Genomic DNA, 144,179 nt, shown 5'->3' with positions numbered 1-144,179 from the left:
AAAAGGCACAATGGCTTTCCGTCCTGGCACCTTTTCCCAGGGAGGAATCTTCATCGGTTTGGAATTCTGGTCTGAGAATCGGCACTTTCCTGGACCCGCAAGTGGAACGCACGGTCGACATTTGCGCCCAGGCAAATGATGGCAGCCTTGGGCTCTCAGGTGCCAATGATGGGGCCCCGTTAACACTAGAAAAATAACACTTGCTTTCTGTCCTGGCACCTTTTCCCAGGGAGGAATCTTCGTCCGTCTGGAAATCTGGGTTCAAAAATGGCACTTCCCCATACCCGCACAAGGTACACACCGTCGAGCTTTGCGCCCAGGCAAAAGGGGGCAGCCTTGGGCTCTCAGCTGCCAATGATGGTGCCCCATTACCCCTACAAAAGGCACAATGGCTTTCTGTCCTGGCACCTTTTCCCAGGGAGGAATCTTCATGGGTTTGGAATTCTGGTCTGAGAATCGGCACTTTCCTGGACCAGCACGTGGCACGCACTGTCGTGCTTTGCGCCCAGGGAAAAGGAGGCAACCTCTGGCTCTCAGGTGCCAATGACGGGCCCCCATTAACACTAGAAATGGAACAATCGCTTTCTTTCCTGGGAGCCTTTTTCCTGGGAGGAGTCGTCATCAGTCTGAAATCCTGGGCTGAACAAAGCACTTTCTCTGACCTGCACGTGGCAGGCACCATCTAGCTTTGCGCCCAGGGAAAAGGTGGCAGCCTTGGGCTCTCAGGTGCCAATGATGGGGCCCCAGTAACCCCAGAAAAGGAACACTGCCTTTCTGTCCTGGCACCTTTTCCCTGCCAAGAATCTTCATCCGTCTGGAATTCTGGGCTGAAAAATGGCACTTTCCTGGAACGGCATGTGGCGCGTATTATGGAGCTTTGCACCCAGAGGAAAGGTGGAAGTCTTGGGTTCTCAGGTTCCAATGATGGGGCCCCATTAGCACTAGGAAAGAAACAATCGGTTTCTCTACTGGCACCTTTTCCCTGCCAGGAATCTTCGCTCGTCTTGAATTCTGGGCTGAAAAACAGAAATCTCCTCGACCCGCCCGTGGCCCGTACCTTGGACTTTTGCACCTAGAGAAAAGGTGGCAGCCTGAGGGTGTCAGGTGCCAATGATGTGGCCCCATAAACCTTAGAGAAGGAACAATGGCTTTATCTCCTGCCACCTTTTCCCTGGGAGGAGTCTTCGTCCGTCTGGAATTCAAGGCTCAAATACGGCCATATCCCGGATTTGCAGATTGGACGCCCTGTCGAGCTTTGCGCCCATGTGAAAGGTGGCAGCCTTGGTCTTTCAGGTACCAATGATGGGGACCCATTAACACTAGAAAAGGAACAATGGCTTTCTGTCCTGGCACCTTTTCTCTGGCAGGAATCTTCGACTGTCTGGAGATCTGGGCTGAAAAACGGCACTTTCATGGACCCGAACGGGGCACGAACCGTGGAGCTTTGGGTCCACAGATAAGGTGGGAGCCTTGGGCTCTCAGGTGCCAATGATGGGGCCCCATTAACCCTAGAAAAGGAAAAATGGCTTTCTGTCCTGGCACCTTTCCCCTGCCAAGAATCTTCATCCATCTGGAATTCTGGGGTGAAAAAGGGCACTTTCCCGGAACGGCATGCGGCATGTACCATGGAGCTTTGCGCCCAGAGGAAAGGTGGAAGTCTTGGGCTCTCGGGTGCTAATGATGGGGCCCCGTTAACACTAGAAAATGAACAATGGCTTTCTCTCCTGGCACCTTTTCCCTGGGAAGAATCTTCGCTCATCTGGAATTCTGGGCTGAAAACCAGAAATTTCCTCGACCCGCCCGTGGCACGTCCCGTGGAGCTTTGTGCCTAGAGAAAAGGTGGCAGCCTAGGGGTGTCAGGTGCCAATGATGTGGCCCCATAAACCTTAGAAAAGGAATAATGGCTTTCTCTCCCGGCACCTTTTCCTTTGGAGGAATCTTCGTCCGTCTGGAATTCTGGGCTGAAAAATGGCACTTTTCACAAACATGCACTTCGTACGCACTGTCGAGCTTTGCGCCCAGGGAAAAGGTGGCAGCCTTGGGCTCTCCGGTGCCAATGATGGGGCCCCATTAACCCTAGAAAAGGAACAATGGCTTTCTGTCCTGCCACGTTTTCCCTGGCAGGAATCTTCGTCTGTCTGGAATTCAAGGCTGAAAAACAGCACTTTCATGGACCTGCACGTGGCACGCACCGTCGAGCTTTGCGCCCAGGAAAAAAGGTGGGAGCCTTAGGCTCTCATGTGCCAATGATGGGGCCCCATTACCTCTAGAAAAGGAATAATCGCTTTCTGCCCTGGCACCTTTTCCCTGGACGGAATCTTCGTCCGTCTGGAATTCTGGGTTGAAAAACGGCACTTTCCCGGACACGCACGTGGCACGAACCGTGGAGCTTTGCGACCAGAGATAAGGTGGTAGCCTTCGGGTGTCAAGTTCCAGTGATGGGGCAACATTAACCCTAGAAAATGAACAATGGCTTTCTGTCTTGGCACCTTTTCTCTGGCAGGAATCTTCGACTGTCTGGAATTCAGGGATGAAATACGGCACTTTCCCAGACCCGTGCGTAGCACGCACCGTTGAGCTTTGCGCCCAGAGAAAAGGTGGCAGCCTTGGGCTCTCAGGTGCCAATGATGGGGCCCCATTAACACTAGAAAAGGAACAATGGCTTTCTGTCCTGCCACCTTTTCCCTGCCAGGAATCTTCATCCATCTGGAATTCTGGGCTGAAAAACGGCACTTTCCCGGAACGGTATGTGGCGCGTACCGTGGAGCTTTCCGCCCAGAGGAAAGGTGGAAGTCTTGGGCTCTCAGGTGCCAATGATGGGGCCCCGTTAAAACTAGAAAAGGAAGAATGGCTTTCTCTGCTTGCACCTTTTCCCTTGCAGGAGTCCTCGTCCGTCTGGAATTCTGGGCTGAAAAACAGAAATTTTCAGTACACGCACAAGGCGCGCACCATCGAGCTTTGTGCTCAGAGAAAAGGTGGCAGCATTGCACTCTCAGGTGCCAATGATGGGGCCCCGTTAATCCTAGAAAAGGAACAATGGCTTTCTCTCCTGGCACCTTTTCCCTGGGAGGAATCTTTGTCCGTCTGGAATTCTGGGCTGAAAACCGGCACTTTTCACGCACCTGCACGTGGCACGCACCGTCAAGCTTTACGCCTAGAGAAAAGGTGGCAGGCTTGGGCTCTCCGGTGCCAATGATGGGGCCCCATTAACTCTAGAAAAGGAACAATGGCTTTCTGTCCTAGCATGTTTTCCCTGGGAGAAATCTTCGTCTGTCTGGAATTCTGGGCTGAAAAAGAGAAATTTCTCAGACCCGCACGTGGTACGCACTGTCGAGCTGTGCGCCCAGGGAAAAGGTGGGAGCCTTGGGCTCTCAGGTGCCAATGATGGGGCCCCATTAACCCTAGAAAAGGAACAATGACTTTCTGTCCTGACACCTTTTCCCTGCCAGGAATCTTCATCCATCTGGAATTCTGGGCTGAAAAACGGCACTTTCCCGGAACGGTATGTGGCGCGTACCGTGGAGCTTTGCGCCCAGAGGAAAGGTGGAAGTCTTGGGCTCTCAGGTGCCAATGATGGGGCCCTGTTAACACTAGAAAAGGAAGAATGGCTTTCTGTCCTGGCACCTTTTCCCTTGCAGGAGTCCTCGTCCGTCGGGAATTCTGGGCTGAAAAACAGAAATTTTCAGTAAACGCACGTGACACGAACCGTGGAGCTTTGCGCCTAGAGAAAAGGTGGCAGCCTTGGGGTGTCACGTTCCAATGATGGGCCCCTATTAGCACTAGAAAAGGAACAATGGCTTTCTCTCCTGGCATCTTTTCCCTGGGAAGAATTTTCTCTCGTCTTGAATTCTGGCCAGAAAAACAGAAATTACCTAGACCCGCCCGTGGCACATACCGTGGAGCTTTGCGCCTAGAGAAAAGGTGGCAGCCTTGGGTTTCAGGTGCCAATGATATGCCCCCATAAACCCTAGAAAAAAAACAATGGCTTTCTCTCCCGGCACCTTTTCCTTTGGAGGAACCTTCAAAGATCTGGAATTCTGGGCCGAAAAACGGCACTTTTCACGGACCTGCACATGGTACGCACTGTCGAGCTTTGCGCCCCGGGAAAAGGTGGGAGCCTTGGGCTCTCAGGTGGCAATGATGGGGCCCCATTAACACTAGAAAAGGAACAATGGCTTTCTGTCCTGCCACCTTTTCCCTGGCAGGAATCTTCTTCCATCTGGAATTCTGGGCTGAAAACTGCACTTTCCCGGAACGGAACGTGGCACACACCGCTGAGCTTTGCGCCCAGGGGAAAGGTGGGAGACTTGGGCTCTCTGGTGCCAATGATGGGGCCCCATAAACTGTAGAGAAGGAACAGTGGCTTTCTGCCCTGGCACCTATTCCCTGGGAGGAATCATCGTCCATCTGGAAATCTGGGCTGAAAAATGGCACTTTTAACGGGGCCGCACGTGACACGCACCGTCGAGCTTTGCGCCCAGGGAAAAGGTGGCAGCATTGCGCTCTCAGGTGCCAATGATGGGGCCCCATTAACACTAGAAAAGGAATAATAGCTTTCTGTCCTGGCACCTTTTCCCTGGGAGGAATCTTCTTCCGTCTGGAATTCTGGGCTTAAGGACGGCACTTTCCTGGACCCACACGTGGCACGCACATTTGAGATTTGTTCCCAGGGAAAAGGTGGCACCCTTGGGCTCTCAGGTGCGAATGATGGGGCTTCAATAACCCTAGAAAAGGAACAATGGCTTTCTATTCTGGCACCTTTTCCCTGGCAGGAATCTTCGTCTGTCTGAAATTCTAGGCTAAAAAACGTCATTTTCCCGGACCCCCAAGTGGCACGCACCATGGAGCTTTGCACCCAGGGAAAAGATGGCAGCCTTGGGCTCTCAGGTGCCAATGATGGGGCTTCATTAACCCTAGAAAAGGAACAATGGCTTTCTGACCTGGCGCCTTTTCCTTGGCAGGAATCTTCGTCCGTCTTGAATTCTGGGCTGAAAAATGGCACTTTCCCGGAATGGAACGTGGCACGTACCGTGGAGCTTTGCGCCCAGAAGAAAAGGTGACAGCCTTGGACTCTCAGCTGACAATGATGGGGGCCAAATAACACTAGAAAAGGAACAATCGCTTACTGTGCTGGCGCCTTTTCCCTGCCAGGAATCTTCGTCCGTCTGGAATTCTGGGCTGAAAAACAGAAATTTTCAGTACACGCACGTGGCACGAACTGTGGAGCTTTGCACCCAGGGAAAAGTTGGCAGCCTTGGGGTGTCAGGTTCCAATGATGGGGCCCCGTTAACCCTAGAATAGGAACAATCGCTTTCTGTCCTGGAACCTTTTCCCTATCAAGAACCTTCGTCCATCTTGAATTCTGGGCTCAAATACGGCCATATCCCTGACCTGCAGATTGCACGCCATGTCAAGCTTTGCGTCGAGGGAAAACGTGGCAGCCTTCGGCTTTCAGGTGCCAATGATGTGGTCCCATTAACCCTAGAAAAGGAACAATGGCTTTCTGTCCTGGCACCTTTTCCCTGGCAGGAATCTTCGACCGCCTGGAATTCTGGGCTGAAAAACGGCACTTTTCCGGACCCGCACGTGGCACGCACCGTCGAGCTCTGCGCCCAGGGAAAAGGTGGCAGCCTTGGGCTCTCAGGTGCCAATGACGGGGCCCCATTAACACTAGAAAAGGAACAATGGCTTTCTCTGCTGGCACCATTTCCTTGGGAGGAATCTTCGTCCGTCTCGAATTCTGGACTGTAAAACGGCACTTTCCCAGACCCGCACGAGGCACGAACCTTGGAGCTTTGCGTCCAGAGATAAGGTGGCAGCCTTGGGGTGTCAAGTTACAATGATGGGGCCCCATTAACCCTAGAAAAGGAACAATGGCTTTCTGTCCTGGCACCTTTTCTCTGCCAAGAATCTTCATCCGTCAAGAATTCTGGGCTGAAAAACGGCATTTTCCCGGAATGGCACGTGGCACGTACCGTGGAGCTTTGCAACCAGAGGAAAGGTGGCAGCCTTGGCCTCTCAAGTCCTAATGATGGGGCCCCATTAACACTAGAAAAGGAACAATGGCTTTCTGTCCTGGCACCTTTTCCCTGGCAGGAATCTTCGTCCGTCTGAAATTCTGGGCTGAAAAACGGCACTTTCCCGGAATGGAACGTGGCACGTACCGTGGAGCTTTGCGCCCAGTGGAAAAGGTCACAGCCTTGGACTCTCAGCTGACAATGATGGGGGCCGAATAACACTAGAAAAGGAACAATTGCTTCCTGTGCTGGCACCTTTTCCCTGCCAGGAATCTTGGTCCGTCTGGAATTCTGGGCTGAAAACCAGAAATTTTCAGTACACACATGTGGCACGATCTGTCGAGCTTTGCACCCATGGAAAAGCTGGCAGCCTTGGACTCTCAGGTGCCAATAATAGGGCCCCATTAACCCTAGAAAAGGAACAATGGCTTTCTGTCCTGGCACCTTTTCCCTGGGAGGAATCTTCGTCCGTCTGGAATTCTGGGCTGAAAAACAGCACTTTCTTGGACCTGCACGTGGCACGCACCGTTGAGCTTTGCGCCCAGGGAAAAGGTGGGAGCCTTGGGCTCTCAGGTGCCAATGATGGGGCCCCATTAACCCTAGAAAAGGAAAAATGGCTTTCTGTCCTGGCACCTTTCCCCTGCCAAGAATCTTCATCCATCTGGAATTCTGGGGTGAAATAGGGCACTTTCCCGGAACGGCATGCGGCATGTACCATGGAGCTTTGCGCCCAGAGGAAAGGTGGAAGTCTTGGGCTCTAGGGTGCTAATGATGGGGCCCCGTTAACACTAGAAAATGAACAATGGCTTTCTCTCCTGGCACCTTTTCCCTGGGAAGAATCTTCGCTCATCTGGAATTCTGGGCTGAAAACCAGAAATTTCCTCGACCCGCCCGTGGCACGTACCGTGGAGCTTTGCGCCTAGAGAAAAGGTGGCAGCTTAGGGGTGTCAGGTGCCAATGATGTGGCCCCATAAACCATAGAAAAGGAACAATAGCTTTCTCTCCCGGCACCTTTTCCTTTGGAGGAATCTTCGTCCGTCTGGAATTCTGGGCTGAAAAACGGCACTTTTCACAGACCTGCACATGGTACGCACTGTCGAGCTTTGCGCCCAGGGAAAAGGTGGCAGCCTTGGGCTCTCAGGTGGCAATGATGGGGCCCCATTAACCCTAGGAAAGGAACAATGGCTTTCTGTCCTGCCACGTTTTCCCTGGCAGGAATCTTCGTCCGTCTGGAATTCAAGGCTGAAAAACAGCACTTTCTTGGACCTGCACGTGGCACGGACCGTCGAGCTTTGCGCCCAGGAAAAAAGGTGGGAGCCTTGGGCTCTCACGTGCCAATGATGGGGCCCCATTACCTCTAGAAAAGGAATAATCGCTTTCTGCCCTGGCACCTTTTCCCTGGAAGGAATCTTCGTCCGTCTGGAATTCTGGGTTGAAAAACGGCACTTTCCCGGACGCGCACGTGGCACGAACCGTGGAGCTTTGCGACCAGAGATAAGGTGGTAGCCTTTGGGTGTCAAGGTCCAGTGATGGGTAAACATTATCCCGAGAAAATGACCAATAGCTTTCTGTCCTGGCACCTTTTCTCTGGCAGGAATCTTCGACTGTCTGGAATTCAGGGATGAAATACGGCACTTTCCCGGACCCGCACGTGGCACGCACCATCGAGATGTGCGCCCAGGGAAAAGGTGGCAGCCTTGGGCTCTCAGGTGCCAATGATGGGGCCCCATTAACACTAGAAAAGGAACAATGGCTTTCTGTCCTGCCACCTTTTCCCTGCCAGGAATCTTCATCCATCTGGAATTCTGAGCTGAAAAACGGCACTTTCCCGGAACGGTATGTGGGGCGTACCGTGGAGCTTTGCGCCCAGAGGAAAGGTGAAAGTCTTGGGCTCTCGGGTGCCAATGATGGGGCCCCGTTAACCCTAGAAAAGGAACAATGGCTTTCTGTCCTGGCACCTTTTCCCTTGGAGGAACCTTCGTCCGTCTGGAATTCTGGGCTGAAAAACAGCACTTTCTTGGACCTGCACGTGGCACGCACCGATGAGCTTTGCGCCCAGGGAAAAGGTGGGAGCCTTGGGCTCTCAGGTGCCAATGATGGGGCCCCATTAACCCTAGAAAAGGAAAAATGGCTTTCTGTCCTGGCACCTTTCCCCTGCCAAGAAACTTCATCCATCTGGAATTCTGGGGTGAAAAAGGGCACTTTCCCGGAACGGCATGCGGCATGTACCATGGAGCTTTGCGCCCCGAGGAAAGGTGGAAGTCTTGGGCTCTCGGGTGCTAATGATGGGGCCCCGTTAACACTAGAAAATGAACAATGGCTTTCTCTCCTGGCACCTTTTCCCTGGGAAGAATCTTCGCTCATCTGGAATTCTGGGCTGAAAACCAGAAATTTCCTCGACCCGCCCGTGGCACGTACCGTGGAGCTTTGCGCCTAGAGAAAAGGTGGCAGCTTAGGGATGTCAGGTGCCAATGATGTGGCCCCATAAACCATAGAAAAGGAGCAATAGCTTTCTCTCCCGGCACCTTTTCCTTTGGAGGAATCTTCGTCCGTCTGGAATTCTGGGCTGAAAAACGGCACTTTTCACGGACCTGCACATGGTACGCACTGTCGAGCTTTGCGCCCAGGGAAAAGGTGGCAGCCTTGGGCTCTCAGGTGGCAATGATGGGGCCCCCTTAACCCTAGGAAAGGAACAATGGCTTTCTGTCCTGCCACATTTTCCCTGGCAGGAATCTTCGTCCGTCTGGAATTCAAGGCTGAAAAACAGCACTTTCTTGGACCTGCACGTGGCACGCACCGTCGAGCTTTGCGCCCAGGGAAAAGGTGGGAGCCTTGGGCTCTCACGTGCCAATGATGGGGCCCCATTACCTCTAGAAAAGGAATAATCGCTTTCTGCCCTGGCACCTTTTCCCTGGAAGGAATCTTCGTCTGTCTGGAATTCTGGGTTGAAAAACGGCACTTTCCCGGACGCACACGTGGCACGAACCGTGGAGCTTTGCGACCAGAGATAAGGTGGTAGCCTTTGGGTGTCAAGGTCCAGTGATGGGTAAACATTATCCCGAGAAAATGACCAATAGCTTTCTGTCCTGGCACCTTTTCTCTGGCAGGAATCTTCGACTGTCTGGAATTCAGGGATGAAATACGGCACTTTCCCGGACCCGCACGTGGCACGCACCATCGAGATGTGCGCCCAGGGAAAAGGTGGCAGCCTTGGGCTCTCAGGTGCCAATGATGGGGCCCCATTAACACTAGAAAAGGAACAATGGCTTTCTGTCCTGCCACCTTTTCCCTGCCAGGAATCTTCATCCATCTGGAATTCTGAGCTGAAAAACGGCACTTTCCCGGAACGGCATGCGGCATGTACCATGGAGCTGTGCGCCCAGAGGAAAGGTGGAAGTCTTGGACTCTCAGGTGCCAATGATGGGGCCCCGTTAACCCTAGAAAAGGAACAATGGCTTTCTGTCCTGGCACCTTTTCCCTGGGAGGAATCTTCGTCCGTCTGGAATTCTGGGCTGAAAACCGGCACTTTTCAGGCACCTGCACGTGGCACGCACCGTCAAGCTTTACGCCTAGAGAAAAGGTGGCAGGCCTGGGCTCTCTGGTGCCAATGATGTGGCCCCATAAACCTTAGAGAAGGAACAATGGCTTTCTGTCCTAGCATGTTTTCCCTGGGAGGAATCTTTGTCTGTCTGGATTTCTAGGCTGAAAAAGAGAAATTTCTCGGACCCGCACGTGGTACGCACTGTCGAGCTGTTCGCCCAGGGAAAAGGTGGCAGCCTTGGGCTCTCAGGTGCCAATGATGGGGCCCCATTAACCCTAGAAAAGGAGCAATGGCTTTCTCTCCTGGCACCTTTTCCCTGGCAGGAATCTTCTTCAGTCAGGTATTCTGGGCTGAAAAACAGCACTTTCTTGGACCTGCATGTGGCACGCACCGTTGAGCTTTGCGCCCAGGAAAAAGGTGGGAGCCTTGGGCTCTCAGGTGCCAATGATGGTGCCCCATTAACCTTAGAAAAGGAACAATGACTTTCTGTCCTGGCAACTTTTCCCTGCCAGGAATCTTCATCCATCTGGAATTCTGGGCTGAAAAATGGCACTTTCCTGGAACGGTATCTGGCGCGTACCGTGGAGCTTTGCGCCCAGAGGAAAGGTGGAAGTCATGCGCTCTCAGGTGCCAATGATGGGGCCCCGTTAACACTAGAAAAGGAAGAATGGCTTTCTGTCCTGGCACCGTTTAACTTGCAGGAATCCTCGTCCGTCTGGAATTCTGGGCTGAAAAACAGAAATTTTCAGTAAACGCACGTGGCACGAACCGTGGAGCTTTCCGCCTAGAGAAAAGGTGGCAACCTTGGGGTGTCAGGTTCCAATGATGGGCCCCTATTAGCACTAGAAAAGGAACAATGGCTTTCTCTCCTGGCACCTTTTCCCTGGGAAGAATTTTCTCTCGTCTTGAATTCTGGCCAGAAAAACAGAAATTACCTAGACCCGCCCGTGGCACGTCCCATGGAGCTTTGCGCCTAGAGAAAAGGTGGCAGCCTTGGGGTGTCAGGTGCCAATGATGTGGCCCCATAAACCCTAGAAAAGGAACAATGGCTTTCTCTCCCGGCACCTTTTCCTTTGAAGGAACCTTCAAAGATCTGGAATTCTGGGCTGAAAAACGGCACTTTTCACGGACCTGCACATGGTACGCACTGTCGAGCTTTGCGCCCAGGGAAAAAGTTGCAGCCTTGGGCTCTCAGGTGCCAATGATGGCGCCCCATAAACTGTAGAGAGGGAACAGTGGCTTTCTGCCCTGGCACCTATTCCCTGGGAGGAATCTTCGTCCATCTGGAATTCTGGGCTGAAAAACAGCACTTTTAACGGGCCCGCACGTGACACGCACCGTCGACCTTTGCGCCCAGGGAAAAGGTGGCAGCATTGCGCTTTCAGGTTCCAATGATGGGGCCCCATTAACACTAGAAAAAGAACAATGGCTTTCTGTCCTGGCACCTTTTCCCTGGGAGGAATCTTCGTCCGTCTAGAATTCTGGGCTTAAGGACGGCACTTTCCTGGACCCACACGTGGCACGCACAGTTGAGATTTGTTCCCAGGGAAAACGTGGCAGCCTTGGGCTCTCAGGTGCCAATGATGGGGCTTCAATAACCCTAGAAAAGGAACAATGGCTTTCTGACCTGGCGCCTTTTCCTTGGCAGGAATCTTCGTCTGTCTTGAATTCTGGGCTGAAAAACGGCACTTTCCCGGAATGGAACGTGGCATGTACCGTGGAGCTTTGCGCCCAGAGGAAAGGTGGAAGTCTTGGGCTCTCAGATGCCAATGATGGGGCCCCGTTAACACTAGAAAAGGAAGAATGGCTTTCTGTCCTGGCACCTTTTAACTTACAGGAATCCTCATCCGTCTCGAATTCTGGGCTGAAAAACAGAAATTTTCAGTAATCGCACGTGGCACGAACCGTGAAGCTTTGCGCCTAGAGAAAAGGTGGCAACCTTGGCGTGTCAGGTTCCAATGATGGACCCCTATTAGCACTAGAAAAGGAACAATGGCTTTCTCTCCTGGCACATTTTCCCTGGGAAGAATTTTCTCTCGTCTTGAATTCTGGCCAGAAAAACAGAAATTACCTAGACCCGCCCGTGGCACGTCCCGTGGAGCTTTGCGCCTAGAGAAAAGGTGGCAGCCTTGGGGTGTCAGGTGCCAATGATGTGGCCCCATAAACCCTAGAAAAGGAACAATGGCTTTCTCTCCCGGCACCTTTACCTTTGAAGGAACCTTCAAAGATCTGGAATTCTGGGCTGAAAAACGGCACTTTTCATGGACCTGCACATGGTACGCACCGTCGAGCTTTGCGCCCAGGGAAAAGGTAGCAGCATTGCGTTCTCAGGTGCCAATGATGGGGCCCCATTAACACTAGAAAAAGAACAATGGCTTTCTGTCCTGGCACCTTTTCCCTGGGAGGAATCTTCGCCCGTCTAGAATTCTGGGCTTAAGGACGGCACTTTCCTGGACCCACACGTGGCACGCACAGTTGAGATTTGTTCCCAGGGAAAACGTGTCAGCCTTGGGCTCTCAGGTGCCAATGATGTGGCTTCAATAACCCCAGAAAAGGAACAATCGCTTTCTGACCTGGCGCCTTTTCCTTGGCAGGAATCTTCGTCCGTCTTCAATTCTGGGCTGAAAAACGGCACTTTCCCGGAATGGAACGTGGCATGTACCGTGGAGCTTTGCGCCCAGAGGAAAAGGTGACAGCCTTGGACTCTCAGCTGACAATGATGGGGGCCGAATAACACCAGAAAAGGAACAATTGCTTCCTGTGCTGGCGCCTTTTCCCTGCCAGGAATCTAGGTCCCTCTGGAATTCTGGGCTGAAAAACAGAAATTTTCAGTACACGCACATGGCACGAACTGTGGAGCTTTGCACCCAGGGAAAAGCTGGCAGCCTTGGGGTGTCAGGTTCCAATGATGGGGCCCCGTTAACCCTAGAAAAGGAAAAATCACTTTCTGTCCTGGAACCTTTTCCCTATCAAGAACCTTCGTCCATCTTGAATTCTGGGCTCAAATACGGCCATATCCCTGACCTGCAGATTGCACGCCATGTCAAGCTTTGCGTCCAGGGAAAACGTGGGAGCCTTCGGCTTTCAGGTGCCAATGATGTGGCCCCATAAACCCTCGAAAAGGAACAATGGCTTTCTGCCCTGGCACCTTTTCCCTGGCAGGAATCTTCGACTGTCTGGAATTCTGGGCTGAAAAATGGCACTTTTCCGGACCCGCACGTGGCACGCACCGTCGAGCTCTGCGCCCAGGGAAAAGGTGGCAGCCTTGGGCTCTCAGGTGCCAATGATGGGGCCCCATTAACCCTAGAAAAGGAAAAATGGCTTTCTGTCCTGGCACATTTTCCCGGGGAGGAATCTTCGTCCGTCTGGAATTTTGGGCTGAAAAATAGCACTTTCTTGGACCTGCACGTGGCACGCACCGTTGAGCTTTGCGCCCAGGGAAAAGGTGGGAGCCTTGGGCTCTCAGGTGCCAATGATGGGGCCCCATTAACCCTAGAAAAGGAAAAATGGCTTTCTGTCCTGGCACCTTTTCCCTGCCAGGAATCTTCATCCGTCTGGAATTCTGGGCTGAAAAACGGCACTTTCCTGGAACGGTATGTGGCGCGTACCGCGGAGCTTTCCGCCCAGAGGAAAGGTGGAAGTCTTGGGCTCTCAGGTTCCAATGATGGGGCCCCATTAGCACTAGGAAAGAAACAATCGGTTTCTCTACTGGCACCTTTTCCCTGCCAGGAATCTTCGCTCGTCTTGAATTCTGGGCTGAAAAACAGAAATCTCCTCGACCCGCCCGTGGCACGTACCTTGGACCTTTGCACCTAGAGAAAAGGTGGCAGCCTAAGGGTGTCAGGTGCCAATGATGTGGCCCCATAAACCTTAGAGAAGGAACAATGGCTTTATCTCCTGCCACCTTTTCCCTGGGAGGAGTCTTCGTCCGTCTGGAATTTAAGGCTCAAATACGGCCATATCCCGGATTTGCAGATTGGACGCCCTGTCGAGCTTTGCGCGCATGTGAAAGGTGGCAGCCTTGGTCTTTCAGGTACCAATGATGAGGACCCATTAACACTAGAAAAGGAACAATGGCTTTCTGTCCTGGCACCTTTTCCCTGACAGGAATCTTCGACTGTCTGGAGATCTGGGCTGAAAAACGGCACTTTCATGGACCCGAACGGGGCACGAACCGTGGAGCTTTGGGTCCACAGATAAGGTGGGAGCCTTGGGCTCTCAGGTGCCAATGATGGGGCCCCATTAACCCTAGAAAAGGAAAAATGGCTTTCTGTCCTGGCACCTTTCCCCTGCCAAGAATCTTCATCCATCTGGAATTCTGGGGTGAAAAAGGGCACTTTCCCGGAACGGCATGCGGCATGTACCATGGAGCTTTGCGCCCAGAGGAAAGGTGGAAGTCTTGGGCTCTCGGGTGTTAATGATGGGGCCCTGTTAACACTAGAAAATGAACAATGGCTTTCTCTCCTGGCACCTTTTCCCTGGGAAGAATCTTCGCTCATTTGGAATTCTGGGCTGAAAACCAGAAATTTCCTAGACCCGCTCGTGGCACGTACCGTGAAGCTTTGCGCCTAGAGAAAAGGTGGCAGCTTAGGGGTGTCAGGTGCCAATGATGTTGCCCCATAAACCTTAGAAAAGGAACAATGGCTTTCTCTCCCGGCACCTTTTCCTTGAGAGGAATCTTCGTCGGTCTGGAATTCTGGGCTGAAAAACGGCACTTTTCACGGACCTGCACATGGTACGCACTGTCGAGCTTTGCGCTCAGGGAAAAGGTGGGAGCCTTGGGCTCTCACGTGCCAATGATGGGGCCCCATTACCTCTAGAAAAGGAATAATCGCTTTCAGCCCTGGCACCTTTTCCCTGAAAGGAATCTTCGTCCGTCTGGAATTCTGGGTTGAAAAACGGCACTTTCCCGGACGCACACGTGGCACGAACCGTGGAGCTTTGCGCCCAGAGATAAGGTGGTAGCCTTTGGGCGTCAAGTTCCAGTGATGGGGAAACATTAACCCTAGAAAATGAACAATGGCTTTCTGTCCTGGCACCTTTTCTCTGGCAGGAATCTTCGACTGTCTGGAATTCAGGGATGAAATACGGCACTTTCCCGGACCTGCACGTGGCACGCACCGTCGAGATGTGCGCCCAGGGAAAAGGTGGCAGCCTTGGGCTCTTGGGTGCCAATGATGGGGCCCCGTTAACACTAGAATAGGAAGAATGGCTTTCTGTCCTGGCACCTTTTCCCTTGCAGGAATCCTCGTCCGTCTGGAATTCTGGGCATAAAAAAAGAAATTTTCAGTACACACACGAGGCGCGCACCGTCGAGCTTTGCGCTCAGAGAAAAGGTGGCAGCATTGCACTCTCAGGTGCCAATGATGGGGCCCCGTTAACCCTAGAAAAGGAAGAATGGCTTTCTGTCCTGGCACCTTTTCCCTGGGAGGAATCTTCGTCCGTCTGGAATTCTGGGCTGAAAACCGGCACTTTTCACGCACCTGCACGTGGCACGCACCGTCAAGCTTTACGCCTAGAGAAAAGGTGGCAGGCTTGGGCTCTCCGGTGCCAATGATGGGGCCCCATTAACTCTAGAAAAGGAAGAATGGCTTTCTGTTCTAGCATGTTTTCCCTGGGAGGAATCTTCGTCTGTCTGGAATTCTAGGCTGAAAAAGAGAAATTTCTCGGACCCGCACGTGGTACGCACTGTCGAGCTGTGCGCTCAGGGAAAAGGTGGCAGCCTTGGGATCTCAGGTGCCAAAGATGGGGCCCCATTAACCCTAGAAAAGGAGCAATGGCTTTCTGTCCTGGCACCTTTTCCCTGGGAGGAATCTTCTTCAGTCTGGAATTCTGGGCTGAAAAACAGCACTTTCTTGGACCTGCACGTGGCACGCATTGTTGAGCTTTGCGTCCAGGGAAAAGGTGGGAGCCTTGGGCGCTCAGGTGCCAATGATGGGGCCCCATTAACCCTAGAAAAGGAACAATGACTTTCTGTCCTGGCACCTTTTCCCTGCCAGGAATCTTCATCCATCTGGAATTCTGGGCTGAAAAATGGCATTTTCCTGGAACGGTATCTGGCGCGTACCGTGGAGCTTTGCGCCCAGAGGAAAGGTGGAAGTCATGCGCTCTCAGGTGCCAATGATGGGGCCCCGTTAACACTAGAAAAGGAAGAATGGCTTTCTGTCCTGGCACCTTTTCCCTTGCAGGAGTCCTCATCCGTCTGGAATTCTGGGCTGAAAAACAGAAATTTTCAGTAAATGCACATGGCACGAACCGTGGAGCTTTGCGCCTAGAGAAAAGGTGGCAGCCTTGGGGTGTCAGGTTCCAATGATGGGCCCCTATTAGCACTAGAAAAGCAACAATGGCTTTCTCTCCTGGCACCTTTTCCCTGGGAAGAATTTTCTCCTGTCTTGAATTCTGGCCAGAAAAACAGAAATTACCTAGACCCAACCCTGGCACGTCTTGTGGAGCTTTGCGCCTAGAGAAAAGGTGGCAGCCTTGGGGTGTCAGGTGCCAATGATGTGGCCCCATAAACCCTAGAAAAGGAACAATGGCTTTCTCTCCCGGCACCTTTTCCTTTGGAGGAACCTTCAGCCATCTGGAATTCTGGGCTGAAAAACGGCACTTTTCACGAACCGTGGAGCTTTACAGCGAGATAAAAGGAGGCAGCCCTGCGGTGTCAGCTGCCAACGATGGGGCCCAATTAATACTAGAAAAGGAACAATCGCTTTCTGTCCTGGCACCTTTTCCCTGGGAGGAATCTTCATCCGTCTTGAATTCTGGGCTGAAAAACGGCAATATCCCAGACCCTCATGTGGCAGGAACAGTAGAGTCCTGCGCCCAGAGAAAAGGTTTCAGCCTTGGGCTCTCAGGTGCCAATGATAGGGCCCCATGAACACTAGAAAAGGAACAATCGCTTTGTGTCTTGTCACCTTTTATTTGGGAGGAATCTTCGTCCGTCTTGAATTCTGGGCTGAAAAACGGCAATTTTCCAGACCCTCAGGTGGCATGAACCGTGGCGCTTTGCACCCAGAGAAAAGATGGCAGCCTTAAACTCATATATGCCAATGCTGGGGCCCCATTAACACTAGAAAAGGAGTGATCACTTTCTGTCCTGACACCTTTTATTTGGGAGGAATCTTCGTCCGTCTTGAATTCTCGGCTGAAAAATATCGATTTCCCGGACCCACGCGTGGCAGCAACCGTGGAGATTTGCACCCAGAGAAAAGGTGGCAGCCTTGGGCTCTCACGTGTCAATGATGGGGGCCCATTAACACTAGAAAAGTAACAATTGCTTTCTGTCCTGGCACCTTTTCCCCTGGGAGGAATCTTCATCCGTCTTGAATTCTGGGCTGAAAAAGGGCAATGTCCCAAACCCTCATGTGGCAGGAACCGTGGAGCTCTGCGCCCAGAGAAAAGGTTTCAGCCTTGGGCTCTCAGGTGCCAATGATGGGGCCCCATTAACACTAGAAAAGGAACAATCGCTTTCTGTCCTGGCACCTTTTCCCTGGGAGGAATCTTCATCCGTCTTGAATTCTGGGCAAAAAACCGGCAATTTTCCAGACCCTCACGTGGCATGAACCATGGAGCTTTGCGCCCAGAGAAAAGGTGGCACCCTTGGGCTCTCAGGTGCCAATGATGGGGCCCCATTAACACTAGAAAAGGAACAATCGCTTTCTGTCCTGGCACCTTTTCCCTGGGAGGAATCTTCATCCGTCTTGAATTCTGGGCTGAAAAAAACGGCAATTTTCCAGACCCTCATGTGGCATCAACCATGGAGCTTTGCACCCAGAGAAAAGGTGGCAGTCTTGGGCTCTCACGTGTCAATGATGGGGCCCCATTAACACTAAAAAAGGAACAATCACTTTTTGTCCTGACACCTTTTATTTTTGCAGGAATCTTCGTCCGTCTTGAATTCTCGGCTGAAAAATGTCGATTTCCCGGACCCACACGTGGCAGCAACCGTGGAGATTTGCACCCAGAGAAAAGGTGGGAGTCATGGACTATCAGGTGCCAATGATGGGGTCCCATTAGCACTAGAAAAGGAACAATTGCTTTCTCTCCTGGCACATTTTCCCTGAAACGAATATTCATCCGTCTTGAATTCTGGGCTGAAAAACGTTAATTTCCTGGAGCTGCACATGGCACAATCCTTGGAGCTTTGCACCCAGAGAAAAGGTGGCAGCATTGGGCTCTCACGTGTCAATGATGGCGCCCCATTAACACTAGAAAAGGAACAATCGCTTTCTGTCCTGGCACTTTTTCCCCTGGGAGGAATCTTCGTCCGTCTTTAATTCTGGGCTGAAAAACGGCAATTTTCCAGACACGCACGAGGACAGAACCGTGGACCTTTGCACCCAGAGAAAAGGTGGCAGCCTTAAACTCTCCAGAGCCAATGATGGGGCACCATTAACACTAGAAAAGGAAGAATGACTTTCTCTCTTGCCACCTTTACCCTGGGAGGAATCTTCGTCCGTCTTGAATTCTAGGCTGAAAAATTTCAATTTCCCGGTGCCGCACGTGGCAGCAACCGTGGAGCTTTGCACTCAGAGAAAAGATGGCAGCCCTAAACTCTCAGGTGCCAGTGCTGGGGCCTCATTAAAACTAGAAAAGGAACAATCGCTTTCTGTCATGTCACCTTTTATTTGGGAGGAATCTAAGTCCATCTTGAATTCTGGGCTGAAAAATGTCAATTTCCCGGAGCCGCACGTGGCAGCAACCGTGGAGCTTTGCACCGAGAGAAAAGGTGGCAGCCTTGGGCTCCCAGGTGCCAATGATGGGGTCCCATTAACACTAGAAAAGCAACAATTGCTTTCTGTCCTGGCACCTTTTCCCTGGGAGGAATCTTCGTCCGTCTTGAATTCTGGGCTGAAAAAGGGTAAGTTCCCGGAGCCGCACGTTGCATGAACTGTGGAGCTTTGCACCCAGAGAAAAGGTGGCAGTCTTGGGCTCTCACGTGTCAATGATGGGGCCCCATTAACACTAAAAAAGGAACAATCACTTTTTGTCCTGACACCTTTTATTTTTGGAGGAATCTTCATCCGTCTTGAATTCTCGGCTGAAAAATGTCGATTTCCCGGACCCACACGTGGCAGCAACCGTGGAGCTTTGCACCCAGAGAAAAGGTGGCAGCCTTGGGCTCTCACATGTCAATGATGGGGCCCCATTAACACTAAAACAGGAACAACTGCTTTCTGTCTTGGCACCTTTTTCCTGGGCGGAATCTTCATCCGTCTTGAATTCTGGCCTGAAAAATGGCAATTTCCCGGAGCCACACATGGTACAAACCGTGGAGCTTTTTACCCAGAAAAAGGTGGGAGCCATGGACTATCAGGTGCCAATGATGGGGTCCCATTAACACTAGAAAAGTAAAAATTGCTTTCTGTCCTGGCACCTTTTCCCCTGGGAGGAATCTTCATCCGTCTTGAATTCTGGGCTGAAAAAGGGCAATTTCCCAAACCCTCATGTGGCAGGAACCGTGGAGCTCTGCGCCCAGAGAAAAGGTTTCAGCCTTGGGCTCTCAGGTGCCAATGATGGGGCCCCATTAACACTAGAAAAGGAACAATCGCTTTGTGTTTTGACACCTTTTATTTGGAAGGAATCTTCGTCCGTCTTGAAGTCTCGGATGAAAAATGTTGATTTCCCGGAGCCGCACATGGCATGAACCGTGGAGCTTTGCACCCAGAGAAAAGATGGCAGCCCTAAACTCTCAGGTGCCAGTGCTGGGGCCTCAGTAAAACTAGAAAAGGAACAATCGCTTTCTGTCATGTCACCTTTTATTTGGGAGGAATCTTAGTCCGTCTTGAATTCTGGGCTGAAAAATGTCAATTTCCCGGAGCCGCACGTGGCAGCAACCGTGGAGCTTTGCACCGAGAGAAAAGGTGGCAGCCTTGGGCTCCCAGGTGCCAATGATGGGGTCCCATTAACACTAGAAAAGCAACAATTGCTTTCTGTCCTGGCACCTTTTCCCTGGGAGGAATCTTCGTCCGTCTTGAATTCTGGGCTGAAAAAGGGTAAGTTCCCGGAGCCGCACGTTGCATGAACTGTGGAGCTTTGCACCCAGAGAAAAGGTGGCAGTCTTGGGCTCTCACGTGTCAATGATGGGGCCCCATTAACACTAAAAAAGGAACAATCACTTTTTGTCCTGACACCTTTTATTTTTGGAGGAATCTTCATCCGTCTTGAATTCTCGGCTGAAAAATGTCGATTTCCCGGACCCACACGTGGCAGCAACCGTGGAGCTTTGCACCCAGAGAAAAGGTGGCAGCCTTGGGCTCCCACATGTCAATGATGGGGCCCCATTAACACTAGAAAAGGAACAACTGCTTTCTGTCTTGGCACCTTTTTCCTGGGCGGAATCTTCATCCGTCTTGAATTCTGGCCTGAAAAATGGCAATTTCCCGGAGCCACACATGGCATGAACCGTGGAGCTTTTTACCCAGAAAAAGGTGGGAGCCATGGACTATCAGGTGCCAATGATGGGGTCCCATTAACACTAGAAAAGGAGCAATCGCTTTCTGTCCTGGCACCTTTTCCCTGAAAGGAATCTTCATCTGTCTTGAATTCTGGGCTGAAAACCGATAATTTCCCGGACCTGCACGTGGCATGATCCGTGGAGCTCTGTGCCCAGATAAAAGGTTTCAGCCTTGGGCTCTCAGTTGCCAATGATAGGGCCCCATTAACACTAAAAAAGGAACAATCGCTTTCTGTCCAGGCACCTTTACCCTGGGAGAAATCTTCATCCGTCTGGAATTCTGGGCTGAAAAATGGCAATTTCCTGGAGCCGCAAGTGGCATGAACCCTGGAGCTTTGCACTCAGAGGAAAAGGTGGCAGCCTTGGGGTGTCAGGTGCCAATGATGGGGCCCCATTAACACTAGAAAAGGAACAATCGCTTTCTGTCCTGGCACCTTTTCCCTGGGAGGAATCTTCATCCGTCTTGAATTCTGGGCTGAAAAACGGCAATTTCCCGGACCCACACTTGGCATGAACCGTCGAGCTTTGCGCCCAGAGAAAAGGCGCAGCCTTGGGCTCTCAGGTGCCAATGATGGGGCCCCATTAACACTAGAAAAGGAGCAATCGCTTTCTGTCCTGGCACCTTTACCCAGATCCTCAGGAGTCACTATAGAAGACCTGACATCTGGCAGGCTGTTGTGCTCCATGACAAAAAGCCCTGGATGGGAGGACAGGGAGGTGCCAGGTAAGGCAGAGCATGGAGAGACCCCATGCCATGCACCTCAGCACATAGGGCCTCCTGGTGGGAAGAGGGAGTCATCATGCTGCCTGTGTTTGCACTGACTTCACTGCTTCCTGCCTCTGCCAGGGTCACTGCTCTCATCTCTGAACTTGGCCTGTGTCTTAACTCGAGGACCAGGCGGCCGCCACCACTTATGTAGATCCGGATGATCTGCATCCGGGCCTAGGGCGTGCTGTTCGTCTGGGGCACAGGCACTGGGGAGCACACACAGCACACCCTTCCCTGGGTGGGCCCTGCCAACCCCTTGAGCACTGGGGTGAGCTCCAGAAGGTGTGGTTTGATTGGGATCATCCTCCCGTGAGCCACATAGACATTTCCTCCATTATCCATATGCTCTACTCTGAGGACCCCCAGTGCTTGGAGGGATGTGGTTTCACACACATGTGGTCCTCATAATCCCAGGGGGCTGGTGAAGAGCTGCACTCCCCACTTCTCCAGGCTCATACCTGTTGGGATGCTCCTTGTGATTGACATCCAGGTACTTGAGTGTGGCAATGAAAGACTGTGCCTGGAATCCTCTGGCTGTCCCTGCAACCACAGGAGTGTGACAAATGGCACTGTCTGTGCCTATGGTCACCTCTTTGCTCCTCAGGGGAGTCCCCACATGGCCAGCCTTGTCCACAGCCTTGGCCACACAGCGCACAGGGAACTGCCGGCTGAAGGAAATGCTGTCCAGCACCTGGGGGAGCGAGGAGGGAGAAACAAGTGCTGCTTTCAGCAGGCTCAGAGAAGAAGAGTGCTAAAAAAAAAACCACCCAAAAAATCCCCGAGGAAGCACCAGGCCAAGCCCCTCGTCCAAGGAAAGTTTAGCCTTTGATGCCTGTGCTCCTGCAGCTCCACTGTGTTGGTACCTTATGGTTGATGCTTGTCAAAGGGGTGTTGCCGGTGACGGTCTCGAAAGGCGACCTGGCTCTGTTCCCATCCATGGGAGCTGCCACTTCCTAGCTGAGTTGGACCAAGGGTTGGACTTGATGATCTTGGAGGTCTTTTCCAACCCAATCCATTCTAAGATTGTATGATATGTGCACATGGACAGGGACAAAGACTGTAAAGAGTTAAGGTTTCAGTTCAGGGGGAATGAAGACATTTAAATGCTTAAATCACTGTAAAGATTATCAGCATTATAATGTGTAGGTCTTGGTATTAAACCATCTTATACAACAGAATTTGAAGAATATGTTGGGTGGGTGTTTTCCACACGGAGAACACTTTCACTCACTTGTCTGAGGATCTCTCCTGTCACTTGAATCACAAGCTCCTCCACAGTGGCCTCTGAGGTGCTGTGCAGAAACAGCAAATCTCTTTTCAAAGCCAGGAAGTTTCCATTCAAGGTCTCAGTCTGTGCTTTTCTTCTCACACCTTTCTCTTTGTGGTGGGCTGACTCCAGCCACTATCCAAGCACCCACACTGCCACTGGATCACTCCCCTCCCCACACTGGGACGGGGAAGAAAGTAGGAACACAAAATCCCAGAAATGACTGGAGGAAAAGACATACATGTAATACAGAAAAAGACAGAACTCTGAATGGCACCAGCATAAACAAACTGAAAATAAAACCTGGTGTGCCCAGTTCCTCGCAAACAACATGAAAATAACACAAAATTTAAGCATAAACATAAAACCTAAATACTAGCAAAAATTCACATTAGAATTGGCCATGACAAGAAGTTCTGGCTTGGAAACATCTCATTTGAAATACCTGACCACATAAATATTTAAAGCATGTTAACCAGCTGAATATAAACATCAGTAAAGAAATAAACATTGTGTCTTAGTATACCAAGCACCAAATAAACCCCAAAGTGCAAAAAGTTAAAGAATTATTTCATGCAGTTTTGCAATCTGTAAAATTAGACTTTAGATATGATCCAGCTCTATCACCTACTAAGGAATTTTCTAGCCTGATAATCTGCAATATTGGAAATATGCAAAATTTCCCTTTTTGCCCTTAAAATAGAGTTGTGGATGTTCCATAGAAACCAAACCCAGAGCCTATCCAAAAATATCATAATAGTGCACAATATCTATTTATTTTCACGCAATGTCAGGAAAACGGCATCAAAATATTCAGGGGCTTGGCACAGAACTCTTAGAATTTGCACTTAAAATGAACACTGCTTCCTTTTCCCACTGTAATAAATTCCTCAGTAACAATTAGAAATAAAAAATGGCATCAAAGCAACCTCATAGTACTGCTGCTAAAATAACAGAAAGCTCACACAGAACACTCCTGCAATGAAAGCAGCTTTATTAATGTTAATTAAAGTCATTTGGTACTCACTGAATCCAGTTTCTAACCCCAGAATAAATCAACAGCATCCCTCCTGCCCCATTCCCTCAGCAGCACATTCCTTCAGAAGGAGACAGGACTTAGAATTCCCTTGTTAGTACATTTTACATTCCCATAAATCAGGTAAAAAAACCCCAACCCAACACCACAACAAGAATCATCCTTGTACCTGTACTGCGAGCTGGGATTTCAAACGTCACACCCATTTCAGATGAATTGCAGGTTTTTGAGTCCCATCTTCAGTAGCTTTGAGAAAGATGAGTTGTTTTGGCACTCAAGCCCACCCTGTATGCAGCACTGTTTGGATGCCTCGCTGGAATTAGCAGGGAGAAAAGCAGCAAAGGCTCCAAGATGCCCTCACCTTGTTATGTGCAGTGCTTTGGAACACAAAGCATGTTGTGCAGGACCTCCTGTCAGTGCAAATGGGTTCTGTAGGTGCCTCACCCCTCTTGCTTCTTCAAAAAAATCCTTCTGCCTTCCTTTTTAAGAGACTGTAGCTTAATTTATTTCCATGAACAAGCATCCTTCTTTAAATCTGAGTAAGAGCTGGTGGCTTTGGTCAGGAACACCAGAAAGTCTGATGCCTAAGGATTTTAAGGTGTATTTTGTGGATTTTTATAGGGCTATGTAAGTTGAATGAGCTTTGTTGTATTTCTCACTTTTTAGGTGGTGTTTAGAAGCCACTAAGCCCTTTCACACAAGTTTACCAAACACATGTTTTGAAGAACATCTGCAAGGACTCCAACTGGGACGAGATGGCTGATAGTCCAAACAGCAGCTCAGAGCCCTTGGAGGGGCTGCAAGGGGCAGTTCTGAGGAGCCCTGAGGGTGGGCACAGGGACATTGGTACCACGGGTCAGCTGTGGGTATCACATATATTGAGAGTTACAAGGCTGTAAGGTTTGGCTGCTGCTCTGGCTGAGGGTCTGGCACACGCTTTTGGTGTGCACCTTGGCACCTTCTAATAAAGAACTCCTTTACCCATCTATCCTGCTGATGTTGCCTTGAAAGTCTTTGCAGGGTATTTATTGAGGCATCGCTTGGATAACAATTAAGGCGGACTCTGTGCCTACAGGTCTGGCCCCATGTGCGCTATTGGTGGTGATGTCATACAGGTCTCTCCCCACTTGCACCACAGTGGTGACATCATACAGGTGTGTCCTCACTTGCACTACAGTGGTGACATCATACAGGTCTGGCCCCACTTGCACCACGGTGGTGACATCATACAGGTGTCTCCTCACCTGCACCACAGTGGTGACATCATACAGGTGTCTCCTCACTTGCACCACAGTGGTGACATCATAAAGGTTTCTCCTCACTTGCACAATGGTGGTGATGTCACACAGGTGTCCTCTCACTTACACCACAGTGGTGACATCATACAGGTCTGGCCCCACGTGCACTATTGGTGGTGATATCATACAGGTCTCTCCCCACTTGCACCACAGTGGTGACATCATACAGGTCTCTCCCCACTTGCACCACAGTGGTGACATCATACAGGTCTGGCCCCACGTGCACTATTGGTGGTGATATCATACAGGTCTATCCCCACTTGCACCACAGTGGTGACATCATACAGGTCTGGCCCCACTTGCACCACAGTGGTGACTCATACAGGTCTCTCCTCACTTGCACCACAGTGGTGATGTCATGCAGTTCTGGCCCCACAAGCATCACGGTGGTGACATCATGCAGGTCTCTACTCACCTGCACAATGGTGGTGATGTCATACAGGTGTCTCCCCACATGCACCACAGTGGTGACATCATGCAGGTTTCTCCTCACTTGCACAATGGTCGTGATGTCATACAGGTGTCTCCCCACATGCACCACAGTGGTGACATCATGCAGGTTTCTCCTCACTTGCACAATGGTCGTGATGTCATACAGGTGTCTTCTCACTTACACCACGGTGGTGATGTCATACAGGTCTGGCCCCACGTGCACTATTGGTGGTGATATCATACAGGTCTCTCCCCACTTGCACCACAGTGGTGACATCATACAGGTCTCTCCCCACTTGCACCACAGTGGTGACATCATACAGGTCTGGTCCTGCTTTCACCATACTGGTGATATCATACAGGTCTGGCCCCACTTGCACCACAGTGGTGATGTCATACAGGTGTCTCCCCACTTTCACCACAGTGGTGACATCATACAGGTCTCTCCCCACTTGCACCACAGTGGTGACATCATACAGGTCTGGTCCTGCTTTCACCATACTGGTGATATCATACAGGTCTGGCCCCACTTGCACCACAGTGGTGATGTCATACAGGTGTCTCCCCACTTTCACCACAGTGGTGACATCATACAGGTCTCTCCCCACTTGCACCACAGTGGTGACATCATACAGGTCTTTCCTCATTTGCACCACAGTAGTGACGTCATACAGGTCTGGTGTGGTGATGTCACACAGACCCAGCCCAGCTCTGCTGCTGCCACCCCTGCCCTGAAGTTTCACAGAAAAAGCCCTTTAAGACACCAAACTGCCCAAACCATGTTACTGCAAACTCCACCAAGTCAGGGTTTGATCAAACAGCCTGAATTTCACCATCCATCAAGTCAGATTGTCACGAGCTGTTTTGAAATGTTTAATGAGCTTCTTTTGTTTTGAGATTTAACTTTACAAGGCAACTCCTCTCACTATCGTCAGCATCTCTCAATACAAAAGTCTTACAATGCTTTATTTGCTACAAAACTACGCCATGGAGATGGGGCTGGGGAGTTCCCTCCCTCTGCCAGCTGGTTTTTTTTTTTTCCAGGAGGGTTGTCCCTCAGCCTGCTGCACTCAAAGAATAAGTTACACAAGTTCTGTACATAATTACAGTCAGGAGTGTGCAGCTCTTTAATACACCACAGGTAAAGACCAGCAGGACAGAGAACTGCTACATAGGAAAGCTTTTTCTTGCAGATTTCAGAGGTTTATTTAACCATGAGTAAATCTGATATATCAGGGCACTGACATCCATCTTTCTTAGGCACTGACCCAGCAAGAATCACCCTGCAGAAAAAGCTGGCTCTTCTGCCAAACTGGTGCATCACTAAAAAAATGTTATGTAGCTCTCAAAGTCTTTAACAAATGTATAAAAATAATTATTTGCTCTTCTCGTGCTTACCTTCAAACACAGTTAAGTGTTTGACTAACTTCCTATTCTCTTTCTGCATTAGGTTCACTGCAGTATCACATCAGGCAGAAACTTCAAAACCTTAATTAGTCAAGTGGTACTCAACCAACTGGATATTTTAGCCTGAAACAAAAGAGTCTGAATACAACTCTAAAGAAAATAAAGACAGTTTGTACCACAGCAGCTCAAGCCAACTAACACCGAAGAGCTTTTCCATGGTGGGGGAAAAAAAGGTCACTATTTTAAGTTTTAGCAGAGGATATTCAGGGGAAACATCCTGTAAGCCCATGCTTTGTAAACACCTGTACAAATCCAGTGGCTTTGGAATGAATTTTCAAATCCTTGCTGTTCTGCAGGGCAGGGATTACCAGCTAAGACTATGAAAACAGGTGACTTTGACACGATGAGAGCAAGAGCACTGAAGGCTCCTGCATCAAGGACTTAAAACTGGGCATTATTTTGCATTTTATTACAAAGTTTATAGCATTACAGAGTCTAGCATGGCACAGTAAGTGACCTCGTTACAGTTGCAGTGTTTGTTTTTGCTTGGTACAAAAAAGCTGAAGAGCAGCATAACTGTTACACTGGATTGCAATGGGTTGGTTTCCTCTCAATAGGGATGAGGCAGAGACTTAAAATAAAAAGGCTGCATTTTTAAAATCTCTAAATATGTGCAAAACTCCTTTCAGTAGAGCATGTGTGTGCAATCTCCAAGGGTAAGTCCCAACCCCCAAACTGCTGATATTGCAACAGTCACAGGGAGGGTGAACTCTGGATGGCTACTCACGACTTTGGGGGTTCTTCCAGGAGTCCTCCCCACAGCTGCTGTTCTCTCCCCACTCTGCTTTGCATCCTTTTCAGCAGTGCATCAAGTACTGACATTCATAATTATTCCTCCTCCACCCCTGCCTCCAAAAAAATACTGGTCCATGATAGTTCCAATGAGCTTCCTTGAGGAATTCCAGTAAAGTCTCCATGAACAGATGAAACTGTTACAATGGATTTATGAGAGCAAATGCAATCTTGGGAGATGAAGGTCTGTGAAGAGCAGTATCTCTGTTGTCCTTAAGGACTTCAAAAGCTTTTACAAACACAGAACAAGGATTCTGATGTCGTTATGAGGCAAATCCCTTGGATTTTGATGCTTTAGCCTCAATGTGGGTTTGCTGCTCTCACATGTTGTAGGCAACATAAATAGGATCCAACTGATCAGCTAAAAATCCGTCTCTCAAGTGCATCCTTTGTTTCTCTCCACGGGAGTTGATGGGAATGACACCAGGGTCCACGATGACCACGACTCCCACAATGAGATAATGCTCCTCCAGGACCACGTTGGTCACCAGGGCCACCAGATCCAGCGCCTCCTGCTCCGAGCCCTCCAGCTCCACCACCACCACTAGCAAGTTTGTCCATGTAAACACAGCACTGTGGGCATGACACAGGTGTTAACAGGGAGAAAAAAATAGCTTCTAGTTATTAAAAGAGATTATTAAAAGAAAGACAAGACCACCTACAGCTTACAAGCAAACATGACTGGTATGTGTTGGTTTGATAATCATCCCTGCATTAAAACATACCAAGTGGTTAAGCAGAATAGTTTTGGGAAGGAAAAGTCTTGCTTCTCTGTGCTTTATGCTTTACAGTTTCTCTGGGCCATATTATTATTAGATCATATTAATTAGGTCTGAACATGAAGGGAAGTTCTGGCCAGGTGGGGGTTGGTCTCTTCTCCCAGGCACTCAGCAATAGGACAAGGGGGCACGATAGGCTCAAGCTCTGCCAGGGGAAATTGAAGTTGGAGATCAGAAAAAACTTGTTTGCAGAGAGAGTGCTCAGGCATTGGAATGGGCTGCCCAGAGAGGGGGTGGATTCCCCAGGCCTGGAGGTTTTTCAGCTGAGATTGGCTGTGGCACTGAGTGCCATGATCTGGTAAAGGGACTGGAGTTGGCCCAAGGGTTGGACTTGATGATCTCGGAGGTCTTTTCCAACCCAATCCATTCTATGATTCTATGATCACAGAATCAGCTGGGTTGGAAGAGACCTCTGAGATCATCAAGTCCAACCCTTAATCCAACCCCACTCTGATTACCAGATCATGGCACTCAGTGCTGCATCCAGTCTCATCTTAAAAACCTCCAGGGTTTTTTGGATACTTTGTGGATATTTTGTGGATAGTGTCTCCACTGAACGTGTAGATAGAAAAAACTCAAGGATTCTCCAGGACTGGCATTCACTAGGACCCAATGGGAATAATCCATGTTAGAACACCCCAGTCATGAATTCCTTGAGAGGTGTTTAGCCCACCCATGTGTGTCACATTCTGGCACAGCCAGGGACTGCTTTAGAAGAAAAAAAGGATACAGAAAAGGAATGCTGAGGTTCTTACCATTCTGCAATGCTCTTATGTGCCCTTATGACAGAGGTTTCTATGTCAATGGGATGGTACCTCATTCCTCTGAGCTCCAGGGTTTCATCCAAAGAGCCCACCACGTACAGGGCATCGTGTCTCTCTGCAACACAGAACACACATTTAAACACCATCGCACCTACATGGCCACGGGTATTGCTCATTCCTGACAGTCTAAAATGATCCAGCGCTTCCTATGGAAACGAGTCCATAACACACATCAAGCATTTGGAGAGAATGAAGAGCTCATGTAGCCCTTCTGCCTGTTGACTCCAAGCAACTGAAAACAGACTGAAAAGAATTTCTGGGTCATCCAGTTCTGTCCCTTCTCTCATATAATGTAATCTCAGTTCATAAATCCAACTGAAATCCACCATTAAAGCATCTTTTTGTCCCACTACTAAAATCCACTATTAAAGCATTTTTTAACCCACTATTCTTACCAGAGAACCTTTCTCCTCTGATTGACAGGAACACTTTTTGAATTCCCAAATTTAACTTTTTTTTTTCTTTTTAACACCAGCCTATACCCACTTGTCCTCATGGCAGCAAAATTCTACTCAGCTTCTCAAGCTCCCACAGTTTATAGGCAGTGAGAACAACTCTGTCCTCTCCCCAGGCTCAGCTTAGTCAGGTTAAATAAGCAAAGCTCTCCTAGACCCGTTTTGAAGGACACACTCTCCTGTTCACCCTGTAACTCTCTTTAGTTCAACTTTGGTTTTTAGTTTGCTAACTCTTTTATAATTCTGCTCAATCTTGTCACTGGCCATCAAAGCCTGCTGGGAAGGTGTATGTCATGCATATTGCTACATTAATTCACTGTATATATCCTCCAAATGCTGACAGACTAAAGGACGACTGACATTGTTCCACAGAGATAAAAATCTCTACGATATGTAATTTTTCAGAAAGTTACAAGCTACAAAAACTTGCTGTCATTATCCAGTGGCAGCAGTTGGGACACTGACACTACCCATGTAGGCACCATCATTTATTTAAGACCAACCACAGAAAACTGGCAATATACGTTTGCTAGTAAGTTAGAAGCATTCAAACTATCTTCCTTAGAATGTTCAGAGATTTATATATATATATATATATATACACATTATATATATAACAACCAAGAGTTAGATCTACTTAGTATTCTGTCTCAGCAGAAAATGTAAGCAGATGGAAGACAAACTGTGCCATTTTCCAAACTGAAACATCTTGGCTTAGACTGAAAAAAACCCCAAGATTAACAATTTACTGGAAAAATTATGGAGAAGTTTCTCCTTTAGATCTTTAACTTCTCAAAGGCTGGGAAAACACTGAGAAGTTTCTCCTCTAGACCTTTAACTTCTGAAAGGCTGGGATATCTCTGGTATCTGTGCATGTCGAACCTGCTGAATGAGGGAACAATTCCTGCTCAGTTCAGCACTCTCCTGTGATAGAAGTCAGGATAAACCTGAAGGACAGGCCACTCTTTGCTGGCCCAGCTGCCCCAAGGAGTTTCAGGCAGGTGTATTTGGAATTAAAAGTGTTGACATTTTGGTCTGTGTTTTTGTCATTGCCACCTGTGAAAAGATTTATCCTTTTCCTCCCAAGTTCTAGGGAACAAAAGCTGAGAGAGTGAAGGCTTTGTCCTTGAAGACAGAGTTTGCATAAACTAAAGTCACTTGGGTCTCTCCTATTGGTTGACAGCCTTTGGAGGAGAGCTGAGGGGGGGAGAGCAAGGAGGAAGAAAGAGAACAGAGCCTGGGACCTCTGTCTGGGCAGTGCTGGCCACACCTCCCTAGGTAGATGTCATCAGCAGGCTCAAAAAAAGGTGAGAGAGCTTGTGCTCTTGGTGTTGGTGGTTTTTTTCCCCAAAAAGACAGCAGGGACACCTGCTGTGTGCCAATGCCTAGAGGATGTAGCCCCTGCCTTGGGGGAGTGTCCTGAGTTGGTAGGACAAGTGGGGTGCTTACACATTTGGGCTTATTGCTTTAGTGTCTCTCCTTCTTTCTCTCCTCCTTCTCTTTGGCTTCCTGCTATTCAGTCACTCCTGTTAATAAAGATCCTGTGTTTTCTGAACGCTCAGCTGTGCCTGGGGTCACCATTTGTAGGGGTGAATGGGAGGTGCATTAATGACAGTCAGAAGAGGGTCCAGAACAGCAACATCAGAAGGCTTGAATTTAGAACTTGGCTTTATTTTCAGTTACAACTTCACCTTTTATCTACTCTTGTATATAACATGCCATCACACTATTGGTTAGTCAGTTCACCAGGCATACATGGAAAGAGCTTACTAGTTACAAGGTATCCCACATTCCACAGGTGGCTCTCTGCTCCTTAAGGGTGCACAGAATCATAGACAGAATCACATTCTGAGCTGGAAGGGACCCACAAGGATCATCGAGTCCAACTCTTAAGTCAATGGCCCATAGAGGGGATTGAACCCATGACCTTGGCATGATTACAACCAAGTTTTAACCAACTGAGCCAATCTCTCCAAACTGCTTTCCTTCAAGGACACACTCTGAACTTCTCCACATCAATCTCTTCATCAATTACCTCAGACATCAGGAGATCCACAAACACACTGTCACCCCAACCCTCTGTTGCAGCCCGATTCAGGTGGGTCTGGAGGACCACCTTACAGGTTTCGTTTTCACCTTAAAAGGACATGTTTCCAGCCTCAACCAATTGGAGTCAGACCACCGCACCTGGGGCGGGGTCACTTGAGGTCATATATACCTGTGTTTTTGAATAAACTTGGGATTTGCTTTACATCACATTGGTGTGTGCAGTCTCCACAGAGCAGGTCGGCAACAAATGGTGGACCCTGACGTGTCTCAGAACATGAAACCCACCTGCAGGTCTGCCTAGAACCTTAAGAAGTGACCTCCAAGAGCTGCTGAGCCCCAGTTTTTTTGGGTGCCTTCTGGAGAAGCCTGCGAGAGCTCCTGTCTCCCTTAAACTTGGGAGTTTTGTGTAGTGGCCCTGAGAGCTGCTGGAAGAACGTGGACTGAAGGAACCACGACCTTTGAACCGGTGAGTTAAAGAAACATGGGAAATTCCAACTCGACTAAAATGGACTTATTGCTTGATAAATTTGAAAAACTAGCTCGTGTTACATAAACAAACATTGAAAGACAAGCGTTACAGGAATTTTTGGATTGGTGTTTCACTCGAAGGCACCTAACAGATGCCAATTCCACGTTTTCCATAGAAGTGTGTGATAAAATTGGGGCAGATTTGTGGAATTTAGTGCAAACTGCACCCGAAGAATTTTTGCCGCACATTTCGTCATATGCAGCTATAAGGAAAATGCTGTTAGAGGTAGAATGAGCCCGTAAAAACCTCGATCTACCGGAGAGAAGGGAAAAAAGTCAGCTTCTACATAGCAGTTTTTCCCCTGAACATCCTTCTGCACCGCCGCTCGCAGAAACGCTGCCGCGGTACCCCTCTGCCACACCGCTGCCGCCTGCGGGACCCCCGCCGCGGTACCCACACGCGGCACCGCCCGCTCCCGCTCTGGAAAACCCGGCAAGACCACAGCAACCATGGAATCAAAGCTTTTCCACGTCGTTCGTCGCCGCAAAAAGCCAAGAAGTCGTCTTTGCACCACCTTACAACTACCAAGAAACAGCCTATGCACAGGAAATGGGACCACCGGCTGCCGCTGTAGAAGCGGCTGGACCTCAGCAGCAACCTTGGAACCCCACGAGACACGCCACAGAAAACCAAACCGTGAGTGAGTTTTATTTAAATCCTAACTCAGAGAAGGCGCGATGGGGAATGCCCTCAGCCGAGAGAGACATGTGGAGGGGGGGACAAACCCCGTGGAGTTTCTCTCCCCCTGTCCATCCACCTTCGGCGCCAGCTCCGCCGCCGCTGCCGCCAATGCCCTGCGGGTACCTCGGGGCTGGGGTCGCCCCGCCGCCGCGCTCCCCGCCGCCCCGCGAGTACGCCGGAGTCGCTCCGTTGTGGCAGGAGACTGTTGAAGCAGACATTCCAGCAGGGCTACAGCCGCCCGCCATAACCGTGTGGCCAGGAAAACAGAGAGACCACGTGATGCAAAGTCCGTGAAATCAAACAAAGGAACGGCGCGCCCTTACCACGAGGCGCCAGGACCGCCCAACCCCGCTCCCTACTGCCTGCCAATCACAGCGCATGCGCCAGGCGCGGGTCTGCCGCAGCCCGCAGGGGCCGGGGGCGGATCAGTTCCCGTGCCACCCCCACCACCTCCTGCGTGGATCGACTACGTCATGGAGAGGGGAGAGACTCCTCCCCAGTGGAGCGGAGCCCGCGGAGCTCCCCCTGAGCGTTCCCTTCACTGCGTGCCACCCACAGAGCAAGTGCCCCGAGAGCGAGTTCCCACAGCGCCAGTCGTGCAGGACACAAGCTCTGCAGCACCAGTGGGGACTCTCTCCCCGATAGCCGTGCGCTGCCCGCAGCTGCCAGCACCGGCACGGGAATCCCCCGTGCCGGTAGAGACTGCCCCTGCCCCGGCAACCTGGTACCTGCAGCCTCCGTCACCGACAGCCACACCCACCAGCTGTATCCCAGAATGGAGAGCAACAGACAAAGAAGCCTCTGTTTGGGACATGCTGGGGGGAGCTGGGAATCACGATGTAGTAAAAAAGGGATTTGAAAGATCCAAAAATGCTGCTTTAGCTGTCTTTTCTAACCTTCCTAGAACAGGGAAGCCTCTGGTAACTCAAAAGGCCATTTCAGAAGCCTTCACAGCTATTGTCAAGCCAGATGAAAAGCATCTAGCCACCATAATTCAAAGGGTAGTTAAATCCAGAGAGTATCTAAGTGTATCTCTTGCATTTGTAACTTGTCTTGTTGCTGTTACTAATCAAAATGTATGGATAATGCTTTCTCAACAGGAAAATCTAAAAACTTTCTGCTCAGATAACATAGTTAAAGCAGGAGAACCAAACAAAGTGTGCCTTATAGGAATACCTTATCATAACATCAAAGATTTCATTCCTTTTGGTATTGAGGAAGCAAAAGTGTCCTGCAGTAGTACTGGAGAAACCATAGCAGACATCATATGGCAATTGAATACTTCCTTAGAGAGAGATCCACAAGAGCTAAGGTTAGTAGAAGCTCTCCCTGGAAATGAGTCATGTGTTGAATTTCATCCTGTGCATTCCAGTGTATCTGAATAGTCAAACAAACACTGGTCACAGCAATATTTTCCTGTGGGAAACACAGATGTCACTCCTCATAATAAGAGTTACACCAATAGCAGTTGGTGTTGGAATGTTGTTGGTTCACAAAATACAAGTTACCCCAAAACAAGATTGGTTCACACAAAAGGTAACCAGAGAAGAGCGCTGTCTCCTGGGTATTTCTTAATTTGTGGTAATAGAGCATGGCCTGGAATACCTGCCCAGGTAAAAAGTGGACCTTGTTACTTAGGCCAGCTGATCAAATTTACACAATCAATACAAGAGCATGTTAAGTGGTCTAGTCCTCAAGCTGAGGAAAACACCATAGAACATTGGAGTGATACAAGAAATTTGCTAGCAGCAGTTTTCTCCCCAGTTGGTGTAGACAGAGCATTACGTTTAGTGCAAATGCTTAACTACTGGGTGCAGGAGCAACTAAACATAATTGCCAAAATGCTTAATGATTTCTCAACAGATGCTGATAGGATAGAACAAGCAGTATTACAAAACAGAGAAGCCCTAAGATTCCAGTTGAAGATTAATGGTTACCAATGTGATGAGTTTAAAGGAGTATGTTCCACAGAACTAAGCAAACACTCCAAAGAAGTACAAGCAGTGAAAAATAATCCTGACAAGCTAACAGTTAACATTTCTCCTTTAAAGAAATGGGTTCATTCCCTGAGCCTAATAACCTGGCAAGAAGCAGCACTGATTCAAGGAGTATTGATCCTAGTTGTTATTATGATTTGTTTGATTGTTCTTATTTGCAGGACTAGTCATTAACTGTCCAATCAAACAAGAACAGTCCAGTTCAAGTTAGCATGTTGTTTAGCCTATATTTTAAACAGAATGTAAGTAATTATGTTTAGCCTTTGTGAATTTCCTCTGTGAATTCACACTTGTTTATTGCTTCAACAAGAGTGTATAAGGACTAAAAATCAAAGCTTCATTCTCAAACCTCTGTGATGGCCACACAGAGGTTCTGAGAATGGACCTTGAACATAAGGAGATTTAGTTCAGCTGGACTGAACTTGCTTCTTTGCTAAGTGAAGTCACTCTGCACTCTTGAACGCTTTGCACAAAATTTAATAAAATTTGTAGTTTGTTTACAGTGGTCTGTGCGGTGACGACTGCACAAAAAGACCACAATTTCACGCGTGAAAGAAAAGTTTCTTGTTTTGCACTAGTTGTAAGTTTGCAAATTCCAAACATACATGTCTTAGTCATGTATTGGTTTGTGTTAGTTTACAAAGGTTACTGTACCTCCTTCCAAAAGTCTATTTTGAAAAGAGAGGGGGAGGTAGGGATGTGTAACCTGCAAATACCCTGTTAAGTCTTGAATTAGCAAAATTTAAGACTTTCAAAATGTTATTTCTCAATTTTCAAAATTTTCAGCCTTTCTGCTCAAGTTGCAATATGCATGATGTGTATTATGTTGTTTGCATTTTTGCTTTGTTCTTTGAAACAAAAGGGGGAGATGTTGCAGCCCGATTCAGGTGGGTCTGGAGGACCACCTTACAGGTTTCGTTTTCACCTTAAAAGGACATGTTTCCAGCCTCAACCAATTGGAGTCAGACCACCGCACCTGGGGCGGGGTCACTTGAGGTCATATATACCTGTGTTTTTGAATAAACTTGGGATTTGCTTTACATCACATTGGTGTGTGCAGTCTCCACTAGCGCAGGTCGGCAACACCCTCAGCCTCACTTTTCCAGCAGCTGTAGAACCCACCCTGTAACACAGGCAGAAGGTTTGCCCTGAGAAGGAGCAAGGCTCATTTCCCAAACCACCTCTCCAAGTTTTAGGCTTGTTTGCTCAATCTTTATCACTAAGCATGTTCTGTTCTCTTTACCAGGACTTAAGTCATCACTGAGTTCGTTGTACCATAAACCAGAGGCAATAAATCAGGTGGTGGTAGACATATGAACAGAGCAAAATGGTAGCTAGCCAAGAATTTTTCTACTAGATTTGGCTGGGTCACCTATGAAAAGAAAGAAGCAAGCTGGGTTAAAATGAGGAAGACCTACTGAGACCCTTTTTGGGGGGATGAAGAACAGAAAGACCCCTCTCCCCAAAACTGATGCCAGAAGAAAACACCACCCCAACTCCACCTGGAATCAATATGTAATGAGATGTTGTAATCATTTGCATAATTGGCTGGATTTGATCCAGGCTTCCTTAGTAACCAGTTGTAACTAGGGAAATGGGCACTACATGAGTATGCCACACGTGTTTTCCACGTAACAAGGGAGGATGGACTAAAAGGGAGATAGGAAGTTTTTTTTTTTCCCCTTCCTTCTTCCGGCGAGGCTTGGGAGCAGAATGAACCCAGATGTTGGTCCCTTGTTCAGTTGGTTTTCCTCTTGGAGTTGGTGAGATTGTCTTTGCCAGTTTCCCTCCTTTTTAAAGTTTTTCATTGTATTTGTCTGTTTTGGTTTTGTTTTTGTCCCTCCTTATTCCTTGTTTCCCATTTCCTTTTTCCCTTTTCCCTGAGGGTCCCTAACAGTGTGTACAAATCGCATATGTAGTTGTAGATATTAGAAAATACATGTATATTTTGATTTGGTTCAGTTTCTTTTGAGTTCTTGCTTTCCTTTCAGTTTTTTTCCTTTGCTGGGAAAAGTTTTGGGAAGGAGGGGGGAAAGCAGTTCAGGCTTGGCAAAAGAGCTGGGCTAAACTGAGACAATAATGAGTGAGAAATGTTGTAATCACTCCTGTTCAAATGTATAAATTAGCCTGCTTTGACACCTGTTGGGCAAGAAGATTTTGCAGCATGAGCTGTCTCGCTTCCCTGCTCAGAAATAAATAACTTTGCTGCTCATGGAATACAAAACTTTCTCTTGGCAGTTCTTTTCTTGTGGCATTTTTTGCTATCAGCCTGTTATGGTTTGAGTTGGCAAAATGCCAACTGCCTGATACAGAGAGTCAAAGGGTCCACTCCCAGAGAAGAGGAGTGAGGGGAAAAAAAACAGAAATGAAGCTTTGAAATGGTGTGATTTTTATATTTACACAGAAAAGAATTTAAAGCAGAATATGATATAACACATATTGGAAAAAAATAACACCACCTTCACCCAAATCACCCAGCTAATAACCCAGATTCCAAACCACCCAAATCCCAGAAAACTTCCCAAAAACTCTTCCCGAGAAATCTCCCAGCAAGAGGGAGAGAAATTAACAGGAAAGTGTTCACCTCCCTAGATAAACAACAGCGCAGAACGGCCTAATCTCAGGAGTCAGGGCAGCAGGATCCTCTCCTGATGTAGTGGTTTGTCCTAGTTCAGCAGGAGGGACCAGCTAACCCTGTGTGGGGGTGATCAAAGCTGTGTATTCTACCCCCTCTATTCATTCCCCAAGGTCAATGGGCCATTAGCAGCAGCTGCCCAGGGAGCCATTATCACCTTCACACCCAGCCTGAGGGGGGCGGAGCTGCTAAGGGGCCATCAACAGCTCAACACCCCCTGGCTCCCAGAGTTAATCACCCATTGTGTGAGTCCCCACCCAGGGGGAGGGACTGAGTGCTCCCTGAGGGTACATAAGTGGTGGGTAAGAAGACCTCGGGAACCTCTCGTCGGATCCAGAGCAGCAGCAGGACCTCGACAGGAGGAGATCCCTGCTCTCGCCCAGACCACAGCCCTCGCCTGCACCAATAGGTTTTTCTTTTCCTTTTGCTCTGGATTTGGGGGAACCACAGGGGTCTCAGCACAAGGGCAAACAAACCCCCTTGGGTTTGTGCCCCAGGACACTGGGTTATACTGCTGGGGTTTTGTGAGTTGAAAGCAATTTCCCTTGTGTGTCAGTGTTGTTATTGTAATATTATTATTAAATTTTAGCTCTGACTTATAATCTCTCTCGTGGTGAGTTCCTTTCCCCTGCTGGTTCACCTTTAAACCAGCACATGGTTTTAGCTAGGCCTCAAATTGTCAGGCTCAGAGAATCTATGTGGATTGGGAGACAACTATCACCTGACTGGGTAACCAAAGAAGTATTTCATACCAGATGACACAAAATTAAGATATGGGGCAGCAGTGGGAGGTGTTAGTTCAGTTTCATCATGGCTGTACTAAGAGGAGGACGTCTTGCAGCTCCTCTATTGTGTTAGGCCCTGCTCCGGCTGCTGCTGCTTGCATTTTGTTTGAATTCAGGGAAGTAGAAATATTTTGTTGTTACACTTTGTTTTTCTTGCAGGGTGTCTTTTAGAGTGCTTATGGATCTAGAGTAATGGGTTTTGTACTAACTGGGGAGTGGGAGGTTATTTCTTGTTATACATAACTTGTGTAAGTGTGTGTTATATTGTAGTTTTCTCTTAATTTTCTCTTGTCAGTATAAATACATGTAGTTAGTTTCAGCATAAACCTGGTTTGAAGGTTTTTTTTTCCTCTCCCTCTTCTTTTTCCCTTGGCTGGTTGGGGGGAGGAGGAACCCTTTTCGCTCTGTGTAGACAGTTGGCGTTTTGCCAGCTCAACCCAAGACACCTGGTCAGAAGCCGGGATCGAAAGAGAGAGAAACTCCTCCTCCCTCTCTTATTATACCCCTTGACACTTCTTGATGATGTCAGATGATATGAAATACCTCTCTTTGGTTGCTTAAGTCAGGTGATGCCTGTCCCCTGCAATCTGTATCACATCCTTTGAGGTCTGCTAAAAACTGAGGCCTAAATGGGACATTACTGACTAAAGGCAAAAGTACCACACAGCTCTCACTCACCTCCACTGGCATCGGTGAGCTCCGTCCTGCGCAGGAAGCCCAGGTAGCCCGTGCGAGCCCACACGGTGTGGGTGTCCCCAAAGCTCAGGCGGGCGGTGAAGTGGTCGGTGTGCAGAGCCTCCTCCCCGTACACCGTGTAGTACCCGGCGGCGTTGTGGGGGCTGCTCACCCAGATCTGGGGCAGCAAACAGACACAAAGCTCAGTCAGTCCCACAGAAGCTTGGTTGGCCATATTGACTTGAAACATCTGTTTCACTGACAATTCTGACTGCTCCAAAAGGCCAGTTTTATTAAAATCATTAACTTCTGCCACAGAAAAAATGATCAGGGAGGAGGAGTAAAAAAGGAGGTTTATATACCTGTTGTTGGGGGACAGTAAAGTGAAAAAATGAACCAGGCATTTGGCTTACAGGAAGGGTGTCCTAGCTCAGCAGGTGGGACCAGTTTATCACTGTGTGGGTGTGACCAAAGCTGTGGATTCTCCACCCTCCATTCATTGCCCACCAACTGTTCCCAATGGCCCATTGGCAGCAGCTGCCCAGGACACACCTGACCACTCAGGCTGGGAGCTGGCTGGGAAAGAAGCCTGGCAGAGGAGATGGGAGAACTGCCCTGCAGGGAGTCCTTGGCACCTCCACACCCACCTGAGGGCTCAGCTCTGCTGATGGGCCAACAACGAGTCCAAAATCCCCCCTGTCTCCCAGAGTCAGATCCCCCAGTGTGGAACTCCCTGCCCTGGGGGAGGCACTGGGGGCTCCCACCTGCACCTGAGGGGATGGAATCTTGGGGGTTGAGACTTCTGGGACCACTCTTTGGATCCAGAGGAGGAGCAGAACCTCGATAGGAGGAGCCCACCACTCTCCACCAGACTGTGCTATCATCTGCACCAACAGGTTTGTCCCTTCCTTTTCCTTTGGACTTGGGGGAACCACATGGGGCTCAGCACAGGGGCCACCAAACCCCACTGTGTTTGTGCCCCAGGGGGCTGGATTAGACTGCTGGGTTTGTGGGTTAAACCCAATTTCTCTTTGTGCCATTGCATTTATTGCAATATTTTTATTATGTTGTAACTCTGGCATAATCTCTTTTGTGTTGGGTTCATTTCTCCTGCCAGTTTACCTTTAAACCAGCACATCCAGCTGCCAGGCAGACACAGACCAGTCACCTGGTGTCACCTGGTACTGGCAGGCTGTGGTTTGGCACAGGAGGGGCAAGCTAAGCCACAAAACACAGGTGTGTCAGCAGTGCCAGCTCTCTGTGGGGCTCATTCACGTGCCACACCAAGGCTGTCCCACTCAGGGGCAGGCACTTCTCTAACAGGAGATATTGATCTATCAAATCACTGCTGACAAACACAGTACACCAAAACTTTACCTCTCCTAAGTGCGAGTCTCCCAGAGGTCCCTTGGTTTCTGTGTGTGCTATGATGACCTTTACTCCTGGAAGAATCTTGGGTAAGAAGCACATAGAAGAAAAATTCATCAAAAGAAAAGTGAATAATGCAGAGCCACACAAGTCAAGAGTCTGTGCTTCCCTTGCTACTCCTCTCTGCACCACATATATCACCCACCTCCTACCAAGTTGTTTAATTTATTTAACCATTTTAACTCTCAGAGTTGGTTTCACATCTAGAAAATGACTTCCACATGAAGGCCTCTGATTTTTTCGATGATAGCCAGGTATCCTATTGCTTCACATCCTGTCCCTGGCTGCACTTTAACTTCACCTGATCATCTCATGCTCCCTCTGGTACCTCTCCTGGATTCACTGTGATCAGCAAAGTTTGTCCCAGGTATTCTGTCCTGGGATCCAGGTGGAGCAGCTCACTGCCCAGGTAAGGGCCATGAGCCCATAAGGAGGGTCATAACAATTTTAAACTGAAAGAGCAGGTGTAGGTGAGATGTTAGGAAGAAATTCTTCCCTGTCAGGGTGGAGTGGCCCTGGCACAGGTTGCCCAGAGATGTCTCATGCCTGGAAGTGTCCCAGGCCAGGCTGGACAGGGCTTGGATCAACCTGGGATAGTGGAAGGTGTCCCTGCCCATGGCAGAGGGGCGGGATGAGATCTCTAAAGTCCCTTCCAACCCAAACCCCTGTAGGATTCTGTGATTCCATGAGGAGGAGGGATCACTCTCACCTTCCCAGACTCCATGAGGGGCAGACTGTGTGGAGAGCCTCTCTCCACCAAACGCACCCTGAGAAAAGCAGAGGATACGTTTGTACAACACTTCAAGAACTCACACAGAAGTTAAAAAAGCATGTTCTACCATACCCACTGTTACCCCACCCTCAGCTGCACCGAGCAAGCTGTCAACCAAGCAATTATCCCCAGTTATTCCCAACACAGTAAGACAGTGTTGGGAGTTTCTAGATATCTTCAAGACTTCCCTATTGGCATCTCCACAGATCACATTTCTTTTAAGAACCTGTAACTGCTCTCTGAGAGATAAGTAACTTTCTCCAACAGAGCCCTAGGGTTGCAGTTTCAGCAGCATTTTAAATTCACCTTCTAAAAAAGGTTCTCCTGGACCTCTGCTTGTCACACTGAAGAGCATCAGGAGGAATTACAAGAAATAAAACAAGCAGCTCAACTGGAATGAAGTGACACAAAGAAGCCCAACTGGAAAAAAGTGACACAACACAGCCCAGGAAGGTGCAGGAATGGAGCTGGTTTGGCTTGAAGGAAAAAAACCACAAAGACTAAGGGAGACTCTAACTGTATTTTTTCCACATTCTGAGGGACAGTTAGAGAGCAGATGGAAGAGAAGAGGCCAGGGATATAATATGGCAGGGTTTCAGTTGGCTGCTGCCAAGAACATTTCACCCAACCAATGGCAAGAATATTCACCCAACCAATGCCAAGGATATTCACCCAACCAATGCCAAGAATATTTATCCAACCAATGCCAAGAATATTTATCCAACCAATGCCAAGAATATTCACCCAACAAATGCCAAGAATATTCACCCAACCAATGCCGAGAATATTCAACCAACCAATGCCAAGAATATTCAACCAACCAATGCCAAGGATATTCAACCAATGCCAAGGATATTCACCCAACCAATGCCAAGAATATTCACCCAACCAATGCCAAGAATATTCACCCAACCAATGCCAAGGATATTCACCCAACCAATGCCAAGAATATTCACCCAACCAATGCCAAGAATATTCACCCAACCAATGCCAAGAATATTCACCCAACCAATGCCAAGAATATTCAACCAACCAATGCCAAGAATATTCAACCAACAAATGCCAAGGATATTCACCCAACCAATGCCATGAGGATAAGGTTTCTCCTCTACTGCCATTAAAAAGTTAATAACTCAACCCAGTCTGTACCTGTCGTGTCGAAGTGCTCTCATATCCACATAGACTGTTGTTGGATCTGGTCCTGCTGTTCCCTAAGAATAAGGAGGAAGAAACAAATTCAGCAGAAGCCACAAGATCCTGCTTTCCTTCTCACAGCCACATAAATTCACAAATTTTGCTCCCATTTTTACTGACACTTATAAAGCACTTCCCTAATCTCCAGGAAACACAGTAAAACAGCCCCCCTTTGCTGTCATAAAGCTTTACTTTTTATGCAATCAATGAATGCACACAAGTGAAGTAGGTGGCACAGGGAAGTCTAAGGGTCTAATTTTTAATTTTAAAATTAATTTTTTAAGATCCTATTTTGGCAAAGCACCCAAAAAGCAAGCACAGAGGATGTTAAGCACAGAGCAGTGTGGGTTTAATGCCCAGCACTGCAGCAGCAGAGGGTTGGAGGACAGGAGGAGCACACATACCTGCTCAGCCAGCTTGCCCAGCCTGTTGGGCTGACAGCAGCACCACAGACAGAAGTGACAGAGGCCATCAAAGTGGGTGACACAAAGAGAAAGGGGGGAAAAAAAGAAAATACAAACAAAGAGGCACTGGAAACACAGGATACACACAGTAAGACAGAAAACAAAACTCATACTGTTTCAGAGTGAAAAGAAAATTTGCATTTCAGGTTATTTCGGAGACTCACACCTTTAGGGGGTTCTCTGGGACACATGCAAGTTGGGGTTAATGAACAGTAAGAGGACTAAGGCAGTTCATACATTGTTTTATATTAATCCCTCCTCCCTTTATAAGGCTGCTTGCAGCTTCAGAAATACCTGGAACATGGTGTATTTATTTGCATGCTGATTTGTACCAAAAGTTTGGCCATTTTCTACAATCATTTAAATCCAATGAACTATAACAAGTCTAATACAGGTATTACTTTGGAAGAATGGGGAAGAGGGGTCAGAAACCCCCACACACTTAAAAATGGCTCAAGAATGGAAAACAGAGATGAAAAAGGCAGAAAATGAAGGGGAAGCTTAACTGCCCAGTAAAAAACTCCTCATGTTTTTGTTTGTTTTTTTAAAGTACTTTTCATGTTGCCATTAAACATTCTGCAGAAAAACTGGTTTGGTTTCCCCTCCCTTATCCCCAACTGTTTTTTAAAATTCTTATTTACACAGACAGGCACCTTGCAAAGCTGTTCTTTCATACCTGGCAGCTGACATGTTTTATTCAAAGGATTTAAAATCTTGATTTCTTGTGTATCCCTCCTATTATTTTCCATTTACTGATTCATAAAGTCACTCTGGACATATTTCTTGGTAACCATTTAGCTAAGCCTTGTTAAAAACCTTTTCTCCTTTCATTGTAAAAGAAACTATAGAACCTAAACTGGGAATGGAAACATATTTAAAAAACTCATGTCCCAAAACATTTCTCCTGCAGGAAAACTCAGAACATTGTAATATATTCTGAGATGAAAAAAGGCTTTTCTTCATCTAGTGGGCACCAGGAAGTAAAAATAAGGACAATAAAGTTTTGCAGAATTACAGCAGCAATCTTCATAAAACTCTATTTTATTAAGTGTAATTCATACCAGTAAAACTGGAAATTAAATTTATGATTACACACACTTAATTCATGTGTCATTTAAGACATCCCCATATACAAAGCTACATTCTGCCTCATCTGCAACCTGAGCACTCTCTGTTATAAACTCAAACATCACCCAAATCCCCAAGGTGCTTTCCCATTTTCTAGTCCATATTTAGTACCCGATTTTTCAGGTAGGTTTTGGAATACTTCTTTTATCTCCTGACTAGAAAGGAAGCATCTCAGTAAGAAAAGTTAGATTTCATCTCCTTAAATTACACACAAGAGATTATTATCAGCTCAACACTAAACTGTCAAGGGTGGTTCTGGCATGTCACTGTATTTAGGGCTGTGCACTTTATGGGCATGTCCTCCCCCTCAAAGCTTCCAATTTTACACCTTTTATTAAAAAAAAAAGTCCAGCTCTCACATGAGGTGAGACAAAAGTATTTACATGTTGGTAATACTCATTTGAGATCTTTAAAAGTCTTCCCTGGGAACTCTGTCTTCCATTTAATTCTACATTATACACAGAGGTATTTTTCAAACAGACAAAACCTGAATAAAACAAAAGCTGAAAGAGCCCTGCCTGTAACACTTAATATTTATGGAGAGGAAGTTGTTTATTTTATTTTATACTGCTCCTGCATAGTAGGAAGGAAACAAGTTTTTTCACACAATCTCTGGATTAGAAAAGCAAATCAACTGGACCCTGAGATGAGCTCAGTTGGTTAAAACTTGGTTGTAACAATGCCAAGGTCATGGGTTCAATCCCCTGTGTGGGCCATTGACTTAAGAGTTGGACTCGATGATCCTTGTGGGTCCCTTCCAACTCAGAATAGTCTGTGATTCTGTGATTAGTACAGAAAAGTGAAATTATAATAATGAAATAACTCATTAAAAAGCTTATTTAAGCTGGTGATGAAGCAACGGAGCTCTGGGTCATTAGAAAAAGAAATCCCTATGGCTGAACATGATCTCCTACCAAGTTCCCAGGGATTCCCTGGAAGGAATAAGCAGTTCAGTCTCACCTGCAGGCAGATGGCCACATTGACCCTGCAGCCAAAGGTGGTGCTCACTGCCCGGGCAGAGAGGCCCAGGTCCTTGAACAGCTTGGAGAAGGACTGGGTGAGGCTGATCCTGGGTCTCTCCTCTGCCACCACCATGCAGGTGCGCACACAGGACAGGTTCACTCCCTTCAGCTGAGATGGGGGAAAAAACAACCTTTCAACTTCACAGGCAGCAATTCTAGACATAAACCCTTTAATCTGTGCAACAGAAGGACTTTAAAAGCATCAGAATAGGACATGAATAACTTTGGTGTTGTGTTCAGTTCTGGGCCCCTCAGTTGAGGAAAGAGATTGAGGAGCTGGAGCGGGGCCAGAGAAGAGCAACGAGGTTGGAGAAGGGACTGGAGCACAAGTGCTGTGGGGAGAGGCTGAGGGAGCTGGGGGTGTTTAGCCTGGAGAAGAGGAGGCTCAGAGGTGACCTCAGCACTGTCTGGAACTGCCTGAACGGAAGTTCTGGCCAGGTGGGGGTTGGTCTCTTCTCCCAGGCACTCAGCAATAGGACAAGGGGGCACGATGGGCTCAAGCTCTGCCAGGGGAAATTGAAGTTGGAGAGCAGAAAAAACTTGTTTGCAGAGAGAGTGCTCAGGCATTGGAATGGGCTGCCCAGAGAGGGGGTGGATTCCCCATCCCTGGAGGTTTTTCAGCTGAGATTGGCTGTGGCACTGAGTGCCATGATCTGGTAAAGGGACTGGAGTTGGGCCAAGGGTTGGACTTGATGATTTCGGAGGTCTTTTCCAACCCAATCCATTCTATGATTCTATGAACTAAACACTGAAGACATGGACATCATGGAGCTGCAGCACAGTCATTCAGAATTTGGAGCTGAAAGCTCAAAGCTGGCAGAGTTCCAGCCAGCAGGAGCTCCTGCCAGTTGGAACTGAACGTGGGGGCCAGGATTCCCTTTGGGGAGGGTCAGGGGAACACAGGGAGAGGAGGTTTTGTCTCTATTGAGGACAAGCACAATGCAGACACTTTTCTGGGAATGAGCTGCCATGTGTTCCCAGTGGAAGTCCAGGACAGCCAAGATACTGCTGTGGGAACACTCCTTCCTCTTTAAGTTTGAGCTAAGAGACTTCCCTCAAAAATAAATGGATGTGTTAGGCTGTTAATTTGGAATTTAGGAATCATATCATTGTATAATCATGTAGAATGGTTTGGGTGGGAAGGAACCTTAAAGCTCATCTCATTCCATCCCCTGCCAGGACAGGGACACCTTCCACTAGACCAAGCCCTGTCCAACTTGGTCTGGAACACTTCCAAAGCTGGGAAAGATTACATCCATTTTAGAACTCACTATTTTTGGCATTAAGTGATCTGAAAGCAAGTGAGACTTGCTGGGTTTTGGGGGCCATTTGTTTTTATTGTTTGGGGGAGACATTTCTTCTGTTTGGTGAGGCTTTGGGCTCTTTTCTTTCTTCTGTTGGTTTGTGTTTTGTCAGGGTTTTTGTGGTGTTTTTTTTTTTTTCTCTCAGACACAAAAAAGTTGATAGGCTTGCTATGTATTTTGCCCAGAATCTCAGAAATACCCAGCAGACCAGAGGTGGCAAAAATCAGAAAAGCTGAAAATATGAAAATTTAAGTCTTATTTTTTTTCTTTGTTCCTCCACCAGAAACACGAGAGCTGAATCTTCCATAACCTCAACATTCCCCAAAAATCAAGCCATAAGGCTCTCCCAGAAACACAAACTCATCTTCTGCGGGCCAAAATCAAGCATTTTCAGAGAGATCCAAGTCTGTAGCTCATAGTGTGTTGGAAAATGCAGCCCACTCACCCTGAGAGCCTCAGTCTGTGTCCCGAGCCCTTTGGTGCACATCTCCATCACAGAGTAGGAGCAGAAGGTGACACGCACTTTGTACTGGCTGACAGCAGAGAGCCACAGGGACACATTGCTCTCCAGCTCCAGAGGAGGGACCAGGATGGACTGGTGACCTGAATACACACTGGGGAGAGGAAGCAACAGGCATAGGAAAACTTCAAGCCAGTGAAGGAAAACTTCAAGTGAGTGAGGTCACCATGGAGCTGAGTGGGGTCACTCTGGGGTGAAGTGAAGTCACTGTGGCGTTGAGGGGAGTCACTGTGGGGCTGAGTGGGGTCTCCATGGGGCTGAGTGGGGTCACTCTGGGGCTGAATAAAGACACTATAGCGCTGAGTGAAGTCACTGTGGGGCTGAGTGGGGTCACAGTGGGGCTGAGTGGAGTCACTGTGGGGCTGAGTGGGGTCACTGTGGGGCTGAGTGGGGTCACAGTGGGGCTGAGTGGAGTCACTGTGGGGCTGAGTGGGGTCACTGTGGGGCTGAGTGGGGTCACTGTGGGGCTGAATAAAGTCACTGTGGGGTTGAGTGGAGTCACTGTGGGGCTGAGGGGAGTCACTCTGGGGCTGAGGGGAGTCACTCTGGGGCTGAGGGGAGTCACAAACTTTAAGGTGGGTGTATTTGTTCTGTGCAGTAAATTGTGAAACACTCAATGCGTTCAACAGACAGAACTTCTGACACAAAGGCATGAATGTTTGAGACATCACAGAACCACAGAGTGACCTGGGCTGGAGGGGACCTTAAAGTCCACCTTGTTCCAACCCCTGCCATGGGCAGGGACACCTTCCACTATCCCAGGGTGCTCCAACCTGGCCTTGGACACTCCTAGGGATGGGGCAGCCACAGCTACTCTGCCCAACCTGTGCCAGGGTCTCACCACCCAATTCCAGTTCCAATTCTTAACTTTCATCATTCCTGTTCCAGATTACAGTTCGTAATTGAGCTTGTTTTCCTCAGTCATTCATGAGAAAATGCACCTTTTGCTTTGAGATAAATGAGTGTTTAACACTTGTATTGTACCATTTGAGTTTTTAGTGCAATTTTCTAGGCTGTGCCTTGGATGCCTCAGTTTTTAAACACATTTATGTGAATATTTAATCTGGATACTGGTTAACATGAGTGGACAGAAAGCGAAATTCAGCATCAGAATCACACCACTTTTTTTTTGTTTGTTTTTTATTTGAGTTTACATTTTAATTCTTCCATCATTGAGGGTTCTTCTCCCTCCCCCCTGCCTCACTTTATTGTTGACACAAACCCTCAGATGCTACCAAAGCTGAATTTTTGTTTTCCTTCAGTGGAGAAGTTAGAGAGAGAAGAGATGAGTGTAAATACAGTCAATTTAGCTGTTTACTAAACAACCTTTCATTCAAAACCTTTAGTTTCTGAATTTTTTAGCAAAACATCTAAAACACTATTAAATGGTTTAGTTAAAGCATATGGCATGTTTTGAAAGGGAAAAAAACCCAGGAAAATTTAGCAGCTTTGCAGGATGTGCTGCATTAGAGTAGTTATCTGGTTGAATCAATTCAGGACTCTTTGATTATAATATTTCACTGCTTCCTTTAGCAGTATCTCTTAGTACATAGTAATCTTGCAGTGAACACCTTAAGGGTCTTAACAAAACATACAGTTTAATCTCAAAAGACTTTAAAAGGATTTATTTGCCAAGGTCATGGGTTCAATCCCCTCTGTGGGTCACTGACTTACGAGTTGGACTTGATGATCCTTGTGGGTCCCTTCCCACTCAGAACAGTCTGTGATTCTGTGATTTAATCAATGTCCTTTCTGTCTTGAATTTTGTATCTAATAATTCCACTTACAAACCCAGAGTTACTCAAACAACTTTCTGACTGAAATGGATTTTCACAGCATGAAAGGCAATTTCTCACCTATCGATAACCAGGTTAATTTGGGTTTCTTGGACAGTTTTACCCAGCCCTGTTCCCTGGCACTGTGGAAAAGGCTGGGCACACCTGAGGAGCCCCAGGGCTGCCACGACATACCTGCACAGGCACCACAGAGCAAAGCCCAGGCCACAGTAGGGGTCAAGGCAGATGGCAATCTGGCGGGACGGGTACAGCTCACACTGCAGCTTTATGGAGCGGCACAAGGCACTGGCAGCGGCGTGGGACATCTGCAGGGGGCAAATAGGGGCTCTCAGGGACTTCTCTTTAAAAAAGGTATCACATATTCCTTCCTAAATATAAGGTGTCCCAGTTCAGCAGGTGGGACCAGTTGATCCCTGTGTGGGTGTGACCAAAGCTGTGGATTCTCTACCCTCCATTCATTGCCCACCAACTGTTCCCAATGGCCCATTGGCAGCAGCTGCCCAGGACACACCTGACCACTCAGGCTGGGAGCTGGCTGGGAAAGAAGCCTGGCAGAGGAGATGGGAGAACTGCCCTGCAGGGAGTCCTTGGCACCTCCACACCCACCTGAGGGCTCAGCTCTGCTGATGGGCCAACAACGAGTCCAAAATCCTCCCTGACTCCCAGAGTCAGTTCCCCCCAGTGTGGAACTCCCTGCCCTGGGGGAGGCACTGGGGGCTCCCACCTGCACCTGAGGGGATGGAATCTTGGGGTTTGGGACTTCTGGGACCACTCATGGGATCCAGAGGAGGAGCAGAACTTGGACAGGAGGAGCCCACCACTCTCCACCAGACTGTGCCATCATCTGCACCAACAGGTTTGTCATCTCCTTTTACTTTGGACTTGGAGGAACCACGTGGGGCTCAGCACAGGGGCCACCAAACCCCACTGTGTTTGTGCCCCAGGGGGCTGGGTTACACTGCTGGGTTTTGTGGGTTAAATCCAATTTCTCCTTATGTCATTGTACTTATTGTAATATTTTTATTAAATTGTAACTCTGACTTATAATCTCTGCTGAGCTGCGTTCATTTCTCATGCCAGTTTACCTTTAAACCAGCACATAAGGAAACAAAGTGTAGTTATCTCTCTTATTACTCTACCTTTACTCCTGCTAATATGCCAGTGGTAGACACACTGAAGTCCAAGTATGCCAACATATCTGGAGATGTAGGTCTGAAAACACTAGCCAGCTTCTTTTTAGGCATATCATCTATTGAAAAGAAATAAAAAGAGAAAAGCATCATGTTATTTTTGCAGGAAAAAAAATTATCTTTACAGCATTATCAAGAGATGCTTCCTGTAGTTTCTGGACAGCTACTTTAATCCAATGCACAACAACTGAGAACTTTGTAGAGATCAGGTGATGTAGCACAACACAACCTCTCAATTAGGCAGTTAAGGTGTAACAAGATAAATACATCACTCTTCAAACTATTTCCATTTTGGCTTGAGTACCTGTATCCAAAATAGTGGGCCATGTTTTAGTATCTACAGCTGCTGCAGCCTCCTTGGACTTGAGCAGTTTCATTATGGCTTGGGTGGTCAGAATGCACGCAGACTTACTGACCTGCAAAAGGCACAGCATTAAAACCAGTTATAAACCAGGGAATGCATGTCAAAGTGATGGCACATCCATCCAGAGGAGGTAAGCAATAAGATGAACAGATAAAGACAATCATTGGAAACAAAGCAAAGTGAATCCCAACAATAAAAGACCATTTTAAATGAGTTTTGGAAAAAAATGTTATTACTGGCTCAGTCACAGCATAGTGATTATTTTATTTCCTAGCTTATTTTGCATTGACCAAAGAAACTCATAGAATCATAGAATCAGTAGGGTTGGAAGAGACCTCCGAGATCATCAAGTCCAACCCTGGGTCCAACACCACTGTGATTACCAGATCATGGCACTCAGTGCCACAGCCAGTCTCTCCTTAAAAACCTCCAGGGATGGGGAATCCACCCCCTCTCTGGGCAGCCCATTCCAATGCCTGAGCACTCTCTCTGCAAACAAGTTTTTTCTGCTCTCCAACTTCAATTTCCCCTGGCAGAGCTTGAGCCCATCGTGCCCCCTTGTCCTATTGCTGAGTGCCTGGGAGAAGAGACCAACCCCCACCTGGCCAGAACTTCCGTTCAGGCAGTTCCAGACAGTGCTGAGGTCACCTCTGAGCCTCCTCTTCTCCAGGCTAAACACCCCCAGCTCCCTCAGCCTCTCCCCACAGCACTTGTCCTCCAGTCCCTTCACCAGCCTAACTCATCAGACTCCACCAACCATCCCACACTCCCAAAAGAAGGAGGGAGGAGTGTGCCAGCCTTACCTCTACAATCATTTTGACAGTGGGCAGGGTGGTGGCAAGGTTCTGGGGGTGAGGAGGGCGCACGGTGATGGGCACACACCCGGCGTACAGGCAGCCGTAGAACGTCGCTATCAAGTCCACTCCTGCAAAGGAGATTTGGGAATAGAAAAATTCTAAAATCAGAATACACAGTGGTCTGGTTTTTTGAAAGAGAAAGGGGAGCAAAATCCTAGTTTGGTGTAACTTCTAATTCTGCTTTGCAAAGTGTTTTTTTCCACAGTTAAGACCACTTAAACAGTGATGGAGTCACTTTGTTCTGGTACAGACTGTTCAGCAATTACAGAGACCAGTTGGATTAGAAGTCATAAATTAAGGTAAGTTAGACACTTCAATAAGATAAAATGCTAAAGATCCAAGATTTTGTAGAGTTAAAGCCATGTTTTTACAAGTTTGACACGTCATGGCATTGAACAAAGGAAAGGCAGAAGTCCAACAGTGATGAAGATGCTTCAAGACCACCCAAGGGATGAAGTCAGGAAACCACCACCCAAATTCCAAGCCAAAAGGAAAGCTCCACCCAAGATTTCACCCAGTCATTAATATGGAAATTAGAAGATGTAACTATGAACCCAAGACTATAAATGGCTTATTTTACACAAAAAAGTCAAGCAAGATTTTGCCCAGTATGAACCGGCTGTGCCTCCAACATTGTCAATAAAAAAGATAAAAAGCTTCTCAGCAGTTATTTATTTCAAGGTGCTTTTTGCCATCAATTTTATTAAGATGCAAGGACTTGTCACAAGGGCCCCTCCAGGCTGCTCCTGGCCATGCCCAGTTCCACAGGGTTCAAAAGCTTTCCATTTGAGAGTTAGCAAAAATTATTCCAATCCTGCAAACTTTAAACATGTAGGGATATATTTTCATGGGCAGGACTTTCCTTTCTTGTGCTGACTGTGGCTTTTGGTGCCTGTATTGCCTTACCTGGAGGATAAACCAGGGCCACGTGGTCACCAACGTTCAGCCTGCCCTTCTCCAGCAGTGCCACTGCCACCCTCTCTGCCCTCTTGTGCAGCTGGATGCAGGAGGCAGTGCTGGCCACAGTGCCCTGCACAGGAGGGAAGTGGCAGCAGAAACCTTTATTCAAACTGTTCTACACAAAGCACCTGCTGCAGGGGCAGGATTTCATCTATCCTTACTGAAACTTAACTGTGAAAGCCCCTGGTTCCATGTTTCAGAAATGCTGCTGGTACCATGAGCTTTCACAGTGCAACAGGATTTTATGCATCACACAAAATCAGAACAGTAAATACAGTGTATTGTTGAAACAGGAACAGCAGCAGCTCAATCACTTTGATATCGACATGAAAAGGTGTAAAACAAAAGGGTTTCTCATGAAGAGCTGTGAACACATTAACATGTAGCACTGTAGAGGATCATTGCTGCTATTTAAGGTAATTTCTTGGTGCCCAAGTTTTGTGTTTCCTTTAGCAGAGTCTCCTTGTCAACTTGCCTGAACAAAGTGACCCAGGAAGGTGCTTCTTCATAGTAGAAAACATCCCCCCAAATCCTCTTTATTCTGAGAGAATAAACCAATTCCTGCAACTTCTAACAATAACAATGTTGAAACAGTTCCTTTTGCTAAAGAACAGCCTAATAAGAAAAGTCTGAAGTTTGAACCATGTCCTAAACCATTTTGTCTCTCTGAATGGGACCCACAAAGGCAAATCCTTCCCTATCCAAGGCCTCCTGCTGAACGTTCTGGACACTCATTCTCTCTCCCACTGCCTGCAGCACAGCACAAGGTACATCCAACTTGTCACTGGGCTCTCCCTGTTGTTTGAAGTGACATCCTTTTGTGGGACAGAGCCTAGTCCAGGACAAGGCATCAGTGTTCCCTGAAGGATGTGGCAGTGCTCCTGGAAAATAGGACTCCAAAGGTGTCCCAAGGATTCTCTGCTTAGGCTTTAGATCTTCTAATTAGGAAATCCTCCAGCTCTGACTTCCAGTTACCCTGTGCTCAGAGATGAAGACAGAATTGTGGCTCCCAGTAATATCATAAAAATTGTGTTCCAGCAGGAACTGCAAAGTTTTAAGCTAGGGACACTGAAATTCCAGATGTGGAATAAAAGATATGGCATAAAATTCCAGAAGTGGAAAAACTCTGCTGCTTACTAATTGGCAATTTTGGTCTGCTTCATTAAAATAACCTGAAGCATTTCAGGAAGACTTCTGGCGAATTTTCTTAGAATCTAAAGAACCTTTTGTTTTGATTTCCATCTCTGAGCATGACTTAAGAGTGCATCTCACCTTGGAATTCAAGAGAAGGAATAGGGGATGATCTGGAGTTGTCTGAGCTCGCCACTGAAGAACATCTGCCAGATACAGGAACTGAGATGGAAAAAAAGAGACACTCAGGTTTCCTTTCAGCTGAATATCCCACTGGGTCTCCTCTCACTCTGAATAAGCAAATTCAAACACTCAGGAACAGAAGGACATCAGAGTCACCTTCCTTGCCTGGTCGTTGTCCTCCAGCTGGCTGACATCCCTCCCCGAGGCCTGGGCGATCCTCTTGCCAGCCACGAGGTTTCCCACGATCATGGACGCAGGACCCACATCTGCAGGGTAGGGAGGACAAGGGAAGCACCATCAGTTCAGCCTGCAGAGCCTGCCAGGGGCACACCTGGCACACCTAACACATGCTCTGGGGTCCTCACCTGCAGAGTAATGCCAGGGGCACACCTAACACACACCTGGTACATGCCCTGGTGGTTCCCTCACCTGCAGAGCACTGGGAGGGGCACACCTAAACCCCTGGCACACCTAACACACACCTGGCACATTCTCTGGTGGTTTCCTCACCTGCAGAGCCTGCCAGGGGCACACCTGGTACACCTAACACACACGTGGCACATGCTCTGGGGTCCTCACCTGCACAGCAGTGCCAGGGGCACACCTGACACACCTAACACATACCTGGCACATGCCCCAGTGGTTCCCTCACCTGCAGCGCACTGGGAGGGGAACACCTAACACACACCTGGCACACCTAACATACACCTGACACATACTCTGGTTGTGTCCTCACCTGCAGAGCAGTGCCAGGGGCACACCTAACACACACCTGGCACACCTAGCACACACCTGGCACATGCCCTGGTGGTTCCCTCACCTGGCTGTTTCTGTCGAGGCTTGGGCAGGTTGGTGACACAGGTGTGGGGACACATCAGGACGTTACAGGGATGCAGAGCACCCTCCAAAAAGCGCTGCTTGGTTTCTGAAATATGGATTCCTCCCAGCGGAGCCTTTGGCAAAGTGTTGGCTGGCACCAAGGCAAGGCAGTAAACACCCACCTGGTGGATGCTGTCGATGGCCTTGATAGGAATAAAAAAAAATACATTCCACATTATCAACTGGGAAGTTGCCACAGCAGGAATTTGAATTCAAGTCATTTAGAACATTGAAATTTTTACTTGCACCACAGTTTGCAAATAAAGGGTCCAATTCTGCACTCACTGAACTCATAGAAGCTGTGCCATGACTTCAATGGGAGCAGGAGCAGACCCAGGACTTGGCTTGTGCCCTCTATCAAGGGGATGCCACCTGCACATCAGGGATTAGGAAAGTATCTTAAAAGTGGGCAAAAAGTGCAGAGATCTTTCAAGAGCCAAAATTATGTTACAGCAAATTTAGCATGTATGGCACAGTCACAAAAGCACAGTAGTACATAAAACCACAAAAATAAGGAGGGAAGCACCTTTGCTGCCTAAAACTTAAGTGTCTATTTTAGCTATGACACTTCCAAAAAGAGAAATAAAAATATTTTCCTCCATAGAAAAGCCTTTGTATTACCAGATATTCCCCCCAAAAAGACTAGAAAGCTGAAATTAGAAACCATTATTACCCAACTGCCTTACTCATAAGAGCAAACTTCCCTTAAGCTGTCCCTTCACCAAAGTCTTCCATAATTGCTCTCACAAATTTTACTTCCTTAGAACTGATTAATTCTGAAATCCACAAATGCAAATCTACCACACTTCCCCTTCCCCCTGAGGAAATACAAATAAAGGAATCAAGGGAGAAGAGTTTTTAATGCTTACAGTTGGAGATCCAGACTAAGGTTTTTAGTGGCACAAAAAGCTTTCAGGGGCTTTTTGGACACTTGGCACTAAGTAAACATTTTCAGGGTTAACTCTCAGCATGGAATTGGAAGAGATATTAGCATTAAACAAAAAAAACATCACCCTCAGGACCTGGAGAATCCTAGTAGGAAGTTAAAAAAACATTCTGAAAGGGAGTCTTTATGCAAAAGTTACAAAACACATTCTGCAAAAAAAATCAGCGTTCTGTGGTTACCCTGATAGTTTTGGCTCACGGGGAAAAAAAAAAAGGAAGATACTCTAATATTCTCATTTCATACATCAGCCTGGAAAGACAGAAAGGACAGACTGACTACCTGTAGGACCCTGCTCATCCACTGAAAACTATCCTCCTCTGAGGCATCAGGGCGCTGCTCTGCCACAAGCACAATCCGCTCATCATGCAACACGGGCACAGAAAACACGGCTATCCTAAAACATAAAGGACAGAAGAATGAGAGGGGGCAACAGAGGGGCAGCAGAGCGTGGGGCATCATCACATGGGGCTGGGGCAACCTCTCAGGGCAGTGGCACACACACAAGCATTGTTCATGCCAGGTCACCATGAAATCACAGAATACAACACAGGTGGGGTCACTGCTGGAAGTGATTTTTTCTGGAGAGGCTCCAGGTGGATTTGCATGTGTTTGACAGACAAGTTCCACACGTGCAGGGGCTGTGCCAATCTTGACCACAGAACTCCATCATGCACACCAGATTTGTGGCTCTACATCCCTTCTTAAGGATGCCTGTGCCAAATTACCAACCGGCACTGAAAAATACTGAACTCTCATTTAGGAATCACATTAATTTTAGGCTTGCATCTTCTAGGATAAAATATTAATAATGTCTCAGCCAGGAATGTGCCATTATTTTTATGCTTATTGTAGAGGTGATAGAAAAATGAATAAAACTCACAGAATAGTTTGTGTTGACCTTCAAAGGTCATCGAGTTCCAACCCCCCCGCAATAAGCAGGGACATCTTCAACTAGACCAGGCTGCTAAGAGCTTCCTCCAACTTGACTCTGAATGTTTCCAGGGATGGAGCAGTCACAGCATCTCTGGGCAACCTGTGCCAGTGCCTCACCACCCTCACAGTCGAGAATGTCTTCCCTGTATCTCGTCTGGTCTAACCTCTTTCAGTTCAAAACCTTCACCACTTTTCCCATCATGACAGACCTTATTGAAAACTCTGTCCCCATTTTTCTTGTAAAGCCCTTTTAGGTCTTCAAAAGCTGCAATAACATCTCTCTTCTCCAGGCTGAACCCCCCCAGCATTCCCAGCCTGTCTCCAGAGCAGAGGGGCTGCAGCCTTTGGAGTATCTCCATGGCCTCCATTCCAACAGCTCCATGTCCTTCCTGTGCTGGGAGCCCAGGGCTGGAGGCAGCTCTGCAGGTGGGGACCAGCACAGGACACACAGCTGGTTTCTGAACTGCCAGTGCTCATGGCCAGGGCATCTCCAGCCTCCCATCCAGCAGCCCCCACAAGTCATAGAATCATAGAATGGATTGGGTTGGAAAAGACCTCCGAGATCATCAAGTCCAACCCTTGGGCCAACTCCAGTGCCTTTACCAGATCATGGCACTCAGTGCCACGGCCAAGCTCAGTTGAAAAACCTCCAGGGATGGGGAATTCACCCCCTCTCTGGGCAGCCCATTCCAATGACCTGACCACTCTCTCTGGAAAGAATTTCTTCCCTCCCAGCAGGGCTGTTCCTGGTCTGCTCATCCCCCAGCCTGGATGGGCCCAGTATGGACCCCTGAGGGACCCCACTTGTCACTGATTTCCTTCTGGACACTGAGCCATTGGCCACAGAAGAGCACTCAGGTTGGTGATACAACACACACTGTCTCTGAGAGGCCTTCAGCAGGTTGTTCTTTAGAAACATTCTTCAGAAAAAACATTCTTCAGAAAAAACTTCTTTGCAGAGAGAGTGCTCAGGCATTGGAATGGGCTGCCCAGAGAGGGGGTGGATTCCCCATCCCTGGAGGTTTTTCAACTGAGCTTGGCCGTGGCACTGAGTGCCATGATCTGGTAAAGGCACTGGAGTTGGACCAAGGGTTGGACTTGATGATCTCAGAGGTCTTTTCCTACCCAATCCATTCCAGGATTCTGTGATTCCCTCGGCCACTCTTCCCAAGAGGCTCAGGGGGGACAGAGGTGTCTTACATCTGGCACATGAGCTTCATTTGAGTGTCGTAAGAGAAACTTTGAAGGAAGTTTTAAACATACACCTAAAGATCTACCTTGATAGAATGTGAAAGCAACTTAAAATCTGGTGTGCATGAAGCAGGTGTCAATATTTGTCTTTCAGGTTAGCACCTTTCCCATAAAACACACGTGTTAATTCACATGCACTGCTCCTGTGTGTGCTGTGGGTGAAAAAAGGCACCACAAAGCCCAGTGAGCAGAGCTGAAGTTTTTAACACACTCACCTTCCTCGATAGACAAATTTCATGGGTTCCACTGCCAGGGCAGTGGCCACCATGTCATCTGCGTTGTGCCTGCGGCCACCAACTGTCATCAGTCCATCCAGCTTCCCCACCACAAACACCAGGTAGTCCTGGAAGGAAGGCAGGGTTAGGAACAGAGCAGAAAAGCCTCCTCACTCCTGCCAACACATGTCCCACTCATCCAACAATACTCTGGGAAGCTGTGAGAGGGCAGTGCCCCAGTGTTGAATTCTGCTGAATTCAGGGGCACCACTGAAGAGCTGAGAGTCAGGACAAAGTAGGGCTTGTTCACACTTACAGGACCCACAAAGCCAAGCAATCCTGTCCTTGTGAAGGGCTGGTCTGACACAGGCACACCTGCTGCTGTCACTGGGATGGCCTGCAACAATACAGAAAGATTCACACACTCACTGCACTGATGACCTTCCACTCCTTTACTGCCAGAAATTGGAGTATCAGTGGAAGGAAAAATAGAGGTGGAAGGACTGGAATGTTTGCACATAAGATTTCTGTGTTAATTCAGAGCTAAAATGAATTTAAATGCTCACACAGGCACTGCACTGTGGAATGCAGAAGCAGCTGATTGACTGCAGATGATACCTGGTATTTTTGATTCTAAGAGACAGAATTTCTTGTTATGATTGTAGGAATGAAGCAAAGTGTATCTGGCCAAGGATTTTTCTAATTAAAAAAACAAGACCAAAATCAAACCCCCAAACCAAACAAAAAAGGGACATTTAAGGAACAAGTAAGTCTATTTACAAGAAGGGAAGTTCTAGCCAGGTGGGGGTTGGTCTCTTCTCCCAGGCACTCAGCAATAGGACAAGGGGGCACGGGCTCAAGCTCTGCCAGGGGAAATTGAAGTTGAAGAGCAGAAAAAAATTCTTTGCAGAGAGAGTGCTCAGGCATTGGAATGGGCTGCCCAGAGAGGGGGTGGATTCCCCATCCCTGGAGGTTTTTCAACTGAGCTTGGCCGTGGCACTGAGTGCCATGATCTGGTAAAGGGACTGGAGTTGTCCCAAGGGTTGGACTTGATGATTTCGGAGGTCTTTTCCAACCCAATCCATTCTATGATTCTGTGACTCTAAGGAACACTAGAAATGTAACAATTACACTTTACATGATAAGGAAATTCGAACCTCAAAGACATTCTTGGTGATCCCGAGGAGGCCGAAATAGGCAATTCCAGTTGCTCCCGAATTCACACAGATCTCTCCAACCTCATCAGCTTTACACAGGTAAGGAGTCCCATCCACCTTCACTACACACACGCTGGCTGCAAGGAGAAGGACACAGGATCACAGTGTGCTCCAGCAGCTGACACACACCGAGAGAGGTTTTAATATCAATTATCTACAGCTACACCAAAACACAGCCTGTGAAAAGAGCTCTCTCCAGCTTCTGGACAGTCTGTGTTATGTGTCCTCCAAGGTTAAATTCATAAATGCAGTGGTTTCTTCTTAAGTGCTTCACAGCCCTCACAGCAGCTGCAGCTGAATCCAAGGCACAACAGAGCAAGGGAGTTTGATTGAGCACTTAAGATTAAGAAAGAAATCAGTAATACACAGGTCAATACAAAATAAACAGGATGAAGCAGCTCTGCTGCCAGCATGGACCAAGAGCTGCTGGGAACACAGAACTGGGGGAACACTTTCAAAGAGAAGTCTTCAGTTGTCAGCATCTAAGGTCTGAACTGGAGAGAGAATCAGTCACCCTAAAGACAGATCAACATCTAAATTACCTCAATTTCGTAAAAATTACCTATCTGAACAACCAGCATCTCTTACTAATAATTATTTGGAACGATGCAATGATAACCTTGGATGACCAAGTAAGGAAATGCTGCTCAAATTCTGGTACACCTCCAAGTCCAAATTAGAACAGCAGTTTCAGTTGCTGGATATATGCGTGAACTAGAAGGCTGGAACTAAATTCTGCAGTACGAACTATCAGTCAAGTCATGCAAAACCCCACATTTTGCCATTTAAGAGAAAGAAAGTGGAAAAAAAAGGTTGTTTAAAACTTAATGGTAAATTGAAACTGATTATATGGTTTATAACTACAGGACCCTGAGATGAGCTCAGTTGGTTAAAACTTCGTTGTAATAATCCCAAGGTCATGGGTTCAATCTCCTGTGGGGGCCACTGACTTAAGAGTTGGACTTTGTGATCCTTGTGGGTCCCTTCCAACTCAGAATAGTCTGGGATTCTGTGAAATAACTTGAGCTGGGATCAGACTCTGTATGTAACACTCAAGAAATGATGCAGAGAGGGGCTACGAACAGGAGAAAGCACAACAATTTGTGGCATACACAAATGTCCAACCCTCAGCACATCCACAAACATGGAAAAACCAATGGATTAACCTACGGTCCCAAAGTGCTGCTCCATCCATGAAGCCCAAGGACAATCCTAACACTCTGATCAGGTAAAAAAGAACAAACCACTTACCAGTAACCACTGTATGACACAGGTAGTCTACAGGTACATTCTAAGAGCAGGCCCAGCTCTGCCCTGCCAGGGGATACTGCAAGGCTGCCCTTCTGCAGTATCTGGAGCTGCTCCTCCTGCTCCTGCTTCATGTGTGACATACAAGAGAGTGCATCTACCACCATCTCAGTCTCTCTCAACAGCATTGCATCTGAAAAAGAATTAGAGAGAAGGGAAAAGCAGATGGGATGGGAATGTACATGTGGACTGCACATCACGAAGAGCACAGACTCCTGCTAAGAAAGCTTTCTGTCTTCAAATGAGTCCACATGTACATTCTTTCTGGCAGATGGTGTCCCTGAGCAAGCAGTGAAACCCACCAAGGAGCACCCTGGCAGAGGATGAGAATCCTGCTGTGCAAAGGACCATACTGATGCCCTACCAAAGGCTGGATACAGCTCTGGATGCTTCAGGACTGGCACAGCAGGACTGCAAGAAGAATGCCAGGGGCCTGCACAGCACAAGGCTGAGGACAAAGGTGCTGATGAGGGGCAGAAGGTGCTCTCTTGTTCCGGGGTTCCACAGGGGATCTACCAGCCACCCTTGCACTTCAGGCTTTAGTTAGAACTTCTCTTCTGGAAGCATGAAGCCTTAAGAAAAACACTCAAAGCCTGGAATAAAATGCCTCTGGAGTCATTGTGGAAAGTGTTTGCAGGGTTTCCTGAGAACTGTCTTTGAGAAAAACAGCACATGGGGATGGCAAAAGAAAGGACCTGAATCTTTTCCTGCTCCTCTGGAAAGGGCAACAGGCATAAAAAGCAAGCAAACTTCCTAGGGAAGGTTGAACATGTTCCCAGATCCTAAAGATGGTCACACAAGCAGCCAAAGTACATTTAAACTGGAAGAAAACATCTCAAGTGTACCACTGGTACAGGTCTCAAGAGAAGCTGTTCTGCAGAGGAAGGTTCTGTTGTACCATTGTGTGTCAGACTCAAGGCAAGTGGAACTGATTATAAATTCTAAGGACTGGGTGGAAAAAAGGTGTTGCTATCTAAAAACTCAGGAAAAAAGACTGAAAGATGCACCAAGTTCTTCTGTAACAACTCCTTGCACAAATAAGGCACTGAGATGAAGGGATCATGTTCCTCTGCAAGTGAAGATTCAGTGTGGGAACTATCAGAACCAGGGCAAATGTTGGCTGAGACAAACAGAGAAAACAATGACATCCAAGGGCTGGAGACAACGTGAGCATCAGAACACTCAGGAAATTGGAATTATCCTTCCTGAACTTCCAGGAAAGCTACTGAATACCGTCACAATGCAGAATGTGACACTGCATAGGCAGAAGTTCTTGCAGAAGCCCAAGATCTGGTGCAAACCCAGTTTTCTGCTCAAGTGTAAGAAAGCAGCTGCTGCTGGGAAGGAGGATTAGTATGATTTGGAGCTTTGGGGATATAGAATTTTGGATTTGAGAGTGTCACTCTCCTGTCAAAGAAAGAACATGAGAAGGATCCCTGTAAAAGAATGGAAATTATTAGTTGGGAAGTGGCAGGGAGACAAACTCAACTGAAGCCCCTGAGCAAGCGCATCCAGGTTCAAGCATAAGGTACAATGTGCTGCCAAGATGATAACATGGCAATCACATCCCAGTTGATGTGAAAACTGAAGGCACAGAAAAGGCAGAAGAAGGCAGGTTTGGCACTCTCCCTACCATCTTCACCAGTCCAAGTTGAAAAAATGAACTGAAGATTGTTATAAGCCAAATTTAGCCATGTCAGTGCCTGAGAGAGACAAAATAACCAAAGGTGGTCACAGGTGGGGCAAAATGTCATCCCTCCAGAAGATTCCAGGGGAATGCACAGTAGGGTTTCCCCTAAGAATTCCCATGCTCTTTTGGATGGGAAGATTTCCCTGTGGATGTCTGCACTTCCCTTGAGGGTCCTGTGATGGGCACTCATGGTAGGTAATGAAAGTGAAGGAGATGTGGCATCAAGAGTGACCTGTGGGTTAAACAGGACATGACCCTGGTGCTGATGAGGCTGTTGAATAAGATCCCCAGAGCAGGTGGGCTCAGTGTCTCAGAACACACAGACCTGAAGAAAATGAGGGTGAAAGTGGACACTTTATCCATGAACTTCTAACCAGGTGGTTCCCAAATAAAGCAGGCCTGGGATCTTCACAGGAAATGAGATCAAAACCATGTGGCTTGACCATTTCCAAATGAAATCCAGGAATGTGAGCTCCTCCATCACAAAGGATGTGAAAGACCAGGGCATGTGAGCATTTCCAAGTTCAGTGGGGATCAGAAGATGGAACAAAGCCTTCAGGGATGGGATCTGACTCAAATTAAGCCCTTGGTGAAAGCACAGCAATCTAAGGGAAAAAATACAAAACCAAAAGCAGATCAAGGGAAAAAATACAAAACCAAAAGCAGCTCAAGAGCATGACTTGTCAGTCACCAGAGGGGCAGTGACCAGGTGGTGGTATGTCCTCTCCTGTATGCCAAACACCAAGCCAGGGTGCACAGGGCACACCCTCCATGGATACCACACAGGAAAAGCATCGATCTTACCAGGCACAAGTATATCCACTGTTAGAATGTACATGCAGACTCATTTGAAAATATGTCATTCATTTCCTTAAGTCATTAATTCCCTTTCATTTGGCACACACCTGTAAGGAACCACTAACCTTGAGTTCCTCTGCACTCTGGAAAATTGCTTTAACAGGAAACAGAGACATCCATTATACTCCAGATGAACTCTATCATGTATATTCTGACTTAGAAAACACACAGAGAAATTTTTGCTGGATTTTTTACCACATGGACAAACTGGGAGCAAATCTGACCCAGGTTCTGACAGCCCAATGCTAATCAGAGTCTTCAAGAAGTTAATTCATTAAGCTGTCCAAATTCTGCTTAACCTACAAGCAGTTTTGCCACTGTATTTTGTAATAACAAGAGCCATCACTTCCAAGCTGTATCACCCTGAGGCACTCAGTGATACACAAATTACTGTTCTCTCAGTCAGACAAGTCCCTCAACATTTCTTGCTCACCTGGAAAGTTCTAGTAGTGTTGTTGCTGCCTGTCAGGGCACCCTAATCCCCTGAGATTTGCCAGACAATGATCCAAGGAACTGGACAAAGGGGTTGTCACAGATTCCCCCTCACTGCCCATCAGGCATTTCACAAGGACAGGGGGGTGTTTTTCATTAACAACTCATGGTGAGGTGAAATTCCTTACCCACAGGCACACAGGGAACTCTTCCAGCATCCCAAGGCAGAGTTTACCCTGGCACTGAGCAGATGCTTTACGGAAGATTAACCAAGGGCACTGAGATCTCCAACAGCTGAATATGAAGAGCAGCTGCAGGTTGTTTTATGCTTTAGTGCAGTCAAGCACACCTGCCCACACAGCAAAGCCAGGAGCATCTCCAAGGCATAAACTGATCCAAAGAAAGATTTCAATCAATTCTGCATCAAGTACCACCTTCCTGAACAAAAACTGGCCCAACAATGTATTTAAGCTCAGCCAGTATACCAGAGGATTCATGGCTGCCTGAAGGGCACAAAGACTCATTCCCTCCATGGCCCTGTGACTAAGTTATAATCTAAGCAGAAGCCTGGGAGAAAAGCTGAATTTCAGTGGGTCTCAAGGGCACAGCAGCAGTGAGGACACTCAAACCAGGCAGCAGGAGCAGTCCATACAGAAAAATCACTGCTCTGTCCAGACACAGACGACAGTCAGAGAACCAGAGAAATGATCAGGCTGGAAAAAACCCTGAGAGAAGCCACACAACAACCAAGTGACTTCTCTGCTGGCACCTTATTCCTCTGTGTGTGTAGTCACCACAGCTCAATGTCTGCAGGCAAGTTTTGACATTGAATGTTCAGGTGAAGCAATTCAAAAGCCACTTAAGCCAGACTGGGTCACCCTACTTTTTTTCTCCCTTGCACTTACAGTGTCTCATTGAGGCCACCCAAAAATCCCCAATCATTCTCGATGGCTGTGCTCCCATTCCAACCTGACTGCAAAGGGGCTTCCTTCCCTTCCTGTTGGTATGAAATGCAGAGCTTCTGCTCAGTCTTTTATTGGTAGCAGGAGGAAGCTCTAAATGTGAATTTAAGTTCAGTAAAAATAACAGAACCCTCATTCTTGGGGGTTGCAAAGTGTTACTGGGAATAATGAGGAAAATTAAACAAGATCAGTGAAATTTGCTACATCATGGCTGAGATGTCATCAGCAGAGTGGGAAGGTGCCTCCTCCTCCTTGTGTCAAAGCCCTGGTATAGAGAAGAGGTTGTTGCTGAAAAGGCACAAGTTGGTTTCCACTTCATCTTCCCCCTGAGTAAATGCCCTGCAGAGAGGAGGGCTATGGAACCATAGCAAGGCATGAGGTTCATATGGAGACCAAGAACAGCAAAGCCAAAGGTGTCAAAGGCATGACCAGAACCAATGAGGTTCTTTGGTAACTACACAGAACTCTAAAAAACCTGCATTTCATCCTCTCCATGTACACCAGGGCAGGTGAGGACAAGGCCTGAAGTGAGTGGAACCTTGAGACAAACAGTGCCATGGAACTGGCAGCCTAAAGGCTGGAGCAGACAGCACTACATGTCCACTCCTTCACCCCACTGCCCACAGCCTTAGGTCTGGTTTGGCACCCCCTACCTTCATTAACCTTCTGCAGAGCGCTCTCCTCTCCACATGAAGCATTACCCAACAGCAGAGTCTCAAAGAGAACAGCAGTGAAGAGACAAAGGTCTCTCCTTCAATCCACTTAACAGGTTCAGGAACAAAATCCAGCTCTGCCTAATTCGGGACGTTACAAACAGATGTCACCAGGAAACAGGTTAACCCAGGACTGAGCAGCCTGCTGGAACATCCAGTCTGGCACTCTCAGGATAGCTGATTTTGGAATGGATCTCCAGAGATCACCTGGTCCAACCCCTCAGCTGAAGCAGGGACATCCACAGCCACCACCTGCCAGGGCCACATCCAGGTGGCTCTTCAGCATCACCAAGGTCACTCTATGACCAACCTGGGAAACCAACTTTGGTGCTCAGTCACCCTCACAGTGGAAAAGGTTCTTCCTTCTGCTCAGAGGGAAGTTCACGTGATTCAGTTTGTGTCAAATGGCTCTTGTTCTGTCGCAGGACACTGAAAAGAGCCTGACTGGTTCTTCTCCAGAACTTCTAATGGAAGACAATATCCACTGCTCTCCCCTCACCTACCAAACCAGTCACTTCACCAGGCTGGTCAGGCATGACTTGCCCTTGGTGAATCCATGCTGATCTCCTGCACTTTCACTGATTTACTTCCTTGTCCTCCACATTCATGAGAAAATGGTTTCCAGAATTAGTTGTTCCTTCACCTCCATGAGGTGACTTTCAACTGAAATATTCTATTTTATTCAAGTCCCTTCTAGTCCCCTCTATTCCATGGACTATCAGGGCACGATGAAAGCTGTTATTTGTTATTATGCTTTATGTTCTTCTATATGTTTCTACACAGGTGTAGGTCTGTCAGAACCAATGCTACCAAGTAAGGAGCAAAAGAGCTCTGCAGACCAGCCCAAAGCACGTGCCCAACCCAATATTTAGGGTCAATCTCTACTGAAAAGGTTGAAAAATCCAGCTGAGACAGCACTTGGTCATCACACTCAGGTGATGTGTCAAAACATAAATCATAATACCTTAAAGGTGTTTAATATTTTTATTTATTCTATCAGCACAAACATAATAGTAAAGATAACTGATGTGGAATATGCTTAAACCTACAAGAAATGCTTTCCTACCTCCAGGCATGATCTGCCCAACATCCTGCACAGTTAACACCGACAGCTTCTCCTCTGTATCCACTCTGATGACACCAAAGCTCAGACAGTTCATGGACAGCACTGCTTTTCCTGGGGGGGGCCCACCCAGCTCAGGAGGTCTGGAAAACACAAAGCCCAGTCATAGAAGGATCACCAGAGCAATGGTGTTATGGTCACCAAAACCATTGTTTCTCAGGCTGAGTAAGGTAAAGAGAAATAATAATTTCTCACTTTAAACAAATGAAGGTTCAAGATTGGTAATATATTGTAACTAGGTGAAAAAAACCTAGAATAACACTCTTCAAAATCTCAAATCTTTTGTTTCAACTTTTCTTGAAATTGATTTTCTGAAAAAGCACATTTTGATCAGAACCACTACAAAAAAAATTCAGCATATTCCATCCATAGGCTTATTAATAAAGTATTTTTTTTCAGAGCATTCCTTGCTATCTCCAGAAATCCAACTGTACTTCTCAGACCAGTTACAAATAGTATTTTTATTGTTTAGCCCCCTGTTTACAAGACATTGTAAATAATCAATTAATTGAAGATTCAGCATCTTCTCCCTCCTAAATAATGAGGGTTGTTTCGGGAGCATTTTAAAAGGTCCTTCAGCAACATCAGTGAGGATCAGATGTAGATTTTCCAAACCATGAAAATAACACCTTGTGTCTGACTAATCCTAGAAAACAACGAACTTTTCAAAGAAAACAAAACCAATCCATCCTTCAGTGAAGGAGATAACTGAGGGCTTCATATTCCCTCTGCTTAGGTCTTTGGGGCACCTTCATGTGGGTCATGGTCTTTCCTGACCACCATCCCAACACCACACTCCCCATCCCTGGAAGTGCGCAAGGAAAGGTTGGATGGGGCTTGGAGTAACCTGGGCTAGAGGAAGGCGCCCCTGACCATGGCAGGGAGGGTCAAACTCCTTCCCACCCAAACCATTCTGTGATTTTATGATACATTTTGATAGCCGAGAAAAGTTTTGGTTCACTTCTCCAAAAGGGAATTAATTACCTGCGAATGGCAACTGTTAAAGCCTCTGAGGAGCTGGCACAGGGACAAATCACTTCTGGCCTCAGCCCCCTGGACTGAAACACATTCAGGAAGGCATCACAGGAAGATATGGACCCTAAAAACAACAATCACACCATTGGAAACATTTTGCCAAGGGCAGCAAAGCTTGAGCTGCAGGAATTCAGAGTCTGTGCTGAGCTATAGGAATATTGTGGCTTTTGTGCACAAAACCAACACACTTTCAAACTGTTGAAAGATATTCCACACTATTATTAAAGAGTAGATTTGGAAAAAGAACTCCCAGTGACTAACAACTAATTCACTGAATGAAATTCCCAACTCATACTCCTCCTTTGGCAGCACTCACTGGCACTTCCCATCATGGAAAGTCCTTCAGGGATCAGAATACTTTGTCCCTAAGGGTCACTGTATGTCAACTTCTTACACAGTTCCTTTCTGATTGTTTCTTACAGAGGTCACAGCATTTAAAATCGAACACCAAATGCTTCTGACATCCCTTCACTTCTCTACCTGGCCTTCAGCACTTGGCCCAGAATGGATTAAATCTGTTCCTACAGATCTCCAGGGATCAGTTCATGTCAATTCAAGTGAGAGTGTAACACTCAGGAAAACATGATATTGAAAAAATTAATTTCCAGAGCTAAAGAGAGCCAAGAAGTGCAAACAGTGGCACACAAACAGTGTTTTACTGCAGAACAAACTGCTGACCTTGCCAAGCATCAGCTCTGACACAGGGCTGGCTTAAAATTCAAAGCCAGTTGCTCCTTGTGAACTTTGCCAAAACATGCTGCAGCAAAATGCTTTCCCTTCTGTGTAAGGATTGTGCCACATCCAGTCACACAGGCAGGAATAGTCTCATCCAAAATATTGAGTAATTGTAATTGAAATGAAACCAATTTTGGAAAGTCACCTGGAGAGAAATGCAAGTGGGTACTTCTGGAAAACACTAAGTTCTTACCTACATCTGTGTACAGTATGGTAATCTGCCTTGGGACACAAACCCATGGACACTGGAATTTTCTGAACATTAAAAATGCTTATTGTCAAAACACTAAGAAAAATTGTTGGAGGATAAAGAGACTCAGGAACAATTTTTGTCAATAGATTTCAGTGATCAGGGACAGGCAAGGACATGTATAAATTCTTCACAGCCTCTGATATCCCAGTGCTTTTGAAGCCTAAGTAATATATATATTAAAAGTGAAATTTCTTGGACTATTGAAATGTAAGTACTCACATGCCAATCTCCATTTCTATTCTGGAAACTTAGAATAAAAAATTACCCAAATCATCAGTTAAACTCTGTGGGGAACTGCTGTTGGACATCTGTGGCCCAGATCTACCTCCATGCAATCCTCAGAACCACAGGCACTTGCTTCCTAAAGCCTCTTGCAATTCTTTTAGGCTGACATGGCTTAATTTTATGTGCATTCCTCATTCCCATTCAAGCTTTTGATTTTCACCTCCAAAGTTACACCTTGGAAGAGCTTTACAAAATCTTGGCCTTGGAAACTTCTGATCCATGGCACACTTTCTCTCTACTTATTAAACGCTCTTTCATTTTTTACATGTAAAACTCATCAAGACCTTCATTTGAAAAGAACCTGACACTCTGAACTATAGGTTCAGGAAAATGAGCTGTCCTGAGATGCCAGGAACACATCCTACACACATGAGGTATGTAAACCACCAGAGCCTTGGCAGGGCTGGCACTCAGGACAAAGCTCCATACTCACAGGGATTGGCTCCATCTGCCACGATCAGCATCCGTAGGGAGCTCAGGCTGACATCCCTCTGATCCCTCTGGGCCAACAGTGACCAGTGCATATCCCGGGATTTCACCACTGCTACACGGGCTGGAAACCAAAAAAAAATTATGCTGCTTGTGCAGAACAAAACACAGATCAATTATAAAATTATTTAGGCCTTCTTGTGTATTTAAAAGAATTTATGAAACAAATTATACATGTAGAAAACAAATACAAACCCAAATATTCAACTACTGCGACAGGTGTACACTCAATGTCTCCAGATGGGACTTAAATATAGAATTTAAATGTTATGAATCCAAATACTGAGAAAGGCAGTTTCTTTAAGGTCTCTCAAAAGAAACCTCCATCAGTGAAACTGTCAGCACACAGATTAGAGAAATGGAGTACACAGGCATTTTATATAGACAATTTAGTTTGCTTTTCAATAAATCTAAAAAATGGGTGAAGTGAAAATTACCTTTGTATGAGCAGACTTTCTGTATCCAGGAAAGTGGATTAACCTTCATTAATGCATAGGGAATACTGATGACATGCATCCTGTTCATAACACTCTGTGAGAAAAGGATTAAAAAATAAACTTCCAAATGGCTCAAAAATACCCAGCATGTCCCAGATGCTTTAAAAAAACTACAGCAAAACTCTCACAGTTAAATATCAGTGAAAACTGTGTGTCTCCTGCATGAAATGTTAGTGAAAACTCTGTGTGTCCTGCATGAAAACATACACTACATAAGTTACTGAAAAAGGCATTTTTCTGAAAAATAAAAATATAAAAATAGGAACTGTTTGAGAGTTGAGGAGCTCATGGCCTCATTCTGACACCAGTGCCCTCCCCCAGAGAGAAGCACTTGCTGCAGTTTTTTAATTCCTTCCAATACTCACTGTCAACACTCCATGCCAAAGGCCAGCATCTCTCTTGAAATCCAAGACATTTGTTAGTGTTTCAGCTGAAAGGGAAGGAAAAAAATACCAGATTTAACAAGGGTATTTGTAAGAATACTTAAGAATTCAAAATATTTGCTAAAGCAACTCTGAAACTTTCAACACTGCTAAGAACCAAAGCTCTGCTCCATACCTGTAACAAACACGCTGGTTGAGCTCCAAGGGGCTTGGTTTATTGACAGCAATCATCTCTGAATTATGATTACAAACCAGACTATTACACAGCATTTAAGACCTTGATTAACTGTAATACCCCTCCCATGTGTTTGTAGTATCTGCCAATGAACTATGCAGACCAAAAGTTTAGTTTGGAAGCAGACTTCTTCAGCTGAGCTGCAAAAGTTCATTTACATTTGAAAGAATTAAATCCAGTGAGCAATGTTGCCATGGCTGTACTAAATTTTCTTCAGTATCTTCTCTGAAAAATTTAAGTATCTTAGGTGATTAAGAATCAAAGATTTTAAACCAAAGATTCACCCTGATTTTCAAGGGATATTCTGTATTCATTAAGTGAAACTTGCTTATCAGTGGTACAGGATGGAGGAATGCAGGAAGTTTTTGTTTAATGCTGGTGTAGATTAACTGCAGCCAGATGGTCAAAGACAAGAGCAGTTTTGGCTTTTCATTGGGAGAAGGACTGAAAACAAGCAGCTCTCATAGTACATTCACATTCCTATGGAGATCACAGAACCATAGAATGGATTGGGTTGGAAAAGACCTCCGAGATCATCAATCCAACCCTTGGTCCAACTCCAGGCCCTTTACCAGATCATGGCACTCAGTGCCATGGCCAAGCTCAGTTGAAAAACCTCCAGCAGTGGGGAATCCACCCCCTCTCTGGGCAGCCCATTCCAATGCCTGAGCACTCTCTCTGCAAACAAGTTTTTTCTGCTCTCCAACTTCAATTTCCCCTGGCAGAGCTTGAGCCCATCGTGCCCCCTTGTCCTATTGCTGAGTGCCTGGGAGAAGAGACCAACCCCCACCTGGCCAGAACTTCCCTTCAGGCAGTTCTAGACAGTGCTGAGGTCACCTCTGAGCCTCCTCTTCTCCTGGCTAAACACCCCCAGCTCCCTCAGCCTCTCCCCACTGCACTTGTGCTCCAGTCCCTTCTCCAGCCTTGTTGCTCTTCTCTGGCCCTGCTCCAGCCCCTCAAGCGCTTTCCTCAACTGAGGGACCCAGAACTGAACATAACACTCAAGGTGTGGCCTCCCCAAGGCAGAGTCCAGGGGAAGGGTCACTGCCCTGGGCCTGCTGGCCATGCTATGTTCTTTTGTGGGACATGATCAGCTAAGAGAAGATCCCCTCCTTGACTATGACTTCACAAGTGGTTTCCTCCCTCTCACAAATCACGCCATTATGAATAAGGGATCTTGGCTTTCCCTCTGCAGTTAAAGCTCCTGCAGTGTATCCACAGACAGTGAACATGATTCTGCACCATAAATTTCCTGAAGCCTCAAAGCTGTTGGTACCACATTGAAGTTACACCCATCTGACTCACCTTCTGAGTACCCACATGCCTGGGTCAGAGCGTGGCAGTGTGCCAGCATGGAAGCATGAGAGATAGTGATGCCCACGGTGCTGCCCTCCTTGCTGGTTTTGTACTGGGAATACAAAGTGCACACAAGCATTAGGTTAACAACAGAATCAAAGGAATACTGAGATGAGCTCAGTTGGTTAAAACTTGGTTGTAATAATGCCAAGGTCATGGGTTCAATCCCCTGTGTGGGCCACTGACTTAAGAGTTGGACTCGATGATCCTTGTGGGTCCCTTCCCACTCAGAATAGTCTGTGAAAGTCATTATAATGATGCTTAAGGATTTTAGTGTGTTTTTGTAGATTTTTAGAGCCACATAAGATGCAGAGATTCTTCCAGGTTGCTCACATCCTAAAGTGAGTTCCTAAAGTTCTTTCTCACAAATTGTGAGCTTTCTCCTGCCCTGCCAAGGCCATGGTGTTTGTGAGGAGCCACCTGTAGAGAGCAAGAAGATAAAACACAAGAAGGCCTGGAGGTGCTGGAAGATCTCCAAGGGGCAGTGCTGAGGACCCCCATGGGTGGGGCACAGAGGGAAATGAAAATCGTGGTTGGTTATCAATATCTCACATGTAAATTACTAGAAAAGTTGTAAAATTTTAACATTTCTGGTCATGTGTGTGCAGACCTTCTGGTGTGCACCTTGGAAGCTTCTAATAAAGGTAACTTGTATATACTTCTGCATTAAAATTGGTTTTTGAGTGTCTGTTTTCACAGGAATTAGGCAACAATAAAAGCAAAGCAAGCTTTTTTAAAAAGTCAAAAAGCTAGCATAAAAATACATTTATGTGCAGAGAATACACCAGTATCATTTGCATTTCATTTCTCTACTCTAATTAAACAAATTGTCCCAAGGATCCTAAAATGCTGATTAACCCAAGTCTTCAGCCTGATTCCACACAGCCACTCAAGTGACAGCTTGGAAACATCTTGTTTCACAGATAAAACTATAATAGCCATCTCTTTAATTTATTAAGAGATTAAAGGAAGAAAATGTCATGTAAACTATGATAGAGCAACCACAGAAGTTACACCAAGTCACCTCAATATAAGCAATCTCAGTGCTGGCATCTCGCATTTGGGGGTGCCAGTCCTTGGTTGGCTTTGCCAGGTGCTTCCCATCAATCACAAACCACATGAGCCGAGGCCAACCTGCAAAGAAAAAGAAGTGTTACTGTCCTCCTGTGGTAGTTTTGGCTTTAGTTCCAGCCAGACCTCAATCCAGCAGGCCCAGAGGATGGGACAGAGATCAGAAGGGACAAGAATCACCTGACTTAAGCAACCAAAGAGATATTTCATACCATCTGACATCATCAAGAAGTTCAAAAAGAGAGGGAGGTGGAGCTTCTGTCCCTTTTGCTCTTTGCCTCAGCCCCTGAGGCCATCCTGCCCTGCCCTGCCCAGATCAGGCCTTGTCACCATCCCTGCTGGGTTATCCAGGGAGGGAACATTTGCTTGGTCATTTTTCTCCTCTCTTGCTGGGATTTTTCTCTGGAATAGTTTTTGGGAGGGTTTGTGGGGTTTGGATGGTTGGAATCTGTATTATTTAGTTGGGTGACTTGGTAGTTACTGTTGTTACTTTGTTTTTCCTCACCTTTATACATATATATATGTATGTATGGTATCATATTCCGATTTTAATTGCCTTTCTTTTCTATAATATAAGAAACTTGCTATTTTGGGTTCTGGGTTTTTTTTCCCCTCCCTCCTTTTCCCTTAGTTGTGGGTGGGACCCTTTCTCTCTGTGTTGGGCAGTTGGCATTTTGCCACTGAACCCAACACACCTCACAGTTCCAAAAAAAAGGGCTTTTCCACCCCAGAATTCAGGGATGGCAACAGCAAGCAAAGGCTGGAACCACCCCTGCCCTCCTAGAGAAAAAGGAGGAAGCAGTACTGTGGTGACAACGAAGGCAGTTTTTATGTGTAAGCTACAACCACACAGGCAAACCCAAACACTGCTGTTTTGACAGCAACAATGAGCAGAACAGCTTTTTATGGCATAAAAAAGTAACCCCCCACCTTTGAATGTGACCACTTCGCCAGTCTGAGCTTTGGGGAGGCCTTTCTGACAGGCGTCAGTCGTCAGAGCCAGGGTCACTCCACAGCTGCGCAGGAGAAACCCGATCTGCTGACTCCCAGCATCCTGCGGGGAACCACAACATTACAAACACCAAAGCTTTGGGGCACTTTCCTGCACTTTCCCCATGTTTACAAAACATTGTATCACAAGAAAAAAATAAACATGTATCACATAGGACCTTTTATGGAAGATAAACGACGGAGAAGTTTTGTTTTGTTTATTGGCAGCCAAGATTTGGTAGCAGATCTGGCAAGGAAGGCAATGCCAGAAGTGATGCTTGTGCATCCCTCTTCAACCCAACAGGGATGTTCACATGTTCTGGTGAAACAGGAACCCGGTTTGATGTTGTTCCTGAGTCTTGACACACTGAGGAGCAGAGCCTGTAGCTTTAGCTCTTTCCCAATAATCTCAATGTGTGTGGGATTCCACCTGTATTTCCAGTAACTATGGTATCAAAATTTTAATTCTTTAAATAATTTCTATGATTGCCTATCCTAAAATACTTAATACTATGGTTAGTAATAGCACATTAATACTTTCCCCCTCTTTCCCTAATGAAATATAAATATATAGAATACAATAATATATAATTGTAATATATATAATTACATTTCAGTATTATTATATCATTATTATTATATAATTATATAATGTATCACTATATCATTAATTATATAACTATAAATACATATTATTAAATAAATATTTATAATGTAATATTAAATATATATCACATAATTATATAAAGTTATCATATAATTTTAATTTGTAATATATATTATATATTATAATGATATAAAATTATTTTAAATAAACAAACAACCAAATACACGCACATATAGATATATATACACATATATATACACACACATATACACACACACATATATATATCTATATATATAAAAAATTGTAAAATATATATAATTCCATACACACACATATATACACACACATATCTATATATCTATATATATAGATACATAAAAATTGTAGTATATATATAATTCCAAGCAGTTCAGTTGATGCTTTCAAAGTGCAGGCTCTGAGGGGTCCCTTGTAAGGTCTGTAGGATTTAGACACTCTCCCAACACAAACACTGCATTTATTTACCCAAACCATAGAAATTCTGAATGTGTTTTCCCACCTTTCTTGTGAGTGGAACTTCTATTGGGACAGGAATAAGTTCTGCCAGGAGACACCCATAAAATGCCACCATGAACATCACTGGATCACTATTGGGAAATACCAGAGCTACCTACAAAATACATTAAAAGAAGAAGATATGTGGGGTTTTCATCATTTGGGAGAGAGGAGTGGCTGCTTTTAACTTTGTGGGACAAAATTTTCACAATCATGTGCAGGTTCATAAGAACAGAAATACCAAATATTGGGACAATGTATTATTACCAGTCACAGAAATGACTGTTTCACATTATGTTATTACAATATATTATTACAAGGCTTTTTGAAGCTTTTCATCACCATTTCATCCCCAGGGACAACTTCCAAGAGCAGCCTACCCTGTCTCCAGACTTCAGCAGGGGCTCATTCTTAGTGCTCAGCTTGTTCAGCAGGGTATAGGCAAGTTTCAAGCTTCGACTCCATAGCTTGCCTAAAGAAAAAAAAAAGAGAAATTAAGAAACAGAAACTGAAACTCTAACATGTAATTGACTAATCTCAGTGCCTTGTATATCCTCTAACCATGACAGCTGTATCAGAACAGCTGGTAGAGTCTAAGTACAGTTTAGAGGTTTTCATCTTTTTATTTTTTTTTTTAGTGTAAAACTAAACATGATATTCTAAACAACTCTCAAAGCTCCATTGTAGAGTAATTAAAATAATGTATTTCCTGCGTCCTTCATCTGTGAGAATGCAAACAACAAAGTTTAACATCCTAACAAACTTGACAATGAAATGCTGCAGGAAGCTGTTCTGAAGGACAGAGATGTCTTTAAAAAAAATGGAATTTACTGTAATATTTCTAGTTCATTGATTACAAGAAAGTTCCACTTCCCAGCATAATATCCTGAATATGCTCCTGGAGTATGAGGCTTATCTGTGGGAATCTGTCCTAGTTCAGCAGGTGGGACCAGTTGATCCCTGTGTGGGTGTGACCAAAGCTGTGGATTCTCCACCCTCCATTCATTGCCCACCAACTGTTCCCAATGGCCCATTGGCAGCAGCTGCCCCGGACACACCTGACCACTCAGGCTGGGAGCTGGCTGGGAAAGAAGCCTGGCAGAGGAGATGGGAGAACTGCCCTGCAGGGAGTCCTTGGCACCTCCACACCCACCTGAGGGCTCAGCTCTGCTCATGGGCCAGCAACGATTCCAAAATCCTCCCTGACTCCCAGAGTCAGATCCCCCAGTGTGGAACTCCCTGCCCTGGGGGAGGCACTGGGGGCTCCCACCTGCACCTGAGGGGATGGAATCCTGGGGGTTGGGGACTTCTGGGACCACTCATGGGATCCAGAGGAGGAGCAGACCCTCGACAGGAGGAGCCCACCACTCTCCACCAGACTGTGCCATCATCTGCACCAACAGGTTTGTCACCTCCTTTTCCTTTAGACTCGGGGGAACCACGTGGGGCTCAGCACAGGGGCCACCAAACCCCCCTGTGTTTGTGCCCCAGGGGGCTGGGTTACACTGCTGGGTTTGTGGGTTAAAATCAATTTCTCTTTGTGTCATTGCATTTATTGTAATATTGTTATTAAATTGTAACTCTGACTTAGAATCTTTCTTGAGCTGGGTTCATTTCTCCTGCCGGTTTGCCTTTAAACCACCAGAGAATCTCAGACCTCATGTGGTGTGAGCAGTTTCTCCCAATCTACCCCCAACTCCTCCTGGAAGTGGCACCAGCACGTACCGTAGGTGAGGGTGGAAATGGCCTTCCCAGTGGTGTCCAGTGCAGTCAGACAGGGGGCCTTGGGCTGGGTGGTGCCCCAGTGCTGCAGGGCAGCCAGCAGAGAGGGGGGCCAGTTGGTCACAACGCCTAAGGGCTCCCCTTGAAGTACATTCATCTGGTGTCCCTCAGGTTTTGGTTGATTTGGGTCAGGCTGTTGCACTAAAACCAGAGTACAGTAAATGACAAACATCAATCCTGACAGAAAGGGAAAGTTACACTTCACAGACTATTCCATGAGCCTTTTCTCCTCCTCCTCACAGCTATCATTACTCCTCTGCTTTATGATGATGCTGTGCTAATTATCTACTGTCTTCCCCAAAAGTAATCACAGAATCCTAGAATGGATTGGATTGGAAAAGACCTCCGAGATCATCAAGTCCAACCCTTGGGACAACTCCAGTCCCTTTACCAGATCATGGCACTCAGTGCCATGGCCAAGCTCAGTTGAAAAACCTCCAGGCCTGGGGAATCCACCCCCTCTCTGGGCAGCCCATTCCAATGCCTGAGCACTCTCTCTGCAAACAAGTTTTTTCTGCTCTCCAACTTCAATTTCCCCTGGCAGAGCTTGAGCCCATTGTGCCCCCTTCTCCTATTGCTGAGTGCCTGGGAGAAGAGACCAACCCCCACCTGGCCAGAACTTCCCTTCAGGCAGTTCCAGACAGTGCTGGGGTCACCTCTGAGCCTCCTCTTCTCCAGGCTAAACACCCCCAGCTCCCTCAGCCTCTCCCCACACCACTTGTGCTCCAGACCCTTCTCCAGCCTTGTTGCTCTTCTCTGGCCCCGCTCCAGCCCCTCAAGCTCTTGCCTCAACTGAGGGGCCCAGAACTGAACACAACACTCAAGGTGTGGCCTCCCCAAGGCAGAGTCCAGGGGAAGGATCACTGCCCTGGGCCTGCTGGCCACGCTAGTTTGGATCCAGGCCAGGATCCCATTGGCCTTCTTGGCCACCTGGGTACACTGACCATCCCTTTAGAGTTCTGATTCCACATTATCAAAGGACCAGAATGTGAATCTCCACTTCACTCCTCCCTGATCTGGAAAGCTGCTGCTTTCTGCTCTTTGCTCTCCATATCTGTTTCAATGAAAGACTCCACTAAATCAAGAAGGGTTATCAGAGATAAATGGCCTCAGTGACATCTGGACATTGATTTTTGCTGCACTGAATGCTCAACAGGTAGTGGCACTATTCTATCTTTAAAGAAAGGTATTTTGTCAAAGTCCTCCTTCAAGCTGCTCCAGAAAGTGGAGAGAGATCTTGCTCAGCAACCCTGGTTGGAGTAACACCCAATCCAGGCAATAAGGAAAATTAATGCTTCCAAGAGATGCTCTTCACAATCACATGCACCTCAGTTGAAGTCCACCTATCTCTGCTTGAAGAAACTTCCCAGGAAGACCAGAATCACAATAATGTCATATCTTAAAACATCAAACCAACAGTAGAGGGAATCCAGTAGCTCAGAAATGTCACACTGAGGAGGAGGGTGTTATGGGTTCACCTAGGTGGGCCTAGATTTGGGCTCTGAAGTTTGGATTAGGCCAAAGCTGTCAGCTGACTTGAGCTGGGCTGAGCTAACAGCTGACCTCTTCATGCCAGTAACTTTGTATTCCATACCACATTATGACATCATCTCCAGGGAAGTAGGAACCAGTGTGGGAGTGGTTAAGGCAGTCGCTTCTCAGCCCTCCTCTTGGGAGGACGCACGATGCTGTCCCAGGGGGGATGGAGAGGACCAGGCCCACCACTGGCTCACAGGGTATCTCAGGAGTAAACTGTGTTGTTCTGGGTCTCTCCTTTCTGCTTGGGTTTGTCTCCCTGGGGAATAAGTATTTTCTTAAGTAATGTGTAGTTAGGACAGTAGAATTTGTGTGTTCGTTAAGAAGTTGAGGTGGGGAACTTTTTGTTGCAGACTTGTGTAAGTGTATATTTGTACTCTCTTCTAATTGTCTCTTTGTGTGAAAAATATATGTAGTTTTAGTATAAATGCCATTTGAAGTGGGTTTTTTCTTTCCCCTCTCTTTTCCTCCCTTTCCCTGGTGTTAGGAGGGAGGTTTTTCTCTCTATGCTTGGGGAGGGTTGGCAGTTGCTTATCTCAAACCAAGACAGAGGGTTGAGTTGAAGGTTATCTTTCACTTGTAATAATATAGGACCTTTCTCTATTCCCTGTGACAGTTCTACCACCATTTGTTTTCTACTGGGAAGAGAAAAAAACCTCAACACTTGCTAAGAAGTATCAGTTGTGTCTTGCACAGAGAGTGAACTGTATTGGAAAGAAAATTAACCTTCCAGCAGTTCTTCAAAATCATCCACAAAAAACTCTTTCAGGGGTGGGCGCTTTGGTCTTTTCAAGGTATTCAGCAGCTGCTGGATTTTGGAGGACACTCTGCTGTTCACTGGGACACCTGCCAAATGGAAAATATTTATTATTTGTCACATTATTAAGAAACACACTAAAACACACAGATTTCATGTGGAAAAGTCACTCAGGATGAGTATCTTGCTTGGAAGAAAACAGCTTTTTTTGTTTTCAAGCAATGCTGTTCTCTGGCTACCTGCTGATGCAGACACCTCATCACACTTCATTTTTGCTTTTCAAACCACCAACTCCTTAATGAGATTCCAACTGAAACATGAAGAATGCTCTTTTCTCCACAAGTCTAAGTATTTGCTTCATCTTACCTTTCACTCCACTCTGAAAGCACCAGAATGCTTAGAAAAAATGCTTGGAAAAAATCAGTGCCTCTTGGAGTATTTTAAAATTTATGTAGAAATAGTCACAACACCAAACCTTGTTGAATGCTGATTCAAAGTTTGCATATTTGACAGAGTTAATTAAAGTAAGTGGTATAAAAGTAGTATAAATTGTATAAATACTATATAAGTAGTATAAATAGTAGTTATCCAAATTTAAAGCTCTGAGGCAATGAGATGAAATACATATATATATAGATACAGATATAGATATTTAGATAGATAATTATATAGAGATATATATAGATATAGATGATATAGACAATATAGATTATATAGATATAGGTATAGATATATATAGATAGTTCTATAGATATATAGATACATACATAGATATAGAAAGATATAGAGGTATAGAGATGATAGGTAGATAGATAGATAGATAGATAGATAGATAGATAGATAGATAGATAGATAGACAGACAGACAGATAGATAAGGGAGGTTTCCAAGGCACTCACCATCTGCAGTTTCCAGGATGCTGCTGCTGTAGCCCCTGGGCACTCCTCGCACCGATGCCACCTGCGGGTGCTCATGGTGCAGATGTCCCACCAGGCCAGTGGTCACGTCCGGGGGGGCACAGTGGTTCTCTGCAGATATGCAAGACACACATGGGAGCTCATTAGGCTTTCTGAAGGATTAATACAGGCAAAGTTGCTTCTCACAGCAGGGCATTTCCCAACCCTTCATGCACTCAAACTGCCTTGTCACAACTGGATTTGCTTGGTGCTGTGCCCTGTTTCCTGCCTGTAGAGAAACGCTTGGGGAATGTCACAGAATCACTGACTGGTTTGGGTTGGAAGGGATCTCAAAGCCCATCCCACCCCCTGCCATGGGCAGGGACACCTTCCACTGTCCCAGGTTGTTCCAACCTGGCCTTGGACACTCCCAGGGATGGGGCAGCCACAGCTTCTCTGCCCAACCTGTGCCAGGGCCTGCCCACCCTCACAGCCAACAATTCCTTCCCAATATCTAACCTAAATCTCTCTCCTCTTTTAGTTTAAAAACCATGCCTGCTTACCCTATCACCAACTGCCCATGTAAAATGTTGCTACCATCACTCCAAAATTGTAACCCAGATTACAGAATAGCTTTGAAGGGAACAGGTTAGGAAACGGCAGCACTTGTGGGAAGTGTTGGAACAAAAGACAACACGAATCAGAGGCCTGGAAAATACAGAATCCTGATGAATAAAACCAGGAATGCAGCAGGGAAGAGCTGGAGAACATCAGGGGTTGGAGGAGCTGCCTGGGAGTACCTCAGCATGTCACAACTCCTGCAGGAAGAGCTCCAGGCACAGGGAGATCAGGCAGTGTTGTGACACACACACAGGAGCACTAAAACAGCAAGGGCCACAGCCCCAGTCCCAGATCTGCACAGCTGACACAGACACCTCCAGTACAGCTCTCAAAGGGTTTCCAGGCATCACCAGGAAAAAATGTAACTCCATTCCCACCTCTTGCAATGGCCCTCACTGCAATGCCAATGTTTGTGCTACAGAGAGCACTAAGCAATTTACCTGTAATCCTAATTAACAGGAAGCTCAAGAGGAGCCAACAGTGTGCCCAGGTGGCCAAGGGGATCCTGGCCTGGATCCAAACTAGCATGGCCAGCAGGCCCAGGGCAGTGACCCTTCCCCTGGACTCTGCCTTGGGGAGGCCACACCTTGAGTGTTGTGTTCAGTTCTGGGCCCCTCAGTTGAGGAAAGAGATTGAGGGGCTGGAGTGGGGCCAGAGAAGAGCAACGAGGCTGGAGAAGGGACTGGAGCACAAGTGCTGTGGGGAGAGGCTGAGGGAGCTGGGGGTGTTTAGCCTGGAGAAGAGGAGGCTCAGAGGTGACCTCAGCACTGTCTGGAACTGCCTGAAGGGAAGTTCTGGCCAGGTGGGGGTTGGTCTCTTCTCCCAGGCACTCAGCAATAGGACAAGGGGGCACGATGGGCTCAAGCTCTGCCAGGGGAAATTGAAGTTGAAGAGCAGAAAAAAATTCATTCCAGAGAAGAGTGCTCAGGCATTGAAATGGGCTGCCCAGAGAGGGGGTGGATTCCCCATCCCTGGAGGTTTTTAACCTGAGCTTGGCCGTGGCACTGAGTGCCATGATCTGGTAAAGGGACTGGAGTTGGACCAAGGGTTGGACTTGATGATCTCAGAGGTCTTTTACAATCCAGTCAATCCTATGATTCTATTCCCACCCCTTGTAATGGCCCTCAGTGCAATGCCAATGTTGGCACTGCAAAGAGCACTAATCAAGAACTATGAATTCCTTCCAGGAGAGTAAGGCACACCAAGGACAAAGTGTCACTCATAACCACCAGGGTGACAATGTGTGTAAGCCTGACCCACACAACCACTGTGCAGGACCTACAGAGAGCCCCAACACACACCTGAAACTCTCTCATAGAATCACGGAATGGATTGGGTTGGAAAAGACCTCCGAGATCATCAAGTCCAACCCTTGGTCCAACTCCAGTCCCTTTACCAGATCATGGCACTCAGTGCCACAGCCAATCTCAGCTGAAAAACCTCCAGGGATGGGGAATCCACTCCCTCTCCGGGCAGCCCATTCCAATGCCTGAGCACTCCCTCTGCAAACAAGTTTTTTCTGATCTCCAACTTCAGTTTCCCCTGGCAGAGCTTGAGCCTGTGCCCCCTTGTCCTATTGCTGAGTGCCTCACTCTGTTGTCTGTATTTTTGGAGTCACTTTTGGATGTTATTTTTTCCCCTGAACTTTCCCTGAGTCCCAATTCATGGACTTCCCTCAGGATGTAACTTAACCAGGGGAACAGAGCCAAGTGCTGGTGGTTTCCAAGCTGCAGGATCAGCCCAAAGGTCCCCACTCCTCACCTGCCAAACCCTGCAGGGATTGGTAATGTCTGTCCATGCACAGACAATGCCTTCTGTCAATGCCTTCTATACGGAGGAGGAATAAGTTCAATTTACAGGGATTTATGCTTGGATAAAAATCACATTAACCTAGTTAATTATTTGGGCATTTTATTAATAAATGCCCATGACGGCCCATGCAATTAGTCTGTATCAGCCAGAGATCCTGTGGCACAGCAGGGAAACAGGGGTGGGGAGGAGTTAAAAAAAAAAAGCGTGAGCAGACTGTGACTTCAGGAAAAACATTTAATCAGATTCAGAACTTTTCATTAGTGATGAGAAGATAGAGAGAAATGTAAGAGAGCAGAGTCCCAGGAAAGAACACATGGGATAGGACAGAGAATTAAAAGCCACAGTATTTCCAGCTACTCTAAGAGTTAAGGGAGGAAATACTCCATAGTTGAGATGGTGACCTTGGGAAAAAACAAGACATACTGCCAGCCTTATTAATTAAAAAAAAATACACTAATTACACTAAAAGGAAAAAAAACCCCACAACATCCAATCCACATGGAGATGATATTCTTGCTGTTATAAGTGAAAGACAAAAGAGCTGAGAAACAATGCACATTCCTCTCTGACTCCATTGAATCCTGTAACTTTGCACTTCCAGCACTGCATTTTACTGCCTGGGACTTGGTCTGAGTTCACCATTTAAAATTCAAGCTGGAGAGGATGAGCTGCAAGGGAACAAACTGCTAAATTTAAACTCTCCAGCATCCCAAAACTGTGAATAGCTATTCAGCACACAACCAAAACACAGAATATTTCAGTAGGGCATGGTAATTAAAATATGTAGGATGCCTCTTCGATTGCTGAGGTCTGAAAAAAATAAATCAACTCCACTGCCCTAGGGCAAATCAAAGCCCTTTGGGAAAGCATGTGAGTACTTATTGAGAATCAAAAAAGTCTGCAGTGTAAGAACTGACTGAGTTTTGATGGTCTTGTGAGCAAGGAAGGCTACAAAGAGACAGGAAAATGTCCCAACTGAACTGGGACTGCATTAATATGTCACCACAGCAGGAATGAAAACTGATGGAACACGGCAAGCATTCCAGAAATGAGGAAGACTATTCTTATGCAAAACAGCATCTATTTTTTGTCAAAGGCACTGGAAATGTTACCTTTATGAACATTTTCAGTAGATCAGCTCTTAATGATTCCTGAGCTCCTTCCTGATAGACACTATTTATGTCCTGCTAATAAAATTCCAAACCTGACTCTGGACTCTGCTGGACTCTGAATTCTTAATGAGGCACTAATTTTGCTTACAGTGTTGTTGATTAAACAGTCCTGATGGAGAGGTCTTAGGAAGCTGGTTGTGAAATTTGAGGTGTATTTATCTGGTCTGACGCATCAGACATAACAGGATGCCACGTTACACCTTCTGTATCTTGCAAGTTTTTACAGGTATATTAAGAATTCCATCCATCCAGTTAAGCTTGGAAGGTTTGGTGATTTTAAGGAGTTAAACATGATTCCTATTAATCCATAATGTGAGATCCAGAATGGCTCAAAGAGAAGTGTTGATGAATTCCACCTTACTTACATCCACCAATGTCAAACACTTCAAATTTCTATTCCATCTTACTTATACCCACCAATGTCAAACACTGCAAATTTCTCACAAACAAGCTTGGAAATAGGAATATAAAAATTAAAGTTTGTTTAAAGGGTGTTTTGTACAAGCAGGAAAAATTCCCTAGCAATCAGTACCTCTGATTTCAGAACTTCCCCAAAATTCTGGGTGTTGTTCTCATCTTTTGGGTATTTATCAAATGAATCATATCTGAAATATATAACCTGACATTCTTTAGGGTGAATACAGAGTGGAAAGCATGCACCAAACCCAGCATTCCTTTGAAATTCTGCTTTGGAATCTGGTAAATCTGAACCTCAGTTTCCTGGTGAATCTGAACCAGTTTCCTGGTAAATCTGAACCAGTTTCCTGGTAAATCTGAACCTCAGTTTCCTGGTAAATCAAGTGTTTTACCAAGAATGTATGTTCAGATCTCATGACCGACTGGTTTGGGTAAAATGAAACACACAAATGTCATACATACCTGGGCTGTGAATTGGCCATTTTAAGGCTATTTCCTGGTTTAGCCCTTTGTGTTTAGCCCTGCTTTGGGCCGTGTACTCTGCTTTTACTCCAAGCACATGGGCAGGTTTACTGACCTATCTGGGTGTGTGCCATGAGATCTGCAAGCACAGCAGTGGCAGGAGCGGCATTGGAAGCAGCAGCAGGATTCCCTCCGGGATGGGATGAGGTGGAGGATGCAGAGGATGAGGTGGAGGAGCCCTGCATGACCCGGCCAAGCCAGGGCTCCACGCTGGAGTGGCTCTCGAACGGAGTGCAGCTGATCCGCCCGTGCCGCCGCAACGAGCCCTCATCTTCTGATGCTGACGAGGTGTCTGTGAGCAAAATAATAACCATGACAGGCATGAAATGGTGGAGTGACCCAGCACAGGAAACATGGAGCTCTGCCATGTTCCGTGCTCTCCATGCAGCGTCCTCATGTGCCGCACATGAGGTGCAAGGGATCAAAGCAAATGGGTTATATCACAAATCCACCCTTATCGTTCTTGCTCCATTCACCCAAAGGCTTGAAAATTAATGGCACCCAATTTCCGAAAGCATCATCCCCTCCTAAAAATAATGAACAGCTCCTTAGTTGATCTACCAACTCCATCCAACCCTGTCCACTGTCATTTCTTAGGTTAACACAAAAAATTGTACAAATGAGAGCTGGAACACACCTAAAGCAAAGGTTCCATTACCTCCAGTATTTGGAATGACACAGGCGTCAAAAAAGGCTTCTACCTACAGAACCTACTGCACTCACCAACCATGTTCAGTGAGCATCCCATCCCATCCTGTATTCCATCCTGTATCCCGTCCCGTCCTGTATGCCATCCTGTATCCCGTCCCATCCTGTATCCCGTCCCGTCCTGTATGCCATCCTGTATCCCATCCCATCCTGTATCCCGTCCCGTCCTGTATCCCATCCCGTCCTGTATGCCATCCTGTATCCCGTCCCGTCCCGTATCCTGTCCTGTCCTGTATGCCATCCTGTATCCCGTCCCGTCCTGTATCCCATCCTGTCCTGTATGCCATCCTGTATCCCATCCCATTCTGTATCCCATCCCATATCCCATATCCCATCCTGTACCCCATCCCATATCCCATCCCATCCCGTACCCCATATCCCATCCTGTATCCTATCCCATATCCCATCCTGTACCCCATCCCATCCCTATTCCACTGACTGAAAAAATACTTCTGCTTTGAACAGGCAATTTTTATCTCGTCCCATCTGAATAAATCCATTTTTTCTTGAGTATTTCCCTTTTTATTTCTTTGACGGGAGGAAATCTGCACTTTTCTGACAAATTATTTGGAGAATTACTACAAAAAGCAAAGTACTCTAAAGTTCAATGAAAGAGTAATTACCAAGCATGTATTTTAACCACATAAACTGGTAATAATGAGTACTAGAAATGCTCAGTAAAGCATCTTTTCATTCTAGATGCATATTTGTCACTGTTAGAAGTCTGACAAAAGGCTCCTAATTTAATTACCACTCAGTCATTTACAACTTTCCAGAAGTTTCCCTTTCCCATACAAACTTTCCGTATTTATTATCCATCCAAGAAAAAGCAAAAAGTTTATTCTAATTACCAAGCAAACACATTCCTGTTTTTAAGTGAAATATAAAATCTCTTCTACAGACAAAACCTCGCCCTCCCAAAGAGATTGCTGCATTTAAGAACTCAATCCTTTATATGTCTTATATAAGACAGGGTGTCTGTTACACACTCCAACAGTCCCTTCCATACATGGAAATCTGGAGTGGGTCACAGCAGGAATTTTGCAGCCTTAATTTTGGCTCAATCCTCTGAACATGTAACCATTCAGGCAGCTCCAATTCCATAGAAATCTGCTGAAGCCACGTTGAAAAGCTACTCCTCATCCTGGGCAATGCATTTCACTCATCAGCTATTTCACTTTCTGCTTTTCAAGAATATGTGCATTTCCAACAGCTCCACAACAATTGCTCTTAACAGTCTAAACCCACAGAAATCATTTCATAAGAAGCCCATTTAACTCGATGGTGTTTCACAGTTAAAACCAGTAGATCTTTCACCTGGCCTCCCTCATCCAGGCTGACAATTTTGGTTGAAAATACCCAAACAATTGGTCCGTGAGCAGATCCAGCTGTGTTGCATCCCCATCCCTGGGTCCATGCCTGGTGTGACATTCCTGGTCTCCTGCCATGCTTGGAGCTTTGGCAGCTGAGTCCATGTGCTCCTGGAGAGCAGCCAAACCTGTCCCCAAATGCTTCCGACCTTCCCTGGCTTTTCAGCAGAAAGCAAAAATAAGCAATTACAGGAACATGGAACAAGATAGCATTACAAAGAGCCAGGGATTGAAAAAAAAAACAACCAACAAACCAAACCACCACGTTTGCAATCTATAATCACTGCCATGGGCAAGGACACCTCCCACTGTCCCAGGTTGCTCCAAGCCCTGTCCAACCTGGCCTGGGACAATTCCAGGGATCCAGGGGCAGTCACAGCTTCTCTGTCCAACCTGTGCCAGGGCCTGATCACCATCAGCATAAAGAATATGAACCAAATGATTCCTTCCTGGCACCTGATGGCAGCTGTTTGTAACAACATTTCAGTTATTAATTAATACCAAAGCATGGCTTTAATTGCATTAACTCCAGCCCATACAAGGACTTAAGACAGAGGGTTAATGGCTCAAGACAATGCTCAGCACTGCTTGGGCTCTTTGAAACTTCAGATCATTCTTGCTGAGCTAACTTTGCAAATAAAGGCAGGTCCATAAAAAGACAATTATTTTTATGGTTTGAATGTTCTGACTGCCCATGATACAGAACTTATCCAGTGGCCCATTCTCTTACAGGGATAATGGGATGGCATAAAAAGTCACCTTGTCTTAGAAAGAGCTCTGGACACTTAATTCTTCCTAAAATATCCTGAGTTGGAACACTTGAGTCCAATTCCAGGCCCTGCACAGGAGCACCACAAGAATGACACCATTGAATGAAACCCCCAGATCCCATGGACTCATCCTGCTCTGGCTGAAGGTCAAACAGCCACATTGGTTTGGTTTAGCTTGGCAAAATGCCAACTGCCTGTTAGAGCCCTCCCCAAGGGAAAGGGAGGGAAAAAAACCAAACCTGTAAGTGGAACTTTGAAATGGAAAGGGTTTTACATTTACACAGAAGAAAATTAAAACCAGAATATAACACACATATATATATATATACAAAAGTGAAAAGAAATAATAACAACTTTACCAAGTCATCCAACCAAACAATACAGATTCCAACCACCCAAACCCCACAAAACCCTCCCAAAAACTATTCCAGAGCAAACTCCCAGCAAGAGAGGAGAAAAATGACCAAGCAAACGTTCCCTCCCTGGATAACCCAGCAGGGATGGTGACAAGGCCTGATCTGGGCAGGGCAGGGCAGCGCGGCCTCAGGGGCTGAGACAAAGAGCAAAAGGAACAGAAGCTTCACCTCCCTCTCTTTTTGAACTTCTTGATGATGTCAGATGGTATGAAATATCTCTTTGGTTGTCTAAGTCAGGTGATGCTTGTCCCTTCTGATCTCTGTCCCATCCTCTGGGCCTGCTGGATTGAGGTCTGGCTGGAACTAAAGCCAAAACTACCACAGACACCCCTGGACTGCAGGGACAGGGTCAGGCACTGCCAGGGCAGGTGCACCATTTACACCCCACCAGCCCCTCTGATACCCTTTCCCTGCCTCTTTCCCCACATTTACTCCTTCCCACATCTACTCCTTTCCCCATCTGTGCTTCCTCACCTAAACAGACCATAACAAGCCTCAGGCAGTTCCAAAATTCTTTCCCCCCACATGCCCTTAAGTCCAGAAGGTTGTCCAGTGCTGACCTGTCTTGATGGGTTTCACACCTGGCCAGGAGGGCTGAGGTTCTCCAGGAACAGCCCCAAGAGAAGTCTGGACAGGATGGCCCTTCAAAGAGTCCTGAGCTTGGGTTCCTCCCTGCTGCAATTCCAGGTGCTCCTCTGGGCTTGTGGCTCCCAGGACAGGGATTTGTTTATTTGGGATTTATTATTTGGGATGCCCCACAGCTTTTATCACCCAACAAACACTGTCCCACAGCATCTCAGTGGTTTTTAACAGTCATCCTTAAAAGATATTTTAATTACAGATACTTAACATATCTTCTAGGCAAAATAATAAAGAGTCAAGAAAGACCATATATAATAAAGAACATTATTAGGTATTAACTTGTGAAATAATTGCAGAACCCACAAAACCAATACACTGAGTTGTGTGACTAGGGGGAAAAAAAGAGGGATTTCCTTGAAATGGGAAGAACGGAAAGAAGAAATCCAGCTGAGGAAGCAGAAGGGCAGCACACCAGACCTTTTAGAGAAAAGTAAGAACCAGAAGTAATAGAAAGGGGCAGCAGAGTGTGCTCCTGTCCCCAGGCCACATGACAAAAGACAAGAGCACATCCTCAGAATCAAAGAGCTTAGGAAATTCCTCCTCTTTGCATGCAGGACTCTGGCCCCAAACCACGTGGCTCACTTTAAAAATTAAAGAAGGTGCTCTGCCCTCAACAATCTGAACAATCACAGTGTATGATTTTGTGACTGTTTCAAACTGCTCCCAGTTGAAACCACCTGATGAGTGCCCTGTAATTAATGCAGCACGTTAATACTCTGGTATTGCGTTCAACTTTTAAAAAATGCTCTGGTGTCTTCTACAACTTTTACAAAAAGAAGCTTGTGCAATGTGAAAGGAGGTATTTCCATCTCTGACAGGCTTGCTAAGATTATCTCCTCCAAGTGAGATATGATGTAAGAGAACATATTTCACAGATATTTCACAGACTATTCTGAGCTGGGAGGGACCCACAAGGATCAACTCTTAAGTCAGTGGCCCACACAGGGGATTGAACCCATGACCTTGGCATTGTTACAGCCAAGTTTTAACCAACTGAGCTCATCTCAGGGATTTAATGCCTAAAGGGCACCTGCACACTCTGCTTTCATGTGAACCTTCAGCAGCTACATCTCCAGATGAGACACTAAAAACTGTAAGACCACACACAAATCCAATGGAAACCTGGGTTCAGGTGGACCATCTCCAAATGGTTTGGGTCAGAAAGGACCTTAAAGCTCATGTTTTTCCAGACACCTTCCACTAGACCAGATTGCTCCAACCTTCCTTGTACACCTCCAGGGATGGAGCAGCTCTGTTAACCCTCTGTGCTCAGCCAGCAGGTACCTGGAGGGGTGTAGGTCTCTACTGAGGAGTGCACCAGCACGGAGCGTCTCTTGGAGGGCATGGGCATCTTCCTCTCCTTGTACTTTGCCAGTGCTGCCTGGACAGCTTCAGTGTGGACATCTGTTAGAAAGCAAACAAAGAAAAAAGTTAAGAAATTCAGTTTATCAGCAGAATCAGCCCCTCTGTCTCCTGCTCCAGTTCAGAGCAACGGCTCCCAAAATAAGCAGGGTCAAGTTGAGACATTTTCCTCACCAAAATGAGCATTTCTGAGAAACACTCTGAAATAAACACTGAAATGACAGAATATTTAGTACATTATTTCTGAACCACAAGTCATTTTTCATTTGGGCAAGGTGAAAATTTCAATGCAGATTCTGTTGATTGGTTTATTAGTTCTGAACCACAAGTTATTTTTCATTTGGGCAGTGGGGAAATTTTAATTCAGATTCTGTAGACTGGCAGCAGTGCTTTAACTCTTCACCCTCAAAATCCAGGATGGGCAAAGAAGTACAAGATCTGAACTTGAAGGTCTCACAAAGAATGTAATAAAAGACAGAACAAGGAGATTAATAGACTTGTCAGATCAGAACTGTTGTGGTTATTGCTATTTTTCTGCCAATTATGATTCCAAATTATAATCTCTCCATTTTCAGAAGGGGCAGAGGGAGAAGGTAACAGATTGAGTGGGATTAATGTTCCCTCTGGGTTTTAAACCAGCACAGGTGTCAAAAGCCAAAACTTACACAGAAAGAAAAGTCCTGACAAGCAAACAGATGCTGAGGAGAAACGAGGCAGACCAAAAATATTCTATAACTCACCACTTATGATTCAAATTAATAAAAACACGTGCAACATGTGACACTGCACTGGGCAGAACCAGCACAGACCCCACAGGGAGTGTGGGGTGTGCCTTGGTCTGGCCACACTTCTGTTACTGAAGTTGCTGGACAAGAATCACAGAATGGATTGGGTTGGAAAAGACCTCCGAGATCATCAAGTCCAACTCCAGTCCCTTTACCAGATCATGGCACTCAGTGCCACGGCCAATCTCATCTTAAAAACCTCCAGGGATGGGGAATCCACCCCCTCTCTGGGCAGCCCATTTCAATGCCTGAGCACTCTCTCTGGAATGAATTTTTTTCTGATCTCCAAGTTCAATTTCCCCTGGCAGAGCTTGAGCCCATCGTGCCCCCTTGTCCTATTGCTGAGTGCCTGGAATTTCAGAATATAACTATTCAGTTGGAAAGAGAATACGTATTCTTTCACTAAAGTATCCATCCATTCTTTTGTTAAGAGGCAAATATGAAACAGGTTGATGGATTTGAAGGTATGGAACTATCAGTAGGTATGGAACTACCTGTAGGTATGGAACTACCTGTAGATATGTCGGTCTATGTGACAGACACACCAAACTCACAATATAACAGAATTCCCCTGTTCCTGCACCTGCAGGGATTGACCTTGTGGATGATACAGATAAAATATTGTATTTTACAGCACCTTCGGGGTGTTTGTTTGTTTTAAAGCACCATTTCTGGTCCTGGCCCTGAACCCCCCTTGGTCATGCTGAGCACAAGGCTCTGTTAGAACAAACTGTTTCCTTCAGTCTGGCCAAAGGGATCCCCAAAATCTCCCAGGCACCAACCAGCTCTTGGTGGCAGAAATGTCACTTTTCAGTCTCCAACTCCCCACAGATAATCTGTTCAGAGTCAGATTTAATATATTAAATAAATATCTTACAAGGCTTAGGAATTTTACTGATTTTAGTTATTTACCAAATAAGAACTTTTTATGCAACTAACATGAGAGGTTCAAAGATGATGCTGTTATGAGAGAAAAATATTAAGAGGAATATAAATATTTTTTTAAAAATTAACATATTAAACTAAAATTAAATAAAAATTAATTAAAAGAAAAATTAAAAATTAAATGAATTAATAAATTAAAAATTAAAAACTATTAAAAATAAAATCGAAAAATTAAAAAATAAATAAAATAAATTTAAAAAAAAATCGTTAAAAATAAAATTTAAAAAATCAGGAAAACACCTATCTTTAAAATTAAATAAAAATTAATTAAAATTAAATAATTAAATAAAAACTTTTATTACAATTATTTTAAAAATTTAAGAAATTAAATAAAATTTTAAAAATTTAAAACTTTCATTAAAAACTAAAAATAAAATTTAAAAATCAAGAAAACATCTAACTTAAAAATTAAAAAAAATTAATTTTTAAAAAATTTATTAATTTTTTTTAAATTTTAAAATGAAATAAAATAAATTAAAAGTAATTTTTATTAAAAATTTAAAATAAAAATAAAAAATCAAGAAAGAAAACATCAAATTAAATAATTAAATAAAATAAAATAGAAATAAAAACAAAAATTTATTAAACATAAAATTAAAAAAAATAAAAGAAATTTAAAAACGTAAATTTTTTATTAAAAATTTAAAAATAAAATTTAAAAAATCAAGAAAACATCTAACTTTAAAATTAAATAAAAATTAATTAAAATAAAAATAAAAATTTATCAAATTTTTTTAAATTTAAAATGAAATAAAAAAATTAAAAATATTTTTAATTAAAATTTTAAAATCAAGAAAATAATATTTAAAAATAAGTAAAAATTAACTAAAATAAGACTTAAATAATTAAACAAATAAGTTTTAAAAATTATTTAAAATAGAATTAAAAAATAAAATAAATTTTAAAAATTTAAAAATTTTATTAAAAATTAAAAAAAAATTAAAAACTTAAGAAAACACCCATCTTTTGATACAAGATTTTTAATTATTTTTTTCCTGAGACTTCTTAGATTTTTGTTGCTGTGCTTTACACAAAGGACTTGTTACTACAAGTTTTAGGAATTAAATCTAATTCCCCTCTCCCTGTGTCTCTGCCTCCCTTTCCCTTCCCCACATCTGGGCTTTTTGCCATGTCTTGGTTCCTCCTGATTTTCAATATTAATTGTAATTACCCACCTTTGAAATTTATTCCCATGGATAACCAGAAGGGAAGCTTTTATGTCCCAAAATTCCAGAAAGTTTAAGAGGGATTCAACTTCAATTAAAGGTTCTATTAAAGGTTGTTTTAAGGGCAAAATGCCCATTTCTGCAGGACACTTTTCCATGGCAGAAATTCCATCTAAAATCAAACTGTTTCTAGAAAGAGACTTAACTCTGAGCTGCACCTTCACCATTTATATATAATTTAAAACACCTTTTTCTTACATCAACATCCTGTAGGGAGAAGGGGAGAGAGTGTCGACCTGCTAGAAGGCAGGAGGTCTCTGCAGAGGAATCTGGAGAGACTGGAGAGATGGGCTGATTGCAATGGGATGGAGTTCAACAAGGCCACGTGCAGGTCCTGCCCTTTGGCCAACCCAACCCCCTGCAGCACTCCAGGCTGGGCACAGAGTGCCTGGAGAGCAGCCAGGCAGAGGGACCTGGGGGAACTGAGGGACAGGAAGCTCAACAGGAGTCACCAGTGTGCCCAGGTGGCCAAGAAGACCAATGGGATCCTGGCCTGGATCCAAACTAGCGTGGCCAGCAGGCCCAGGGCAGTGACCCTTCCCCTGGACTCTGCCTTGGGGAGGCCACACCTTGAGTGTTGTGTTCAGTTCTGGGCCCCTCAGTTGAGGCAAGAGATTGAGGGGCTGGAGCGGGGCCAGAGAAGAGCAACGAGGCTGGAGAAGGGACTGGAGCACAAGTGCTGTGGGGAGAGGCTGAGGGAGCTGGGGGTGTTTAGCCTGGAGAAGAGGAGGCTCAGAGGTGACCTCAGCACTGTCTGGAACTGCCTGAAGGGAAGTTCTGGCCAGGTGGGGGTTGGTCTCTTCTCCCAGGCACTCAGCAACAGGACAAGGGGGCACGATGGGCTCAAGCTCTGCCAGGGGAAACTGAAGTTGGAGAGCAGAAAAAACTTCTTTGCAGAGAGAGTGCTCAGGCGTTGCAATGGGCTGCCCAGAGAGGGGGTGGATTCCCCACTGCTGGAGGTTTTTCAACTGAGCTTGGCCGTGGCACTGAGTGCCATGATCTGGTAAAGGGACTGGAGTTGTCCCAAGGGTTGGACTTGATGATCTCGGAGGTCCTTTCCAACCCCATCCATTTTATGATTCTGTGATTCTAATAAATTGTTTTTCTCCAGAGTGTAAAATAACACACAGGATTTATATAGTCTATATATAAATACCTTAAAAAGACCATTGCAGAATAAAAACCTAAAGCATTCTCAGGCATTTTGGGAAGAAAAATCCTTGTTTGAGGCCAAGGTGTGCTGATGGTTTTTAACAAGCAGAGCAGGGCAGGTCACAACATCCCACATATTTCTGGGAGCAAACTTGGGAACTGCTTTTTATTCCATTTCCAGAGGGCAAAAGCAGCAGCACCTCCCACCCCAACACCTGGAACAAACTGGATTAAAGGATAAAAACGCACTCAGCAGACAAGCCGGGATGGATTTTTATGCTGTTCCATGTTTTATTTTTACACCATCAATTTATCTCATCATTCCTTCTCTACTCATTAACATCTATTTCTGTCTGGAAATTCTCCTTCAGTCTCTTGCCCTGAGCAGGAACATCCTCTCTCAGCCAAATCAATGCAATAATTGCTTTTCACTTCCCTGGAACATTTTGTTCCTATTCCACATTTCCTTTCAAAGCTTTTCTACATTATGAAACAGATTTCAATTAAAAATAAAAAGTCAAAGGAATGAAACAATAAAAAAAGTCAAAGGAATGAAACAATAAAAAAAAGTCAAAGGAATTAATTTTTTTTTAAAAAGCAGTATACTCAGGGTACAAAAATTTCATTATTAGTATAAATTATAGTATAGTATTAGTATAAATTAAAGATTTGGAAATTTGGAATTGCAATACCACTGCCTGTTACTTAAATTCTTTACAATTTACTGTGAAATTGGTTCATTGTGTAAGGACTGGGGAGTTCAGTTTTCTTAAGGGAATTAAAAACTCGCTAAAGTCAGACCACATTTCTGAGAATATAGAACAGAAATGCTCAACAAGGATCACTAAAGTCATGACCAGCAAGCCCAGAATTTCATTAAAACACAGAGGATGTGAACCACAGTGAGAAAAAATATATATATGGTGTCACCCCAAAGCAGAAATGGTGGTCTTGGAGAAATATATTTAAGCTTTTGTGCTTTATAAAGCTGTAAACAACCAATTAACAATTGATTCCAAACACTGTTGTAGTAACCACATCATCTTTTCTTCCTTTTTATGTGCCTGTTCTCATTTTCTTTCTTTCCTTAAAAAAGGAGGGGGGAGGAACACTGAAATAGTTTGGGGACTGTAAATCACCTAAACCTTTACAGCTGTTTTCATTCCCATTTGTAGCCTCTGCTCATTTGTCAGCCTTCAATTCCTGGCCCTGCCTTGGGCACAGGAAGAAGAATTTCTACAGCTGGTTGAAGAAAAAACATTATATTTATGGGCTGCCCAATGTCCCTGATCTCACAGAGCCCCAAAAATCAGAGCACTGGGAAGGGGATCCAGAAAAATGGAACATTTCTGGGTTGAGAAGAGGAACAGAAATAATCCAAAGTAAAATGTGATGATGGTGGTGATGATGATGGTGATAGAATGAGATGATGATGGAGATGATGATGGTGGTGATGATGATGGTGGTGATGATGATGGTGATAGAGTGAGATGATGATGGTGATGATGATGGTGGTGATGATGGTGGTGATGATGGTGGTGATAGAGTGAGAACCACAATGATAAAATATCAACATTATTCTCATTCTAAAGCCAAAACACAGCACTGTCCCAGCTAAAATAAGAAAATAAACCTTATTTCAGCTGAAGCCAGGCTTGGATTTATTGATTTTTGGGGTAATATTTACTGTTTGAAGACAAGAATCTGGGGATGATAAAAAAATTAGTTTGTTAAAATGGACAACCCTCCTGGGAAACTATAAAAAAGTGCTCACAGATTAATTGCATAACAAGGCAAAATTCTTCACTTGTTTGCTTGTTTTAAATAATTTCTGTTGATGGTTGTAAAGTACCTGTAATTGCAGCAGAAAGAGATTGTGTTCAATGAAAAGCTGCATTTCACCCTCTGCAGCTTCTACTGGAAGAGACAAAACTGAAAGGAAAACAAGAAAAAAAGACTGAAAGAAAAAAAGGAAGAAATAGCCCAGTGTCCTCTCCTCCCAATAGTGTAAATAATAATAAGGCATGAGATGGAGAAAAGGAGCCTCAAAATTGGTTATTCCTCACAACAGGCACTTGTGGCAGCACAAAAGGGGGTTAAAAAAGGTAAAAATATCTGTATTTTCACTGAGATAAAGAAGCCAATCACTAATGCAATAGATCTGAAGAATAATTGCCTAAAAATTAGAGAGGAAAAAGGGGGAAATTACTGGCTGCTGAAAGTCATATCTTTGACATAAATTTAACCTAAATCAAGTCAAGCAAAACCAGCACTGTGGTTCTGGGATCACCTGAGAATATTAAGCCTTGTCATGGAAAAAGGAATCAAATTATATGGAACAAAGCACTTTTTAAATTCGCAAATGAAGAAGTTGTTCTGGGCAGGAATATTTAGTGAAATGGGAGTTCAAGGCATTTAATTACCCTGGAAAACAAAGACAAAAATATCCAGCTACAATTCCAAAGGTATTGAGGAGAGAAAAGCTTCCCAACACCTGCTTTTCCTCAGCATTGTGGCAGGAATTTCACAGGGAAACTGGACTTGAACCACCTGAAAAGTAACAATGGGGACAGGATGCAACGAGGATATTGGTTTTTTCACACTGTGCTGTCCATTTAAAAAGAAGTAGAATATCCATTGTGACATTTCCCTTTTTTGTGCACTTGCTTTAAACCAGGAAACATGGGAAAGTGAGCTACAATAAATATAACAACCTTCCTTTAACAAAATAACCAAGCAAGGAAAAAAAAATCCTCCAAACCCACACTCTGGAGTCTTCAAAACTTTGTTTTCTTTGACAGACTGGGAATCCAGGCTTGTTTTCTCCTGAAAAAGCTGTTAATAATGGTAAAATTCACACTGAGGACACATCAGTGGGGATCTCTACAACCTCTTTCCCTTGGAGCATCAAATCCAGTCTGGATTTGTTGTGATTTACACATTTTCAGGCTGGCAAACCAAAGACAAATTTGCAGGTGCTGCCAAGATGAGAATGGAATTTGGCCAAAAACCTTGAGCTGGTGCAGAGCAAGAAAAGCAGAAACTCCACAGAGTAACATCAATAGAGCTCTTTTATAAAGGTAAAATAAGTTGAACTAAGACTGTTTAGATCTAGGAATTTTTAGGAAATATCTATTACTTAATAATTAGCTATAACTGTGTGATGTTGGATGGTTTGCATGGTGTGTGTAGGTTTAAGATTGTGTGCAACTGTGTCAAAAAGTAGCTCTGAATATAATCCCTCCTGAAACTTAAATATTCTTGCACAAGTTTAATTGAAATATTGTTAAATACAGTTGCACCTTTTCCTCTTTTTCCTTCCCTGCTCCTCTTCCCTTCTCTCCACAACTACTGCAACCCATGATGAAGAGGACCAAAAAATAAACTACCAGAAAAACCCATAAAATTGGATGCAGCCAAGTGATTTACTTAATTTGATGGTGCTTGAAGTCCCTGAAAAGCCCAAAAGGCTGAGCTGAGAACTCTCTGTGGGTTCAGGCGTCGTGACATGGATTCAAACAAACCCACTCATGTACCCAAAACAAAGACATTCTCTTGAGCTTTCCTATTCTCCCAAAGCACTTCCAGCGTTCTGGGGACTGCCAAAGCACTTCCAGCTTTCTGGGGAGGTGCACATGCTGCTTTCCAGGCACTTTTCCTCTCGGACAGGTGATGGCTCAGCCACACCTCTCCTTACCGGATCGGAATCGCTCATCCCTGGAGTTGGTGGAACGGGATTTGGGCTGTTTGGATCCAGCAGCAGCTGCCTGGGAAGAGCCTGGGACTCTGTTCTCTGCTTGCAGGGATGGATCCACACCTGGAATAAGAGTTTTATGTCAGCACAAATTCAGCTTTACAAATAAAACCTCTTTTGCCACACTCAGCACCTGCTCACACCTCCTCTCATGGCTCAAGTGGAGCCCTGAGATTATTCCTTTAAAAAAAGCTCATCTTCCAACTGCATTTTAATCCAATTTAATCAGCACCCATTTCACAGAGCAATACTCAAAAAAGTCGCATTTTACAAAGATGCTGCAGTTTCCCAACAGAACCTTTGCAGGTATTAAAGGCAGAATTCCTGTCAGCTCCAGATGTCCAAAAGCTGCTGCTGTGATCCAGATTGGCCAAGTGCATCCTGTATCCATAGAATCATAGAATGGATTGGGCTGGAAAAGACCTCCGAGATCATCAAGTCCAACCCTTGGTCCAACTTCAGTCCCTTTACCAGATCATGGCACTCAGTGCCACGGCCAAGGGGAATCCACCCCCTCTCTGGGCAGCCCATTCCAATGCCTGAGCACTCTCTCTGCAAACAAGGTTTTTCTGCTCTCCAACTTCAATTTCCCCTGGCAGAACTTGAGCCCATCGTGCCCCCTTGTCCTATTGCTGAGTGCCTGGGAGAAGAGACCAACCCCCACCTGGCCAGAACTTCCCTTCACGCAGTTCCAGACAGTGCTGAGGTCACCTCTGAGCCTCCTCTTCTCCAGGCTAAACACCCCCAGCTCCCTCAGCCTCTCCCCACAGCACTTGTGCTCCAGTCCCTTCTCCAGCCTCGTTGCTCTTCTCTGGCCCCGCTCCAGCCCCTCAAGCTCTTTCCTCAACTGAGGGGCCCGGAACTGAACACAACACTCAAGGTGTGGCCTCCCCAAGGCAGAGTCCAGGGGAAGGGTCACTGCCCTGGGCCTGCTGGCCATGCTAGTTTGGATCCAGGCCAGGATCCCATTGGTCTTCTTGGCCACCTGGGCACACTGGTGGCTCCTCTTGAGCTTCCTGTCCCTCAGTCCCCCCAGGTCCCTCTGCCTGGCTGCTCTCCAACCACTCTGTGCCCAGCCTGGAGCGCTGCAGGGGGTTGGGTTGGCCAAAGGGCAGGACCTGCACGTGGCCTTGTTGAACTCCATCCCATTGCAATCAGCCCATCTCTCCAGTCTCTCCAGATCCCTCTGCAGAGCCCTCCTGCCTTCCAGCAGGTCGACACTCCCTCCCAACTTGGTGTCATCAGCAAATTTGCTGAGGATGGACTCAATCCCCTCATCTAAATCATCACTAAAGGTGTTAAACAGGACTGGACCCAACACAGACCCCTGGGGACACCACTGGTGACCAGCTGGACACAGTTGCATTCACCAGCACCTTCTGGGCCCTCCAGCCAGCTCCTGACCCAGCAGAGGGTACACTTGTGCAAGCCATGGGCTACCAGCTTTTCCAGGAGTATATTATGGGAGACAGTGCCAAAGGCCTTGCCGAAGTCTAGATAGACACATCCACAGCCTGCCCCTCATCCACCAGCTGGGTCACCTGATCGTAAAAGATCAGGTTGGTCAGACAGGACCTGCCCCTCCTAAACCCATCATGGCAGACCTTTCCATCCCCACTCAGGGGGACAAAAATAAGAGCAACCAAACCACTCTCTGCTTGTTTCCTCTGCACCTGACTAGAATAGAGATAACCCACAGCAGTTGCTCACCTTTAGGCTGCCTCATCTTCAGGAAGATGAATCTCACCTTTATATTCCAGCACATCAAAAATAAGACATCAATGAGGTGGACAGTAATTATCAAATATTCCCTATTATTTCTCAATCTCCCAAACAAGGAGACTCCCTGCTGGCTCTTGGTACATCAAGGACTATAAAAACGTGAAGTAGGAAATTAGATTTGTAATTTTTGTTATACATCTACACTTAAAAATGTAACATAAAACTCCAGTGGAGTTGGAAGGGGTTTTGGATGATCCCAACATAAACTTGGCTCAGTTCAACACTAAATTTCCCTTGTCCTTTTAAGACCTGCTGCTCCAAGTTCACTGTGATAACACAGAGCTGAGTGTATCTTTCATTTTACTCCTTTCTTCCCTTGAAAAGCTTCTGCTTTCCTACCTGCCCTCAAGTCTTTGGAAAACAATGCATTTTAAAAACAAAAATACATTTTCAAAATTTGAAACCAACATTTTCAAAACGCATACATTTACCAAAAGCTCTCGCTGAGCTTCAGACACCCCTGCAGAGGAATCTGGGCCAGTTCCTGTGCAAAGAAAGCTCTAAATTAAAAGGTGAGAAAGGTTCCTCTTTCTCTCACTGGGTTCCTGTTCCCTCCCCTTTGTCTCAAAGTGTGTACCAGGAAAAAAATTGGACTTGATGATCTCAGAGGTCTTTTTCAACCCAATCCATTCTATGATTCCAATTATTAATTAACAAATTATCAATTCTAAACCCTTTCACTGGGCTATAGTTTTTACATCTGAAGTGTAATCTTTCAAACAGCACTTGAATCATCCCAGTTCTGCCTCAACTGATCAAAATGAACTTACAAATACTCTATTCAAATTCAGGATTTTATCACCTTCCTGACAGGACCAATTGTTATAAATCAGCTTTCTTAGGAACCTGCTGAGGCCTCTGGATGAATCATAGAATCATAGAATCATAGAATCGATTGGGTTGGAAAAGACCTCCAAGATCATCGAGTCCAACCCTTGGTCCAACTCTAGCTCATTTACTAGATCATGGCACCCAGCGCCACGTCCAATCTGCATTTAAAGATCTCTAGGGATGGTGAATCCACCACCTCTCCGGGCAGCCCATTCCAATGCCTGATTACTCTCTCTGTAAAAAATTTTTTTCTGATATCCAACTTAAATTTCCCCTGGCAGAGCTTAAGCCCATGCCCCCTTGTTCTATTGCTGAGTGCCTGGGAGAAGAGACCAGCCCCCACCTGGCTATAACTTCCCTTCAGGTAGTTATAGACAGTGATGAGGTCACCTCTGAGCCTCCTTTTCTCCAGGCTAAACAACCCCAGCTCCCTCAGCCTCTCCCCATAGGACTTGTGCTCCAGTCCCTTCACCAGCCTTGTTGCTCTTCTCTGGACCCGCTCCAGCATCTCAATATCCTTTCTGAACTGAGGGGCCCAGAACTGAACACAGTACTCAAGGTGTGGCCTCACCAATGCAGAGTACAGGGGAAGGATCACTTCCCTGGTCCTGCTGGCCACGCTATTTTTGATACAGGACAGGATCCCATTGGCCTTCTTGGCCACCTGGGCACACTGTTGACTCATGTTGAGCTTCCTGTCAATTAGTACTCCAAGGTCCTTTTCTGCCTGGCTGCTCTCCAGCCACTCTGTGCCCAGCCTGTAGCGCTGCAGGGGGTTGTTGTGGCCAAAGTGCAGGACCCGGCACTTGGCCTTGTTGAACTTCATCCCATTGGAATCAGCCCATCTCTCAAGTCTATCCAGATCCCTCTGCAGAGCCCTCCTGCCTTCCAGCAGGTCGACACTCCCTCCCAACTTGGTGTCATCAGCAAATTTGCTGATGATGGACTCAATCCCCTCATCTAAATCATCAATAAAGATGTTAAACAGGACTGGACCCAATACAGACCCCTGGGGAACACCACTGGTGACTGGCCGCCAGCTGGATGCAGCTCCGTTCACCAGCACTCTCTGGGCCCGACCCTCCAGCCAGCTCTTAATCCAGGAGAGGCTACACTTGTCTAAGCCATGGGCTACCAGCTTTTTCAGGAGTATATTATGGGAGACAGTATCAAAGGCCTTGCTGAAGTCCAGATAGACCACATCCACAGCCTTCCCCTCATCCACCAGGTGGGTCACCTGATCGTAGAAAGAGATCAGGTTGGTCAGACAGGACCTGCCCCTCCTAAACCCATGCTGGCTGGGTCTAATCCCTTGTCCACCCTGAAGGTGCTGTGTGATTGCACTCAGGATGAACTGCTCCATAACCCTGCCAGGCACAGAGGTCAGGCTGACAGGCCTGTAGTTGCCAGGGTCCTGCTTGCAGCCCTTTTTGTGGATTGGGGTGACATTCGCCAACCTCCAATCATCTGGGACCTCCCCAGAGAGCCAGGACTGTTGGAAGATGATGGAGAGCGGTTTGGCAAGCTCTTCTGCCAGCTCCTTCATCACCCTGGGATGGATCCCATCTGGTCCCATAGACTTGTTAGGATCCAGCTGGCTCAGTAAGTCGGTCACTATTTCCTCCTGGAATACAGGAGGGGTATTCAGCTCCCTCTCCCTGTCTACCAGCTCCAGAGGCCAGTTGTCTTGAGGGCCACCTGTCTTACTGGTGAAAACTGAGGCAAAGTAGGTGTTAAGTACCTCAGCCTTCTCCTCATCTTCCTTAACTATATTTCCCTCCAAGTCCAACAGAGAATGGAGGTTTTCCTTGCCCCTCTTTTTGTTATTAATGTATTTATAAAAGGACTTTTTGTTATCCCTAACTGAAATAGCCAAATTTACTTCAAATTCCACTTTTCTTTCCCTAATTTTTTTCCTGCATGACCTAGCTCTATCTGTAAATTCTTCATAAGTAGCCAGCCCTTTTTTCCATAGTCTGTAAACTTTCTTTTTATCCCTGATTTCTTGCAGAATCTCCCTATTTAACCAAGCTGGCTGTCTTCCCCTCCGGCTGGCCTTTCGGCACACTGGGACAGCCTGTTGCTGTGCATTCAAAATCTCCCTCTTAAAACATGTCCATCCCTCCTGGACCCCCTTACCTTTAAGGGTTGTTTCCCAGGGTATGCTCTGAATCAGTTCTTTGAATAGGCCAAAATCTGCTCTCCGAAAGTCCAAGGTAGAGGTTTTAATGGTGACTCTCCTTACATCCCTGAGGACTGAAAATTCTATTATTTCATGGTCACTATGCCCCAGGCGGCCTCCAACCACTACATCATCTACCAGCCCCTCTCTGTTTGTAAATAGTAGGTCTAGCAGGGCCTTCCCCCTGGTAGGCTCATTTACCAGTTGATGAAGGAAATTGTCCTCTATACACTCCAGGAACCTCCTTGACTGCCTCTTCTCTGCAGTATGAAGGCACTAAATAATCCCTTTTTTTGCAGCTGATAGTTAAGAAGCAACTCTGAGTTAGCCACGGGCTCAGGGAAGGGCTGTGTGTGCCAAAAATGAGCCTAAATAATAGAAAAGGGAAGAAACATTGACTAAATCACACAGATCTCAGTTTTCAGGAGTTAGTCCAACTCCAGAGATGTGCTCCTGTCTTCTACAATTTGTGACAGAGAAAGATCAAATTCATTCACACCTAAGAGTTTTCCTACTCTCCAAGTAAAGCTTTTTAAGTATTTGTAACATCAAATGCATTTCCCAACTGGAGAAACTGAGGCCAGAAAAGAACCCAAAGTGTTCTCAATGGACAGCAAGGAAACATCATGAGTTTCCCCAAGATACAGATGGAACATCCCTGAAACACCTAAGGAGAATTCTGTGCCTGAAAGAAAGGCAAATGTAGTGCCAAGTGAATGGATTCAACAGATGGGACAGTCGGAGTGGTGAATAATCTGCACAATTCACTTTTCATTCAGATCTTCCATAACCACAAGCCAACAGTCCAGAGAGATTTGTTGATCTGGATTTAATACACAACAACTTCAGATTTTATTAAAAAGATTGAGGCAAATCACCTCCTCAAGGCTAATCATCTCCTCAGAGCCAACCACCTCCTCGCGGCCAACCACCTCCTCAAGGTCAACCATCTCCTCATGGCCAATCAACTCCTCAAACCCAATCACCTCCTCACGGCCAACCATCTCCTCACGGCCAACCATCTCCTCACGGCCAACCACCTCCTCACGGCCAACCACCTCCTCACGGCCAACCACCTCCTCACGGCCAACCACCTCCTCACGGGCAATCACCTCCTCACGGCCAACCACCTCCTCACGGCCAACCACCTCCTCACGGCCAACCACCTCCTCACGGCCAACCACCTCCTCACGGGCAATCACCTCCTCACGGCCAACCATCTCCTCACGGCCAACCATCTCCTCACGGCCAACCATCTCCTCACGGCCAACCATCTCCTCACAGGCAATCACCTCCTCACGGCCAATCATCTCCTCACGGCCAATCACCTCCTCACGGCCAATCACCTCCTCACGGCCAACCATCTCCTCATGGCCAATCACCTCCTCACGGCCAACCATCTCCTCATGGCCAATCACCTCCTCACAGCCTTAGCCAAAAAAAAAGAGATTAGCACAATAACTATGGTGGTGCAAAAGAGACCAGAACAGGCAGCTGAGCTGGGAATCTCCCTCAAATTTTTTGGAAAACAGCATGTCTACATCTTTTTTTTTGTGTGATCTCATCAAAAGAGACCTTGCGTGAAGAAGATAACAAAATATTTTTCCTCCATTTTTTTCCTCCAGGAGGGGGTTGTTGAATCCAAGGAGAAAAACAGATTCATGTCCTACTCAATTCCTTACTCCAATCTTGTATCAATACAGAGTCCCACAACTCAGTTTCTTCAGTTTAAACCTCCCTTTTCACTCTCTCAAAGGAGGTGGTTTCGTGTCATGGTGAAAAAATACCAAGGATGAAACTGAGAAACATCAATTTTTGGTAAAAATAGTAAGACAGTGGATCTAACTCTGAGGCTACACAATTAGTGCCAAACCAATCCCTGTTCCACAGGCTTGGTGAGTTTGTTCATTTATTCATTTATTCTGCTCTATGCAAATCACTCCCTTGACCTCCAGCAAAAGCAGCTGCATAATTAGAATAAACTCACTCCATTCATAATGAAGCCTCCACAAAAATAGCATTTAAGAGGTGGAAACCAAAGGCACTTGATCCATGTGCATGTTGTCCATTTTTAACTTACTCCATTTTTTTAACTTACAAGAATAAAGTCATCTTAAAAGTCTTGAAATTCAAGTCAGTATTTCAATTAGGACTGTAATTTTCCACTCAAAATTTTTTCCATCGAAAATTTTTTCCATTCAAATTTTTTTCCATTCCAAACACTGGAGAATCAAGACTAATATAAATATTTCTAGTCATTTTCATTTCAACAAGCCAAAAAAAAAAAGATTTTACTCTGAGAGCAGTGAACAGTTACCAGGACAAGGACAAATTCTGCTGGCACTGCTGGGGAGGATGAGCAGCTAAAATAACAATAACATCATACAATAGGCATTATATTTCACAATATTCCATGTTTTTACATCATTTCCCTCTTGCAAAGGAAGTAAAACTCCAGCTCACAAGTTTCCACTTGGTGCACATAAAACAATTTTAAGGGCATTGTTATTTGCCATTCAAAGAAGCACAAAACAACACCAAAAATTACAAAAGCACAGAAGATACTTGGTATAAATTCAGGATTTGGATTCAATTCAGTGAATCCAAATATGAACTGATGATTATTTTTTTAAATTCAGAATGAAATCACCAATGTTTTGTTTCTTTCCTTGGCAGCAAGCTCAGAAGTATTTGTTGTATCTACACAGATGTAGTCAGACTTCCTATGAAAAAGTAATTTATCACTAAAAAACTGAACAAAAAAGTCAATTTATGAGCCCAACCTCCATATTCAAGGTCTCAAAAAATGTGCTGAGATTGGGTCATAAAGGCACAATATTAAAAAACACACTGAGCTGAAAAGGCACATGAAGAGCAACCCCTGGATATTTCAAGAAGCTGCAGCAGCGAAGCCACAAACAGCTTTTTCAACATTCCATTTTCACACACCTCATTTAAACCAATCACACCAAGATCCAAACAAATTAGCTAATTAAAATTTGGCCATACTTTGATCACAGTTATTATATCATAGAAGGAGTAGCATCAAGAAAGGCACTTACACTTCTTGCCTGTAAATTATAAATACAAGAAATTATAAAAGTTGTTGTAGACTCCAAGACACAAGAGCAAGCTGCACATCTCCGAAAAAAAAGGAGATTTGCACACTAAGTGCTATTACAGGGTATGTAAAACTCATCCCTTTCTGATTAAATGTGAGGCTGAAGCACCCACAGAAAGATAAAATAAAAATCACAGTTATACAGAATCAGCAACCCAGGCTGGAAGTGACCCTGAAAATCCAGCCTTTTATTTGGAATAAAAAGGATAAATATCCCTGGGAGCAGCAGAAACACTTCACAGACATAAGGCAATGAAAATACAGGAAAAAGGGACAGGACATGCCAGCCTTAACTCAGACTAGAGGAGGTTTCAGCTGCCTCCTGCTCAGTATAACATGGCCAATGGAAAATAACTGGGATTTTGGGGTTGCTTCCCCTGCTCAGGAGCACCCAAGGAATTGGCCAGGCTGGAGTTATTAACACGAGGTTTAAGCAAAGGGGAAAACTCCAAATGAGCTGGAAAAGTTGGCTGGTTCTGCTAATAGATAAGCAGCACTGGAAGGGTTAAAAAACTGCAAATATTATGAATATTATATGCATTTAACAGTGCAGCTATTTTATTTATACTTTTATAGATAAAGATATATAAAATCTATTTTTATATATTAGAGAGAGAGGCATAGATAGATGGACAGAGATGAACAGACAGATGATAATAGACAGATATAGACAAATATAGAAAGATAGATATAGATATATAGATATAGATAGATCTAGATAGATATATAGATCTAGATAGATATGTAGCGATAGATATAGATATATAGATATAGATAGATCTAGATAGATAGATCTAGATAGATATATAGATCTAGATAGATATGTAGCGATAGATATAGATATATAGATATAGATAGATCTAGATAGATAGATCTAGATAGATATGTAGAGATAGATATAGATATATAGATATAGATAGATCTAGATAGATCTAGATGATATAAATAGATAGATATAGATATATAAATATAGATAGACAGATATAGATATATAAATATAGACAGATATAGATATATAAATATAGACAGATATAGATATATATAGACAGATATAGATATATAAATATAGATAGATATAGATATATAAATATAGATGGATATAGATATAGATAGATATATAGTTATATAGATAGATATATAGATATAGATAGATACGGAGGGAGGAAAGTAGGGAGGGAGGAAGGGAGGGAGGGAGGGAGGGATATAGATAGAGATATAGACAGATAGATTTTGAGAGGATAAAGAAAAGGTTTTTGAGATGAGGAAGAGGTTCTGGAGCTGCTGGCAGATTCTGAGGCCTACTAGCAGGCACCTAACTAGTTGTGTGAGAAAAACCAGCCAGCTAGCAAAACCAAAATGAGATAAGAAGGTTTTGGGACAAGCTGCCATGAGAAAGGATGCTGAAGAGAGAAAATCCTCACGGCAAAGAGAACATCTGTCCAGAAAGTTTCATCCAATTGAAAGCTGTAATAAGGTTTATAGACAGTGTGATATAACCTATAGAACCTGGCTATAGGTGGGCTTTGAGAATATATATTGTATAATGTGAAGTTAGAGAGAGCTTTCACCTTTACCTACTTTTTCCTTTTTTCCTTTCTTCATGGAGGGATTCAATAAACTGTGTGTAACACCTGTGAACTGTGCCCTCACTAATTTTGTTGGCTGCCACGACCTACTGCGAACTGTCACAGATTTAGATATATAGATAGATACAGATGGATACAGATATAGATAGATACAGGCATAGATAGATACAGAGAGATAGATACATACATAGATAGATACAGAGAGATAGATACAGATATAGAGACAGATACAGAGAGAGATATAGACAGATATAGACAGTTAGAGATACAAATATAGATAGATACAGGCAGACAGACACGGATAGATAGATACAGATAGATGCAGATAGATACAGGCAGACAGACACGGATAGATAGATACAGATAGATGCAGATAGATACAGGCAGACGGACACGGATAGATAGATACAGATAGATGCAGATAGATACAGGCAGACGGACACGGATAGATAGATACAGATAGATGCAGATAGATACAGGCAGACGGACACGGATAGATAGATACAGATAGATGCAGATAGATACAGGCAGACGGACACGGATAGATAGATACAGATAGATGCAGATAGATACAGGCAGACGGACACGGATAGATAGATACAGATAGATGCAGATAGATACAGGCAGACGGACACGGATAGATAGATACAGATAGATGCAGATAGATACAGGCAGACGGACACGGATAGATAGATACAGATAGATGCAGATAGATACAGGCAGACGGACACGGATAGATAGATACAGATAGATGCAGATAGATACAGGCAGACGGACACGGATAGATAGATACAGATAGATGCAGATAGATACAGGCAGACGGACACGGATAGATAGATACAGATAGTTGCAGATAGATACAGGCAGACGGACACGGATAGATAGATACAGATAGATGCAGATAGATACAGGCAGACAGACACGGATAGATAGATACAGATAGATGCAGATAGATACAGGCAGACAGACACGGATAGATAGATACAGATAGATGCAGATAGATACAGGCAGACAGACACGGATAGATAGATACAGATAGATGCAGATAGATACAGGCAGACAGACACGGATAGATAGATACAGATAGATGCAGATAGATACAGGCAGACAGACACGGATAGATAGATACAGATAGATGCAGATAGATACAGGCAGACAGACACGGATAGATAGATAGATAGATACAGATAGATGCAGATAGATACAGGCAGACAGACACGGATAGATAGATAGATACAGATAGATGCAGATAGATACAGGCAGACAGACACGGATAGATAGATAGATACAGATAGATGCAGATAGATACAGGCAGACAGACACGGATAGATAGATAGATACAGATAGATGCAGATAGATACAGGCAGACAGACACGGATAGATAGATAGATACAGACAGATGCAGATAGATACAGGCAGACAGACACGGATAGATAGATAGATACAGACAGATGCAGATAGATACAGGCAGACAGACACGGATAGATAGATAGATACAGACAGATGCAGAGAGATACAGGCAGACAGACACGGATAGATAGATAGATACAGACAGATGCAGAGAGATACAGGCAGACAGACACGGATAGATAGATAGATACAGACAGATGCAGAGAGATACAGGCAGACAGACACGGATAGATAGATACAGACAGATGCAGAGAGATACAGGCAGACAGACACGGATAGATAGATACAGACAGATGCAGAGAGATACAGGCAGACAGACACGGATAGATAGATACAGACAGATGCAGAGAGATACAGGCAGACAGACACAGATAGATAGATAGATACAGATAGATGCAGAGAGATACAGGCAGACAGACACGGATAGATAGATACAGATAGATGCAGAGAGATACAGGCAGACAGACACGGATAGATAGATACAGATAGATGCAGATAGATACAGGCAGACAGACACGGATAGATAGATACAGATAGATGCAGATAGATACAGGCAGACAGACACGGATAGATAGATACAGATAGATGCAGATAGATACAGGCAGACAGACACGGATAGATAGATACAGATAGATGCAGATAGATACAGGCAGACAGACACAGATAGATAGATAGATACAGATAGATGCAGATAGATACAGATAGACAGACACAGATAGATAGATACAGATAGATGCAGATAGATACAGATAGACAGACACAGATAGATACAGATAGATACAGATAGACAGACACAGATAGATAGACACAGATAGATGCAGATAGATAGACACAGATAGATGCAGATAGATAGACACAGATAGATAGACACAGATAGACGCAGATAGATAGACACAGATAGATGCAGATAGATAGACACAGATAGATGCAGATAGATAGACACAGATAGATGCAGATAGATAGACACAGATAGATAGACACAGATAGACGCAGATAGATAGACACAGATAGACGCAGATAGATAGACACAGATAGATGCAGATAGATAGACACAGATAGATGCAGATAGATAGACACAGATAGATGCAGATAGATAGACACAGATAGATGCAGATAGATAGACACAGATAGATGCAGATAGATAGACACAGATAGATGCAGATAGATAGACACAGATAGATGCAGATAGATACAGGCAGACAGACACGGATAGATAGATAGATACAGATAGATGCAGATAGATACAGGCAGACAGACACGGATAGATAGATACAGATAGATGCAGATAGATACAGGCAGACAGACACGGATAGATAGATAGATAGATACAGATAGATGCAGATAGATACAGGCAGACAGACACGGATAGATAGATAGATAGATACAGATAGATGCAGATAGATACAGGCAGACAGACACGGATAGATAGATAGATAGATACAGATAGATGCAGATAGATACAGGCAGACAGACACGGATAGATAGATAGATACAGACAGATGCAGATAGATACAGGCAGACAGACACGGATAGATAGATAGATACAGACAGATGCAGAGAGATACAGGCAGACAGACACGGATAGATAGATAGATACAGACAGATGCAGAGAGATACAGGCAGACAGACACGGATAGATAGATAGATACAGACAGATGCAGAGAGATACAGGCAGACAGACACGGATAGATAGATACAGACAGATGCAGAGAGATACAGGCAGACAGACACGGATAGATAGATACAGACAGATGCAGAGAGATACAGGCAGACAGACACGGATAGATAGATAGATACAGACAGATGCAGAGAGATACAGGCAGACAGACACAGATAGATAGATAGATACAGATAGATGCAGAGAGATACAGGCAGACAGACACGGATAGATAGATACAGATAGATGCAGAGAGATACAGGCAGACAGACACGGATAGATAGATACAGATAGATGCAGAGAGATACAGGCAGACAGACACGGATAGATAGATACAGATAGATGCAGATAGATACAGGCAGACAGACACGGATAGATAGATACAGATAGATGCAGATAGATACAGGCAGACAGACACGGATAGATAGATACAGATAGATGCAGATAGATACAGGCAGACAGACACAGATAGATAGATAGATACAGATAGATGCAGATAGATACAGATAGACAGACACAGATAGATAGATACAGATAGATGCAGATAGATACAGATAGACAGACACAGATAGATACAGATAGATACAGATAGACAGACACAGATAGATAGACACAGATAGATGCAGATAGATAGACACAGATAGATGCAGATAGATAGACACAGATAGATAGACACAGATAGATGCAGATAGATAGACACAGATAGATGCAGATAGATAGACACAGATAGATGCAGATAGATAGACGCAGATAGATAGACACAGATAGACGCAGATAGATAGACACAGATAGATGCAGATAGATAGATGCAGATAGATAGACACAGATAGATGCAGATAGATAGACACAGATAGATGCAGATAGATAGACACAGATAGATGCAGATAGATAGACGCAGATAGATAGACACAGATAGACGCAGATAGATAGACACAGATAGATGCAGATAGATAGACACAGATAGATGCAGATAGATAGACACAGATAGATGCAGATAGATAGACACAGATAGATGCAGATAGATAGACACAGATAGATGCAGATAGATAGACACAGATAGATGCAGATAGATAGACACAGATAGATGCAGATAGATAGACACAGATAGATGCAGATAGATAGACACAGATAGATGCAGATAGATAGACACAGATAGATGCAGATAGATAGACACAGATAGATGCAGATAGATAGACACAGATAGATGCAGATAGATAGACACAGATAGATGCAGATAGATAGACACAGATAGATGCAGATAGATAGACACAGATAGATGCAGATAGATAGATACAGATATAGATAGATACAGAGAGATATAAAGAAAGAGATATAGATGGATAGAGATAGAGATGGATAGATAGGGATGGATAGATACAGAGAGAGATAGCTAGAAAGATAGAGATATAGAGATAGATATAGATATATAGAGAGACAAGAGATAGAGAGATCCAGATGGATATAGACAGATATAGAAAGATAGATATAGATATAGACAGACAAATAGACAGAGATACAGACGTAGACAGATATACATATAGATATAGATATTGATAGACAGATAGATATAGACAGATATACATATAAATATAGATAGATATTGATAGACAGATATACATATAGATAAATATAGATAGATATTGAAAGACAGCTATACATATAGATAAATATAGATAGATAGATATTGATAGATATAGATAGACAGACAGATAGATATAGACACATATAGACAGATATTAATATAGATAGACAGACAGACAGATAGACAGAGATACATACATAAGCAAGAGCACCACTGGCCAAGTTATAAGAACCCCAGAAAACACTAGAGGTTTTTCTTAAGAAACAGTTGGTAGGTGAGCAGGAAATGACCACAGTGGCAGAGGATTGTCCCTGGGTGATTCCTATTTAACAAAAGGAACTGGAGACTGCCTTCATATGAAGCACTGGTTGCTGTCTGAATATCTGAAGTTCCTATTTCATCTTCCCCTTTGGTTAAGATGTATTTGAAATAGTTTCAGGTGTCTGGAGTATGAGCAGAGTTCAGGTAAATGGCAGCAAGCACCAAGAAGTATCAGTTACCAGCAGTTCCAATTGGAGCACAGTTTTCTTACATCCAACATGACATTTCACTCTCCAAAATGAATATTTTAATGCTCCAATGTCCTGGTTCTGTTCAAGATAGGGCTAATTTTTGCAGTAGCCAAAAGGGGGCATGGCCAGAACCCTGAGGTTATTCTAAAGCACCTCCTGTCATTGCCAGGAACCATCAAAAGTTCCTGAAATTCAACAGAGTGATGACAACAAAGGGCATTTAGTATATTGTAGGTAGTATATATAATATATTCATATCAGTACATATCCTATATACTTATACATCCTATATCCTATGTGTGTTTGTATATGTAGTATATACACATATTATTAAGTTTTACTTCATTAAAACAATTAATTACTGTTTGAGGCCTGTTATTACTCAGCACTTTGTTTTAATTCTGCACATTGCATTTGGTTGAAACAGGGAAAAATAACTCATTTTGGTCAGTATTTCCACATAACTACAGAGTTTTATGGTTTCTAACTGCAATCTTAACATTTGCTCTAAGTCTTCATCACTGCAGGTTTGGAGTTGTAGCATATAAATCTGCAACTCATGAACTGTGATGTGTTCTGCTTCAATTTCCCCTTAACTGGAAAAATCTGCTTTTTTGCAGCCATTTCTGCCTTTTTCTGTTCCCCAAATTCATCAGTCTGCAAAAACTTAATGCACAATGAATTTTATGAATCCTATCAGAAATGTTGCAATCAAATTGTTAATGATAAAATAATTTCAAAGCCTTTGGGACTCCCACACTCATCTGAGCTCCACTGAAGCTGTGCCAATTAACCAAACTCCCAACTAGAACTGGGTTAATGGAACATGTGTCAGGAAATTACTGAAATAAGCGGTTTGCTTCATGTTTTAAGCAAACTTGGACTTTTCGCCACATTCTTTGTGCTGAAAGGTAGACAATCCATTCATTTTTTAGCATATTATAGCTACATTCCTGTCAGCTTAATGCTAAACTATCACAGAAACCCAGACTATTCTGATTGGAAGGGACCCACAAGGATCATCGAGTCCAACTCTCAAGTCAATGGTCCACAGAGGGGATTGAACCCATGACCTTGGCATTATTACAGCCAAGTTTTAACCAACTATGCAGAAGTGGTAAAAAAATCAGGTAATCTGGTATTGTTTAGAAAATATGGTATCAAGCAAGTAGGATTTTGCTGCCTCATTAAATCATTCCTTAAGGTGATTAGGACAAACCTGGCTGAACAAAGGAAAACTTTTAGAGCTATAGGGACTCAGGATTGTTGGTTCAGCCTAATATGAGATCCCAGACAAACCAGGAGAGCTTGGAATGCCACCTCCTTAGGACATACTTTCTTCCAAACACTGCCCAAGGTGTTAAGGTGTTAAATCAGACTGTGAGGAGTCACTTCTCCTGAATCATAGAATGGATTGGGTTGGAAAAGCCCTCCGAGATCAACAGGTCCAACCCTTGGGCCAACTCCAGTCCCTTTACCAGATCATGGCACTCAGTGCCACGGCCAAGCTCAGCTGAAAAACCTCCAGCAGTGGGGAATCCACCCCCTCTCTGGGCAGCCCATTCCAATGCCTGAGCACTCTCTCTGCAAAGATGTTTTTTCTGCTCTCCAACTTCAATTTCCCCTGGCAGAGCTTGAGCCCATCGTGCCCCCTTGTCCTATTGCTGAGTGCCTGGGAGAAGAGACCAACCCCCACCTGGCCAGAACTTCCCTTCAGGCAGTTCCAGACAGTGCTGAGGTCACCTCTGAGCCTCCTCTTCTTCAGGCTGAACACCCCCAGCTCCCTCAGCCTCTCCCCACAGCACTTGTGCTCCAGTCCCTTCTCCAGCCTCATTGCTCTACTCTGGCCCCACTCCAGCCCCTCAATCTCTTTCCTGAATGAGGACACTGGCATTGCTTGTTGGAGTTGTAAAACCTCACACAAAATCCATTCTTCACCTGCTCTCAGAGTCTTTAACTGGGCTGGAGCACAGAACAGAAAACAGAAAACTGAGACAGTTCTGACAGTTTTCTGACCAGAAAATGAGCCAGTTCTTTGCCCCAAACTGGTGCAAGGAGGAGCAGCTGTGCCAGGTGAGGCTCCAGCTCAGTCTGCCAAAGTCACCCAAAAAGCCTAAACAAGGAATGAGCCATTTTATAGAGTTGGGTTTGGTTGTTCAGGGTCTACAGAGATTATAAATTTGCTATTGGAAAAGCTACACCTGCTCTTAAAAAAAATCCCAAACCAAATAAAAAACAACCACAAAAAAACCCTTTGCTAAGAACCCCCATGTGAAACAGCAGATTATGTTCTGACTGCTCAACAGGACATTTATATATTTACAGTGTCATTTGTGCTTCAGTTCAGTGACCCACTATAAAAAGAAATAAAAAAAAGTTGGGTGTTTATGTTTTGGCCCTAGAAGACAAAGTCTGACAATAGAAGTGATAGTTCCTAATAAAAAGTCAGGATTTTGAAGGAAAAGAGGGGGTGGAGGGAGAGGTGGGGAAATGGGGTGAGGAAATGCAGAAAAAAAAGCACATTAAAGCACGACAGCGGTGACTATTGAGCATTTCCAGCCAATTTGCTTTTAGCAATAACTTTATTAATTTCTCAAGTTGACTTAAAGTCTCAGGTGCAGCATCAAACTAAAGTTTGCTCATCCTTTAATGTTACACAGAAAATTTAGGAAAAAATAAATAAATTTCAGGCTTTTCCCTTGCTGTGCATTTCTGTGTCCCAGCCATGTGGTTGGAGGGCACGTGAAATATTAGGAATAATTCACCCAGTCTGTTTAGTGAGAGCTTTTCCATGACACATTTTACAGATTTAACCCAAGGTGTGACTCCCACACAGTTTCTCACCTTGAATCAGTGGGATGTACCGAGCCAACAGCTTTGCCCTCTTCTTTTCATATCCTTTCTGAGTGATGTCTCCTAAAGAAAAGAAGAAATAAATCCAAGTTGTTTGGAAATTCTCCATTTAGATCTTTGCTTCAAGTACATTCTCCCACTGGTGAAAGAGTTTAAAACAAAGCAAACCATGTAGGGGTGTCCTAGTTCAGCAGGAGGGACCAGCTAACCCTGTGTGGGGGTGATCAAAGCTGTGTATTCTACCCCCCTCTATTCATTCCCCAAGGACAATGGGCCATTAGCAGCAGCTGCCCAGGGAGCCATTATCACTTCACACCCAGCCTGAGGGGGGCGGAGCTGCCAATGGGCCATCAACAGTTCAACACCCCCTGGCTCCCAGAGTTAATCACCCATTGTGTGAGTCCCCGCCCAGGGGGAGGGACTGAGAGCTCCCTGAGGGTACATAAGGGGTGGGTAAGAAGACCTCGGGAACTTCTCGTTGGATCCAGAGCAGCAGCAGGACCTCGACAGCAGGAGATCACCGCTCTCGCCCAGACCACAGCCCTCGCCTGCACCAAAAGGTTTTTCTTTTCCTTTTGCTCTGGACTTGGGGGAGCCACAGGGGTCTCAGCACAAGGGCAAACAAACCCCCTTGGGTTTGTGCCCCAGGACACTGGGTTATACTGCTGGGGTATTGTGAGTTGAAAGCAATTTCCCTTGTGTGTCAGTGTTGTTATAATAATATTATTATTAAATTTTAGCTCTGACTTATAATCTCTCTCGTGGTGAGTTCATTTTCCCTTGCTGGTTCACCTTCAAACCAGCACATCTTTTGGCGCCCAACGTGGGGCCACGAGAGAGAAGTCAGAACTACAATTTCATTTTGTGTATTTGGGTACAGAAACTCCCTGACTACCATGTTGCTTGATGTATTCATGTGGATGGTGTATCTGGGCCTGTTCATATTTCGACACATGGGGAACCATGTGCCTGTTTTGATGCTCTCTTTAATACCAGGGAGAAGGATCAAAATTGCTTTATTAATATACTATGTTTATGTTGTCATAACATCAGAAGCAATGAATTTCATTGTGAATGTATATTCAGTCTGGTGTGCCTGTCCTGGTTTGGGTTGTTACCTCTGGGGTCTCATTAAAAATAGCACCCAGACTGTGGGGAAAACAGGCGGAGATTCTTACTTCCACCTTTTCACCTCTGCTACAACAATCATTGAAAATATTGAGCTTCCTTTTGATGTTAGGGACAGCATAATCTTGCTGTTAGTGTTGCTTTGTCTCCTCTGTACTGTATACACCATGTTTAGGGTCAGAACTGGGCTCTCTAAGGAGACTTGCTGGAGGCCTGCCCTGGGAGCGGATGATGTGGAGTGGCACGGGAAGTGGGAAGATATGGGCCAGTATTTGGAGACCTTCTCTCCTCAAATGATCTGGAAATTCACCCCGGAACAACTGCAGGACCCTGCCAAAATGCTAAGCTATGTGAAAGGAAGATGCTCTGGTAGTCCCAGAGATGTGCAGCTCACAGCAACCTGCTGGGCCCTGGCCACTGCCTACCGCACACTGCTTGGGGTGGTACAGCATCATCAGGAGGAGGAGAAAAGGAGCAAATCCACAGGTACCATGTCCACCCAAACCACGGCTGAGCCAGAGAGGAAGAGAGATACATCAACTAGCGCCATGTCCACCCAGACCATGACTGAGCCAGAGAGGAAGAGAGATACATCAACTAGCGCCATGTCCACCCAGACCATGACTGAGCCAGAGAGGAAGAGAGATACATCAACTAGCGCCATGTCCACCCAGACCATGACTGAGCCAGAGAGGAAGAGAGATACATCAACCAGCACCATGTCCACACAAACCATGGAGGAGCCAGAAGGACAACAGAAACCGATAGCAGTTGCCCCTGTCCAGAAAAGAAAATCAAAGACCAAATCAGTTCGTATAGTGCATGACGAGGAAGAGTCAGGACCTTCATCTCAAGCAGAAGAAATGGAGCCAGAAATAATCACCCGGTCCCTATCCCTGGGAGAGCTGCGTGAGCTCCGGAGAGAGTTCACACGACAGGCAAATGAGTCCATCTTGACCTGGCTACTTCGAATCTGGGATGCTGCAGCCAATGATACAATTCTAGATGGGAGTGAGGCAAGGCAGCTGGGATCCCTTTCTCGAGATGTTGTCATTGATCAGGGCATTGGAAAGAGACAGGAAACTCTCAGCCTCTGGCGGCGACTGTTGTCAAGCGTGAGGGAGAGATATCTTTGTAAGGAGGACCTCCACGTACAGCAAGGACAGTGGAACACGATGGAACAAGGTATCCGGTGCTTAAGGGAATTAGCCGTACTGGAGATAATCTTTTCAGAGGATGAGAGATTCCCTAAAAGTCCAGATGGTGTCCAGTGCACATCCCAGATGTGCTTAAAATTTGCACGACTTGGGCCAGAAATGTATTCTCGCTACCTTGAAACATTGCAGTGGAGAGAGGGAGAAGACAAGGTGGGTGCACTGGTCAGCAAACTCAGGATTTATGAAGACACTGTCACTGCTCCATTACGAGCCCACGTCTCAGCTGTGGAAACAAAACTGGCTGAACTGGAAGAGAAGATTAAGGAAGGACTCTTCCATATCTCTCCAGAACAAACGAGAGTCTCTGCCATCAGAAGCAGGCGTCTTCTGGCTAAGGAGAAAGGGTACACTCCACGCGGCAATCTGTGGTTTTACCTTCATGAGCATGGAGAAGATATGAGGAAGTGGGATGGGAAACCCACCTCTTCCTTAGCAGCTCGGGTACGTGAATTGCAAAGAGGCACAACTAACACAGGGAATTCTTCAAGGTTGAAGGCTGCTCCGGTCTCTCGTGGGCAAGGCTCCAGACAGTATAGGAATGATGATGTTATGCCCGATCCTCTTGAAGGAACCTCCCGGTCATATTCACAGGGAGGGCGCAGTGAATACCACGACCAGAACTAGGGGGGCCCTGCCTCTAGCCAGGTAGAGGAGAGGGACAATCGGGTTTATTGGACTGTGTGGATTCGGTGGCCTGGCTCATCAGACCCACAGAAATACAAAGCTTTAGTGGACACTGGCGCACAATGCACGTTGATGCCATCAGGATACGTTGGGGCAGAATCCATCTCTATTTCTGGGGTGACAGGGGGATCCCAACAGCTGACTGTACTGGAAGCTGAAGTCAGCTTGACTGGGAAGGAATGGCATAGACACCCCATTGTGACTGGTCCAGAAGCCCCGTGTATCCTTGGCATAGACTACCTGAGGAATGGATATTTCAAAGACCCAAAGGGACTGCGTTGGGCCTTTGGCATAGCTGCTGTGGAGACAGAGGAAATCAGACAGCTGAGCACCTTGCCTGGCCTCTCAGAGGACCCTTCTGCTGTGGGACTGCTGAAAGTTGAAGAACAATTGGTACCTCTGGCCACAGCCACGGTGCACCGTCGGCAATACCGCACTGACCGAGACTCTGTGACCCCCATACACAAGATGATTCGTGAGCTGGAGAGCCAAGGGGTGGTCAGCAAGACTCACTCACCCTTTAATAGCCCCATATGGCCAGTACGAAAGTCCAGTGGAGAGTGGAGGCTGACGGTGGATTACCGTGGTCTCAATGAGGTCACACCCCCCCTGAGTGCCGCTGTGCCAGACATGCTGGAGCTTCAGTATGAGCTGGAGTCCAAGGCAGCCAAGTGGTATGCCACCATTGACATTGCCAATGCCTTTTTCTCCATTCCGTTGGCAGCAGAGTGCAGGCCGCAGTTCGCTTTCACCTGGAAGGGGGTGCAGTACACCTGGAATCGACTGCCCCAGGGGTGGAAACACAGTCCCACCATTTGCCATGGACTGATCCAGACTGCATTGGAAAAGGGTGAGGCTCCAGAACATCTACAGTACATCGATGACATCATTGTATGGGGGAACACAGCAGGGGAGGTTTATGAGAAAGGAAAGAAGATAATCCAGATTCTCCTAAGAGCTGGTTTTGCCATTAAACGAAGTAAGGTCAAGGGACCTGCTCAGGAAATTCAGTTCCTAGGAGTGAAGTGGCAAGACGGGCGTCGTCAGATTCCAACAGAGGTGATCAACAAAATAGCAGCTATGTCCCCACCGACCAGCAAGAAGGAAACTCAGGCTTTCCTAGGCGCCGTGGGCTTTTGGAGGATGCATATCCCTGAGTACAGTCAGATTGTAAGCCCTCTCTACCTTGTGACACGGAAGAAAAATGATTTCCAGTGGGGCCCTGAACAACAACAAGCCTTTGAGCAGATTAAACAGGAGATTACCCATGCAGTAGCCCTTGGGCCAGTCAGGACAGGACAGGATGTGAAGAATGTGCTCTACACTGCAGCCGGGGAGAATGGCCCATCCTGGAGCCTCTGGCAGAAAGTACCTGAGGAGACTCGAGGACGACCGCTGGGATTCTGGAGTCGGGGATACAAAGGATCTGAGGCCAGCTACACCCCAACTGAGAAAGAGATCCTGGCAGCTTATGAAGGAGTTCGAGCTGCCTCAGAAGTGATTGGCACTGAGGCACAGCTCATCCTGGCACCCCGACTACCAGTGTTGGGCTGGATGTTCAAAGGAAAAGCTCCTTCTACCCATCACGCCACTGATGCCACATGGAGTAAGTGGATCGCTCTGATCACGCAGCGAACACGGATAGGGAATCCTAATCGCCCTGGGATTTTGGAAATCATCACTAACTGGCCGGAAGGTGAGAGTTTCGGATTGTCCTCTGAAGAAGAAGAGGAGCAGGTGACACGAGCTGAGGAGGCCCCACCATATAACCAGCTACCAGAAGAGGAGAAGCGATATGCTCTCTTCACAGATGGCTCTTGCCGCATTGTAGGGGCAAGCCGGAAATGGAAAGCAGCTGTATGGAGTCCTACACGTCGAGTTGCAGAAGCGACTGAAGGACAAGGTGGATCAAGTCAGGTTGCAGAGCTGAAAGCTGTTCAGCTGGCTTTGGATATCGCTGAACGAGAGAAGTGGCCAAGACTCTACCTTTATACTGACTCGTGGATGGTGGCCAATGCTCTGTGGGGATGGCTGGAGCGTTGGAGAAAGGCCGTCTGGCAGCGCAAAGGGAAACCCATCTGGGCGGCTGAGATGTGGCAGGACATCGCTGCCCGGGTAGAGAAGCTGAGTGTGAAGGTCCGTCACGTAGATGCTCATGTACCCAAGAGCCGGGCTAATGAGGAGCATCGTAACAACGAGCAGGTGGATCGAGCTGCCAAGATTGAAGTCTCTCAGGTAGATCTGGATTGGCAGCATAAAGGTGAATTGTTTCTAGCCCGATGGGCCCATGATGCCTCTGGTCATCAAGGCAGAGATGCAACATACAGATGGGCTCGTGACCGAGGGGTGGATCTAACCATGGACAGTGTCTCACAGGTTATCCATGACTGTGACACATGTGCTGCCATCAAGCAGGCCAAGCGGGTGAAGCCTCTATGGTATGGTGGACGGTGGTCGAAATACAGGTATGGGGAAGCCTGGCAAGTTGACTACATCACACTTCCCCAAACACGCCAAGGCAAGCGCTACGTGCTGACCATGGTAGAGGCAACCACTGGATGGCTGGAGACATACCCCGTATCTCACGCCACTGCCCGGAATACCATCCTGGGTCTTGAGAAACAAGTCCTGTGGAGACATGGCACCCCAGAGAGAATAGAGTCTGACAACGGCACCCACTTCAAGAACAGCCTCATAGACACCTGGGCCAGAGAGCACGGCATTGAGTGGGTGTATCATATCCCCTACCATGCTCCAGCTGCCGGGAAAGTTGAGCGATGTAATGGACTGCTGAAAACAACCTTGAAGGCGTTGGGTGGGGGAACTTTCAAACACTGGGAGCTGCATTTGGCAAAGGCCACCTGGTTGGTCAACACCCGGGGCTCCATCAATCGAGCTGGCCCTGCCCAATCAGAACTCTTGAATACTGTAGATGGAGATAAAGTCCCTGTGGTCCATATGAGAGGTATGTTAGGAAAGACTGTTTGGGTGAGTCCCACCTCAAACAAAGGCAAACCCATCCGAGGGATTGTCTTTGCTCAAGGACCTGGTTGCACTTGGTGGGTAATGCAAAAAGATGGAGAAACACGTTGTGTACCACAAGGGGACCTAATTTTGAGCGAGAAGAGTTTGTAATGTTTCATTGTATATATGTGTATATGTATGTATAAGTAAAAGGGGATTAATTTGGGAATGACTAGATGGAGTAGAATAAGGGGTGGATAATGTCCTAGTTCAGCAGGAGGGACCAGCTAACCCTGTGTGGGGGTGATCAAAGCTGTGTATTCTACCCCCCTCTATTCATTCCCCAAGGACAATGGGCCATTAGCAGCAGCTGCCCAGGGAGCCATTATCACTTCACACCCAGCCTGAGGGGGGCGGAGCTGCCAATGGGCCATCAACAGTTCAACACCCCCTGGCTCCCAGAGTTAATCACCCATTGTGTGAGTCCCCGCCCAGGGGGAGGGACTGAGAGCTCCCTGAGGGTACATAAGGGGTGGGTAAGAAGACCTCGGGAACTTCTCGTTGGATCCAGAGCAGCAGCAGGACCTCGACAGCAGGAGATCACCGCTCTCGCCCAGACCACAGCCCTCGCCTGCACCAACAGGTTTTTCTTTTCCTTTTGCTCTGGACTTGGGGGAGCCACAGGGGTCTCAGCACAAGGGCAAACAAACCCCCTTGGGTTTGTGCCCCAGGACACTGGGTTATACTGCTGGGGTATTGTGAGTTGAAAGCAATTTCCCTTGTGTGTCAGTGTTGTTATAATAATATTATTATTAAATTTTAGCTCTGACTTATAATCTCTCTCGTGGTGAGTTCATTTTCCCTTGCTGGTTCACCTTCAAACCAGCACAAGGGGAAAAAAAAAAACAAACAAAAAAGGCATTAATTACATATATATGGATTCAGTAAAACAACTCAGATTTTACACCATCAGCCAGTTTTTACCCATAAATGTGGGTGAATAGTCACATAAAATTTGGACACAAGGCAGAAATTACCATTTATTCCTGAGAAGAAAAATTTTTGCAGAAGGAAAACATGGATATAATTGTATCAGAATGAGAATGGGATGAAAAGAAAACAAAACACCACAAACACCCCAGTAAATTTGTCCTGTCAAAATGACAAATTAGACCTTTTAAGAGGAAAAGAAAAGGGTATTATCAGAAGAGATGCAACATTTTCACTCATGGAGGGAAAAAACCCCAATCCAACAGAGAAGAAGCAGAAGAAATTAAGTAATTAAGAAGTTATCTTAAACCAGATTAATCTGGAAGTCTAAAGCTCAGCAAACTCTTTAAGGATCCAACTTCACTGAAAACGTCTGAAGTGTTATATAAAATATATTGTAAAATAAATCAGAGGCTCCACGAAAATTAATCTGGGCAGAAAATTAATCTGGGCAGAAAATTAATCTGGGCAGAGATGAAATGTTGGCCTTTCTTAAAATGATCTGCAGAAAGAATATTTTAAATTAGAGCACACAAGAATCTCCCCTGTAGTTTCCCTGAATCCCCAGCATGGTTCTATTCCAATGTTAGCACTGAATCTTAATGTCAAGTTCCCTCTCTCAGAGTCTGGAACCTGATAAAAGAAAAGAAAATTATAAGATAATGATAAGAAAATTTGCAGAGATGAAGAGCAGAGACATTTCCAAATGGGCTGACTGGGCAGTAAATGTGGATGAACAGAAACTGCATTAATTCAACCACAGGAAACCTGGAATTCTGCCACAAGAAACCTGGAATTCTGCCACGGGAAACCAGGAATTCTGCCACGGGAAACCCGGAATCCTGCCACGGGAAACCCGGAATCCTGCCACGGGAAACCCGGAATCCTGCCACGGGAAACCCGGAATCCTGCCACGGGAAACCCGGAATCCTGCCACGGGAAACCAGGAATTCTGACACGGAAAACCCGGAATTCTGCCACGGGAAACCCGGGATTCTGCCACGGGAAACCCGGGATTCTGCCAGGGGAAACCCGGGATTCTGCCAGGGGAAACCCGGGATTCTGCCACGGGAAACCCGGGATTCTGCCACGGGAAACCCGGGATTCTGCCACAAGAAACCCGGGATTCTGCCACGGGAAACCCGGGATTCTGCCACGGGAAACCCGGGATTCTGCCACGGGAAACCCGGGATTCTGCCACGGGAAACCCGGGATTCTGCCACGGGAAACCCGGGATTCTGCCACGGGAAACCCGGGATTCTGCCACGGGAAACCCGGGATTCTGCCACAGGAAACCCGGGATTCTGCCACAGGAAACCCGGGATTCTGCCACAGGAAACCTTTAAGAAGTGCTCAGTTTGGTCACTGGTGAGCACAGTCCTGGTGGCAGAGTTGGAACAATTAATTCAGCAGGAATCTTTGCTAATTCCACCTCTTAATCTTGGTAAATATTTTTGGGATACCAAGAAATTGGCTCATCTGACCTGTAATAAGGACAACAAAACCACCCAATCTCTGTTACAAAAACCTCAGGGATGCAGTTCCCTAAAACATAACTGTGAGACCTGCAGTAAAGAGAGACTGAAAACAAATCCACACTCCCAGAAACACATTTATCTTTTCAGGAAGATGCATTTACAGTTCACAAGGCTTCAGAAAGCCCTTGCTAATTGTTATCAACATTTAAAGGTTGTTCCAAGATGCAAAGACTGAAAGGGGACAAAGCAAGGCAGTAAAATAAAGTTGTCCATAAAGGGGCTTTTTAAAATAAAATGTTAACATGTTTTACAAAAAAATCTTTATCAGTATTTATGCTAAAGCTACAAAATGACATAATAAAATATAATTTTACTAAGAAGTCAGACCTTGCTGACATACTGGACATGATCACAACCAGATAAAGTGATTCAGAGATCCCAGCTGACCACAGAATGATACTAAAAAAAAAACCAAACAAAATAAAGGAGCTGAATTATTAAGAGGAGAAGGAGGCAAAGCAAACCAGCTGGTACACAGCAGCAATAAATTCCTGCAATGAATACTCAGTTTTCTCTAAGTCAGATCCCAATTCTCACTCAGCCCCCACTGGGATTGGAGGGCAGAGCTGACAGAGTTAACTGAGCTATTATTGGTTTGAAAAAACAACCACCACCAAAACTTTATTAGCAATAGGAAGCTTTGTGGACTTGTTACAGAATCATCCTGGAATCACAGAATGGTTTGGGTTTGAAGTGACCTCAAAGCTCATTCTGTGCCACCCCATCATGGGCAGGGACACTTGTCACTTGTCCAGGTTGCTCCAAGCCTTGTCACAGAATCATAGAATGGATTGGGTTGGAAAAGACCTCCGAGAGCATCAAGTCCAACCCCTGGTCCAACTCCAGTCCCTTTACCAGATCATGGCACTCAGTGCCACGGCCAAGCTCAGTTGAAAAACCTCCAGGGATGGGGAATCCACCCCCTCTCTGGGCAGCCCATTCCAATGCCTGAGCACTCTCTCTGCAAACAAGTTCTTTCTGATCTCCAGCTTCAATTTCCCCTGGCAGAGCTTGAGCCCATCGTGCCCCCTTGTCCTATTGCTGAGTGCCTGGGAGAAGAGACCAACCCCCACCTGGCCAGAACTTCCCTTCACGCAGTTCTAGACAGTGCTGAGGTCACCTCTGAGCCTTCTCTTCTCCAGGCTGAACACCCCCAGCTCCCTCAGCCTCTCCCCACAGCACTTGTGCTCCAGTCCCTTCTCCAGCCTCGTTGCTCTTCTCTGGCCCCGCTCCAGCCCCTCAATCTCTTGCCTCAACTGAAGGGCCCGGAACTGAACACCACACTCAAGGTGTGGCCTCCCCAAGGCAGAGTCCAGGGGAAGGGTCACTGCCCTGGGCCTGCTGGCCACGCTAGTTTGGATCCAGGCCAGGATCCCCTTGGCCTTCTTGGCCTTCGACATTTCCAGGGATGGGACAGAGAAATTCCCTTGTTCCCTTTCCCAGAAGATCCTCATGCTGCCTACAATGACTGGTTAAATATTCTTGAAGCCTTGACCCAGCAAACATTTGGACAGACACTTTCAATCCCAAGGCTGAGGACACGTCTGAGAACACAGAACGAGACAGGGGTCAAATGTGACTCTGAGAAAAGTCCCTGAAGATGAAAAAAAATCAAATACCAAAACACAAATCCTTAAGAGGAACAGGGGAAAAGGAAAGGGAAAGGAAAGGGAAAGGGGGGGGGGGGAAGGAAAGGGAAAGGGGGGGGGGGGAAGGAAAGGGAAAGGGGGGGGGGAAGGGAAGGGAAAGGGGGGGGGGGAAGGGAAGGGAAAGGGGGGGGGGAAGGGAAGGGAAAGGGGGGGGGAAGGGAAGGGAAAGGGGGGGGGAAGGGAAGGGAAAGGGGGGGGGGAAGGGAAAGGAAAGGGGGGGGGAAGGGAAAGGAAAGGGGGGGGAAGGGAAAGGAAAGGGGGGGGGAAGGGAAAGGAAGGGGGGGGGAAGGGAAAGGAAAGGGGGGGGGAAGGGAAAGGAAAGGGGGGGGAAGGGAAAGGAAAGGGGGGGGGAAGGGAAAGGAAAGGGGGGGGGAAGGGAAAGGAAAGGGGGGGGAAGGGAAAGGAAAGGGGGGGGAAGGGAAAGGAAAGGGGGGGGAAGGGAAAGGAAAGGGGGGGGGGAAGGGAAAGGAAGGGGGGGGGAAGGGAAAGGAAAGGGGGGGGAAGGGAAAGGAAAGGGGGGGGAAGGGAAAGGAAAGGGGGGGGAAGGGAAAGGAAAGGGGGGGGAAGGGAAAGGAAAGGGGGGGGAAGGGAAAGGAAAGGGGGGGGGAAGGGAAAGGAAAGGGGGGGGGAAGGGAAAGGAAAGGGGGGGGAAGGGAAAGGAAAGGGGGGGGAAGGGAAAGGAAGGGGGGGGAAGGGAAAGGAAAGGGGGGGGAAGGGAAAGGAAAGGGGGGGAAGGGAAAGGAAAGGGGGGGGAAGGGAAAGGAAAGGGGGGGGAAGGAAAGGAAAGGGGGGGGAAGGAAAGGAAAGGGGGGGGAAGGAAAGGAAAGGGGGGGGAAGGAAAGGAAAGGGGGGGGAAGGAAAGGAAAGGGGGGGGAAGGAAAGGAAAGGGGGGGGAAGGAAAGGAAAGGGGGGGGAAGGAAAGGAAAGGGGGGGGAAGGAAAGGAAAGGGGGGGGAAGGAAAGGAAAGGGGGGAGGAAGGAAAGGAAAGGGGGGAGGAAGGAAAGGAAGGGGGGGGAAGGAATGGAAAGGGGGGGGAAGGAAAGGAAAGGGGGGGGAAGGAAAGGAAAGGGGGGGGAAGGAAAGGAAAGGGGGGGGAAGGAAAGGAAAGGGGGGGAAGGAAAGGAAAGGGGGGGGAAGGGAAGGAGGAGAGGGGGGGAAGGAAAGGAGAGGGGGGGAAGGAAAGGGGCGGGGGGGGGAAAAGGGGCGGGGGGGGAAAAAGTGGCGGGGGGGGAAAAAGTGGCGGGGGGGGAAAAAGTGGCGGGGGGGGGAAAAGGGGCGGGGGGGGGAAAAGGGGCGGGGGGGGGAAAAGGGGGCGGGGGGGGAAAAGGGGCGGGGGGGGGAAAAGGGGCGGGGGGGGGAAAAGGGGCGGGGGGGAAAAAGGGGCGGGGGGGAAAAAGGGGCGGGGGGGAAAAGGGGCGGGGGGGAAAAGGGGCGGGGGGGAAAAGGGGCGGGGGGGAAAAGGGGCGGGGGGGGGAAAGGGGCGGGGGGGGAAAAGGGGCGGGGGGGAAAAAGGGGCGGGGGGGGAAAAAGGGGCGGGGGGGAAAAAGGGGCGGGGGGGGAAAAAGGGGCGGGGGGGGAAAAAGGGGCGGGGGGGGGAAAAGGGGCGGGGGGGGGAAAAGGGGCGGGGGGGGGGAAAGGGGCGGGGGGGGGGAAAAGGGGCGGGGGGGGGGAAAAGGGGCGGGGGGGGGAAAAGGGGCGGGGGGGGGAAAAGGGGCGGGGGGGGGAAAAGGGGCGGGGGGGGGAAAAGGGGCGGGGGGGGGAAAAGGGGCGGGGGGGGGAAAAGGGGCGGGGGGGGGAAAAGGGGCGGGGGGGGAAAAGGGGCGGGGGGGGAAAAGGGGCGGGGGGGGAAAAGGGGCGGGGGGGGGAAAAGGGGCGGGGGGGGAAAAGGGGCGGGGGGGGAAAAGGGGCGGGGGGGGGAAAAGGGGCGGGGGGGGGGAAAAGGGGCGGGGGGGGAAAAGGGGCGGGGGGGGAAAAGGGGCGGGGGGGGAAAAGGGGCGGGGGGGGGAAAAGGGGCGGGGGGGGGAAAAGGGGCGGGGGGGGGAAAGGGGCGGGGGGGGGAAAAGGGGCGGGGGGGGGAAAAGGGGCGGGGGGGGGGAAAAGGGGCGGGGGGGGGAAAAGGGGCGGGGGGGGGGAAAAGGGGCGGGGGGGGGTAAAGGGGCGGGGGGGGGAAAAGGGGCGGGGGGGGGGAAAAGGGGAAGGAAAGAAAGCAGCTGAATTATTTCCAGGAGCAGGAGGCAAAGCAAACCAGATGGTGCACACAGCAAAAAACCTCATCAATCTCCATTAGGAGCAGAACAGTTCAGTGTCTGCATCCTTGGGAAGCCCCAGCACTTGCAAATAAAGTTATTTACAATTCATTTCTAGCTGCAACACTAATATTAAGTGCATTTTCTTGTGAGCTGGAGCTCCCCCTGAACAGCAGGGACCAAATTTTGGGCAGGGAAGTGGGACCAGATGAACCCCCTGTGGTCCTTTCCCACCTGAGCCATTCCAGGATTTCTGCCCACTGCAGCTTGTCCTCATTTATCTGCTCAGAGCCAAAGGAAAGGCAGGTTTGGGGCTGCATCTCATGTGCTCAGCCAGCAGCTGGTTGAGGCTCAATGGAACACACAGCTCCCAAGGAGGGGCTAATTAGCAGTAATTTCCATAAAGTCAGGTTCGTCAAAACATTATTTGTGAAATGCATCTTTACTGCATCAAGTCTGGAATGCAGGAATAATTTTTAAATGCTGGTCAGGGAGAAAAAGTGACCCAACTCCAGCACAAAACACAACAAAGGTGTTTCCAGAACATCCCATGCAGTGATAAATAATCAAAGCTCTGAGAAACAAATACCCTTTGGCAGCAAAACACCCTCAGTTACCAACATCACAATAAACTGGAAGGGACAGTTTGGCAGCACCAAAACTCATCCATTTTTCCTGAAACTTTTTCCCAAACTTTGCAATGGCTGCTTCCCAAAACATGCACATTAAGGTGGATTCTGCCCTGCATCCCTTGATCCTTATCCACATTTGATGGTGAATGCAGAAAATAACTTTTTAAAATAAAGTGTTATCATATTGTTACAAAACTCTTTACCAGCATTTATGCTCAAGCTACAAAAGTGCCTCTAAATGTCCTTACCAGGCCACTTGGTTATTTACCTTTCCTTCTCCTACTGCAAAGTAAAAATTGCATTAAATTCTCAATTACATGAGACATACAAAGTGTCTACAACTGAGCCAAACCTGGGAAAGCTATTAAAAATATTGCCAGTTTGGGGGTGGTCACATTTATGGAATCACAGAATGGTTTGGGTTGAAAGGGACCTTAAAGCTCTAATTCTAATTTCAACCTCCTCCTATTGACAGAAACATCTTCCACTACACCAGGCAATTCATTGTATTATTATAATGAGCATTACAGTGCAAATAATACTAAAATATTATAAATTTTAATTATTACATTAATATAATTTGTAATTCCACTGTTACTGCCATACCATTAAGTTGCTCTGTGATTGGGTTATTCTGTTTCAATATTTTTTAGAATTCATTTGCCCTTGATAAAGTTGTTGCTCTTTCAGCCTCAGCAGGTCATACTGTGATGATTTTTTATGTCCTGTGATAATTTTTTTTTATCTCCCTTGCTTCCAGTTATGTAAAATAAAACTACTCTGGGTATTACAACCTGCCAAACAAACCTTAATTTCAAGTTAAAAATTGGTGAAACAACAAAGGTGTTGACACCAAACAGTTCATTTCCCATCAGGCTCTTCCACAGCTCCTTAACACTGAGCACCATTAAGTAATTACTAATCACTTAATCACTTGGAATCAGTCTATTAAAATAAAAAGATTACAAGCAATTCCCTTAAAACTGTATTCACCTGGGAACTTGGGAGAGTTCACATATTTGGGAAATTCACATATTTGATGCTTTAACAGTAAAGACCAGCACAAAAATGCCACCAGTGCAATTGGTACCACTCTGAGTGCCCAAAATGCCACCTCAGACAAACAATTACAGCTACAGAGACAAACACAGGCCAACAAAAATTAAAATATCAGCCTCAAGCTCGTCCATTCAGCCCAACACAGTCCCCTGTGTGCAAGAGCTGGGAAAATCTACATGACTACATTTATTTGGCAGCAAAGCTCTGACTCATCCAGTGCACTGAGGACACATTGTTCAGTGAACAGAACATTGAAGAGGTTTGGATTTTGGGGCTTAATGTTTTTCCCAAGTCTTCAGGATGTAGGAGCATGTACCAGTTCAGCAGGTGGGACCAGTTTATCACAGTGTGGGTGTGACCAAAGCTGTGGATTCTCCACCCTCCATTCATTGCCCACCAACTGTTCCCAATGGCCCATTGGCAGCAGCTGCCCAGGACACACCTGACCACTCAGGCTGGGAGCTGGCTGGGAAAGAAGCCTGGCAGAGGAGATGGGAGAACTGCCCTGCAGGGAGTCCTTGGCACCTCCACACCCACCTGAGGGCTCAGCTCTGCTCATGGGCCAGCAACGATTCCAAAATCCTCCCTGACTCCCAGAGTCAGATCCCCCAGTGTGGAACTCCCTGCCCTGGGGGAGGCACTGGGGGCTCCCACCTGCACCTGAGGGGATGGAATCCTGGGGGTTGGGGACTTCTGGGACCACTCATGGGATCCAGAGGAGGAGCAGACCCTCGACAGGAGGAGCCCACCACTCGCCACCAGACTGCGCCATCATCTGTACCAACAGGTTTGTCCCTTCCTTTTCCTTTGGACTTGGGGGAACCACGTGGGGCTCAGCACAGGGGCCACCAAACCCCACTGTGTTTGTGCCCTAGGGGGCTGGATTAGACTGCTGGGTTTGGGGGTTAAAACCAATTTCTCTTTGTGCCATTGCATTTATTGTAATATTGTTATTAAATTGTAACTCTGCCTTATAATCTCTTTTGTGTTGGGTTTGTTTCTCCTGCAGGTTCACCCTTAAACCAGCACAGAGAACACAAACAGAAGGTCACGGATGGAGGTGTTGTGGACGAGTCACCACCTGTAGCAACCTTTTAACCCTGAAACAGATAATCTGTTTATAGACAAGACAGTCTCGTGTCTCACTCAGACATGTCATGGTATGAAAATTCACCTGATCCTGAATCCAGATTTACTCAGAATGTGGAGTGTGGATAACTCCCTGAAGGGAAGTTCTGGCCAGGTGGGGGTTGGTCTCTTCTCCCAGGCACTCAGCAATACGACAAGGGGGCACGATGGGCTCAAGCTCTGCCAGGGGAAATTGAAGTTGGAGAGCAGAAAAAACTTCTTTGCATAGAGAGTGCTCAGGCATTGGAATGGGCTGCCCAGAGAGGGGGTGGATTCCCCATCCCTGGAGGTTTTTCAACTGAGTCTGGCCATGGCACTGAGTGCCAGGATCTGGTAAAGGGACTGGAGTTGGCCCAAGGGTTGGACTTGATGATCTCGGAGGTCTTTTCCAACCCAATCCATTCTATGCTATATGCTTGAAACCAAATAGGTCACTCATATGGATGAAGAAGTCCAAAAACCCAAAGATGAGTCTCAAAGGAGTAACACCAATTCCTATAAAATTTCTTTTATAAGTTTCCTTAGTCCTAAAATCCAACCATGAACATCAGTGTAATAATTTGCTGTAATTTGCATTTACCACGAACATCAATGCTATTGTGTCATTCCATTAAACACGTATTTCTTCACTGCTATTAAAAATATCTACAAATCCACGAACCTGCAAGAGTTGCTGTTTTATCACCCGGTTTATGGGCTGAAGGTGGCAATGTCAGTATAATTTTTTTTTGGGGGGGGTGGTGTGTGGAGTGGGGCAGTTCAGTCCCTCTGGTCTTGTGCTTATGGAAATATCCCTATTTAAATTAATCCCAACTACATTCTCCCAAATAGGATACCCAGTGATGACTGTAAAATAATTTAAGTTTAGAAATTCACAGTCTCCCTTATAAAGGTCATTGAGAACCTCCTTCATGTGATGAACCCAATTTTGATGCCATCAGTACCCCCTGAGTCATTCACCCACCCCTGGGAATCATCTCATTTTCAGAATGTCTCTTTATTTTGCTTGTTGGACACTCCGGCCACGAGTCAGGTCACTGAGCTGCTCAAACTGTGCCAACACATCCTGGGGCACAGCTCAAAATTAGGCATCAAGTGGCTATTAATTCACCTCACTATTTACAAATACTCACTAAGGAAAGGTAAAGCCTCCAAAAAAATCTTGTGGGTTTTCACCAGCACTGTACACAGAATCCCAGACTATTCTGAGCTGGGAGGGACCCACAAGGATCATCAAGTCCAACTCTTAAGTCAATGGCCCACAGGGGGGATTGAACCCATGACCTTGGCATTGTTACAGTCAAGTTTTAACCAACTGAGCTCATCTCAGGGTCTTCAAATCCCTTTTCTGAAAGCAAAACATAAGGAAAAACCTTTACTGAGCTCCCATCCCAGAAAACAGCCAATGTTCTTTGCAAAATGAAGTAATTGCCACCAAATTCTACAAAATGAAAAATCCACCAAATGGAAATGCCACCCAATCAACCGAGACGCCACCCAATCCAAACCCCACCCAATCCAAACCCCACCCAATTCTCAAATGAAACTTCAGTAGTTTTGTCAGACAACATGTAACTGCAACCAAACATTTTCCCTCTTCCTGACCCTGTGCTGTCCCATCACCTGTCTGAGGCTCCCTTGGCAACCACCTTCCAGCATTTTAACACTTCCTATTCCTTAAATGTATGGTGGGAATCTCACAGTGTGGGACTTCGACAGATTATTAAATTCTGTTATTAAATTCTGGTTGGACAACAGGAGCTGATGTGGATGGAACTGAAGCACCCCAGAGACACACAAAGCACCTCCCAGAACAAGCTTCCATTTCTCCAGAAACAAATTCCTTCCCAAACCCCACTGGATCAAACACTGAGTTGATTGGGATTTTCACTGCATGGGGTGAATCCCAGACCTGAGGGACATGAAGATATCCTGATCTATGGGAGCTTTTATATTTCAGGTTCTAAGAAGACAAAGCACTGCTACAAGCAGGAAGGTCTCTGGATGATTCCAGGCTGGATCCAGGACAGAGTGAAGGAAGAGCCATATGGATGGATTCAGGCAGATGCCATAAAATGTATTTTGGGGATGGATTCATCTTGCAGCAAAGTTGAAATATTGGCACCCTCCTTCATCCTTCTGCCCTCAACCCAATCCAGCTCTGAAGCCATCTGGCTGTACTAGGGAAAAGGAAGAAAAATAAAATTTTAGCCACAGGGAATTAAATAAAAACCAGAAAAAGAGATGATTTACATGATGAGTAATCAGGCATTGGAATGGGCTGCCCAGAGAGGGGGTGGATTCCCCATTCCTGGAGGTTTTTCAGCTGAGCTTGGCCGTGGCACTGAGTGCCATGATCTGGTAAAGGGACTGGAGTTGGACCAAGGGTTGAACTTGATGATCTCGGAGGGCTTTTCCAACCCAATCAATTCTATGATTCTACATCTACCTTCATAATATCACAGTATCATTTAAAAGTTTCTTTTCAGTGTCCAAAAATAACAAATTCTAGACAGGGCAGACTTTTGTCAGACACCAGTGGAACACTGAACAAGAAATCCCTGCTGGTGAAGGGCTGAGGCCCAACCAGATTCAAGGGCTCTCCAAGTTCTTCAAGGGATAGACACAGAGATAATCAAAATAAGGTAATGTTTGACCCAGAAGATGAAGAGCTGCTTCCTTCTTCACTGAACTGGAAATTGCACAACCTTCAACACAGGAGAACAACCACAAAAATCCCTGGATTTGTCAAAGTGGTAGAAGGAGACAATTAAGTTTCGGAAGCTTTAATGACACAACCACACATTTCAACTTGGTCTCCTGAGTTTGGCATTGCAGAATTGATTTTTCTTCAACCAAACACTCAATTTTCCTACTGGACTCCATCACCTCAGAGGTCTTTTCCAGCCTAAATAATTCTAATTTCTGTCTGCAATTAAAAAACTCAGGTGATCACACCAGGTTTTGTTTCCTTGTGCCAAGAAACTGCCAAATATTTTGATCCTTATTCCAAGGTAAATACCCAGGTTCTTAATAATCAAATGCCTGCCACGTAATCAGAGAGACTGACATGTTTTGTCTCTTTGCATAATTAAAAAAAGCTTTTTTTCCAGTAACAGAAGATGCCACAGCCCTTCCTCAATGAAATGACATTTCAGAAGAACAGTTTATTCCTTAAAAAAAAACAAAAAAAAAAAAAACAAAAAAACCCCACCCCAACAGCATTTTAAGTAGCAAATGGCAAAAAAAGAGTCATTTTGTGTTCTCAAGACTAAGAGAGCTTGATTTAGGTATGGGGGAAAGACAGGGAGGTGGGACACAGGACAGTGGGGAATTTTATAAAGGTTTATTCACTCCATAAGTGCATTAAGGGTTTTAAGGAAAACTTTTGCACAAGAACACCTTGAAAAAAAAGTATTTCATTTAGTTTTCTTGAAGTACAGGTTGCCATCACACTCTTGTTCTTGTTCCTTGACAAAGCAGCATATAAAATAACCCCAAGATTTCTACTCAAACACAGGGAAGAGATTAAATCAAAACACTGGTGAACTGCATCAGAAATCCAAAACACAACCAAAAAAGCCCCAACTGGAGGAGTCTGAAATTCTGCTTTGATTGGAAAGCAAGTTGATGACCCAGTTCTCCTGGTTGGGCATTTTCTGGTTCCTCACAGTGATAAAAAGGCAGTGGATTTAGTCCCTTAGTCCTTTTATTCTCTAAATATATCAGCATCACTCTTAAGTTGGAAGCCACAGACAAGAGAGTAAGCCTGGATGTCCTTCTGCAGGTCCTTACCACTCATGTTGTTTCATTAGAAATAATTGGGGGTAAAAAGTGTAAAGATGCTCCCAGCTAAGCCTGGACACACCTTGTTCATCCTCCCAATATTCCAGAAGGTGGGAAAGAAAATGGGGGAGGGAAAGAGAACACAGTAACAGTGATGGAAAATGAATCTGATGGGGGAGTGGGGATGGGAGGGAAAGGGAAGGAGTGTCACAGATGGAAACCAAAACCAAGCCATTATTCCACCCCTACAACAGTTGCTTTCCAACATGGTTGCTGATATTTTAGGTGACCTTAAGAAGAGGCCCTAAACCGCTTCTCTCTACTTTCCAAAATGCAGGGGAGAATAAAAAACAAAATCTGCTCTGATCGTTCAGCCCATCAAGACAAAAGAAAACGGGTCAATTTGTTTTACTCTCCCAATGCAGAAGGTTAAGGGGACTTTGAACTCTTCCTGCCACCACCTCTTAAAGCTCTAGTTTATGAATTAATTCTACTGCAGACAAGGGGAGGTTTGGATAAAACCTCTGCTGCACAACATCCCCACAGGTGAATGAGCAGGGACCACCTGCTCCTTTTTTGAGGAAAAAAAATTCCTTGAAAATAAAGAATCCCTTCGGTAGGGGAACCATGAATGGCTTGCAATGGTCACTACTCCAGTGGGATGGAGTTCAACAAGGCCAAGTGCAGGTCCTGCCCTTTGGCCACCCCAACCCCCTGCAGCGCTCCAGGCTGGGCACAGAGTGGCTGGAGAGCAGCCAGGCAGAGGGACCTAGGGGGACTGAGGGACAGGAAGCTCAACAGGAGCCAACAGTGTGCCCAGGTGGCCAAGAAGGCCAAGGGGATCCTGGCCTGGATCCAAACTAGCGTGGCCAGAAGGCCCAGGTCAGTGACCCTTCCCCTGGACTCTGCCTTGGGGAGGCCACACCTTGAGTGCTGTGTTCAGTTCTGGGCCCCTCAGTTGAGGCAAGAGATCGGGGGGCTGGAGCAGGGCCAGAGAAGAGCAACAAGGCTGGAGAGGGGACTGGATGTGGCACTGAGCGTCCTCTTAAACACCTCCAGGGGCAGAGATTCCACCATGTCTTGATCCAACCCTACTGTGATCACCAGCCCAGGGCACTCTGTGATCACTCTGTGCCCTGGGCTGGTGATCACAGTAGGGTTGGATCAAGGGTTGGACTTGATAATCTCAGAGGTCTCCTCCAACCCAACTGAGAAGAGAAGAGCAACGAGGCTGGAGAAGGGACTGGAGCACAAGTGCTGTGGGGAGAGGCTGAGGGAGCTGGGGGTGTTTAGCCTGGAGAAGAGGAGGCTCAGAGGTGACCTCAGCACTGTCTGGAACTGCCTGAAGGGAAGTTCTGGCCAGGTGGGGGTTGGTCTCTTCTCCCAGACACTCAGCAATAGGACAAGGGGGCACGATGGGCTCAAGCTCTGCCAGGGGAAATTGAAGCTGGAGATCAGAAAAAACTTGTTTGCAGAGAGAGTGCTCAGGCATTGGAATGGGCTGCATTCCCCATGCCTGGAGGTTTTTCAACTGAGCTTGGCCGTGGCACTGAGTGCCATGATCTGGTAAAGGGACTGGAGTTGGCCCAAGGGTTGGACTTGATGATCTCGGAGGTCTTTTCCAACCCAATCCATTCTATGATACTCTAGCCACAGGACTGTCCTATAACAAATAAATAACTAAATAAATCAAACCCTGCCTCCCTCTGAACTGTTTCAGTGACAGACACACCAAAGGACACGAGGGAGGCTGAAGGACACCAGGCAGGTGTCAAGAGCTGTGAGAGCAAAGCTCTGTGGGCTCCCTCAGTCCCCCCTGGGCATTTGGCAGTCCCAGGGACCAGCACACAATTAACAGTTTCTGCTGCAGAGCCCAGAAATGGAGCAGGGAAGACTCTGCAGGTCAAGTTCCACAGACTGCCATCTGTGCCCAGCAGTTCTTCTCACTGACAGTCTTCATTTCCAAGGATTAAAATGAGAGTAGGAGACTTCCAGAACAGAAAATTACCACTTTAAGACCAGAGAAAACTCCCAAATACTATCCCTCTATCACCAAAGTAATAAGACGTGGAAGTGTGTGCCTGTCTCTCTCCCTCAACTGATTTCACACACAGAAATTTAGTACCACATCAACACTGTCAGTGTAAGAAAAGCACTGAAACTTTTCAGCTCTACCTTTAGGTTTTGTAAGGGTGTTCTGACAAAAAAAAGTATTATTTTATGAATTTATTTAAAAAATCCCAATATATTATTATCACAAAACATATTTGCTGGAATATTTGCAGTAGCCAAAAATGTCAAATATTAAATACCTTTAATTGTTTTCAGGAAATACTTCATAGCTGATACTTGATTCTACTCAGGAATTACCTGCAATACCTCAAAACATGCCAAAAAAAACCCCCAAAAACCACAAAGGAGGGGGGGAAAACTCAAAACAGAAAACAAAAAAACAAACAAACGAAAAAAAAAAAACCAACAAAAAAACCAGGGAAAACTTCCTTGTCTCACTCACAAATTCTTCATTTCTTAAATGGGAAATAAAAGCTGGAATTAAACCATGTGAGAGGCAGCTTTCAGTCCAGATGTGAACATCTGGAACCAGAGCAACCTGCACATTGAGCTCTCCATCTCAACTGGATTGTTTGAAAGTCAACATTAAAATTCAACCAGCAGCAATGTGGTGGGAGCTGGGAAATGAACACCCCAAATAAACCCAGAAATCAGGTTATAATTGAGCTGGGAAGGCACAGGACAGGACATTTCTATCTCAGGACTAATCCTGAAGCCTGTTTGATAAAACCACTCACAGCAGCATTGCCCATCTGGTGGAACAATGAGAGAGATATGAACTAACAGCAGGAAATATCTGTTTAGAGTTTCACAGAATCACAGAATGGACTGCGTTGGAAGAGACCTTCGAGATCATCAAGTCCAACCCTTGGTCCCACTCCAGTCCCTTTACCAGATCATGGCACTCAGTGCCATGGCCAAGCTCAGTTGAAAAACCTCCAGGGATGGGGAGTCCACCCCCTCTCTGGGCAGCCCATTCCAATGCCTGAGCACTCTCTCTGCAAACAAGTTTTTTCTGCTCTCCAACTTCAATTTCCCCTGGCAGAGCTTGAGCCCATCGTGCCCCCTTGTCCTATTGCTGAGTGTCTGGGAGAAGAGACCAACCCCCACCTGGCCAGAACTTCCCTTCAGCTCAGTTCTTATAAAGCATTAAGGTTGGAAAAGACCTCCAAGATCAGCAAGTCCAAAATAAGACCTGCCCATAAAGTCCTTGCCAACAGAAGAAAACCCAAATGCACATTTTTAACGTTTAAAGCTGAATAGAAATTCAGACAAAAGAAGTTTTGCACCATTCCCACACTGGTCAGACACAACCTCAGAGTCTGTACACACACATTTTTCTGTCCTCAGCATTTAATGAACACAAACCCTACAATGTAGATCCAAATGGGCTGAGTCTGAGCAGACCCAGACAGCAACAAGCATCAAAAATTCCCAAGAAAAGAAATATATGTTGTTCTAAGTCCCTGAGGGCACTGCCACGACCAACAGTTCTAGAAAAAAAAGCCACCACAAGTTGACACCAGGTCCTTTTTGCTACATGGACACACAGCACAGACTGATCTTTGACTATTTCTATGTATCTTGCCCTTAGACAAGCAAGGAACAAGCAAAGCATCTCCCAGCACAAATAACCAGCAAAAAATTCCCCAATTCCACACCCCAAGGCTTAGAGGAATAAAAGTGAAGCTGCTCAAATGTTGCCCTACTCTCTTCAGAAAGAGCTCTTTGAACCTCAGGCGTTATTTGGGCCCAGAAAGGGCTTCATGATCTCTCAAGGTTTTCTCTGTTACCCAAAATATGCATTTCATTCCATAAGCCAGCAAATTATAGCGAAGTGCCATGGAAAAAAACTGCAGCAGAAAAACTGGGAAAGCTCTGAAAAGAATAAAAATAAGAAGCTTTTTGCACAACAGAACAGTCCAAAACTGTTTCAAGGCATGGCTTTCAACTGATTGTCCATGTTTCTCAAAAAGGTTGTGGCAGATCTCTTAAGTTTTCTTAATAAGATGCACTGATATTTTTTCCAACCAGAAAGAAATGACAGCGTTGATGCAACAAAGCATCACAGCAGCATCATTCTAAGGGAATGTTTTGACCCCCAACTAGTAATTTTCTAGAAGGACACAATCAATGCCAATGAAGAGCAAGATCTTGGGAAAGTGAGGGATCTATAACAGTGCAATTGGAATTTCAAGATGAGCTGGCATTCCATCCCCATCCAAAACTCTTCTCAGCCAAATGCTTTATTTAGGATTTTGATTGCCTTTAGAAAGTCCTGATGTGTTTGTGCCTCCATTTATTCCTCTCCACATCTACACAGAAATGCTGTTCCCAACTTTTGCTACAACAACCTGGGGCAAAGTCAAAGGAAAAGATTAATCATCTTGCTGATTTATTTATTTATAGGTGAAAATAAGATAATCAAAGAGAACAGATGTTGCTCCTCCCTCAGCACAGCACATACAACACTTCAACTAACAAAGCACACAGATAAATTAGAAAGCAACTTGCTCTCACATTTCTTCTTTTCTTTTTCTGCCTTCACACTTCCTCTCAGATGATGGGAACATCCTCCCAAGTACTGACCTTCTCTAACTGATGGTATAAGAAATCTTAGATTGCTGTTCCTTCCTCTCCACATGAGCAAGTTCTGAGCGTTAACGATGGAGGGGGCCATTAAAAGCTGCACATACAAACCTCAAGCAATGGCAGGACATGAGCACACAATGTACTTACAGGTGTTGAAGAACTACTTGCAAATGCTTTCAAGTCTTTGAGGAAAGGCAGAAAAGGAGTCTCATAAACTAAATCTGGTCAAGAAATTTGAGCTCCCATTACCACTTTATCCAAGCACTTCATTAATCCAGCAGCTCCACAGGAATACACTTTCCACCTCAGACCCAGCACACCAGGGCAGTTTGCACAGGTGTTTTTCACAGGTGTTTCACAGGTTTAACACACTGGTAAAAAATACTCCATCAGCTGAACAAACAAACAGTCAGGAATGCCAGAGCAGAGGAAAATCCTGTCCAACCAGGACATGCCAGCAGGAACACAGGGAAGAATCACAGAATCCCAGACTATTCTGAGTTGGAAGGGACCCACAAGGATCATCAAGCCCAACTCTTAAATCAGTGGCCCACACAGGGGATTGAACCCATGACCTTGGCATTGTTACAACCAAGTTTTAACCAACTGAGAGCCACCATGCCCAGAGTCGCTGGGAAGGGAAAGCACACAGTGCCAGCAGAGCACAGCCCAAGGAATTCCTCTTGCACAAGCACCAGGGCATGCCAGGCACTGCTTCCCACATGCAGCGACAAGTTCCACCTGGACAACTCAGTCACCCATCCCACACCTTCCCCACCTCTGCTCCAGAGGTTCCAGGCTGGAGGCAAGGACAGCACACCCGGGAACGGTTCCCCAGGCTGGAGGCAAGGACAGCACACCCGGGAACGGTTCCCCAGGCTGGAGGCAAGGACAGCACACCTGGGAATCATTTCCCAAACCATGACCCGAGTCAGACAGTGTGAAATAACCCCAGCTGTGCCCACCTCAACATGCTAATTTAAATCCTGCAACACCTGAGGAGAGGAAGAAATGCTCCCAGGACCATAGATGGCATTAACAGCTTTTTAGTTCTTCTGGTTTTAGCTCTTCTACTCCCATGTGCAGCCTGACAAGGAGGAAAATCAGTATCTGCTCCCAGAAAATGCTGCCTCAGTTACCTCTGACTGCAGGACAGGCCATGCCAAGGAACCAACACCCAAAAACATTTTCCCCAGCCCTTCACTACGATACCAAGTGTAACTCCCACTGCAGTCACGGGAGGGCTGTTACCACCAAACACCAGCCTGGGGGTGGAAGGGAAGGGACAGCTCCTTTTGGGGGCTGAAAACACATGGAATGGTCACAGTGATCCTTTGCCTGGCATTAAATTTTTCCACCTCTGACCAAGCGGTCATTAATGCAGGGCTGGATCCCCCTGCTCTGGAGCCAGGCTGGGAGAGCTGGGGATGTTCACCTGGAGAAGGGAAGGCTCCAAGGAGATCTGAGACCCCCTTTCAGGGCCTAAAGGGGCTCCAGGAGAGCTGGAGAGGGTTCTGGGACAAGAGATGGAAGGACAGGACACTGGGAATGGCTTCCCACTGTCAGAGGGAATGGTTAGGTGGAATATTGGGAAGGAATTCCTCCCTGTGAGGCTGCTGAGGTGCTGGAATGGATTTTTCCAGAGAAGCTGTGGCTGTCCCATTCCTGGAAGTGTCCAAGGCCAGGCTGGAGCAACCTGGGCTAGTGGTAGGTGTCCCTGCCCATGGCAGGGGGTGGAACAAGACGAGCTTTAAGGTTCCAAGCCAAACCATCCTGCAATCCTGTGGTCCTACAGAAACGGAGCGAACACATCCCCACATTGCTGCCTGTGCACACACGGACAAACAAAATCCTTGGACATTCACGAGCGATGCAGAGCAAGAGGTTTAAGATGTCAGCCACAGCCAGGAAGGGCTATGAAAACTAAACAAGATTTGTCTTTCGCGAGTATCCAGCTGCCTGGCCCTTGGGAAGCGCTCCCGTCCCGAGCCCGCAGGGATGGTGGAGCCGCTCCGGGATCCCATTCCCAGTTTCCCAGCACCAGTTTCCCGGTCCCCGGTTCTCGTTCCCCGGTCCCCGTTCCTCTGCCCCGGGCCGGCCCAGCCCCGCACCGTGCCCCGGGCCGGCCCAGCTCCGCACCGTGCCCCGGGCCGGCCCAGCCCCGCACACAACCCCGGGTCCAGCCCCGCACACAGTCCCAGGCCCAGTCCCGCACGGTGCCCCGGGCCCAGCCCCGCACGGTGCCCCGGGCCCAGCCCCGCACGGTGCCCCGGGCCCAGCCCCGCACGGTGCCCCGGGCCCAGCCCCGCACACAGCCCCGCTCACCCTCTGACAGCTCCAGCTCCAGCTCGGCCAGGCTCTCCCGCACCTCGGGCGGCAGCGGCACCGGCGCGGCCTCCAGCGCGCACCCCCCGCGCTCCGCAGCCATGGCCGGAGCCGCCGCCCAGCCAGGCCGAGGCCGCTGCCGCAGGGGGGCCGGGAGGGACCGAGGGAAGGGAGCGATGAACGAGGGAAGGAGGAGCCGCCAGCCCCACCGCCCCGCGCAGCCGCTGCCGCAGCCGGGCCGGGCCGCGGGGAGGGGCCGCGGCAGGGCCCGCCCCATCCCATCGGATCCTGCCGCCGCCCCGCCCCATCCCGTCTCGTCCCGTCCCATCCCATCACATCCCATCCCATCGCATCCCGTCCCATCAGATCCTGCCGCCGCCCCGCCCCAGCCCAGCCCAGCCCAGCCCAGCCCGCCGCTCCAGCCCGCGGCCGCCGGTCTCCTTCGCTCTTCCCTTTCCCCTTCCTCTCGTTTCCCCTTCTTTCCCTTCCCTTTCCCCCACCCGTCCCCTTCCTTCCCTTTCCCTTTTCGTTTCTCCTTCCTCTTTCCCTTTTCCCTTCTCCTTCCTCTTTTCCCTTCTCCTTCCTCTTTTCCCTTCTCCTTCCTCTTTTCCCTTCTCCCCTCTCCATCCTCTTTTCCCTTCTCCTTCCTCTTTCCCTTCTCCCCTCTCCTTCCTCTTTTCCCTTCTCCTTCCTCTTTCCCTTCTCCCCTCTCCTTCCTCTTTTCCCTTCTCCTCCCTCTTTTCCCTTCTCCTTCCTCTTTCCCTTCTCCTTCCTCTTTCCCTTCTCCTTCCTCTTTTCCCTTCTCCTTCCTCTTTTCCCTTCTCCTTCCTCTTTTCCCTTCTCCTTCCTCTTTCCCTTCTCCTTCCTCTTTTCCTTCTCCCCTCTCCATCCTCTTTCCCTTCTCCTTCCTCTTTTCCCTTCTCCTTCCTCTTTCCCTTCTCCTTCCTCTTTTCCCTTCTCCTTCCTCTTTCCCTTCTCCCTTCTCCTTCCTCTTTTCCCTTCTCCTTCCTCTTTCCCTTTTCCCTTCTCCTTCCTCTTTCCCTTCTCCCCTCTCCTTCCTCTTTCCCTTCTCCCCTCTCCTTCCTCTTTTCCCTTCTCCTTCCTCTTTCCCTTCTCCTTCCTCTTTCCCTTCTCCTTCCTCTTTTCCCTTCTCCTTCCTCTTTTCCCTTCTCCTTCCTCTTTCCCTTCTCCTTCCTCTTTTCCCTTCTCCTTCCTCTTTCCCTTCTCCCCTCTCCTTCCTCTTTCCCTTCTCCTTCCTCTTTCCCTTCTCCTTCCTCTTTCCCTTCTCCTTCCTCTTTTCCCTTCTCCTCCCTCTTTTCCCTTCTCCTTCCTCTTTCCCTTCTCCTTCCTCTTTTCCCTTCTCCTTCCTCTTTTCCCTTCTCCTTCCTCTTTTCCTTCTCCCCTCTCCATCCTCTTTTCCCTTCTCCTTCCTCTTTCCCTTCTCCTTCCTCTTTCCCTTCTCCCTTCTCCTTCCTCTTTTCCCTTCTCCTTCCTCTTTTCCCTTCTCCTTCCTCTTCTCCTTCCTCTTCTCCCTTCTCCTTCCTCTTCTCCCTTCTCCTTCCTCTTCTCCCTTCTCCTTCCACTTTTCCCTTTTCCCTTCTCCTTCCTCTTTTCCCTTCTCCTTCCTCTTTTCCTTCTCCCCTCTCCATCCTCTTTTCCCTTCTCCTTCCTCTTTCCCTTCTCCTTCCTCTTTCCCTTCTCCCTTCTCCTTCCTCTTTTCCCTTCTCCTTCCTCTTTTCCCTTCTCCTTCCTCTTCTCCTTCCTCTTCTCCCTTCTCCTTCCTCTTCTCCCTTCTCCTTCCTCTTCTCCCTTCTCCTTCCACTTTTCCCTTTTCCCTTCTCCTTCCTCTTCTCCCTTCTCCTTCCTCTTCTCCCTTCTCCTTCCTCTTCTCCTTCCTCTTCTCCTTCCTCTTCTTCCTCTTCTCCCTTCTCCTTCCTCTGCCCCTTCTCCTTCCTCTTTCCTTCCCCCCTGCTCTGCTGAAATCACTTCCTAAAATTACCAAAACTACCTTTTCCCTTCCCGTTTCTTCCTCCCAACACCAAACAGGAGCTGTGACCGAGCCTGAGCCACCCCAGCCCACGGCATGTCCCAGGGCAGGGCATGCAGCCTGTCCATGGCACAGAATTCCACGCTGGGAGCCTGGATGGAAAGTGGTGCCTGGGACTGAAGGAAAGAGGGAAAGGAAAAGGAAGGGAAGGGAAGGTGCGGGAAGGGAAGGTGCGGGAAGGGAAGGTGCGGGAAGGGAAGGTGCGGGAAGGTGCGGGAAGGTGCGGGAAGGTGCGGGAAGGTGCGGGAAGGGAAGGTGCGGGAAGGGAAGGTGCGGGAAGGGAAGGTGCGGGAAGGGAAGGGAAGGTGCGGGAAGGTGCGGGAAGGTGCGGGTAGGTGCGGGAAGGGAAGGTGCGGGAAGGTGCGGGAAGGTGCGGGAAGGTGCGGGAAGGTGCGGGAAGGGAAGGTGCGGGAAGGTGCGGGAAGGGAAGGGAAGGGAAGGGAAGGGAAGGGAAGGTGCGGGAAGGGAAGGGAAGGGAAGGGAAGGGAAGGGAAGGGAAGGGAAGGGAAGGGAAGGGAAGGGAAGGGAAGGGAAGGGAAGGGAAGGGAAGGGAAGGGAAGGGAAGGTGCGGGAAGGGAAGGGAAAGGAAGGGAAGGGAAGGGAAGGTGCGGGAAGGGAAGGGAAGGTGCGGGAAGGGAAGGGAAGGGAAGGGAAGGGAAGGTGCGGGAAGGGAAGGGAAGGGAAGGGAAGGGAAGGTGCGGGAAGGTGCGGGAAGGGAAGGTGCGGGAAGGTGCGGGAAGGGAAGGTGCGGGAAGGTGCGGGAAGGGAAGGTGCGGGAAGGTGCGGGAAGGGAAGGTGCGGGAAGGGAAGGTGCGGGAAGGTGCGGGAAGGGAAGGTGCGGGAAGGGAAGGGAAGGTGCGGGAAGGGAAGGGAAGGGAAGGGAAGGTGCGGGAAGGGAAGGGAAGGGAAGGGAAGGGAAGGGAAGGGAAGGGAAGGGAAGGGAAGGGAAGGGAAGGGAAGGGAAGGGAAGGGAAGGGAAGGGAAGGTGCGGGAAGGGAAGGGAAGGGAAGGGAAGGGAAGGGAAGGGAAGGGAAGGGAAGGGAAGGGAAGGGAAGGGAAGGGAAGGGAAGGGAAGGTGTGGGAAGGGAAGGGAAGGTGCGGGAAGGGAAGGGAAGGTGCGGGAAGGGAAGGGAAGGGAAGGGAAGGGAAGGGAAGGGAAGGGAAGGGAAGGGAAGGGAAGGGAAGGTGCGGGAAGGGAAGGTGCGGGAAGGTGCGGGAAGGGAAGGGAAGGGAAGGTGCGGGAAGGGAAGGGAAGGGAAGGGAAGGGAAGGGGCGGGAAGGGAAGGTGCGGGAAGGGAAGGTGCGGGAAGGGAAGGGAAGGTGCGGGAAGGGAAGGGAAGGTGCGGGAAGGTGCGGGAAGGTGCGGGAAGGTGCGGGAAGGTGCGGGAAGGTGCGGGAAGGGAAGGTGCGGGAAGGTGCGGGAAGGGAAGGTGCGGGAAGGTGCGGGAAGGTGCGGGAAGGTGCGGGAAGGTGCGGGAAGGGAAGGGAAGGTGCGGGAAGGTGCGGGAAGGTGCGGGAAGGTGCGGGAAGGGAAGGTGCGGGAAGGGAAGGGAAGGTGCGGGAAGGTGCGGGAAGGGAAGGGAAGGTGCGGGAAGGTGCGGGAAGGTGCGGGAAGGGAAAGGAAGGGAAGGGAAGGGAAGGGAAGGGAAGGGAAGGGAAGGGAAGGGAAGGGAAGGGAAGGGAAGGGAAGGGAAGGGAAGGGAAGGGAAGGGAAGGGAAGGGAAGGGAAGGGAAGGGAAGGGAAGGGAAGGTGCGGGAAGGGAAGGGAAGGGAAGGGAAGGGAAGGGAAGGGAAGGGAAGGGAAGGGAAGGGAAGGGAAGGGAAGGGAAGGGAAGGTGCGGGAAGGGAAGGGAAGGTGCGGGAAGGTGCGGGAAGGGAAGGTGCGGGAAGGGAAGGTGCGGGAAGGGAAGGGAAGGTGCGGGAAGGTGCGGGAAGGGAAGGGAAGGTGCGGGAAGGTGCGGGAAGGGAAGGGAAGGTGCGGGAAGGGAAGGGAAGGGAAGGGAAGGGAAGGGAAGGGAAGGGAAGGGAAGGGAAGGGAAGGGAAGGGAAGGGAAGGGAAGGTGCGGGAAGGGAAGGGAAGGGAAGGGAAGGTGCGGGAAGGGAAGGGAAGGTGCGGGAAGGGAAGGGAAGGGAAGGGAAGGTGCGGGAAGGGAAGGGAAGGGAA

The 144,179-nt window shown here is 46.5% G+C and overlaps 1 protein-coding gene across 3 annotated transcripts; it reads right to left on the bottom strand.

Moving 5' to 3' along the window:
• Positions 1–26,676: 26,676 nt before the first annotated feature.
• On the bottom strand, positions 26,677–140,187 carry DIP2A (disco interacting protein 2 homolog A). Of its 3 annotated transcripts, none has more exons than XM_071562896.1 (39): positions 139,969–140,187; positions 113,949–114,020; positions 101,194–101,310; positions 96,385–96,504; positions 88,502–88,621; positions 83,367–83,603; positions 78,771–78,899; positions 77,842–77,961; positions 75,523–75,720; positions 74,178–74,269; positions 73,802–73,912; positions 72,594–72,717; positions 71,617–71,726; positions 70,542–70,644; positions 68,984–69,048; positions 68,559–68,652; positions 68,066–68,185; positions 66,309–66,423; positions 65,268–65,407; positions 58,179–58,315; positions 57,338–57,418; positions 57,022–57,149; positions 54,902–55,016; positions 53,618–53,819; positions 52,954–53,063; positions 52,756–52,836; positions 51,430–51,553; positions 50,470–50,591; positions 49,607–49,718; positions 49,252–49,361; positions 48,287–48,417; positions 46,242–46,410; positions 44,431–44,601; positions 41,834–41,895; positions 40,622–40,679; positions 39,862–39,936; positions 38,488–38,662; positions 28,610–28,733; positions 26,677–27,648 (listed from the first exon to the last, which is right to left on the bottom strand). In XM_071562896.1, the coding sequence occupies exons 1-39, from the start codon at positions 140,069–140,071 to the stop codon at positions 27,396–27,398; spliced, it is 4,830 nt and encodes a 1,609-aa protein (XP_071418997.1). In that variant the 5' UTR covers positions 140,072–140,187; the 3' UTR covers positions 26,677–27,395. The 3 variants fall into 3 exon arrangements, with proteins under 3 accessions (XP_071418997.1, XP_071418998.1, XP_071418999.1); XM_071562897.1 differs by having other exon boundaries at positions 52,963–53,063; XM_071562898.1 differs by lacking the exon at positions 101,194–101,310.
• Between the last annotated feature and the right edge of the window lie 3,992 nt (positions 140,188–144,179).

Source organism: Pithys albifrons, chromosome 8 (assembly GCF_047495875.1).
Source record: "Pithys albifrons albifrons isolate INPA30051 chromosome 8, PitAlb_v1, whole genome shotgun sequence".
NCBI classification, from domain to species: domain Eukaryota; kingdom Metazoa; phylum Chordata; class Aves; order Passeriformes; family Thamnophilidae; genus Pithys; species Pithys albifrons.
This window is presented reverse-complemented; position numbering and strand designations above follow the sequence as displayed.

Bases quoted from the DNA above. Each gene is read 5' to 3' on its own strand.
- DIP2A (XM_071562896.1), bottom strand. From the start codon at position 140,071: ATGGCTGCGGAGCGCGGGGGGTGCGCGCTGGAGGCCGCGCCGGTGCCG. The intron at 88,622-96,384 runs GTAAGGAGAGGT...GCTTTCTAACAG, and splicing joins GGATGAGCGATTCCGATCCG to ATGTCCACACTGAAGCTGTC. The intron at 46,411-48,286 runs GTATGTCGTGGC...TCCTCTCCCCAG, and splicing joins GCTCTGTGGTGCCTGTGCAG to TGTGTATTCAGGTCACCAGT.